The 128,985-nt window shown below is 30.7% G+C and overlaps 8 protein-coding genes and 1 long non-coding RNA gene across 12 annotated transcripts; 6 read left to right on the forward strand and 3 right to left on the reverse strand.

Moving 5' to 3' along the window:
* Positions 1-329: 329 nt before the first annotated feature.
* Positions 330-17,515, reverse strand: LOC126838311 (terminal nucleotidyltransferase 5C). Of its 2 annotated transcripts, none has more exons than XM_050572639.1 (2): positions 16,971-17,515; positions 330-1,812 (listed from the first exon to the last, which is right to left on the reverse strand). In XM_050572639.1, the coding sequence occupies exons 1-2, from the start codon at positions 17,121-17,123 to the stop codon at positions 496-498; spliced, it is 1,470 nt and encodes a 489-aa protein (XP_050428596.1). In that variant the 5' UTR covers positions 17,124-17,515; the 3' UTR covers positions 330-495. The 2 variants fall into 2 exon arrangements, with proteins under 2 accessions (XP_050428596.1, XP_050428598.1); XM_050572641.1 differs by lacking the exon at positions 16,971-17,515 and adding an exon at positions 4,090-4,575.
* A 274-nt stretch (positions 17,516-17,789) lies between these two features.
* LOC126838723 (uncharacterized) lies at positions 17,790-19,740 on the forward strand. 2 transcript variants are annotated; one of them, XR_007685728.1, is made up of 3 exons: positions 17,790-17,898; positions 18,950-19,127; positions 19,210-19,740. It is a non-coding gene; the product is annotated as an uncharacterized LOC126838723 (long non-coding RNA). The 2 variants fall into 2 exon arrangements; XR_007685727.1 differs by having other exon boundaries at positions 17,811-17,894.
* Positions 19,741-22,989: 3,249 nt separating this feature from the next.
* LOC126838292 (kinesin-like protein KIF23) lies at positions 22,990-28,240 on the forward strand. 2 transcript variants are annotated; one of them, XM_050572603.1, is made up of 15 exons: positions 22,990-23,185; positions 23,564-24,118; positions 24,199-24,351; positions 24,434-24,626; positions 24,702-24,840; positions 25,320-25,528; positions 25,597-25,701; positions 25,765-25,859; positions 25,921-26,060; positions 26,127-26,230; positions 26,553-26,657; positions 26,810-26,956; positions 27,050-27,223; positions 27,283-27,534; positions 27,604-28,240. In XM_050572603.1, exons 2-15 carry the CDS (start codon positions 23,565-23,567, stop codon positions 27,805-27,807), a joined length of 2,574 nt encoding a protein of 857 aa, XP_050428560.1. In that variant the 5' UTR covers positions 22,990-23,185; position 23,564; the 3' UTR covers positions 27,808-28,240. The 2 variants fall into 2 exon arrangements, with proteins under 2 accessions (XP_050428560.1, XP_050428559.1); XM_050572602.1 differs by having other exon boundaries at positions 25,759-25,859; positions 27,604-28,237.
* Positions 28,241-31,302: 3,062 nt separating this feature from the next.
* On the reverse strand, positions 31,303-38,409 carry LOC126838283 (microcephalin). The gene is made up of 8 exons (XM_050572589.1): positions 37,667-38,409; positions 36,750-36,859; positions 36,461-36,652; positions 36,126-36,305; positions 35,398-36,062; positions 33,971-34,136; positions 32,822-32,899; positions 31,303-32,755 (listed from the first exon to the last, which is right to left on the reverse strand). The coding sequence occupies exons 1-8, from the start codon at positions 38,223-38,225 to the stop codon at positions 32,477-32,479; spliced, it is 2,229 nt and encodes a 742-aa protein (XP_050428546.1). The 5' UTR covers positions 38,226-38,409; the 3' UTR covers positions 31,303-32,476.
* A 21,418-nt stretch (positions 38,410-59,827) lies between these two features.
* Positions 59,828-110,807, forward strand: LOC126838721 (mucin-2-like). Its single transcript, XM_050573376.1, has 6 exons — positions 59,828-60,331; positions 83,807-83,875; positions 99,741-99,808; positions 102,778-102,901; positions 106,882-107,038; positions 109,247-110,807. The coding sequence occupies exons 2-6, from the start codon at positions 83,851-83,853 to the stop codon at positions 110,319-110,321; spliced, it is 1,449 nt and encodes a 482-aa protein (XP_050429333.1). The 5' UTR covers positions 59,828-60,331; positions 83,807-83,850; the 3' UTR covers positions 110,322-110,807.
* LOC126838720 (uncharacterized) lies at positions 80,345-82,671 on the reverse strand. Its single transcript, XM_050573375.1, has 3 exons — positions 81,068-82,671; positions 80,898-80,953; positions 80,345-80,831 (listed from the first exon to the last, which is right to left on the reverse strand). Exons 1-2 carry the CDS (start codon positions 82,608-82,610, stop codon positions 80,898-80,900), a joined length of 1,599 nt encoding a protein of 532 aa, XP_050429332.1. The 5' UTR covers positions 82,611-82,671; the 3' UTR covers positions 80,345-80,831.
* A 1,463-nt stretch (positions 110,808-112,270) lies between the features above and the next one.
* On the forward strand, positions 112,271-113,958 carry LOC126837854 (uncharacterized). The gene is made up of 3 exons (XM_050571803.1): positions 112,271-112,498; positions 112,645-113,840; positions 113,955-113,958. The coding sequence occupies exons 1-3, from the start codon at positions 112,319-112,321 to the stop codon at positions 113,956-113,958; spliced, it is 1,380 nt and encodes a 459-aa protein (XP_050427760.1). The 5' UTR covers positions 112,271-112,318.
* Positions 113,959-117,179: 3,221 nt separating this feature from the next.
* On the forward strand, positions 117,180-118,147 carry LOC126837855 (uncharacterized). The gene is made up of 2 exons (XM_050571804.1): positions 117,180-117,334; positions 117,550-118,147. The coding sequence occupies exons 1-2, from the start codon at positions 117,327-117,329 to the stop codon at positions 118,145-118,147; spliced, it is 606 nt and encodes a 201-aa protein (XP_050427761.1). The 5' UTR covers positions 117,180-117,326.
* A 3,539-nt stretch (positions 118,148-121,686) lies between these two features.
* LOC126838895 (uncharacterized) lies at positions 121,687-123,159 on the forward strand. Its single transcript, XM_050573672.1, has 4 exons — positions 121,687-121,747; positions 121,920-121,988; positions 122,747-122,839; positions 122,930-123,159. The coding sequence occupies exons 1-4, from the start codon at positions 121,700-121,702 to the stop codon at positions 123,053-123,055; spliced, it is 336 nt and encodes a 111-aa protein (XP_050429629.1). The 5' UTR covers positions 121,687-121,699; the 3' UTR covers positions 123,056-123,159.
* Positions 123,160-128,985: the final 5,826 nt, after the last annotated feature.

Raw genomic sequence — 128,985 nt, forward strand, 5'->3', positions numbered from 1 at the left:
TAAATCACGATTTTGTTCAATCTTTAAAAAAAAAACAATGTTACATCATTTTTTTTTTTTTAAGAAAGAAAACATAAATTTAAAACGCGAAACAAATCGTTGGTACAAAACATAAATATAATAATCTAATATCCACCTAGTAACAGAAAAAAAACAAATTATTCCCTTTTTTTTTTTAGACTTCGGACGAAATGGTATTTCGCTCGGATCAGTTAAGACGGCGTCATTCGAAGCTCTCAAAAAACACATAAAAAACGTAAGAGGGCACAAAACGTGCGGTAGTGCGAGAGACCCCAATTTTTTATTGATTTTTATCGCATTATTATTTATTTAAATTTTTTTGTTTTTTTTTTTGTGATATTTTCGTTTTGGAGATCTTGATTATAATAATAATAATAATCATATACATAAATAGAAGAGTACATTACGGTTGTGTTAATTGTTAAACGTATCAGTTTTCTAGAAAAAAAAATATTCAACTAACATTCATACACTTTATGACGGGCAATGCAGAGTGGCCGGCAGTTGGCTGTGGTGTCCGATGGACATGGTCATTTGCGGCTGCGGATGGTAGTAGTAGTACATGCCGTGCCGGGCCATCATTTGCCAGGACAGCTCGGCGATGAGCGCCAGGGTCTGGTGCCTCTCGTGGATCATCAGGCACACCGTGCTCTCCTCGACCACCTGCTTAAGGACGTTGAGGTACTGCAGTTTCATGTACTCCTCCTGGGGCGCGCAAAAATGGTTTTTCATGTAGTTCTCCAGCTTGGCGCGCTGCTGGTGGATGTCCGAGAAGTCGATGAAGAACCTAGAGCACATGTACCGCTCCAGCTTCTTGGTGCCGTCGCCGTCGTAGTCTGGCGCGTAGTTGCGCAACAACAGGTTGCAGTACTTTAGCAGACCACCGCCCCGGATTTCTTCCGGGTTCCTGGTGACGATCAGCTTGTTCTCTAGATGGTACATGGCGTCGCGGAAGTCGCCGTACACCGACTCGCCGACAACGGTCGGGTAGAAGTTCTCGCTGATCGGCACGCCGCTGCTGCACTCGTAGAACAGCAACAGCGAGTCGAGCACGATCTGGAACGAGTCGACGGAGAATTCGAACGGCCTCTTCATTTTGTCGACGAACTTGAGCTCGACGTTGCGTTGCCCGGGCAACGTTCCCAGCGATATCAGCGACCACCGGTCGCCGTCCTTGTTCACTTTGACCATTTTGCTGACGTACGCCTCCTTGATGCTGCACGGCGTCATCCGCTTGCGGCTCACGCCCTCCGGCAGCAAGTCGACCAGCGCCCTCAACACGGCGGACTTGACGCGGTCGAAGTCGCGGTTACCGGACAGGCTAACGTTGAATATCAGGTCTAGGTCGTTGTACGGCTGCGTGTCGGTGGTGAGCACGTGCGAGGCCGCGCCGCCGTTCAGTCTGATACTCTTCACGTGGGTGGACGACGCCGGTTCGTCGGTGCCTGGGGTGGTCGCCGCGGCGGACGCGGGCCCGGCGGCCGGTTCCACGGAAAAGGCCACGTCGTCGTCTTCTGGCGCGGTTTGCACGCGGAGTCGGTCGCGGACCATGGCCACGAGATCGCGTAAACGCACTTCGAGCGTGGGGAAGTTGCCGCGGCCGTGGATGCTGACGGTTTCGTCCATGACGTCGTTGAGCCGGGCAACCTGTTCGTAGCTGAGCACGGCCAACCGGCTGAGATCGGTCTGAGCGCGGCCACCGGGCTTATGCCGGTCGTCGCCGCCGCAAGTCGAAAGCATGGCGGCGGGCCGCATGTGGTTGAGGTCCTTGGACACGTCTAGGTGACCGTTCTGTAAACAGAAAACAAAAACAACGGTTAAGGCACTTGTACTTAAGTAACTTTGTAAAAGCTGTTCCGGGCAAAGGCCGGAAGATTTCAACGGTTATTCGTACACAGTAAGAAGTGCCGTTAGCGTCTTACAGAAATCAGAAAAAAATCCACTCGTGTCGACAGTAGTTATTATATTGCATTTCCTTTATCTATTTCGTTTTTTTTTTTTTTACAAACGTTAACTCACCGTCGTCGTAATAGTGATATATTATAAAAAGGTTAGATAAACTGTTAGTAAAAAAAAAAAACCTTTGTATAAACGACGGTTGTGTATTACCCTTTGATATGTACACACGAAGATGGAAAGTGTTTACGCGAATCTCAAGTGTGGTATTTATCAACTCACTTGTGCAAATACCGACTGCGGTAAACGGCACAACAAACAGCTCGCGGTTTTTTCAATAAGAAGCCGCCACCACGTCGATGACGTTCGTCCAAAAAACGAAATAAAAAATAATTTCGGTGTACTTGGGAACCCAAACTGAAGGTATTTTGTACGAGAAATTTGTATCGTTTACACAACAATACATCAAACATGATTAACGCGAAGAAACGGAAGACAACTGTCGGGTTGTTGTTTTCCAAAAGTCCATTAAAAATAATAAACAAGTTAACAAAATTTATGTCACAACCGACAGGCTTCTTAGTGCATTTCATCCAAGTCCTTCCTTTTAAGAGGACATCATACCCGTAATCAGTACTGCGTGGGCAATTTTTAATTAAAAAAGCTAAAACAGTTATACATATACATATTTTTTCCAAGTATGGTAGTGCCGCCCCCGTAATTTTTATAATTGGTAACGTTTTTTCACAAATTGTTTGTTATTGATATTATAAAAATTGTTGTTGCTGTACCACGTCCGACCACGGTTACCGTATCCGAGTCAAGGACACACAATGTGGTAAAATAACTGGTTTTCATGTTGATGTATGTCTGTGCGCGCACCGGATCTACACAGCTGCTGAAAAATGGATCATAAACGCACAACGTTTGTCAACAACGCATTCACAATTAAAATTAAAATCCAAAACCAAAGTAGATCTGGCATGGTAATGTCGTTAAATACACGGTTAACCCTAAGGCCCTCTGACCTTCTACCCTTGCCCGTTGTAGCAAAAATGTTTATTACATAATTTTGATTTTGTTTAGAAAACATGCATTTAGTTTTTGAGGCGGTTTATAAGTAAGCTCAAAATATATATAAGTACCAGATGTTCTAAATTTTTTTTCAGATATTATACACTACTTTTTTCCTTGTTTTCCTAAATTCCCATTAATTTAATCTTTGTAAAAAGAAACTTGTTTATTAAAAAATTAATAATAATAAAAAAAAAATGATTACTTAAGGGTCAAACAGGCTATCTCGCACACAGCCGGCTGTAGCTCGGTGCACCAACCAATAGTATTGGTTATAGTTGTTTGTTATTTAACGAGTACATGACGTAAGTAGAAAAAAAAGCTGGTAATTACAAATAAAAAACAACACCTGAAGAGGCGATAAAACCGATATATATATATTTACACATAATATTTATTACAATATTATTATTATCGCCGCGACGTCGATAAGTGTGTAGACGAGTCTTAATTAATTAGTTATTACAAATCAAACCAACAAAAATATATATATATAATTAAACTAGACTCAAAAGAGCGCACACGACCTTCGTCGTAACGGTCAACTTATCGGTATAAAAACTGAATTTCCGGTGCCGATTGGATGTCCGAAATAGAGAGAGAAATTATTGTAGACACATATTCTATGCGAGTATAACAAAAATGTAAATACATTTTTTGTATTGTTTATTTCAATAATTTTACCGTCCCGTCTAACCTTTTGAGTCAGACATTTAACTTATTTTTTTACGGTGGTTTCAATAAGATGTCACAATAAAATATAAACAATCGTAAAAATAGGATTAAAAACCTGGTTTCAATACATCTAATATGTCTCAAAGGGTTGAACACGTGAAATGAAACAATATGTTGTAAAAATAACCAGGCTGAAATGGGGTGGAAGACGGGCGGCAGCAGGGTGATTCGAACAGCTGCTAAGCGTGGGCGCGGCGGCGGCGTAACGAACCTTCTGGAATATTCTATGGCGCGCGCCGACCGTTCCAAATTTTCCGAGCGAGTGAAGGGTAGTTTTTTTTTTTTTTTTTTACTTTACAACCTATTTTTTTTTACTCGTTCTAAATATTAATCGTACATAAAAATATATTGATATATGCGTACTTGTATGTTTAGATCCTTTTCCATTTAAGAAGGTTGTTAATATGGCGTACGACAATTATTATTATACTGTTGTTGTTTCGCGTAGACTTCTTTTTTTTGGCTTTTATTTTTGTTTTTCAAGCTTAGTAATTGTGTGGCTTATTTTTTATAATACACACACGACGACGTATAATATATTATTGTTCACTGTAATCGCGCACGTCAGTTTCAAATTTTTAATTTTATAAAAAAAAAAAAACGTTCTTTAAAGGTTTTTTTTTAATTGATCGACGCTTCAAAATACCGTTTTTGTTTAACCAATAAAAAACACCACAATATCGGTCGAAGAACACACCACAAACACACGCACAGTGTGGTGGCCACTTACTTGGAACGAGCGGCGTACCGAAGGAGGACGATCACACACACTCTCACACACACAACCACCGAGGACCGCAAACGAAACGGAACTGCCGCGGCGGCGGTTGCATTGGCGACGACTTGTCGCCGGCGTTAGTCTGTCGGCTGAGCTGTTCCACCCCCCTCCGCTCCACTTCTCTATGTGCTCTCCTCCCCGTACCGACGGACGGTAGCGCGCGCGATATTAACCGTAAAAAATTATTATCGTGCAACCGCATAGGGGGGGACGGGGGAGGGAGGCGATACCTCCAGCAGTGTCGGGACTATCGACGGCGATGCCATTGCGTTTAAAAATAACGTGTGCTAAGGGCAAGGCGATCAAACGCGAGAGGCGACAACAAATAAGACATATACCGTCTTTACCTTATGAGGCGTTTGCAAGCTCGGCGGGTTCTATTATGCGACACTGCGATCATGACAAGACTGTGTACGGTTTAGGTTAACTTTTTTTTTTTAAATACTTCTTTGGTCCGTGTGGGTCTGAAATTATTGTAATAACGATTATGACCCAAATAAAATTATACAAATAGTGTGATTTTTTTATTTTTTTCCGCCAGGTCGAGTTCAGTCCAAATTTAGCATTATCGTCGGTTAAATTAATGTGCCAAAACACATGTGTCAACTATAATATACTAATCTATCTATCTGTATAGACTCTGCTCGCTTATGAAAATAAAAATTGATTAGAAACATTAATTCAATTGAATTTATTTAAAGTGGACACTTTGTATACGAGAGTAAGCTAAAATATACAATAAAACTATACTATGGAAAGCGTAATGTAAGTACGAAAGTAAAAAAAGAACTTTGGCGCATTCTGACGGAGGTCAGGCTGTTAATTTTTGGAAATTACTGTTAATACCACTATTAGTACCTGTATAGACATTGAAAGTGATGAAATCGTTTTTAAAAAAAAATACGATAGCCGTGTGCGAGGAAAACGGTTTAGTTGGACAAACACTGAAAAGGTGAACAATTTGTTTTTTATACTTCTTTTTCAAAAAAAAAAAAGGTTCCGCACTTGTTTCCACACACGGGCGCATAAAATAAGCGCCATTGGCGTTCGCATAATTTTTAATATTATTATTATTATTACGGTCTGTCGGAAATCGTCATGTATTATTATGTACAACTATATTATTATGTTGAACAAAACAGCTGCGCTACAATGAAACAGCATTGCTGAGTGGTAAACATGCGTCAGAGAGAAACGTGCCCACGATTCTTATTTTATGGCAAATTTTTCATATCGGCGACGTCAAAACACCATAGGCGCAACTAGACCTACGTTTTAGGGGGTGGTAAAATTATGTATACCTGACCAAACATTATTCTTATCTCTGAACCATTAGATATAAAATATTCGAAAATAAAAAATTTAAACAGAGTAAGTACGTTAGTAAAATTGTATCATATAAATCTATGATTGTTGTTTGAATTTTTGGGGGTGATAATTTTGAGTCTGAGGGTGATGAAGTCTTCCTATCACCTCCTCTAGTAAAATTATAATCATTAGACTGCAAAAACCGCAAACGGGACCACCGACCGAGTGCCCCCCCCCCCATAAATTGTACTACCGAATTTTGCGGAGTGCGACTTAAGTGCCATAATAAAACATATGTGCACGCTTGTGACGTCGGCCTAACCCCCGCCCGCCGGTTTCGGGTTAATTCATTCGACATGTAAATAACGTTCAACAGAGCTGCGTGGGCGTGGGACGCGAAGGGCGGTTACACCCTAACGACGGGGACGGGTGGTTTTTTTATTATTATTTTCCATATTATTATGTGTGTACAAAATTCTAAATGGACCGGCGACAAAACCGACGAGCGTAGGCGTCGGTGGCGTGACGTCATGCGAACGCGTCGGCCAGCGGCCGCCTACGTCATTGCACCGTGTTGCGTTACCGTTGCCGCCGCCGTCGCGACCCCTAGTTAGGCAACACAACAAACATATTACACCGGACTATCCTACAAAAATGCATTCGCGTTATTCGGTGATTCGTTTTATGAGAGATTGAATATTTTCATATTAATATTAATATATTTTTTTAACATTGCGGTCTACATCAATGAACATGACTATATTAATTATTATTATCACAACTGAAAGTGATGAAATGTTAAGAAATTAAAAAAATACTTTTTCAACATCAAATATAGTAGTAATAATAATGCATAAATTGAAAAAAGAATATTATGCAATTTTCTGAAAAATTACATCATCTAAAACATCATAGTCAGTTTCGATGCTAAATATTTTTGCTCTAAAATTGGCAGACTTTTGAAATAGTTAAAAACGTATGACTATGACACTATGATAACCTGATAAAATATCAAAATGAATCAATCGTCATGACTTTACTAAAAACATACATTTATAATTGGTTAAGGTTTAAATTAATGCTTTGCAAAAAATTGTCTACATAGTACTCTTAAGTAATTTAACATTTTTTGACTCCAATCAGGAATCGTAATGCGCACACTACATACTGTGTTATCTTTTTATTAGGTAGTTTTTAACTTATTTTATAATATCTCAGTACACATAAAGATTATAGAAAGACTTCTAATAGTTGTACAATAAAACTACAATACGGGCGTCTAATTGAAACAGCACTATTTTCGGTCAATCGATATTATCAATAAACCGCAATCCAATAAAAATGTTAATAAGTCAACAAGCCTGCAATGACCTCAATAAAAATATGGCACTATACATTTAGAGCTAATAATCATCACAACAGACAGATATAAATTGTGTTTATATAAATGAACTTTGTCAAAAGAACGTAATAAGAAATTCGCACGATTGAAAATATGTAGTTGCAATAGCAATACATTTTAAATTGACTTTTTTAAACTGCAGTTAGTTTAGTCTGTATACGTTATAAATTTAAGATAAACAAACGTTTTTTTATGAATTTGCGCCCTTGTCGCCTAAAAGTTATTGTTTTAAAACTGGTGTTAGACAAAATACTTTTAGATATATTGTTAAAAATTATGTATTATTACTGTGCTGAATCAATTATTAAAAAAAGTCTCTGTATTCGCTCTAGTGGTATAATATTGGTTACTTATTAGTTATTATTTATTTTATAACATGTAGTGTAATATTCTAATAAAAAAAATCACAATACGTTAGCTTATGTAAATAGAATAATTGAAAATAGCATATTCAAGTTATCGAATAAGTAGTAGTCCTTATCGTTTTACAGCGTATCGTTGCAGACCGAAAACGAGCAAGTGTTTACGAAACATTATCATATTATTTTTATTCTTCTTGTTTGTACGAGGTGTTTTAACAAACAATCTTACGTTATTAAGCATAGTAGAAAAGTGTTATTGTTTTCGATTGTCTTATGGCTTAGTCATAGCACGAGCCTGACAACCATACGCCTCAATAAATACAATAAATGAATATAAATACACTGATATAAATAATAACAAAATATAATGTTGAAAGTTACTTTGAAAAAAAAAACATTAAATATATAATTCATATTAATCAGTAATTATACAAATAAATAGCGTTATAAATTTCAAACGTTCGATCGACAATATATATTAACGGTCTTAGCCTAACCTACGACTATTATCAAGGCCAAAGAAACTGTTTTAAAACGAACATTCTCCGGCGGATACATGGATAAAATATAGCTAGAATAGGAATATTTAATGGGATCCAACATGGTAAAAAAACCTCGGGCTTAACCTCAAAACAACAACACGATAACAGTTGGAATATAATTAATAATTTGTTTACTTTTTATCTTCTAACCTACCTATTCAAAGGTGAAAAATTAGAAAACTGACAATTGTCGTTAAGAAACCATAAAATATGCACTTAATATTATATTTTATCCTTTTCTTCTTTTTTTTTTTAATATACAACTAAAGAAACCCAAAACAAGGCATCGGGCAAATATTTCGATTTAAAAGGTATTTAAGTAAAGGCAAATTTTGTCAAAATCTTAATTTACCAAGAAAACTAGCGTATTTTCATTAATACTTGTAATGAGGAGTCTTTTTGGGTAATTCGATCATTACAGCGTCTATGCCCAACTATTTTTATAACGTTTTTTACTATTTTACTTTGTTATTATTGCTCAGCTATTAACTCTACCTTTCTGTTAATAATTGAAAAGCATTCTGAAATTGAATAGTTAAGAAATGTTGTCCTGTGTGCATCAGTCTAGATATGGCGTGTGCTACTACATGTGCGCACACAGACCTGTTAAAGTGTGTATTTACATAATATATTATACGTAATTTGTTTTTCAATTAAACCTATATGCAGCGAAAACAAATATCGAAAAATTAAAAATAAAATACAACCTAATAATAAAGAAAATCAAATACCCATCCCATATGCCTTGAACTTAATGTGCCCTCGTGTACACCTGGGCACGTTGGTGATATTTTGTTATTTATTGCTTAAACAATGTAAGCGTTGTAACAATTATAGCTGATATTCCTAATGTAAAAATTGCACATTAAAATTTAAGTAGGCTTGTGATTTGAACACGGAATAGATTTAAGTAAAAGAGACACTGAACACACCAATGAAAACAAAAACATGGCGGCTATCTTCTCATTTAGTGTATATGTACATATATATATAGTATATACCCAATATCTATACACAACTAATGTATAGACGATATACATAACAATACACTATATTATACTAAATAAGAACATGGTCGACACGTTTTTCTGTAATCTGAAAGTAAAAGTATCTTCCATGTGAATTGATTCAATCCGCGGCCTTATTTGAACTCCAATAATCTAATGGTCAAATAATTCCTACTACTGCTAATGCCAAATCTGTGCTAATACTTACTATGTGTGTACCTAACAAGTACTTAGATTAGAAAAGTACATGTTTAACTCCCAGTCAAAACAATATAAACAACGTTTAGTTGTTGTTAGTTGGAAAAATATGTAGCAATGTTGAACAAATAACAAAGCGGTAAAAACGTAAAGGTATTATGTTAGTATTTTTGTACACAGGGTGGTCAATTTAACGTAAGACACTCATTTTCTCGGAAAGTTATAACAATTTAATAGTTTTTCTTTTTGAAAACGTTTTTATTTATATTGTTTTATACATTATTGTTTGATACAATTACTAAGTACTAAATATTTACCCATTGTGCTATATTCTAAAACTTTTAAAACTTAAACGGTAACGTATACAATCAACGAACTTTTCAAATTAAGAATAATTTCCTTCGATAACCAATTTTTTATAATTACTTTTAACGTTATTAGAGTTGAAGTGCGGTTGAGTAAATATTTAGTATAATTTATTTTATTGTAAAATAATATAAATAAAAATGTTTTCCAAAATAAAAACTATAAAATTGCTAATACTTTCTGAGAAAAAACGGAAAAAGTTTTGCATTTAATTTATCACCCTGTATTAAAAATAAATTGCATTTTAAGAGATAAATTAAAATCTTGTCTTGCGGCAATTACCGGTGTCACGTGTAAACTGCGTACTCAATGTGGGAGTACAAAAAACAATATCATAATTTTATAAATAATCACTCACTATACATTAATACGTCGAGTATTTATGATAATTCTGTAAAAAAAGCGAAAACAACAGATGTGAAACAAGTCTAGAATAGTTGAATACAAATTATTCAATCACCACACACTAAGTACCAAGTATCGTCATGGCAAAATATGACTGCGTAGAAAAAAAAATTCCAAATACTTGACTACACTTTTTTAAAACAATAAATTATTAAGCTAAGATTTTTTAATAATATTTTCAGTTGATTCGCATAAACTTCGAATTATAAATACTTTTCCATACCAATTAAAAACATGTTAAAAAAAAATTATCTACATGGAATAAAATTCAAAAAACGGTTTTAACGTATAGCTTTATCTTTGGGATGATACCGAACCAAAATGTGTTTAATCCTCATTGAGCTTATCTCATACAAGACTACAGACGTCGGTACCGTCGGCTAATTGATGGAAAGCATTAGTATTATCCCGCAAGTGGATAGGATTCTCTCAAAAATAGATTAGGACTTAGACACCGGAGCACGTTTAAAATAGATACACTACCATGTGTATACACAGGATAACACACGGTCACACAATTTTAAAAAACTCCAGTAGATTTAATCTCACAGAAATATCTGACGATGTACTCTATCGTTTAAACCGAGATATCCCGACGTCTGAATTTTAACAGACATATGGCTTAATTTAATTACAAATTTGAAGTATTGTCGAGCAGCTCTCGATATTAAAAAAAAAAAACCAGACAATTCGTTTAATGAAAACATCCGTCTGCAACATGTAACAATAAAAAAAATTTTGTTATCACGGAAATACGCAATTGAAAACCTTGTCTGGAAAGTAAATACAAATTTTGGCAGCTGTTTAATGCCCGTGGCCAAGCGATTACGGTTAAGGCCGACCGACATAGCTTAAATAATAAGATTGTGTAGACGGTAAATTTCTGCAGTAGGTCTGCTGACGAAAAATCAACAATCCTTTGTTGAATTGCGTAACAGTTTAACCAATTTCACGTGCACGGACATCCTCTGTCAATGAAATGGCGCGGTTGCTAATCCAAACGTTACTTATGCCGGGTCGCTTCATTAAAGGGTTAAAATAGAATCAGTTTTTTAGATTTAGACATTATTTAATTGTCTCGTAATGGTACGTTTAAATTAATTATATACAAGTATTCTCCTTTGTATTTATTATCGACTGAATTCCCTTGGAAAACAGAGACAATCATGTTTTGAGAAACACAGTACCGCACTGTCGTTAATATTGATAAAAATAAGTCATCGTTAAGTTTTATATAACGTCGTACAATCAAATTTCTTAAACATAATATATTATTATCTTGTATACACATTGAGAGTATAGTATTTCAATGTTGGTTATGCCAATAGACAATTATGAACTGGAGACCAGAATCGATAGCTGTGTGTCGTCAACAGACGAGTAAACAAATGAGTCACCACAACAGGTCGTCGTTATTCCTAAACGCATAATCGATCGTCTCTGTGCAACGGCAATAATGCAGTTTAAGGTGGTTCGTCGTGGGGGTTTGTGTCCATCAAGGTCCTTTCTCTCTCTCTTGTTTATGGGCGTACTGAATTGCACAATCGGCCTAAACTGACTAAAAAAATTCATAAAAATACCAGCCTAAGATATACTAATTAAACTCTCCCCGACATCCAGCTAACTAATATTAATAACACATATCTAGCGTATCGGCGCTTACTATAAGATTCCACATAGTTCCACCCCTGGCAACGACGTTACGATTAAATAATTAAAAAAAAAGTAAAATAATAAAATAAAGTAAAATAGTTCAGTTAGCCCAATGTCAGGGCAGCGGGTTGTAAGTGTAGCGGCCAAGAGAGAATGTGGCCTCGAAATACCATTGTCGTAACACGGTGTACTATTTTTTTTTATATATATACACCGGTGTGTATAATCGGCGGTTAAACGAACGAGCCAACATAGCAGCTAAAAAAATAAAAAAATGATTGATGTAATAATTGGTGGTAAATGTTTTCATTGTTACCACCGAACGCCTATTTCAAGTACAACAAAAACAATCGCTTTGTCACAACACCAACTCTGCATTAAGTATATTCCGGGTGTTTTTTTTAAATATATGCAGTTGATAGATTTTTTTAATTTATTCAATGTTCTGGGCAATGCCAATTTTTGGAGATAATTCGAATACGGAGTTGTTGTTTTTTTTATATCAGACCAGAGCGATACATTTATTTTTCTATTACTTCCCCCATCCCCATAGCGGTCAAGGACAACAGCTACAATAGCAATGATAATAATACACATTTACAATGACCAATGGTATTGCATCGAGGGCTCGGCAATACCTTACACTTGTTTAACGTAATAGCTATTTATACAAATGAAAATTTTAAAAACAATAAAAAAAAAACTAAACCGCGTCGTCGCTAATCAAACAAAACTGTTTGAATATAGATTTACCACTGGCTTTCGATAGCACAAAAACGACAATCCCAATAAAAACAAATTTAGATAAAATTAGACACTAGAAATGTGAATTCGCCATTTATGCAAACGATTTGCGGACGTCATCATATTGTTTACGACCTACTTGCGTAAACGACTATAGAATAGTAATGATTTACATTAACGAAAATTCTTCTTTTCCTTTGCTCTGCACTAAATACACTAAATTCCAAAAAAATAAATTTTTTACTTGGGTATTTTACAAAAAACAATCAAATATTTGTAATTAAATATTTTACAAATAAAAAGCTAAAGTTTAGTTTAAAAATAAAAAAAATCATTGTGGATTCCGTTTGTACAATATAATATACCTAATAAAATGGTAAAATTAATTTAGATGAAAATATTTTATTAGAAGACCTTAATTCGAATCGGGGGCCTACTCCAGGAATATAACCGTACTATACCGGGCAATGTTTGTCTTACCTTGATTTATCGCTATTTTATATAATAAAAAAAAAATAATAAACGAGTGAAACGAGTGCTGCAATATTTTATCAAATGATTTGAAGAGTAATTATGATGTGTACGTAGCATAGTAGTTACACATGTTCTATTGTTAATGAAGTAAAATATGGTTAAATATAATTAGCTTACAATCGTTACGGTCTCATTTAAAATAATTTGGGCAGGCAAATGCGAATTCAGTGAAAGCTGTACCTACAGAATGACTGAAAGTAAGAATGGTTCGTGAATTCACATATTATTACTCGAACGACTTTATTTCCCCCTTCTTGTATGATTGAAACATATAAGTGATAATTAATAAAAAATTGAATTAATTTGTTAAATACACAAAAAAAATGCGAAATTCCCAGTATATTTATAATCTGAGAGAGCAAGGTTCCCAAAGAAAGGTAGATAGTAAGCTCCTTAGTCCCTACTCTCCTCCACCGTATCCATGTCGAAATAAAAACACTTAACAAGAAATAAACTTAATCGTTTATCAATAAATACACTTGACTCGAGAATTTCTACAAAAGATTTTTTTTCAATTTCAAGTAGGTAATTTTTTTATTTTATTTAGCAACAAGCAGATTAGGATACACAGTTATTGGTTTTTTTTTTTTTTTTAGGTTTGATAAAAACACGCTGTGTTTGACTTAAGCTGACTCAACAACAATAAGCACAGCTTTCGTCACAACCACATTGTTGGTTAACTACCAACATACGTACCTAATTAATAATGTAATTAAACATTGCCGGTCGAATGTTGGAAATTTTAAAGCGGATAAGGTAAAATAACAATTCATAAAAGATAGTCCTGCTCACTCATTACATGTTGTTAGTATTTTCTGTTAACAATAGTGAGCACAAAAAAAAAAAACTCGAGGTCTCGGTGATGTTAACAGTTGCAAAATTTATAGGTAAACCATCAATAATTGCTAATAATCTATTTGTTAACATCGAAATGTACATTTTTTTAAATTAAAATCTATTGGAGTTCCATCATCGGATGTTTTTTTTTAAACAAGTGATACACAGCTAATTGGATATATTAAACATACCACATGCTTATTGTACGAATATTGTATTATACAGATTGTATATTATTTTTTCTATTAAAAAAAAAAATTTAATTCAGTAGCTCTAATTTAAAAATACATAGTCATATTATCTGGCAAAATAGGCCTCAAGTTCCGGTCGTTCCAAGCAAAATAATCTTATGTTTAGTATAGTCATTAAAGTAACCACTAAAGTATGTCTTGCAGTGGCGAGGCATGGGTATTTAGATCGGGGAGACATTGAAAAAAAATGGTGTTACGTTACTTGACAGGGGGACTGTGCCCCCTTGGACCCTCTGTATATTTTATTTTATCTATACTGTAAAAAATAAATGTTCAAAAACTAATAAACTAAATGGCATAGGCATATTTGAAAACGTACAACACGACAATCGATACGACGTACATCGATAACGGAGAACTGATACCGTCTACCAAAACAATAATAATATGAACGGCGGTCGGTGAGACATGTCTCATAGACAATTTTGAAATTGTCTCATTTATTTTTATACTAAATTTGGATAGACCCGGCGGCCGGCAGCGCGACCGCCCGCTGATCCGCGTCCACAACTATTCTATTCTAAGAATACTATTACAAAAAAAATATACTTTTACATTAAAATTGGTTATAACATTTTTATACACATAAAATAAAACCAAATTTTGGTCCGTATTATAAGTGGGTAGACATTGTCTCTTTGTCTCCTATGACGCTTCGCCACTGATGTCTTGTAATATATCCACTATGGTATATTTACCTAGAGCTGAACTTTGTATAGACTTTTTATTTGTTTGTGTGGTATTTTTTTTTTTTTAAGAAAGCTACACGTACTCCTTATTTCACGACTTCGACAACGGTTGTTGTCATTTTTAAGCGATAAAAAAAATAAACACTAAATTTGGGCGCGTTTAATTTGCTCGATTTTCACAGAAAATGTATACGCGGCAAAATCGGTGTCATGTTAGCCACCGAATTCGGTTACACACCGATTTAAGTTTGCTTACAGTAAAATAGTAATAATTAAACAATGTGGTGTACAATGTACATATACGCTGTACGCCGAATAGAGACCAGAGCGCACAAATTAGTATATATAATAAAATTCAATAATGATTCTGACCTCATTATAGCTGTATTTATATAATTACTTATCATTCACGTAATTACCGACACGACACCGACAACTAGAAACAACATTGAACGAATATAGAGAGGAGTATATACAACATTTTAACCGACTTGGCAAAATATTAAGTTTTTCCTCATTACCATTATTTTTGGAGAACATAAATAAGAGCCGCGTCGTCGTGTGGCCGTATGGCGTGGCCAAAGTGTAACCCAGTGTTATATTTTATAACAGTGGAACGACTCGAATAAAATCTCCGTGACGAACACGATTGTAACGGAGGCTAACATAACATATTTTACAATATTTAACACATAATATATATTTTTAACCCTATTATTAGAACGGAATTCTTGTTCATTCCATTAATCAAACAGCGGGGTTGGTGGGAGGGGGGCAGTGGTAAAACAAAACGCTCTAGACAAAAATTGTCAAAATTATACATTTTATTACAATAAAAGAACACACAATCGAGCGGGGAAACCGAAGAAACCATTGTACAATACGTTATGCGTCGAGCTAAAACAAACTTATCGAACTACATAATAATAAGGCGGATCCAGGGGGGAGAGGGTACTTGGGGGCAATTGCCATCCCTGTTACCAAAAAAGTACTATATTCATAAGTATTAGTATCCAAATTTCTGAAACTTCAATGAGCTATTGAGGATGAACTCTTTTACGAATAAATTCGATTGGTTTTAGTACTGGTTATTTTTTGCATTAGATAAAAGCGTTAAGCGTACATACACCTTGAACGAGATGTACACAGGACGTATTGCGATTGTTTTAAATTGACTTTAAATATATTAATATAAAATATTTTAAAACACTTCGTATATACATCTATGCGACTATCGTGCATTAGCAGTTATTTATTGTTTTATTTTCAAGACATTGAGGCAGATACAGTGCTTGATAGACTACCAAGATAAATAATGAAAATAAGATTTTATTTTATAAAATAATTAAAAGTATTAGGATTGTATTAGTAAATAGTGCATAAGTCATCTAGCCTCTAGATTCTGCTCATGTTAAGTGCCCCAACCGTACATAGATGTTAGATCCGCCCTTGCACAATACACAAGTCTATATATTATTATGAAATAGACATCTCATCTCGATTCGGACACACATGACACAGCGTACAGGCATTTCTCTTTTATCAACAGCTGCTATCAAGCCAATATATTGTTATTTTTGGCGCGGAAGTTATATGATTATTATTATCATATCTTGTACTTCCTGCATGACTTGCCGTGCGCATAGCCGTTATCACCAGATTATATATATATATATATATATAATAATATAATCTGTGTTATCACAATGGCTGATTCGCGCCTGACCGGCGACCGCTTACGCGTAACCACTAACCACACTGTCACTATATAGTGCCGCGGTACCGGTCATTGCCGTGAAACTTATCATGACATTCTTTCATTCGGTTGTGTCGCTATTATTAAATAACTTATTATTGTTATTGGCCAGATACCGCAACAGGAATTCCTCTGAATATATTTTTATCATCGTTTTTTTTATTATTATAGAAAAGTAGTAGTACCTTGTCGGTATACGGAAACGGCAGAGATGGCGTACGCGCCAAATGTAAAAACCCAAGTTGTCAGCGTCCGTAAATAGACACGAATAGCCCTATTATGCACCCTATAGGCTGACACGGATTGCATCCGTCAACGGTTCGGAGGTGTAAATTAAATAAACTATACACCTACCACGCAAATTGTTATTCGACTTTCGAGTTAAATAGGGCAAAACAAATGGCAGACTCACCTGCATTATCGGCAAAGACGAACCCTGTTCCACCGATTTCATTTTCGACTGATAGTCCTCCCGGTAGAAGGGTTGTTGCTGATGTCTTCTCCTGAAGAACGACCCGGCGTTCCTGTTGCAACCGTGCCGATGATAGCTGTTGTCGTTCCACATTATAATAATGATGATAATAATATATTATTATTATTGTTTTTATGGTTTTATTGTAACGCAAAACAGACGACCGGCGACAGCGGGACCGTCTTTTCTGTAATTGATAAAACGGCGATGATAAGCGACGGCGTAGACCGCGGACGACACGGGATTTGTGCACAAATAATAACAATATAAGTAAAGAAAAACGAAAACGCTCAACTAACGGCGACGACAAGAAACGTACAGAAAACGTAAAAATCAACACGAGTCGTAAACGTCAAAAAATAATCGGTAAACTGATAAATGGTTTATGGTAAAAATACGAAATTTCTTCTACTCTCTCTCTCTCTCTATTTTTGAAAAAAACGTCTGGATTGTACGCTCGCCGCCGCTATGCACTGTGCGACAGTGACGGATGATTCGACAACGTCGGTCGGCACATTTAAGGTCGACCATCAGATGAAACGCGACGTTGCCAGACAGACGAAAATACTTAATTTAAGTTTTAACAGAACTGCGGTCATTAAAAATGATACGTTTAATTATGAAACGTTAAAAAATAGCTATTGTTTTCTTCATTAATTTATCGGTCAAAAATATGCGCGTCTGTAATAAAAAATTGAATTTTTAGAAAATAATTTGTTCATCCATGATAATACATCACATGATTTTCGTTATCAATATTATCATAATATTTTGTCAATCGTTCAAAATCAAACCATCACTGATCACTCATCAGCTGAAGTTGTGAAACATTTTAAAATTCAAATTCAACCACCAAGACCGCTGGTAGGTAGGTACTACTAGTACAATTTAGTATTTACATAACACATATATTTTACTTGATTATCAAGCAGGTCCGACCAATAATTATTTTCTGAAACTAATTATTTTTGTACTTTCAAAGTATAGTGATGTTCAAATTTGAATTCCTCAAAAAGAAACCACTGCTTCATCATTGATATTAAACTTTTAAGTTTTACGTCAACAAAAGTACTTTGTACTGATTACAAAATATATTTGTTCATTAAACATAAACAATTCTTACATTAATGACGTCAAATGATACATTTACAATTATTTTGTGTTTGTAGTTAAGACAAAAAAACAAATAATAATAAACGAATCTCAATTATTTAAAAATGTACATGCTATTAGAAACTGATATCCTGTCATTTTTGTTAATACATTCAATTAGATATTTTATTAGGTCTTAGTACCTAGATTTTTCATGCCAATGTTAGTATCTTGCCACAGTTATGTTCAGCGGCAAACTGAGCCTGAGGGTGAGAGGATGACCACCCTCGGGGCTTTTTAGGATTTGGGCCACTTTAGCTTGTTAGACACATTATTTCTATATAATTTAACCAAAAAAGGCTAAATTTATAGTAATTAGTGGGCCAAATTGTACAATTGCTCGTATTATATTATCGTACGTGGGAGAACCTGTGTACCCCCAACTATTTTTTCAGAAATTATGAGTACCCCTACTAATTTTTATAAGTGGTTGTTTTTAAGGGTGAATAAAAATACAGAGTATGCTCGGAGTAAACGTCCTCTATTTTTATTTTTACAATTCGAGCACTGATTATCGTTAATTAGTAATTACAAAATGTATATTGTAAAGTGACAATCTTTGTTTTTATTATTTGATAAAAATGTATAACTGTGGATCCATGTTTTTTTCTGAACTCTTGTTAGATTGTATTTATTTTTGTATAATATTAACTCAATATATCTCAATGGTTCTGTTAATTAATTAATTATTAATTATTATTAATAATTATTTATTTATTAATTATTTAATATTTTATAGTACATTTTTTTAATTATTTTTATTACAGATAAGACTACTTGTTAACAATTGCTGGGCAAAACTAAATTTCAAAAGACTACTCGCCTGAAGCCTATAGCGCTGTCCTTACACATAAATACAATTGATCATTGATTATTTATTATTCTCAACACTCAAACTGAATACTTAAGCTATTATAAACTATGAAAATTGAAACTAATGTTAAGGTATGTAAATCCCTCCTGATAGGATAACATTTTGGTTATACAATTTTTTCAATAATTATTTTAACATTTATATTTTTTTTAGGTTGCTACCCCTGTGATATGATGCAAAAATAAGTGAATTAAAACACATCAAATATGACAAATAAATCTTGATGACTTACAATGTATTATAATCGTCAACCAACATCACAAATTCTAGCCTACAGTGCTATATTAATTATAACTTATAAGTCATAGTAGTAATAATTAGTAATATTTTATCATTAATTGATTTTGTATTTAATTTTGATTAACATCTTAATATTACTCGCTATTTAGTTAACCTTTGGTGACGCGCGCAGGGTAAAAATTTACCCCAGTCACATAATATAGTTCTGTGAATAACGTGAAAAGTTTACCTAAGTCACACTTTATTGAAGTGTGCATGGAAAACGCCCGCGTGACAGAAGGTTAATATTAATAAAATATATTTGCATGATTTAAGTTAATTCTTTTAATATAATATTTAAAATAGTAGTCTCATGTCCAAAATATTTAGTTACCAAATTTAATTTATATGCTGTACATTAATATGGTATGATATTTAAATTTTATCGTAAAAATTTGTATTCTTTAAATAAAACCAATTATGAAAATTAATTGTTTTTATTTATTTGTGTAAATTAAAATTGTGCGTGTAAATACTAAAATCGTCTAGAAATTAATAACCACAAAAGTGTTACATGGAAAATTGAACCATACAAACGTGTTCTAGATTAAAATTAATTTCTGAACTAGTCAACTATGACAATAAAAAAAAAACTGAGTACTTACTAATTATAATTGTAATTCAAAATTATTTTCTACGCTTGTTTATTTAAAAATAAACTCATGTCTCAGACATTGTAGTCTCAGTCTGTCATTAGCGCTGAAGATGACAACATTGTTGCCGAAATACGTCGTATAACGGAGAGTATATAATTTTTTCATGGTTAAGGGTTTTAAATATTATTTTATAATACGTATATTGTAATATTATAAAATGGTTAACTGGAAATACTTAGATTTTTTGCGGTTTACACTATGCGCTCATCTACATTAAAAGTTTGTTTTTAATTTAGTTTTTTCTCTCATTAAAGCTATAATTCTGTCTCGGTTCTTTTTATGATAGGGTATAAAAATCATGCTACATTCGATCATAGTTTATGGGTTTACGAAAAATTAAAATCTGTGCATTTAATGTTTAATAATTTGTTATTGTTTTTTAGAAGAAGAAGAATATTTGAATAATGTTAGATGTGTATGCAAAAAAATATATTATTAAAAAGTTTTGTTTTTTTTTTTTCAAAAAAACAAAACCAATTATTATTAAGTTTATTGTTTTGCGAAAAGGGCGATAGTAAAAAGGTAACAAGTAATAGTAATCTAAAAAAAAGTTCAAAGTTTGTACGATCACTATATACCTCTCGGAATTAAACCTGGCCATTACTTAAATAGTTTTTTATTTCAATAAATATTAAAATAATTTTTTTTTATGTTTAAAATAATTAAAATAATTTTTATTAAATGAAATTGCAATTATATTTGAATTCAAACAAAATAAAATAACAAATAAAGAGTTATTAAAATACAATTTAAATTTTAAGGTAAACCATTTTTTATTTTTAATAAAACTAATCATATACATGTTTATTTAAAATAACAAGTTAGAGAGGACTAAAAGCGGTGTGTCTTTTAAAAAGCATTTTTACCACCAATAGGGTAAAAAGCAAAATAATGTTTCTTTAAAATATTGACAATTATTATCTTCATTATACTGTTTAATAAATGAGAATATCCGTAATACTTGTATATACTATTGCCTATTTACATAGTTTAAGGCATTTTTTTATAAACTTGCTATGATTGCTATAATATAACAAACTGAGGTAAATTACATTAATAATTTCTGTGTTTAGTCAACTTTAGCTAAAACTTGGGGGAAAACACTAAAATTCAATATGGAAGGGCTGATCAAATTAAAGCATTAGAACGAAATTAAAAGATCGATTTACTCGAGAATAATAACAATTAACAATAATACTAAACAACTACCTATACAAGAGCTAAAATACCAATGTATTTCAACGGTCATTCCCAAATATTTTTGTTTATTTATCAAATCAGAATAACCTTGAAATGCAATAATTGAGACATTTTACTATGCTTTCTAGGAATCATTCCCATTTTTCACGAAAATAAAAACCTACATAATATTATACACATATACACATTACCAATATACACATTTCATTTTTTATCGTCAACTCTTTTTTTTTTTTTAAAACACATAATTAAATAAGGTTTCGTCCAGATAATGCAACATTCGTATGTACAGTATAATTTGAGTATTTGTATCTGAGAATTTATTTTTTAGACAGAAAAAATTGAGCTAGTATCGACTTTTTATCAAAAGTTGAATTTTTTAGATATTTTTTCGCTTTCATAAAAATATTGGTCTGAAAATAACGTAAGCAACAAGCTGAACTAAGATTCATTTTTAAAAATATCTTATACGGATGATCATTTTATCGTGAACCACTCAATTTTTTTCATGGTGTTTTTATACAATCTGATCTCAAAAACTAATTCTTTTTCTATCAACTTTTGAAACTTAAGGGATTGGTAACGTAGATATTTTGTTACCTTTTAAAATTGAGAGTATAAATTAACATTTCCACTTAATGCAAAATATTTTGAAAAATCAATTGAACAATTTAAAAATAATGTCATCTGCTATGGTGGTCCAAACGCATCTTATTTTTATGGTAACTATCCTTCTAATTTCTTTTATAACATAAAACAATTTTAAAATCTAATTCCTTTTTCCCCCTTAGGTATCAGAGTTAAAAAACTGCATCATTAGGTTTAATAATTTATGTCGTCTAAAATGTTCAATAATAATTAAATTGGGCAAACGGTGTACATTTTGTAAAGGTTTATTTTCATCATTTAGAGGATATAGAAAAAGAACTTTAGAAGCGAAAAAGAAAAATATAGGACCCTTTCTATTTCCTAATCATCATCATGTAGCTTAACGGGCCATGAAGGCCCAACGCTGCCATCATGAGATGGTTTCTTGACGAATTCGCTTCCGGGACGGGTCGTCAATTCTGTTTCCTAATAGTAAAGATAAATATTCTAGTGTTTTAAAAATTAAAACAAAATTACATAAGCCAAATTCTAAATAATTATTGATTTTTTACATCATATTATGTACACTCTTAATCAAATATTATGTATTTATTTTTTGACTATCTACCCTTCGAAATGGTTTAGGCTACTGGTAACGATTAATAAATTGAATACTGAATTAAATTTCATTCACAAAAAAACAAGGGAAATGAGTGACCAATACGTAAACAATGGTTTAAACAATTGTAAATTAAATGAGTCTCAAAAAACAATCGTGAATGAGATTATTACTACAAGTAAGGAAGATAATTCTTAAAGTAGAAAATATACAGAGTATTGGTTTTTATTATGTATTTTGTTGAAAATTCGGTAAGAACTAAAATATAATACACTTCGGCAGAGAAGAACATTCATGGCTATCAAATATCAATACGGTATACTTATACTGTATACACTAATATAAATATACTTATACTTTTACAAATATAATACAAATTAAGATTGTATTATAGTGACTCACATTTTAAAGAGAAAAGATAGTCTCTCCCAAAAACAGTGTAGCCACATGCCGAAAAAAATATTTCGAGTATACTACTTCTTTATTGATAAAGGTATTTTGATCTCTTGAACTAGGTAACACCAGTATTTGGGGGGAAATTTCTGAATCAACACAACACATAACATTGAACATCCTGTAGACCGTATTAACTATTATCATTTATCATTTAAATTATTTCGTTTGAGTTATAACGGCCATTAGTCATTACTCATTTCTATTTATCCGTTCGAAAATCAACTGTAATAATTGGTATTGTTCAATTGTTGACTATTGCTTTTCAATGTTTTTGTCGAAAAGTTAATACGGGATGTATTAATGTTACAGTAAGGTTTAAAGGAAAATAAAAGTACGTATGAGTTAAACTGTTAAAAACTATTTCTTTCTATAATTACTATTAAACACAAAAAAAGTAACATTCAACTGTAGATTATATATAATTATACTAAATAGCCATTTTCCATAAATAAATGAAACATGATGCCCTTTGCAAGAGAAACATTTATGGTAAACAAACCATTTAAAAAACAATAACACAATCTGTTTATTAACATTGGTAGAGAGAAAATAAAATAATATAATATTTAAGGTTTGTTTACCTAGTTTTCCACTTTACAAATGGCGATATGTTTTAATTGTTGAAATAATATTGGTAAATACTGATTAATAATAGATATATGATAAATTCCTTTATAATTGTTTAATTTTGGTTATAATGAATATATAGAATGAAGAGGGGAATGTGTGGCCAAATGGCCAAGACACCTAAAAAGCCTAAATCTGACGATGACGCAAAGGATCCAATTCAAGTGTTTTGTCGTGTACGTCCAACTTCGACTTCTGTAGAAAGTCCATGCATTAAAGTGGTTTCCGATACCGATATACAAATTAAATGCCCTCTTGATGACAGGGGTGTATCTAGAGAAGGGCAGTTCAGTTACAAAAAAATATTTACCGATTATGAAACTCAGGAAGTTGTTTTTCAAGATCTAGCATTACCTCTAATTGAACAACTATTGTCGGGTCGAAGTAGTTTGTTATTTGCGTATGGTATATCAGGCAGTGGTAAATCATACACGATGACTGGGAATCATGTTGATGGAGGTATTGTGGGACGATGCTTCGATGTAATCTTTAATTCTATAACAGATTACCAAGCAAGAAGGTTTACATTCAAACCTGATAAATTAAATGGCTATGATGTTTTGAGCGTTGAAGATGCCATGATATCCAAAGCTGAAGATTTCAAAAATAATGTGAAATTCACAAAGACACCTAAAAAGTAACATGGTTTATTACTAAAAAAACAAAAATAAAGTTAATCAATAATAACTAATTTCTTTTCATATTTGTCATTTTTAGAAGAGATGGAGATTCTAATAGAGTACCTTTTGATTACAAAATTGTTGATATTGACCAAGATGTCGCATATTCTGTATTTATCAGCTATGTAGAAATATACCACAATTATGTATATGACCTTTTAGAAGATGTGTCAGATGGAGAAATTAGACGGTAAATCTCTTGGATAACTGAATTGATTAAAGTTATATATTTATTATTTATTTATAAATAAGTCCATATTAATATTTTCCAGAAATAGTAAAATTATCAGAGAAGATTCAAATGGTAATATGTATGTCCACGGTGTTAATGAACAAGAAGTAAACAGTGCTGATGAGGCCTTCGATTGGTTAAGAAAAGGACAATTACGCAAACGTACAGCTCCAACACTTTTAAATATTGATTCAAGTCGTAGTCATACAGTATTCACTTTACGTTTAGTGCAAGTAAGATTATATGAACTGAATTTATATTTAATTACATTTTTCACACTTAAGTTATACTTTTTATCTTTTTTGTAGGCTCCTTTGGATGCTGATGGTGTTAATGTAATTCAAGACAAAAAGTATACTGTTGTCAGTCAATTATCATTAGTAGATTTGGCAGGAAGTGAAAGAGCTGGAAAATCAAAAACAACAGGGCAGCGTCTACAAGAAGCTGGTCTGTTAAATATTCTAAAAAGTTTTAATTTAATAAAATAATAAAAACAACAACGCCAATGATTAGTTAATCTATAAAGACATTTTACAACCATCAAATTGACATAAATAAGAAATTAAAAATGTATATGAAAGTATTTATTTTCTGAAAGCAATAGTTTATACTGATGTGTTTATGATAAAAATTAAAATATATATATATATATATATATTTTAATATAAGAACACTAACGTACATGGGTATCTTATACAAAACTTAATCTTTCAAACATTTAACATATTATAGTCTGAACAAAGAATTAAAATAACTAACATTTGAGTAATTTCTTTTAATCTATAAGGAAGTAGTGTTATCGTGATACAAGTAATGATTAGCACTGCAATTACCAAGGTTGGACTATTAGAATAACTAATACTGAACATAAATACATTTATTACTTTAGTATTTTATTAATATTAATAATAATTAATTATTTTTAGGTGAAATAAACAAATCATTATCAAATCTTAAACAGTGTCTTAAAATATTGTATGAAAATCAGTCTTCGAGCAATTTAAGAAGTATAGCCGAGAAGATACCCTATAGGACTTCAAGATTGACACATTTATTTAAAAGCTTTTTTGAAGGCTCTGGATCAATTAGAATACTAATTTGTATTAATCCCATGTCTGATTACGCAGAACTTCTGGTAAAAAAAACAAAAATTTAGTTAAAATTTTAATTATCTTCTACTTATATGAATTATTTTAATGGCAGCCGGTACTACAGTTTGGAGAAATGTCTGGCAGTGTACAAGTAAAAAGAATGACACCATTGCGAATGGATTTGGGTTTGACGCCAGGCCGAAGAAAAATGGTTGATGTATGTTAAGTTGCTGTTTATTTTTGAAAAAATAGATATTAATTTAAATATTTTCAGATTCAGTCAATTAACCGTGTTCCTTGTGTTTTGGAAGAAGATAATTCAGATCCACTCTACAACAAAAACCTCAACGATTTACAGAATGATTTGTTTTCAAGGTTTTTTTTTATATAAATAATCATTTTAAATTGTTTTATTTTTTAAAAACTCCTGTTGCAGTTATTTAGATTTGGGGCCTCCATTACCAGAGTTGCAGTTTGAGGATTTGTTAGTTGAAGAAAAGCGACAAGAAATGCTAATTGCTCTCGGACAAAGAATTAAGAAAAAAGATGAACTACGTGATATGTTAATAAATCAAAGTAGAATTTTAATTGTTTTTATTGACAAATCGTAACTTTTTTAATAATAATTAATAAACATTTTAGGTAACAACATAAGATCTGGATTAGTATACTTGGAAAGCAATTTTACAAATGCAAAACAAGAATTAAACTCTCTGCAAATACTTAGGGATCAAGACAACAATAAAGTACGCATTAAAAAATTTAGATTTTATCCAATTTTCTTGATTTCACTGTCAAATTCATTCATTATTCATCTATAGTATATTAATAATTAATATATGATTTACCATATGAAGTATTGAATACTTGATTGTGTGCATAAAACTATGCCTATTTTTTTCATAACATTTTTGTTCAAAATTGTGTCATAAATATAGTTGTTTGCGGAGTTTTCAATAATTCTCAAATCCTTGACCCATATTTTTGACAACCTTTAGGCCCTTAATATTTACCGCTTATTTTTCCATTTTTGCTTTTATTGTTTCTTTAATCAAATATTTTGTGCAGGTTAAGCAGTATCAAAACAAAGCGTTTTTACTAGAAAATGAAAATGCATCATTAAAGAGAAAAATGGAGTTAATAGAAAGTGAAAACAAGAGATTAAAATCTAATGTAAGTTTTCTTGTTTTTCTTTTTCGTTCTTATTGAAATTAATTTTTTTCCATACATCTTATTTAATAAGATTTGCTAAAGTATTAATACTAAATAAGTTTATTACATAATTACATTTTTATTATCAGTTAAATATTTGTTTTAATGAACAGTTGAATGCCAAAGAGAATATGCTCAACCAAGCTTCAGCCGACAAAGATTTATTAAAACAAAAATACAATTCGAAAATTGTCAAAAAGCAAGAACAACTGTCAAAAGACTTCAAAGATAAATGGAAAGTCCAAGAAAATGAATTTGAAGTTAGTGTACATATTTTTGTTGCTTTTATATAAAAATAGCATAACCAATAAAAAATGTATCATAATTGTATTAATTATTAATTTTTTTTTAAGGCCAAATTACAAGAAAAGAAACGCAAACTCCGTCATATCAAGAATATCGTTGAAAGCACAGAAAGTATTCCGAGTCAAGTTAACAGTCGGCGTACTCTAAAGCGAACATTGTCTGATGAAAGTTTTACTAAACCAGAAGAGGTCAACAAGCCCATTGCACAAACACCTAGCAAGGTAAATTCAACTAATATTAAACTATTTGTTTCATTTTATTAATATATTTGTAAATATAGCCTTCTCAAGCTACTTTGCGGTATCTTCGGTCAAGAAGATCGAAATCTTGTGATCCACAAGAACGTTGGCTAGAGCACATACCTCCAGTTCCTGTTCCATTGCAAACTGTTATGCAACCGACTATGAGAAAACGAAAGTCTATCACTAAACTGACGGACGCCAAAACTGTATCCAAAACCGATGCTTCTAAATATTGTCTGTTAACACAAGGACAAGATGACAATGGTATCCTAGAAGCAAAACTTTACAAGGTATAGTTACTGTTTTTCTAAAATATTTGTTTAAGTAAAATGTTTTAATTTATAAATTTAACGTTCAAGGGCGATATCATTCAAACTACCGGCGGCGGAGCTCAAGTTGTTTTTAACGATGTTGAAACTTTGAAACAAGATTCTCCTTTAGGCGGCTCACCAGTAAAAAATCGCATACAAGCGTATAACGAAGAAATAAAAGCTCATGCTTCAGACGATCTTCAGTCAAGATGTTACGGTATACAGGGTTGTCCACCAAGTTCGAGAAAATAGAACACTAATTGCAAACCTTATTCACTTTGCAATAATGAAAAATTATTGTTTTTATTATACTCTTAACTCTAACAGTTAATTTTTTTAGTGGTTGGTTTAACTTGAGTTAGTCTTAAATTATCTTAGATTTAAACCAATCGCTAAAAAAAAATATCTTTCTAATTTTATGTGTTTATGATTTATTTATAATTTTAAAACAATGACTTATTTGTACCTAATCATATTTTTTATTAACCTTTTTTTTTAAGCAAAACTGGTATCTGTGATATACATCAATTTGTAAGCTTTTCCTTGTTTTCAATTTATTTATTGAAACTAAAGCCACTGGTTTTTTTTATTTTTAAAAAAATGTGAAGCCAATATTGAGAGAATAACATTAAAATTTAATATGCAAATTGTTTTTGTGTATTTATAATGTAATATTAAACCACAAAAATGCATCACAGTTTTTAGGTGTTTTTTTTCTCACTTAAATAATTCCAAAAAGGCACCGATTTGCTCATAATACAGTATATGTGTGTGTTTATAATAATAAAATTTAATTTAGTTTAGCTAAATATGTATATATATTATTTATAAATAAAGATATTACAATGCATGTATTATTGCAACATTCCAAAAAAAAAAAAATACCTATATATTCCTTAAAATTATTCAGATTATTTAATAATAATAATTTAACCTTGTATTAAACATTGTGTACAAAGTGGTAATTGGCAAGAATAATGGAACAACTGATTATAAAATGATTATATTCTGTATTTACATAGTTTCAAAGAAAACACAATAATAAAATGAATTAGACTTTTTCTCATGTCATTTCTACAATATAACATTTGGAAAAAATACATTGATGTTAATAACGCAACACCAGGCGCAGTATGTATTGGTTATTGAGCCAAATTTTATGTATCAAAATCATTTTTTACCTGAAGATTAAATTAGTGTGTATACCAACATTCCAAAAGATTTAAGTGTAAGCTACAAAACTATAAGTATAATTAATTGGTGACTTAAATGTACTGAACATTTAAAAATATTTATCTGCACTAACTTCCCAACCGCTTTTCCCCTCCTATCCTAACTTTTAAAGTCTTATAACTTTAAAAATAGTTGTTCAATACTGGTTATCAACCAGTCAACATTTTTAGTAGGTATATTTTTTTAAAAATTTAAAGTTAATGAAGTGTATCTGCAATCGATAAACATTAAAAAAAAATTTAAATAAATAAAACAATTTTTTTTTGGTATAAACAGTTATGATTCAGAAATTGAAATAAAAAAAATTACCTCCTCGCCAATATTAACGAAAAGAATTTGTTCAGCAGAATAATTGCAAAGAGCTTGGCCGAATAAAAAGCAGAAGGCGGACTTATGTGAGGAAGTATTTAAAATTATCAAATAAAAAAAGATCAAACTGGATCATTTGATATTATAGGGCAAAATTTTACCCATATAAATTAAGAAGTTTGCCGAAAGATATAAAAATAATTATGGGAAAATGTCCTTTATAGTCCAGTTACATATCCCGTTTGTATGTATTGTGACCAACCACTGTACCTAAACTCACAAAATTCAAGAAACACATTTTATAAGCTGCCGATTACTTTTAATTGTGACCATTTAAATAGTGTTTTATGCATTATACTTAGAGGTATCAGATATTTTCATATTTTATGCATTGTTCGATTCTTGGCATTGTTAGATTTTTACATTTCCATTTATTATTAGCATTAATTTTTTGACAAAATAATATTAGAAGAACTCTATGCTGGATTTTAAAGTTAAAATGTATATTTATTTTATTTAGCCACAATACTTCATAATTTTTACTCGAAGACCATTTTTTTTTTTTTTGCAGAAAGAACTAATGAATCAATTTGACAGTATGGTTTCAAAACTAGTAGTGGGTCAAAATAGACACAAACTCAGTCAACTGCATTCCGACACCTGTTTGAAAAAAAATGAAAGATTGCGGAAACGTATTATACTGCACGAAAAGGAACTTACCGCTATGTACCAAACGCTATTGGAACTATTAAAAGAACAGACTGAAATGGTTAGACTAAACCTAATATCTAAAACAAAGGTTTCAGTATTGTCTAACCACTTGAGCATGTCTCCTATTATTAAGAGTGCTACTGCCGCCGAACAGACCCCAAAGCTACATAAAAGATCTTCCAGCTTAAGAGGCTCGCCTCAGCAAAAACTAAGTTCGGAATCTTTTGCGAGGTTAAAAGATGTTGCTCAATTGTTGAAGAATTCTAAATCTGTTCACAATGAAAGTTCGCCAAAACAGTTAGTTCTTGCGAAGAATTAAGCTGGCAGTTTCAAGAAATCAAAGAGCCTAGAAACTCCATTAATAATAATACAGAAATTCCTAATAGTTCAACACCGAAGAAAAATGAATCCTTCGCTAATGATTTTAATAGCTTAAACGCGTCTGTCAGTAGTACAAGTATTTACCATACACCTAATTTTTTATACGAAAATGATAATACTTCTAACGGTAAAATACTTACACCAGACAGTAGTATTTTAAAAAAACGTTACTCGTGGTAGAAAAAAAAGTCGAAGATCTGCTCTGAAGTCAACGATTCCATAGCAGTTCATAGGACAAGAAATGCTACGTGTAACGTGAGTTATAAGGAGGCCAACCAACAAACAAAACTTAGAAGCACTAAATAAGCATTAATTAAAAGTTTAAATTATTTAATAGATTAGAGAAATTTTTAACATTAAAAATTATATGATATTGTATTTCATTTATATTTAAAAAAAAAAGTGTATTTATGTTTTACAAGTTTAATTAGGTATTAATGTACTGATATCAATAGGTTTAATTATTTAATAGATAAACTTTGTATACATTAATTTTAAATTATGCGACTGTAAAAATTAACTATTAATTATTAATTGTAATTTGTGTTTTTTGTAAAATTATACTTGAATTCCTCAACATTCCATTTGAATTTTGATTCTTAAAGTAATTCGTTATCATTTTTTCTTCAATTGCTGTAAATTTGTAATTGATTAAAACAATTAAATTTTTATTACAAAATTTTCAAAAAATCGTCATTAAGTGAAATTATCATTTTTATCTTATTTATAATTACAACAATCGTACAATTAGCTTAGGCTGTAACTGTGTAAACACATTATTCAAATAACCTAATGATAAATATTTTATTTAATACTATACTATACTATTTTACAAGATTTTTGCTACTTAAATAATTACATTAAATATATAGAAATTAGATAATCTAATATGTATCAGGTATCTAGTAATTATTTTATAACATTAAAAAAAAATAAAATGAACTAATACTAAAATATTTATTAAAATTATAAGCCATAACAGCTAGTCCATAATATCTTTCAACATTGTTAAATATAATTATAGATAATTAAAAATTTGTATTTATTATACATTTTTTTTAAAAATGATATAGCAATATGTGAAAAAATTAATAATTTTGTTTTCAAATACTAAAAATACAAATATTAGATATGAGACATGTGAAATTATACTAATTTTATTTTCAAGAAAATTTGAATAAGGTATTGAACAATAATATATTTTGAAAATTTTACATTGAACTGTTTGTAAATTGGCTTGGATGTTCAGAGTGTACTGTCCATATCTGTCCAATAAATTTCTATATTGAGTTTCTAATTCGTCAGTATAATTTTGACATTCGAACATTTTGCTTTCCATTCTCGATGAATATATATTATCTCTAATTGATTCCAATTAACAAATTAGTTCGCTTAGTGGAAAAATTGAAACATCTTTATATACTGTGAAAAAATCACACTCTGAGGCCAAAAAATGAATTACTTATGAAGAGTTTGGTAAAAAAATTAACGTAGAGCCTAATGGAAAATAAAAACATCAAAGCTCATTTTCCGAAAGTTGCAAAAAGTGAGATTGGCCTTTTTAGACCCAAGTCACAGATATATATTGTAGGTAAAATACAAAACGTATCGACAAAAAAAATGTATAATTTATAGATATAAAGAATAATTGTTTATCTAGAAAATAGCTAAACCTAATAACATTTTATACTTACAACCTCATTAAAATTAGTGCATAACAATCTATGTAATATCATTTAATTCCAATTGTAAGTTTTTAACATAATAATTTTACAAGAATAATACAATTAATTATACATGAAGGTAAAATGGCAGAATAAAGTCATGTAACAAACACTGTAGGTGCATGTTATAAAAGTTATTACATGATGTGAAATATCAATTAAATTTCTTAAGAATAAGAAAACAATCTAGACAAAACAAATTTAAATTTCTACATGAATATATTGGATATTATTATGTTAGTGAACAGCAGTAAGTTAAAAGAAAAAAAAAACTTAAAAATATTTACTGTATATTAACTTTAATTTAAAATTGACTATTTTGTGTTAAAAATAAATCTTCATGTCATGTTTGAAATAACATTTCATTTGAGAAAAGTTTATAGTGTAAATTAATCATAAAGGGAAGCATTAGCTAAGTTATAGTATTTTGAAAAAAATAGTTAAGATTGTAATAAGAAATAAAGGTATAAAGATGTTTTGTTAAAAAAATAAAATAAATGAATATAAAAGTAAGAATGTAAAATATGCTTCTTAAACTGATAGTCAACACGATATAAAGTTTGTCAATTAACACTATAAAGAGATTTGTTCAATAGAGTACCTTGCGTAATACAATCTAAGATCCATTTTTCATTTATGTTGGAGCCCGTTTCCGGAGTACTCCCTACTACAACTTTGGCTGCACTCGCATCGCTAATACAATATCCACCACAAGATCGCACGAGTCGTTTAAGGTCTTTAGCCGGTGGTTCACATTTGTCTGAAATGTATATGCTTCCGGCACCATCAAATATGTGGAACGTCAATAGGGAACCAAATGTATTTTTCTGTCTTTGGAATGCCTACAAAAAATGATGAGAATGATTTTATAATTATTAACAACAATATAAAAGTTTGAAAACAATTACCTTGACCGGATCAGAGAGGTCTGAAATTAAATATTTGCAATGAGGCAACCATCTTTTTTGTTGGTGAGACTTGTGTACCTGAAAAATGTAATAAAACCAAATTTATATTATAATATTATTTTAAAAATTGATATTATCACCATAAATGAAATCAAAGAAAATATTGAAATGAAAATGTTGAGATAATTGGTAAGTTGGCAAAGTGAGAACATTTTTTTGCTTCTGTTTATATGAGGCCACCAAAAGGAAAGTGTACACACCCGTTATTTTCTTAAAACAACTCGCCTTGCGCGGAATAATTTTACAAAGGCTGTAACCAAAAATAAGAAACCAAACTTTCACATAATATAGACAACAACATTGTCTGTGTTCTACCATCGCCCTTTTTTTAATATTCCAACCAGTTAATGAATAATTAATTAATTAAGAAAGGACTTTTTCAAAAATGATATAGCGTTAGTTGTATTAGGTATATCAAAAAAATACGAATGATGTAACACAGATAATTTTGTCATAAATAATATGTACGAATTTCTTACCTTAACTATATATGAAGCCTGAGAAAAATTAATCCGCGTAAAACTCAATTCAACAGAATTTTTTTTTTAAATCGCTGTCAAGGATGCTGTGATAGTCCGAAAAGTAATGTAACTACTAAAAAAGAGTCCTAACTACTGAACTCATAGTTACACATCACAGTTTAACCTTTAAGTTAAGATTTTGTGAAAAATTGCCTATACTTTACTCCTTAAAAATAGGCGGTGTGGCGTCCTCTTAAGAAATAAAAATTAGTTATAAACAATTTATAATACTATTATTAACATTTAGAAAAAAATGTTGTTATCTGACAAAAAAATTAGAATGTCCTAAATTAATATTTTTCCTATTTATTTAGCAGATTGCCAAGCATTTTTACATAATATAAATAAACAAAGTTTTGTTATCAGGTTAATTCAGGGCTGAGGGAAAACATACTATTTAATAAAAAATAAATTGTGAGAGTAAGTGGGTAAAAGATTAGAAGTATGTTAATAGAAAAATGTGAAGAAAGGATTCGTCTGAGCAACCCCACTTATAAGGCGAGAAGGTACTAAAGGAAATAGTTTCGTTTATTAGTATTGTCTATCATTAAAAAATAAAAAAGTTTACCCATTCTTCAGAAACGATGTAACAACCATAGGCCATAGCGTAAACCATGTTCAATGTCCGATTGGGTTGACATTTAGTTATTAGATATGTTGTTGATGGTTCCACTTTACTCACAAAAGTGAACTTTCCTAAATTCATCACAGTTTGCTTTATGCTTTCGACTTCACTGTTTAAAATAAAAAAATAATAAAACTCATTAGAAATTAAATAAAAATAGGTAACTTGTATGTGTGTTCAACTACATAGAAACATATATATATCAATTAGAAATAAATAACTATAATAAACAAAGGTAGATCACTATAAGAAATTGTGTACACCAGATTACCAGAGATTTTTAAGACTACTAGAGATGTACTACTAAAGGTGTGTACTGATTACCAAGTACTGTTTACTCTCTGATAATGATTAAAACTGAATAATAGCATTTTGAAATTTTTTTTGTTTGGAGAAAAAATTCAGAGAGCATATTGTAGATATTCAATTTTGTATTCAATTACCAAAAATGTATAGTAAAAGATTTAATACTTATGAACTCATAATATTTTATAGCCATAATCATGACTATAAAAAACAGAATATTTGAAAATCAGATATCAAGCGCATCCTTTTTCCTGTTATGTAATTTCTCACAAATCAAATGGCTAACAATAATAATAATAAAAAAATGTTAAATATTTTCTGTAAATTTTTATGTTAAAATATATTTTAAGGTTTCTAATAAAATATCTAGAGTTTAGTGTTAAAAACTGCACCAACCAACTTGTAGGGAAAAAAAGTAAATAAAGAATATAGTCTTATACTAAAAACAGAAACGTAATTTGATTTATTTCGTTTTATACTAAAATACTACGATACCATATTAAAGTAGATTTGATATTGTTCCTATCAGCATTGAGCAAAATTTAAATAAAAAATAAGAAATTGTTTGAATACTTGTTTTACGATAAATAACCATTTTTTTTTTCACATTAATAAACTTAATTGGAACTTAGCGAATAATAAATAATTTGTTTATTTATTTTTTATAGAAAACCTTAGTCAATGTTAAAGTTATTTAAAATATATTTTCGTAATTATAAAAAAATGTGTTTTTAATTCTAAATAAAAAATTAACTTAAATAATATTTTTATTTATTTATAAATATATTTTAATAACTTTTTTAATTAAAAAAATTTAAAATCTTAAGGCCAAATAGCGTTTTCGGGTTAAATGTCAACCCACCTTATCGACACAAAATCAGTGTAATTTCGAAAGAATGATATTAGAGTCAAACAACAAATATTCGTAAATAATATGTTTGAACGAATAAAATAAATGATAACTTTTTATTTATTGCTTCATAAAGATAAAAAGTTTTTTGTATAATGCTCAACTATGCGTTTATTACTTTTAACCTAATAAAATGTTTGTAAAAATGGTATACCTCTTCTTCATTCCTGTACAGGCTATTGATTGAACGCAAATCAAACTAGCAATTGATTCCTTTGGCGTTTGAAAAAATATCGACGAGTCCCTGGACAACCAGCTGGTGAGTTTTGATTGTTTGTCGTCTTCAACTTGAGTTTTAATTTTTCTAACTTTTTTAGGCCGCAAATCCGAAGGTATATTCCATTGTTTAATCATAGTTTTAGACATATTTTCTTTTGGAGTTTGTTCTTTTTCTTTGTTAGAAATATTGTTCTCTTCGACAATTTTGCTAGTTAAAGTTTTAAACGGTTTCTTTTTACTAGTTAATAATCTGGGTGGCGCGCTAATCCTGTTCTTTTGAGGCGATGGACTAGGAAAATCACTAACATTGCTGATGTTGCTTAAATTCATATCGGGAAATAGCAGCTTGCGCAGCCTTTGTCTAGCGCGACTGTTTAGATTTAAACGATCTTCGATTTTTAGTAAATCACTATCGAGTGCTGCTGGTGTTTTATTTTCACTTCCCTTGGGAGTTAAATATTTTCTTAAAATTTTTATAGACATTGGCAAGTACAGCTCATCAATATTATCATCTGGCATTGGGCTATCATTCGTGTTGAGTACTTTGCTTAATTGATCGGACAATACACTGATGATATCGTTGGTTTTATACGGATCATCCTATGATTAAAAAAATAAAATAAAAATAAATTTTTTAATTACAAGTTAACATATAAAACTCACCGGTTCTTTTTGAACATTAACATTTTTTTTAGGAGTTTCAATAATACTGTCTTCATCAGTTTCATTACACGGGTCCATTATTCTATTGACTTGGGTCATAAGGTTAATACATTTTGTTTTCAATACATTATCACGTTCAACATCACTTGGCCTTAAAAACTTTTTATACTTGTTGTACTTCTAAAAAAAAAAAAATTAAAATACTTTTAGAATAAGAATCAACCATGTATTAAGTGTGACATATATTTTTGGTTTTTTACTACATTCGTAATGTACACAACACACGTTTACTATTCTTACTAAAAATATTCGCCAAAATATTGTTTATAATTTACCGGAAGATTAAAATCAATATCCGGTGTCTTTTGATATTTTTCTAAGTCTACTGGAGGATAATTGACTGGATCCAACATCATATTAGCTAACTTGCTGCCTTCAACCCATCTTGCCGATACAAGAGGAATATTACGTTCAATGGCTTTACGGTAAGTTACACGAGATCCATCTCTAAACACGACATGAGTCACCTGAAAATTAAATTTGATTATAATTACAATTCACCATCAACCTGTATTCATAGAAACATTGTTATTGATTGTTATAAATACAAAGTTAATTAATTACCTTGCGATTAAAAGTTTTTTCAATTTTTGCACCCAGTTCGGTGAGACAGTGTTTAACACCCAAACCACTGCGATCGTTATCTAATTTATAGTCAACAAATGCTACAACACCTAAAAAAAGAAATATAATCAAAATATTATTATGTTGTTTTCTGCTACTTACTCTGGAAATAAAAATGTATAGTTAAAAAAAATACATTGCTTTCAAATATTGTTTAGTTTTACTAAAAAAAAAAAAACAATGATAATAATTTTGTAAGAAAAAAGTACAGCGTAAAAGGTATTATTTTTGTTTTTACATGCTAATCAGATTTTTTAGAAATAGAAATGTAGACATCTTGAAAAATAAAACGCAATATAAAAATAGTTATATAGAATATAGTAAATACTGTTTGTTTTGACATTCATTTGTTTTTTATATATAATAAAAATCATGTTAAATACATTTTTTAGACCTACATAAAAAAATATAACAATGATGATAAGATATGTAAGCCGGGTAAAATGTATATCAACTATACGGGTTCGCGAGCGCGCTAAACATTACATTCACACAACAATTCTTTGATGTTTTGATGCACCGACAAAGCACTAGACATTGCCAAGAATATGTTTGCGAACGCCATGCACAGCAGTGTTAACTTAACTTTAATTTTCATATTACGTTATGACAATGTTTTAAAAGATTAAGAAAACAACTACTTCATTCTAGATTTAATAGTTTTGAGAGAGCATATTTTAATTTTAAAGTATAAAAAATTTGAAATTTGTTAATGAATTAGAACGAAAAAACCTTGTGTAATACATAAAAAAAATTAATTAAAATTAACAATTAATAGGTAGATTTAATAGATTTAGGTAGATTAGGTAGATTTAATACCGTTAACTCAATACTATAAAGCAAATTTAACGACAAACCTTCTAAAACTGGAGGCGACGATGAATTTCCTTTTTGGTGATGAGGTATTATCTTTTTAACTAGGACAGGACTTTCTATTAAGTTTTGAACACCGCTGACATTAAGACTGTCTGCCGACACGACCGATACGTCACTCGGGCTCTGAGTATGTCCCATCAATGAGTAAAGTTCCATTTGCGCTTCCTTCATTAGTTTAACAATCCTCGGTGTCGGAATAAATACTTTTTTCTGTTTGATTACTGGGCTCTCCTCCATGATCTCTTCCCAACTGTACTTTTTTCTTTTACGCGATGACGGTGTACTTGTATTAGTTATGTTTGTAATTACTGGACTGTCGCAAGTATCGTATCGTATGATATCGCCGAAGAGGTCTCGGTGTTCTTTTAGTGGAGAATTAGAGGCTTCGACGACTTCCGTCTGAGAATCGGGTATGACAGATCTGTCTGATGATAATTGATCAAAAGACATTTCAAAAGAGTCATCGATGGCCAGTTTGCGATTTTTCCGATCGCTTAGGCGTTGTAGAGCATCGCGAGGATGTATGGTGCGAGCCGACATCGTTGATTCAACTGTAGATTACTCACAAATCAAGTAATAGTTATAGTCAAGTCAGTCGATAGCATCGATTTTATACTAATATTTTAGTATAAAGTCTATGGCTGTCGGCTGACCAGCAAAACAAATCGGTCATCACTCAACAGAGGTAGTATGATATTACCATACTATAATGTACTATGTAGTAATTTTGATTACACACCGTTTCGAATGATGACCGACGAGTCCGTTAATTTTGAACAACATGCGTTATCAGTTCATAGTGATAACAGTGTTTTTGTTCCATGAAATTCGACCGCGGTCATTACAGCACTAATAATTAGCTATTTCCCGGTTAAAATTTAAAATAAAAACAAATTTGGCTTTACAAATAGTTATTGAACAACTACAATGTAAATACTAATCGAACTATCTGTTTGCATTTTTTATGTTACATATATATATAATGGAGAGAGCAAGGACACGTCACATCCTAATAATCTACCAAGAATAATATACCGGTCTTCCGTGTATTTATGTATAGAGGTACATCTCATAGCAACACATTTAAGTATACTTTTTTTTTTTCATCTTTCCAACAGGTCCACTCCGAATATAGTAGATTCAAAATTAAAAAATATATGGTAAAAAGAAAAAATGACATCATCTTCACAAGTTTTAATCAAATGGGCAAAATAGCTTTTGAGTGACCTTTAAATATTAATAATTCAAATTGGGCCGTCCTGTGCCCTATAGTGTTTATATTATGTTATAGACACGATGCTAGATTACATACCAATCGTGAACTAAAATTATGTAATTTGGGTAAATTGTTTAGTTAAATTTATTCAATTAAATGTATTTTGTTATAATCGAAGTATAATTTATCTATTTTAACCCAAGTACCTACTTAAATTGATATTAAATAGTAAAATGTTATCACGTTAAACGCTTTACAGAAATAATACATTTGGATATTTAATGAGTTATTTCGATAGTCAACACGTTTTCTTTAAGTCCTCAAATTGAAATAAAAGTCAAGTAAATAAATGTCAAGTATTAAGATTACATCATAAATGTGTTACAAATTAACCGCCAGCAGTCATAAGTATCGCTGTAGATATTGTGGTTTGTGTATTATTGTCCCTATAACATTATTTTGCTGAGAAAGTCGCTATGGCTAGGTATACCCTATAGGGCATAGGCTAATGGCTCTACAGCAGCAGCTGTAGCAAGTATATAAAAAACAAAATAACCCAGAATGAAAGATTGACAAGGTACTAGATAAGATCAGCACGTCAGTCGGGCGAGCCTATGTGAGAGATAGTAAATACTGATTAATTATTATATTTTATTCATACAGTGCTAAATTACCGTTAACAGCGATAAAGGACATTTGGTTTTGTATAAATTTTGTTCGTTCAATTAAGCCAATGAGTAACACTGTGGAAATCGAATGACGTAGGGGAATGCAATGCAGTATAATTATTACCGATTTGAATATTATTGTACTAATACACAGTGTAAAGTAGTTGGAAAATATATTATTATATATTTAAGTTTCACAACCAAGCGGCTGTTTGATTTACAATCTAATATTGTACTAAACCCGTCTGAGTAGACAAACCGTACCACTGTCGTGTCTGGTTTTGGAGTTGCCCAACTCGGTTGTTTGTGTTGTTTTTATTGAATTTTGACACGATCTTTATTATTGTTCTAGGGTTTTTATTACAAGCGCACATGTCCAGATAAGATAATGAGATATTGTATTGGAATTTCGTTCAATTAAGCTACTAGGGTTTTGAATGGGCGTGGTCGATCGGATCGATATAAATAATATATTTAGATATGTCCTTGCCCCCGGACACCCCTACGCATCGTGTGTATACCTATTTTTCATTTAGCATAATTAATTGGGTATGGCCGGTACATTTCAATATGTAGGTTTTGCACAAACCGACATAATTGCCGCATTGTCTCGGTTGCGATTGATTCTAACTTCTAAGTTTCCAGTAATTCAACCAAGAACACGTTGTATGTAAATCAGTTAGAAAATTAGACAGTTAGGTATCACTATTATAACGTTTTAATGTAATTATTATGTACATTTTTATGTTATTGTACGCAAAAAACAAAGTTTTGGACACGTTCTAAAATGTCGGTAAGACCAACGTGCATGAGATTCCACAGTATAGAACTAAAGAGATGTGCAAGGTTTTGATGTACATTATATTTGAAAAGTCGTAGCAATTTCTTCCAACGAAACCTAACGTTTTTAACAGCTTGCAAAATATGGTAATTACTATTTAATGAAGTAATGACCTAAAATAGGGTTACGACGTCGGAAAAATGATACTTTTTATATATATTTCTACATTTATTGAGAGTTATTGGTGCACAAGGATTAAATTTATTTAATTCACTCTGAAATTTATATGCAGATTGTATGTATATTTTTAAGTCGTCCCCAAACATTAGACATTTGAAGTGGTTAAAAATATTTGGGATTTCATTAACATTTAACATACAATAAGACTTAAGAATAAAATGGGTGATAAATGACCACCTTGCGGTACACCTGGAGTAGTATTAATTATGTGGAAAATAATGACTTAATAGATATTATGAACGGACTATATAATCGGACCAAAAATATTACTGATAAATTAAAATAATTAATAATTGTCGAATAGTGCATTCAGTTATGATCACTAATTTATTATCCATTATTAATACTAGAATTATTATACCCATAATTATCATACTTCAGGCCGTGAATTGTTACAATGTTATACTGTGCACAAGATGGCCATCACCGGCCAAATCATGTTATTTTCGATGGGTAACTGAAAATATATTGTTTTTATAATGATGTGTTTTTATTATTTTTTTGTGTCTGAAACCACGATATCTTCTTAACCGCTGAACCAATTTCTTCGTGTAGCAACTCTATAAATCAGAAATCGTACCCGAAAGGTACTTTTTAGGCTAAAAATATCTATTTTCCTTTAAAAAACGAGAAGAATACCCATTAAATGTACACATTTTTCAGCATAAAATTATAAGTTTTTAAGAAATTAGTTACGAATTTGTATGAAATATCCTATAACCAGGTAATGCCGGCAAACGTTGACAAACCAAACAATTTTTATAAACCCTCTACTCCAGAAAGGGGTGCAACATTTTTATTTATTTTGCTAGTTTAAGAGATGTTTTAGGGTTTAAGGTCTGCAAATTAGACCGAAGGTAGATCTAGGGTAGGACAACAACATACAATTTTCCCAAAAATCTGTAGTCAAACTTTTTTTTATTAAGAAAAACCCAGAAAAAAGGGGAATATATTATTACACTTGGGCCGTTTTAAATTTCCAGGTTGTTATAAATACAAACATAAATTACTATTTACAATAATATACACCTACTTACCATAAGTATATAATAATAGGATTATTAGGAAAGTATCATTAAAATGGTCCCTGCAGTCGGCCTATGTATCGCTTACAAACAACTAAGCGTACTTATAATACAGAATGATTTATGTAATTTATATAATTCTTATTTAATTCATTTGAGAAGAAATTAATGCACGCGTAAGTTCACTCCGAGTGCTTAATTATTTCAACAAACGTCGTTAGTTGTTTAGAAACTTTAATATTTACCGGTAGCAAAAAAAAAAAACTGTACCCACCCACACACAGTTGACTTCGAGACAACAGGCGTCAACCCATATGAAATCGATACTATGTATTATCGTTACTGAAGCATTACTCTACTAGTACATAATAATGTAATAGGAAACTGGATTAAAATATAGCATCCTATTAAAACGGGCTGTAATGGCGCGCATGATATATTTATCCGGAGGACATATGATTTGTAAACCGATTCGGGGAGTCGTGTAAAAGGTTTTTTTTTGGTTTGAGCTTTTATATTACATATTATATGTCGGTCATTAGCGTATTTCAATTTTTTTTTTTAACAGTTTTACAATCATTAGCCTATGGTCTCCGAGGGCCACGGACACCGCTGAGTTAGGAATTCGGTATACATGCATGATACATGATACACTATAGTATTACCTATTGGCCAGAAGCGGACCTTGGACTCTAGTAGCGGTTTCAGTTGCACAATATTTGTCATTAGCGTGCATGCATAATAATAATAATAATATGTGGGTGACATGTGTTGTTGGGCAAACTGTAATCTGAATAATGAGTAACGATTACGGTTAGTACCTAATCTATTATAATCGGTATTCATAATATTTAGTTAATATAACTTCACTACTCACAAAAATACACTGTAATATATAGGTATGATGACAATAATAATTAAATAGTAATAGTGTATGGTTAAAAATTAATTTTGTAACTAATTTTGTAATTAATTTTAGGTACTATAATATTTAACTGAGTCTTTCTAAGGCGTAAAGTGTAGGCAATTTTTTTGCATAATTTTAATTCAAATGTTAAACAGCTGTGATGGGTAATTATTAGTTCAGTTATTAGGGCTCTTTTTTTTTTGTAGTTAATTAAGTCTTACAGTTATTTGAAAAAAGTAAAAAGATGTGATTTTAATGTTAAATATTAGGTTTATTAAAAGAAGGATAATGTGACATTTTCTCCAAAATTTTGTCATCTTTCGTTATTGTGATGGGTTTAAATCGAGTGTCCTTTTAAGCCAATAATACTATAGCCTTTCCCAAAATATTTAAATATTTAATTGAATTTGTATGTAAATCGTGTTTACTTATTATATTATAACCGTGTTTACTTATATGTTAAGCCAGCACTAATTACAAGGCTTTGACTAAATGCATTAAAATAAGCCTCCTCAGAAAAAGTATTATGATTCAATATATTATGATTGTCGTAACCCATTTCATTAAAAATTAAGATTATTTTATTATTATGGTTCTTTTTAATATAGCACAGTAGAAAGACAGATTGGTTGCAATAATACAGCAATACTTTCACATGTTTGAAAGAAAAAACGAGCCACTCATAAACAGAAGACATTATATTATTATGATTTATTTAGTGTATTAATATAATTATAGTAATGAGGGATTTGGCATCGGTTATTAGAACAAAAATAATATTGTGTAGGTATAATACTTTGTAGACGATATATTGTATAGGATAATTACATAATAAATAAAAAACGTTATTAGGTATTATAAAAATGATGTTTGAGAAAATGTGTTATTCAACGTAAATCATAACTAAAACATTTGTCTTCGGTGTACGGTCAAATTGTCAAGTGCGATTTAATACTATGGTACCTATAACGATTCAAAAGTCTCTTTTTGACCTGTGAACTTAGACACCAGGAATTAGGCTATTATGTACCTAACTGAAATTTTCGATTCATGTCGTAGGTATTACTAACATAAAATAATATTGTCAGTTGACGTAGCCTTGTAGTATTTACCTACCAATTAAAATTTAAATTGTCATTTTACTTTTATTATAACTAATCAGTAAACATTTGCCAATTCATAGTAAGCAGATGAAAGTCTAATTATTATTAATATCAATAAAATGTGCTTAAAGTTAACATTATTTTTTTATATGTTCTAGTACCTAAATAGGTATCATAATTTATTTTTATCATTATTATAGACTATTTTACAATTTTATTGATATCTACGTCGACTATTTACATTATATTTCTGACCTGGCACTACAATTAAAAACGATAAAAGTCTTAGAAAATTACCAATAATGACGTTAGCTAAAAATCGTATTTTTAACAAGCTACCCGGCTCCAAGGTGATCTATTAGGTAATAATTTCATAATAAATGGAGTTTGAAAGTCTGTTGAAAAATAAACTATTGGTTTAAACTTATACAATGTGGTTTTTAACAATAATAAAAAAACACATTATTTTCGTTAGTGTGTACTTTAACAATAATATTTAATTCTACGTCGGATAGATGGAATTCTAACAAAGTTAGTGTTACAATTCATTCTGTAATCTTTATTAAATGATATGTTTTTTTAAGGGTTAAGTATTTTCGAAACGTTGAATAATTGTGCGATTCTCCTGGGTAATAATTGTCTTAAGCTTTCCCGCTGAGTTACGTAAATAAGAAAAAAGAATATAATCAAAATAATAACAGTTATACAGACGTGGTAATAACACAGCACAAGACAGATTTGGCGAAATGCGTTTGACAGCGTAATAGCTAGTATTGAATAACTCACATGTATGCGGATGAAGCCGATGCTGATATCGTACCCACTAGCACACACACACACACACACACACAGTAGGTAGGTACTGGAGACCGTATCATTTTGACAAGAAAAATGTTTTCAAAAGACATCTTTAATGAATTTCAGTGAAAAGTATATGGCTGCACAAGAATGGTTAATTCGGCCGTAACCGGGTGTTGCTAATAAACTGCCAAACTTGAAAGGTACCAGCTGTATATAGGAATCAGAAAACATGTCTTATAAAAATGTATGTACAATATACAATGTCCTGTAACGTGGCGCATAATATACTTTTACAAACTGTTAATTTTTTCATCGGTAATTGTCGCAGAGTCGCACGTTAGAGGTGATTGGTCCCCTTATATATATTTTATTTTTAGTATGGTTTTTTTAAATTGATGTAAAATGATAGAAATACCATTAAACTAATACCAGATTGTATAAGAATTTGACAAATTTAATGGTTCGTAAAGTGATAACAAAATATAATATTATCTATTTTAAATGGACACACACGATCCGTCTTGACATCCCTGTCCGAATATTTGATGTTTTAACGAGTTTTTTAAAAGATTTTTGGGAAAAAATTTTTAATGAAAACAAAAATTACTTATCCATGATTATCTAGCACGAAATTATGGATAAACCTAATGCCGTAAGTAAGGCGTATTTGAAGTTTAGGCTGTGAGATTCTATACATTGATGACTGGTAAATTTTTTTTTTTTAAACATTTATGCAATCTATACATGTGTAGTTTTTTGTACAACGAGCATAAGAGATGAAATTAAGAAAAAAACAAAAGAGAAGTTCGCTTGAAGAAACCACCCAGTGGTGGTACTCTGTCATGATTATAGGTATAGTTATTCTTGGCTGTTGATTTGTCTTTATGTTTAGTATTTAATACTGAGTTCATGTGTTTGGGGAGGCCTATGTTGAATCTGATGTAGTTTTGCTTTGCCACTTTGTGTTCACATGAAGGTCAGTATGAAGGATATTGATGGAGACGTATAGTGATAAGTCGTAGGGCTTTTAATTGGAAAGTTTGAATTTTTTGTACTTTTTTTTTTTGCTTATCCCCAAAGTTTGACGGAGTAGGTTATGTAATAGAATTTTTAGATGTTTTTCCAATAGTGTATTTTAACAGAAGAACGACAAGAATGTAGTTTCGTTTAGCTATTCCGCACGCTTTTCGACCTTAAACACCAGTAAACGGTCGTGGCGCGATAGAGTTGAGTGAACTAAATCGGTTGATAACTGTGTCAACGGGGTCCTGACTCCTGGCCATGGGCGAATAACATAACTGGGCTGCAATAAAAAATACATATTGTATTAAATCGCTTTAATCGCGGGTTCATGTGTTTGCTCGCATCGATTTAGCTCCGTTTCAGATAATGTATGTATTGTTGTGTACCGCAGGTCGTGGAGTCCCCCCGTCGCGTTTACCTTGGTTTTTATGGCCGTTTGCCGTGTAATTAACACAAATTGACCATAACTCGATTGTTTCCAGTGGACCCAAAGATTAGTGTGGTGGTGGTTCTGCTATAGTATACCTAACAGATAGTTTGTTCGGTCAACGGTTGGGCGAAGGTCAGGAAACGATCACGGATGTATATCATATGGTAACCCGACGAGTACTTGTTCAACGGAGGCATATTGTTAATTTTTTGCGTTTTAAGTTTTCCTAAGACTAAGATATTTATGCTATAACCGACATCATGATAGTTGGGCGAAAGAGACAGTTGCACGATGCTCGCATATGTCCTTGCTCGAGTATGTCTGTCACTGTCCATATTCAGTCCGAGGGTTAATTTGTACAAACACACTAGATAACGATTATTATTATTTACCATTGGTTAACACATATTTATTGTTTGCTCTCCTCTACGCAGGACAAGGTTAGCACACGGGTTTATACATTACACACGTGGGAAAGCTTATATAGTATATACGCATATCATTTTTTTATGGCCCGAACAAATCAAAATCATTTTTTTTTTTTTTTTTGGTATGGTGTCTGATTTTATATATTGTTATAATTTGATACACGATCACGATTTTCACTGCACAACTGACACAGCTGAAATCTAATTAAGATGTATGTAGATACGGAATTATGATAACATGTACGCTCGTTGTAAGTACCGTACACTCTTATGTGTATACTGTAGCTCTGGTTGTTATATTGATACTGTACTATTGGTTTTATAATTTATCATAAAAGAAAATCAATAATAATTATACTTAACGTATAAATGACAGCGTACTGAGGTATACTAGGTTCGGGCGGCCAACAATATATTACTATTTTGTACATATACTATAACAGCTTTGCTCTACTCTGTGGGTTAACTCTTACGTACATAACATATCCGTGTATTGACAGGAACAAAGTCCATACAGTATAGAATTAGATGAATAAAAACGCTTGGCAAGTCGGTTTTGTGACAGTGAGAATGATGTTTAACAAATAACTCTGTGATAGAATATTAAATACATATATAAATAATTGATTTTAAGAAAGTCCCATGCCATCGACATTGAATTTAATTAAATCACTTTAAAAGTTTAAAATACGTTTTCCAAAATTAATTTATATACAATTACCTTAACAGATCCTGTGAATATGTCTACATTATTAGTATTTAAAAAATAGACTGTTAAAAAAAAGTATTTTGGGAACATTCCCTAAATCGCCCTTTACGTTGAAAATTGTCTATGTTATACTATTACATCGATTAACATCATTTTCATGCATGTGTAACTGCTTTGCAATTTTTTTCCTATACTGGTCACAAAAAACCTTAACGTCATTGTTGCCATACTTGCCTAATATATTTATAATAAATTACAACTTCATAATATGGTAGTCAAATCATAAAATAGGTGAATTTTGTATTTTTATTAATCGACTGTAATTGTAATTTTTAAAATTTGTATTATGATTAATTTTACAGTAGCAAAAAAACAAAAAAAAATGTATATTTTATTCTTTCTCCGAATGAAATTTACCTAGATGAATTAACTTAGAACAGATTCCACATCTTTATATTTATATATTCATAATACTACTTTTTCTATCCACCCAAAACAAAAACTGATCTACAAGCATGTCCTATTATAGTGTAACGAATAACGTAATCTCATACATATTTAAATTATTGCTGATGGGGACGTCCTGTTTGTCTACTATTATATCGATTGTACGTGGACCTATAAGCTTACTAATGACGTTATAATAGGTATTCATTATTATGATGAATACTGGCAAGCGTGTAAGGTAAGAAAACAACAAGTTAAGTCAACAATAATATTATTGTTGTTAACAACTTAGAAGACCGCAATTTTTTTTAAGCATACAATCTAGTTTTCTTTTCTGATTTTTAAAAAATCAAGTAAGTATGAAAATAAAAAAAATAAAAAAATGATATTGATAACTTAAAGAGCTTGTTGCGAATAGGAAAAAGACGGTATTTGTAATAAATACATTTTTAAAACGTATTTTAATATTTTTAAGTGATTTACTTAAATTCAATGTTGATGGCATGTGACTTTCTTTAAAAACATTACTTATATATGTATTTGATATTCTATCACAGAGTTATTTGTTAAAAATTATTCTCACTGTAAACCAACATTTATAACACATATGGTATATTATAAATAAAATAAGCTCAATGTATCAATTCATACTTTTTATACAACTATAATATTGTTCTCATAGTAAAGACTTAGTTTTATTTGGTTAGTGGGTGGACCCAAGAAGTGCCCATGCACTCAGACCTGTAGGTCCATTGTGCACTATAAAAAACTTGATTAGCTTGTTTGCAATTCTGATAATATACAAAAAAGATAAATTAAATAAATATTATGATTTTAATGTTTTGTGTAATAATATAGTCTTAATTTTGTCTTGAAATAAATTACCTTTTACTGATTATGTAGGTACAGATAAATAGTTTTGACAAATTGCTACTCAATTAAGCTGTAAGATCTTTGTTAATATTAAAATTTTAAATAATAAATACATTATATGTTCTAATCAATGAAATATAGTCGAACGATTAGTTTTTTACATTGGTGATTGTCAATAATAATTTATTAACTATATGATAGGTATCTAATGTATAATCGTAAATTAATATCGTAGAGTATGATTTATACCAAATATTATATAGACACTCGCTCATAATTATTTAGAAATGAAATAACTTTTTAAAAGTAATTTTAATCTTAATTATCGAAGACACGTGTATCAGTGAGCGGAGGATTCGTGAGATTCTTGGAATCAAAATAAAAAAGAATATAAACAAGTTTTCACACGTAAAATATTTTAAGTACAACATACAAAATTATTAAATCATAGTGATTTATTGAATTTCTGCAAATCGACTGTCCATTATCTACTGTATGCATTTCTGAAATACATAAATGTGGGTTTCTTAATGCAGTTAATTTTTCGAGTAGATATCATCGCAGCATGAAAACAACAATTTAGTTGTATACAAACAACCACAAAACATAAAAACTGCCAATATTATTAATGAATATCTAATGTTTAATGAAGCAACAAATTTTAGGCGTTTTTACAATAATATTGCCTTAGGGAATGTCCTAGAACAACTTATTTTGGCTAGCTAAATCGTCAACAGAGTTGTTATGAAATAAATATATGACACGGAAAGCAATGGATTTTTGAACAATTTGAGGCCTGGCACGTCTATGTTATTAAAACCAAATGACTTACAACTTACTTATTGAATTTTGTGGTGTGCAAATGTTTTGGCGCTTTTCTCGAGATCAACTTTACCGACATGAGGCCCATTTTCGCATTGCATACACTAAAAAATAGATAAACATTTTATATCCACTTTGTATTTGACTGTATTAAAAAAATAAACTAAATCTTTTCTGTGTTGTAGTTTTATTTTTATATTATAACTACATAATTACACATCTATTTGGTTATTTTTAATTCGGTTATACTGGTTATTCTTTTACACTGGCTTCGTGTAATTTTCTCGTTCTAAGTTTAACGTTTTAAACATAGTTACTGCTAAACGATTACACGCCGAATATATTATCATATGGGCTGAATAAAAGCGGTTTTTTGCGGACAATAAACATTTTTGCGTCCACTTATGTACACACATTTAGTCGCACCACACCTACGCCAGAGGCTAACCACTTTGCGGCGGCGGTGGATTGCTGCTTTATTTGTTTGCTAACTGGATGTCGCCCTCCGTCCAGTATTAACAGAGGTGTACGGCTACAATAAGATATTTTTTAAATGTGCATTACACAGTAATATTTTTCACGTCCAAATCCTGGAAACTGGATCGATTAGGATACGACTGGCACATTTGGATTCCCTCATTTACTGCCAGATCAAAAGACGAACCGAACAGACAGGAACGAACGATAGTGCATCGACAAAGATAGTTTTCTTCTACTACTGCTCGAGTGGGTGCGGTCAGACCTATGAACTGTGACATGCACATATGTGACCGTGGACTCGACAATCGTATTCCCCCTCGCCTACACCTGGGTATTCGTGTTAACATTATATACCAGTGCCGATATCGACCTTAACCCGCCGTGCGTTAAGTATAATAGTATAATGCTTACTGGGATATATTATACGCATACCATAAGACATAAGTACACCACCGACCGACACATAGCTATACAAACGGTTTTTTGTACCGTTTTTTACCACGTGCACATAAACCAGTGTAACAAATATAACAGATTGAGTATGTAATATAGATCCAGTTCATAATAGTCTTAGTTTCCAGTACTAACTTACCAGTGTTAATACTCTTATAGCATGAGACAATGTTTTCAAATACCTTTTTTATATAGTTTAATCGAACGCAGTCGGTAATTCGCACTAACGTGATGCTATTATTAATTTAATCTGGTATTAAGGTGTAAGTGAATCAGGTTTTAATGTGCATATTTAACGAAACAATTCGATTGCTCGAGTGAATTATATTTACACCGAGATTAAAAATTATAAACTGCATGTTGTAAACGTGGTAATTGTAATGTGCAGCAATATTATACAAGACATCAAATAATGAATGTTTTTTCCGGATTTATTTGTTACATGATCTATTTGTATTTTCTTAGAAATTTTGGTTTTAGGTGAATTTTAGTATGATTATACATTAATTATTATTTACTGCAGGCCATAGTTATTGAAAATAAGTCATGCGGAAAGGTTTGTTCATACCAAATATTTTATCATCAACTGCAGTGCATGCTACAATGCCATATAAGTTTTAAATATCCTAATTTTTTTTTAGATTTTAGATGTCCCCCGTATTCAAATGATAATAATTACATTTTATAAGATGCAATTTTTTGTGACATTAGAAATACCAGGAAATTAAAATTTTAAAATTATGATTGTGATGAGTATAATATTATCTTCTAAGAAGTAGTAGGTAAGTACGTTTCAATATTATTGTTACATAGACTATAAAATTGTTATACGAGAACGATTTGTTTTAAACATAAATTATATTTTTAAAACAGATTTTGTAAACAGTCGACTTTCTATTCTTTTATAGTACGTATTTAATTATTGTTTTTAGTTTTACCATGTTGTTTTGTCACATGTATACGTAGAATATATATATATATATATATATATATATATATATATATATATATAATATTTATATAAAGGTATTATATGAAAATAGAAAATATCATTTATTTATATTTATTAAAACTAAACTAGTTCAGACTTATATTTATTTTCAATTTATTTGCCTTCTTTGTGACCAAGTATTATGAATCTATGTAATATTATTTGATTGTGAGTAGATCGATTTTTCGGGGACTATTTTCAAAACAAATTATTATTTTTGAGACTTTAATAATATAGTTCAAGAAAGTAGTTCTATAAGATTCAATAACGATATCATCTACAACTAAAGAAAAGTAATGACGTTTTCCAACTCTGGCGTCGGCGCCTTTAGAATGTCGTCTAGTACATCTATATAGCTTTTATTGTAAATATAAATTTGAAATAAACCTATTACATAATTGATATTCTTATCATTCGATTACCTTTAGGAGAAAACCGCAATAAACATTTAATATTTTTGTACTAAATTCAAGAGATCACTTGAGAAGTCAATCAAGTCAAGTCAAGACACACACTTTTTATACACTATAAAGCATAATTGTAGAGAATCTTAACTTGGAGGTAACGGTTCATTATAATTTATACATACACGGTTTATTAACTAAGCATCTTTGTGACCAGAAATCTTTTGTTTGATTTCGAGCGAGGATATATAATTAAGATGCTTTGTTCAGAGGGTAATTAATTTGAAAGCAATTGAATTTGGAGTGAAATTGTTAGTAATTGTTCATATAATGTTGAAATCAATTTATGTAAGCTGTACGGTGCCGTTTTTGTAATATCCAAGGGCTTTGGTGAAACATGCTAACATCAATTGAGGGGACCCGGGGACCACACTATACGGGGGGACTATACACACACGTTTTGTATATTAAAATTAATAATTGTGCTTACAGCTTTATTCTATTTAACATGACACAAAAAAAAATTAACAATCAATAATCATGGAACACTTTAAATTGGTCAGGTAATAATCGAAAAACTTAGTATACTGTAACTCATAATAATATGTTATAATCATCTGTGGAAATCAGGGGGAACATAGAATTAATGATGTTTAAAATACCTAGATTAATTTTTTAGTAACAGATTTTTTGAAACAAAAATAAATGTAGCTCTAATATTAAGTTTTAAGGTTTTTAGAATCCCAAGCCTCCCCTGATCTCCACCAACGCACTAAATACATATAGTTTAAAAGTTACAAATAGTTAATTAATAACGTTCATTGTAAGTGTACTATAACTGCAGTAAAAATCTACAAATAACTTATGGCTCATAAAGCCAGTAATAAAATCTAAGTATAAATTGTTATTAGTTTTGAATTTCAGATATGAGCGTTGTATTTACACGCCATTGATAAAGCATGTGATATAACGCTTAAGCGAAAAACTTATCCCGTCGCTTTACTCAATAAATTACGTATTTTTATTTTATATTATTATTCTGGCGTGTTACACAATATATGGTCCAATTAGTAAGTCACGATTTTTGACTTGGCTTTTTGTAATGATAAAAAAAAAGTCATATTAACAATAATTTTAACCGCGTACGAATATTTATAATAATAATCACGTGCACATAAATATATATATATATATATATTGTTTATTATTATAATAGTAATAGGTAATGTACATGAATGGCTATAATTATGTGTTATTCAAGTAGCTCACGGTAGTCAACGTTCTGCATGCGTCAGCCGCCGTCGCAATAACAATACAATAAGACCCCGTGTACCTATTATACATACTGTACATCTACAGGATAATCTATTTAACGTAAGACGTTTGATTTTGAATAAGATTCCCATTGGGAACGTTGTCTTTTTAATTATTCAACTATTTGAGGTTTAGCAGAATTTTGTCGGTTTTTAATGTTCGAACTAAATCGCAGCCTGTCATATATTCTTGAACAATTTTAGTATGTCATAAAAAAAAACCTTAAACGACTTACTAAAAAAACCAGTACGGTGATGTCGGAGCATTAAGAGAATGAATGCTAGTGGTATGGAGACATAGTAAGCTGTAAGGGGCGGTATAGTCACAAGTGTGATTTTATCACTTTTAGGATCATAATTAAATGCTTCGATGCAAATAATACAAAATCATAGCATGTGGACAATAATGACTGTGTTTAAAAATTTTACTTTTATTATTATGGTGGATACGATATGGTTGGTCGTCTGTCTATAATAATTTGTTGCCGTTGTTATCCATGTATTGTAATTGACAATATAATGAAAATATTTTTGTAATACCCGTTGACTGATGATTTATTCGCTGATAATAACCTGGGAATTTAAAACTTCTAGATGTAATAAATAATAATATTTTCCCTTTTTTTCTGGATTTTTCTCAATAAAAAAAAGTGTGACTACAGATTGTTGAGAAAATTGTACACTTTACAGTCCCACTCTAGATCTATCTTCAGTCTTATTTTTTAAACCTTAACACTAAATTACATCTAAAAAAGCGAAATAAAGAAAAAATTTCCACACATTTTTGAGAAAGGTTTTTCGATATTTTTTTTGGTTTGTCAAGGGATGTTGATAGTACTATAGTTAAGGAATATTCCATATAAATTTAAGACTGATGTAGAATTCAACTATTTTTAAATCAGTTATAGCGCACTGTTGAAATATATGTACACTTATTGGGTGTTTCACTCAATTGTGAAGGGTATGAGGCGCATTTTATTAGTTTTAGGCCTAATAAATATGTACCATTCAGGATTATAAACTTAGTACATTAAAAATTTCTGTTCAATGGTTTAGGAGATATTGTGTGTCCAGTCACACTTACGAAAAATCTCATCATTGTAAAAATTCGGGTCCGCATCGAAGCTTAAAAATTTGTTCTAACCAGTTTTTATTTTACCCAACAGGACATAAGCCCAACGCTGCTTACCCCTAAGGGAAGGTATTTTAACCGTTTACATATCAAAGATGGGTGGTTTTTTCTGAGATAATGTTATGAGGAGGATAGCGACTCCTATTAATTATGTATAATTTATATTTCATTTTGATATATTGTCGACTTAATGTTTTTGATAGTTAAGCACTTTTTTAGTGAAATTTCGACCCTTAGATCTTTAATAGACAACTTGTACTTCAATTTTTTAAATAAAATTTCATTTTTGACACATAAATCGGTATACTATAATACATTATAAACGTTTAAGATGTATTAATCTATTTAAGATGTATAAGTCGTTCTGTATGTCTATTCACTTATTGTCTACAAGTGATTAATCTAACATTAACGAGGCTGGGCGCTGTAGTTTCGCTAGCATTAAAACACACATGTTAATATAATAATATAATCGTTACTATGGTTTGAACGGGTTTTAATTGAATGGGCTAAGCTTTAGTCGTGGCGTTTGCTATATACGACCAGGTTTAGGTTAGGTTTCGGGATTAGGATAATTAGCAATGAGTATTATTCGAAAATTATAATTCGAATAGGAATAACTAATAACATAAGAATTATACAATTATTAGAAATTCAAAAAATTCAGGTACTATCATAATTTTTTATGTAACCCATCCGGTTATTAAATAATTGCATTAAGTATGTTTCAATACTCAAATATATTTAAAAAAACTTTATAATGTAATGATAGTTTAAAAATATTTTTTTTTTTTTTAGTAGCGCTCTGTAAATATATATAACATTGGTTTTACAGCCAGTTCAATAGTGTATTAAATGTATATGAAACTATTTAAAAAAAATTATGAGTATGACAACCTATACTCGCATGCTATGTCATTTGTGTATAACTTCTCCAATATAAACTTCAGTAAATAATTGTTATATCATATATTTTTTGCTATGAACAATACACAAACGTCGTAAATTCCTTTCTCAGACCTTTGACTGCATGTGCATTCTACAAGCACGCGAACCCATGCCAGCGTGCCCTTGGTAGTTGGCTTCTGCTCGGAACAATGACTACCGTGTCGTTTTCCTTTCCTCAATCCTTATTACCTATACTTATACTCGGGTATTACTTAAAACCTTTATTTTTGATTTAAATAATTTCTGATCCAGCTCTATCAACATATTTTACCATAGACAGATAGACTATTCAAAATTTAATCTTCTCCATTATTTCTTCATCCAAAAAGTTGTTTAACATTCGCCCAAGAATTTACATGGAATTTCTTACCACTTCAGCTGTATTGTTCACCATTTTATGATGTACACTTTTTTAACTCGGGTTTGAAGATAAAAGTCTAATAAGAGGTCCCATGTAGGCTTCACGGAAAAATGAAACGAGTGTATGATTCATTCCAATATGATGGTGGTAGATTGAAACAAATGTAAACTCTTAGTTATGCGTTGAGTTGCATAATATGTATTACTACTAATCATATTTTTTTTTTTGTTTTATCTTTGAATGCCAATCTCGAATCTACTAAAATCGAAATTCATGGTTATTGCGTACGGTGTAATGATTCTCCGTATGGGAAAATCGAGACCTCTGTGATGATTGTAATAATAATGTATTCCAATAACCTCGAGATAGACTGAGAAAAGTAAGTGCGCTCGTTTCGGCTAAACAGAAACTGAAATTAATAACTGTGGTTATTTTCTCGGACAATATTACATGTAACCGTGGTGGACGATATTTTGTATTTATTTATTATTTATTAAACCCTTCTAGTCAATCAGTGCGGTGTCCTTGGCTCGGGCGGCACACAGCAAAAAAAAAACGATGATTACTCAACTTTCTTTCAATTCCATCACAATATATTAGTACATGTGTGTGCGTGTATATTAGTTTTCTAAAAATGTTATATTATTAAAATATCCGAGCCCGTCTTATCGGGATAGTCCATATTATAATATACCTACTCGCGTTATGGTCTCAAATGAAAAGAAAGCGATCAATCATGCGGCTCGTCTACCGACGGTATCCTTTTTGATAATAATATTTTTATTTGGTCCTAATGATTATGGAAGAGTGAAGAGTGTGTGTGCGCATATGGACCGGTAGGTGCAATGACATTTCTTTCTGGGTAAGGGTATAATATACAGGATGACTCATTTAGGATAAGACATTCAATAACTCTGTTCCTATTTGAAAACGTGTCTGTTAATTAAATATTATATTATTATACAATTATTAAATATTAACTTTTTTTTTTTAAATTTTCCAGGACTCTAATGACTTTTGAAACTTAAATGGAAACATGCATAATTATTATTTAGTTGACTTTTTAAATTAAGAATACTTAGCTGAAAATGTTGACTAGCCGATAACCAGCTTTGGATAATTGCTTAAAAGTAATTATTAAGTCATTTAAGTTTAAAATTTAGGACTGGAGAAAAGGTGGAGTGTAGTATTATTTTTATCGACGCGCACTACACTACTGCATTCCACATGCCGTCCTTAATTTTAAACTTCAATAACTTTAAAAGTAATTATCCAAAACTGGTTATCGACCAGTCAACATTTTCAGCAAATAATTCTCTACACATGTAAAGAATTAATTAAATATATTAAATATTACATTATATATATATGCATAAATTATACATTACCATTTAAATTTTTTAATTTGATAGAGCTCCAGAGGAAAATAAAAAGGATACACATATCAATATTATGCGATCATTGATTAAATACAACTTATACTTAATCAATGGTGCGATATTGTAAAAAAACATAAAATAAAGTGTCTTCAAACAGAAAAACTACAAAGTTGCAAATATTTTGAGAGAAAATTTGTGTCTTATAATGAATTACCATAATATAATATTATTATTACTTTTTTTTCTTTGGTTTTTTTTTATATTTATTAATGTTTTTTATTTTCGGTGTTATACTTTTCAATTAACCGACCATAAACGGAATAGAAACCGATCGCGCCCGGTGAAAATCGCAAGTCACGCGTTATCAAGTGCTCTCCGGATCTTATTGTTCCATCGCATAATGTAAAGTGTCTGCGGCTCATTACGGTCGCGTACGTTCTCCGGGCTCGTTATTATCATTATCATTATTATTATTAGTAGTATTTTATCTATTTTTGCCCCGACCTCCCCCCCCCTTATTTTGTATATGTTATGCGCGCTGTTACCGGCTGCAACTATTCCAAACAGATCACACGAGTACAATCAATCATCTAATTTCTCCTGCACTCTTGCACTATAATCGTAATGCACTATAAAAAAAAAAAGAATAACAATAATACCTAATAATAAAAAACTAACCCGCCGTGTAATTAGGCCCGTTAAGGTTCGTCTCTGTAATAGTAATAATAAAACATAACAATGAGGTTAAAACGGACGCAGTGGTATTTGGTAATCGCAAATAAGGACCGAACGGGGTTGCTCCTAGCAATTAGGTGACCATTCAAGTTTGTGTGTGTATGAATGCACCGTGCATTAGCTTGTTGTAAGTTTTAACGGTTAGATAAATCAAAATATTATGATGTGCATTTGGTCGTATAATTTATCGTTAGGTCATCTCATAATAATGTAACAGAGATTGAAAAATAAAATAAATCTTAAAAAAATGTTTTTTTTTTTAAAATTTGCTTACACTTTGAAAATTGGTCTACTTAAATCGTTGTTTCTCAGATTGATTTCTGTTGTGTTTCATCTGTCCTTTGCCCCAGAAGTTAGGGTTTCTTTGGATCCAAAGACCTTCACCCAAGCTACAAACGATAACAAAAATGTTACCTTGTAATATTAAAGTTTAAAGTGTTGACATCTTAATTTGTTTTAAATCATAAATAGTGTAAATATCAACTATATGTTTTCTGACTGATACAAATGCAGAATAAAGGAATCCGTTATATAGTCAAAAGTTATAGCGCGTATTAGCACATAAGATAAATGAAAACCACTTACCAGTAGTGAATATTAATAGTAGTTAGTACATATTTATTTTGAAACTTTGTAATAAGAAAAAAATTATTCGATTTTTTTAGTATATTACAGGTACTATAATTTGTCATAGTTAATATAATGATTATAATAATAATTACATCATTACCTATAAGTAACCTTAAGGTTAGGTGTACCGAAGATACTTTTTCTTATTCACTTTTCTCTACTTTTTTATAATAGTTAATTAAAATGAAAGTTTAATAAATTCGTAAATTACAGTTTATATCTTGACTAAAAAAACTAAAATAAAACAATTTGTATACTAGTTTCCTAAATAAAAAAAAATATTTAAAGAGACTTTAACGAGGGCTATTTTTTATTGGTTTATGTACTTAGCTTTGGTTTTAGAGAAATAGTTCCTAACGTATTTGTACGGATATATAATATAAAAACAAGGTGTTACTTTTTTTATACAAGACAATCATTACATCTTAAAGATGTAACTTTTCTCTTGCAAACTGGTTAGTGGTTTGTTTATATTGACGAATTTGCAAATGTATCTGTTCTAACGTTCGCAACGATAAGACTATTTATTAAGGGGCAAAGGATAGGCAATATTTGATAAAAGTTTATCTAGTAGTCATTTTAAATATGCCGCAACCTACTTTAAGGCGAAAAAATATTATTTTTTAATTTAAGACGTTTTAAACTAAAATGTTTAGTTATTTTTCTCCGAGTTGTACGGCAAAAGTTTGATAAAAAAGTGACTTTCGTAAAAGTAATTTTCTGGCTTATCTATTAAACGGATTTCAACTTTTTTTTAAATAAAGCCTACGATTTTTTCTATGAGGACTAAAGGTTGATTTTTGATTTAGCTATTAGGAAATTAGTTTTAATTTTAAGAAAAAACTATAAAATACATTCATGGCTTATCATTATTTCAGTCAATAGCACCAATAAACTAAATGTAAATCAACGATCAAGTTTTTACATGATTAAGTGCAGTACAATTGAATTGGCTCCCAAACCGGGGTAGTCGATATTTTTATTCTTAAGGGGATTGAAAGCGGACGTTTTTTTTTTCAGTTTACACCAAAAAGCCTGACAAAATTGCCGTTACTTAGGATGGTCCGATTTCATTTCTGTAAAGAGATATGAGTTCTTTAGCTACTTTACTTAGTTATGTAGGAAAAGAATTTTTGATTTTTTTTTCTTAAAAAAATTGTTTATTCATGTTGAAAAATTAAATTTTTTCAATTACAAGAAACTAATTTTTTTAATTTTTAAATGAAAATCGGGTTACTACATAACCTAGTAAATATTTAAAGTACTGTGTGTTAATTCGTTTTAAAAACGACTGGGATTATATTATTTGACTAATCGAGTGGACTATATATGCACATGTCTAAACCACCTATCCGTATTTTATTATGTTATAGTAAACTATTCTCTATTATATTATATAGTAGTTACGAGTGTATGTAAATTCGTTACAGGGAGTGGCAGAAAATATATTTTTGGCTCAAGCCTTTGCTCGTCCAGTTTTTGAACACATCGCTCAAAGTAGATAATATTTTACAAAAAAATTAATTTAAAAAAAAATACCACCGTCCAACGCGTTAAAACAAAAACGATTTAAAATAAAACGAATATACTTTCTTAATAATAATAATATAGATAAACGTCTCCTCTCACTTTCCGACCCTACTACCGGCGCTATTCCTACTCCGCAATATAATAATAATATGGTATCTATTCTATTACTACTATATAATACCGAGTTGTGCTATAATGTATATATATATATATATATATGTACTGAACTATACTAACGGGCGATCCTCCCACTAAACCGGTGGTACACACACACACGTTTTGATCACAGCCGGTATGCCTGTGTTATGTCGGTTACGGCCGAGAACAAGTTGAGGGCGTCGGGCCAGTGATCACGCCGAGTCGCACGCGCTAAGACCGTCGGTACCGCCGAGGTGTTGAAGATCGAGTTACCTACAGCACACGTTGCCATTGCTTTGAATCAAAAATATTAAAACGTTTAAAAAAACAAACTAATCGCGATAATAATTAAACAACAGAATACTCGGGACGAATAAGAAAATAATAATAATAATAACCGACCAATATTCGGATATATCATATTTGTAGTTGTCGTTAAACGGAACGCAAAAGTTTTGATTTTACATGATTGAAATTTTGTTTTTTTAATCAAACTCCGTTGTCGATTTTCCCATCATGGAGTGCAAAACGTTTAAGTCGACACGATCGGTGCACCGGTGACCGGAGAACGGATTAGATGAAAAGGCCGCCGATCATTTTACATATTATTATTATCTGTGTATTTGCCGCGTTGTGGATTAAAACGGTCCAACAGCCATGTTGATCGTTTCGTAAAAAGGTATATATTTTTTTATTTACCATATTATATAGTTTTGTAATATTAATATAGGACCCGTTTAAATAATAGCTGACCGTTGTTGGTTTCAGCCACATAATATTTTTGCGCGCCCTTTTTTTGACATTTCACTTCTTTGACCAACTTTTACACCATACTAACTTGTACACTATAGTGTACGCGTGTAGGAATACTTTCTACAATGTCGACGACAAATCAATTTACATAAAGTATTGCTAATTTTACACGTAATCTATGTTATAATTTATAGTTCTATATTTCGTGTAAAATGTAAATTAAACCGTGCTACGGGATCGATTTTAACCGCAATCCTTGTAATACACATCAGTCATAAAACAAATTATTCATTTAAAACTAGTTGTATTTTTTGTTAAAATACAAAATTTGGTAAACCGCCTAATCGTAATCCTACCACTATAAAAATTGTCATAAATTATTAAATTATGAATTATATAATTTATGTTCTATGTATAGTGTATAACATAATAAGACATCCATTTAACAAAAGAAAATCATTTTTTTTCGAAAAATAATTATAATTTAGTCATTTATTTTGAAAACTTTATTTATATTTATTTTACTTGTAGAATTCTGTAAAATGACTAAATATTTACCTTTATTAAGTAATTTTCAAAGCTTAATCGAGAATATATATATATATTTAATAAACTTTGTAAAATTAAAATAATTTGCTGAAAATTGTAGCAAATTTTGAATAATTTATTTTAAAAAATATTAAACTTTAAATTTTAATGTTAGGACAGGTGGAAGGGTGGAGCGTATTATTATTTTTATCTGCGCGCATTGCTCAACTCCACTAATCTCTCTTCCTACGTTTTAAGCTGTGATTACTTTAATATAATTAAACTGAAAACAAAATTAAATTAACTTAAAGTGTAATTACTCAAAACTGGTTATGTATCTATCAAAAATGTCAGCAAGTTATTCTTCCTTTGTAAAAATATACTTATTTATAATATACGTTCACATTTAAGTTTCAAAAGTTGATAAAGCACTGGAATATAAATACAAATGTTTACAAATAAAAAAAACTATAAAAATTGTAATCATTTTCCGAAAATAAGGATCATAAATTTATATATACAGAGTATATAGAGTGATCTATAATCCATTTAATGTAAGATCCTTATTTTCGGAAAATTATTACAATTTTTATAGTTTTTCTTTATTTGTAAACATTTGTATTTATATTCCAGTGCGGTATCAACTTTTGAAACTATATATATAAGTTAGGTAGCTGACCCTGAACGTGTTATGTATCATTTAATTCATTGATTACTAACTAAAAAAAATAAATAAAACGACACATAGTAAAATTATGTACTTTCTCAACTTCACGTTGAAGATAAACATAATTAGTAAATAAACATATATGTATATCTTCAGAGTGACCTAGCAATCGTTACAATTTGCAATAATTCTTTAAACAATTTATTTTTTATTATTTATTTGTTGAGAAATTTAAATTGAGATTGTAGACTACAAACAATTTATTTTTGGAATAAATTTGTGTAGCAACAAAAAAAAAAAATACTACTTGTTAAAACTAACAAAACTGTTTAGAAATGAGTAAGGGTTTCTGAAAATGTCTGGTTTGTATCGAATTAATAAGTATATAGTTTTAGGTGTTCTGTGTTTCAATGTGTAGGCGGACAAATTAAAATTATTTTTCCTTATAAAACCCTATAAAAATGGGCTCGTATACTCATACACTTAAATATTCTTTAGCACCGTGGTCCCTTTAACTGGATTAGCTTGCTTGGGCCCTTACAATAATTCCAGTATGTATAGTGTAACATGGGTGTAGGTATGTACTCTAAAAGTTAAAAAAAACTGACTAGGAGTCAATCAGATGCTAAACGGAGTAGGTCCAGTTTTGACAAAAATCAATTTTATACACTGTTTGTAATAGTCGGTTGTTTTGACTTCTAATTAGTAATGTAAACAGTAAAATATATTTATTCGCCTATGGCCCAGAGTTGTTATAAGTATATAAGTCTCAATGCATCATAATAATTAGCTAATGATAAAAACTACTGAATTATAATTACATAAAAACTAGTTTTCTCATATATATTTTTTTTAATCCGTGGATGTTTCATTTAACGAGTTTACTATAACTGTATATAACATGTAATATATGTAAAACTTTTTTTTATTATATATAGTTTCATTGACAGGATTTACTGATTTAAATAAAACGGCTCACGTTTTTATTTTGATTAATTCGCATGAGTAGGTCAATAAACATCATATAATTATAGGTATACCTAATAATATGATAATTAATAATAATAATAATATAAAATAATATGGGTGTCACAGTTATTACTAAAAATGTTACAATTATTTTGCTTATGATTTTTAAATATTGCATTTCGTTCAATTATTTTAGCTTAAATATAAGTTAAAGAAGTAGTAATGTTAACACCACACGACACTTTTATGTCAGATTACAAAAACCAAAATGTGTGTACTTTCAACAGTCAGTTGAAATCAAATGCGTCTTTCCATTTTATACTATGAACTAATGAATATTTATTTAAGGATTCTTTATATTCTTTAACTGTTATGCAAATTGACGATATTATCGTATTATTTTTAAATGTTTGATGAACAATAAGATTACTTACATACTAATTGATGTAATGATGTTCGATAAGTTTAATTATATTGAAAGTATCTTTCAAACCGCGTGTAACGGTGAATTGAGATGTTAGAGAACTTTCTCGGGGCAAGCAAGTGCAGTTTGTAGATACATTAGTTTCCTCCCACACAAAACATGACTTCATTATTACAAATTTGTATATCTTCGCCGTGAGTTAACATTGAAACAATGACCGGAAGTCGGTGTGGCTACCTTGTTGTTATATAAAAATGGCGAGAAATTACAATGATAATAATTGTTATTAAAATTTAATACATCAGTATTTTCTAAGACATCATTGACTGCGGTGCTTTTGATATCATAATTATTATTGTGGTTTGAAATCAAGTGAAAAACATCACAACATTACAGTGCGAGCCCTGAGAAATGGATTTACATTAATTAACAGACTCTTCTATCAATAACGACATGTCCTACACTTATTACGCATACACAACCCACAATAGGTTATATTACTAATTTTTCGAGACTTTCAAAACTTCCCATTTGATTCTCACTCAGTAATTTTATTTTATTTGTACTTTATGGAAAATTAAATTTTTATTTTTCACCTCATCTTAATTATTATGTTGCCGTTTTCTAAAAAAGTCGTATGTGAAATTAAAATCTTTTTAAAAAAATGTATAATATACTTTTTATAATAAACTATAGGAATTAAAATAGAAAACGGCAAATGCGTGAGCGAAACGTTTAAAAAAACGTCACTGATTTATACCGAACAGTTGCCGCTTGATTATCAATGGCAAGGATAGAAAATATTCTATGTCCTGTATGACAGAATACACGGTAGATTTTCAGTCATCTTCGCGTTTATCTTGGAGACTACATTTTATATTCATCGGCAATTAACCTAGCTAACGTGTACTGTCATAAAATTGACTATGTAATTAGTATACGATTACCTATAAACAGTTTTGATTGAATAATGTGTACATATTATAATAAAAATAATGAATACTTTACTATATAAACTTTAATCCGCTGGTATACGTTGATCAATGGTCTGTCATCAACTTAAAATTAATTCACATAGGGATCAGTTTTGAAAAAATTAATGTGTTTTGTAATTTCTGAGTTTTCAAATCGTGTTACTTATGAGTTATGACCTTGATCACGAAACTTTAAGACAAAAATAAAAATATTACAATAGACTTGTTTTAAACCGTGTATGAGGTTTTAATTATTGCAGAATTTTACTTGTCAAGGGATTGATGTACACAAACATATTATCTGCGTATAAGTTTGTCTTAGGTAATCAGATTGATCGGTCCAGGAACGTGATTTACTCATAAGTGTAAAGCACTTAATGTGTAATGTATACTAATTATGTTTGTACACAACAAATAGACGGCATAAATTAAACAATTTATTTTATAGTTATTTTTATTACACTTTGTTGATTTCATGTGTAGTAACCAGTAAGAAAGCAAAACATCCTATAACCGATACGACGATTGCCGGTCGGATTACATCATTTGAATAGCATCTTAATAATATTATATTATTATGTTAACCACGTCGACCTACAAGGGACTCAACCGCTAGTATGCCCAATACTATAATTATTATATACATTCGACGCGAAACCGCTTCTTCTTCTTCTTATTTGTATTTTAATATATTTAGTCATATACTTTAATATATTATTATGAATAATTATTATCCGTCGTGAGAACGTGGCCAATATAGTATTTTTTTTATAGTTGCTGTATTACCACCGCGCCCCGTGTGTGTCAATAAAACTCTTAGCAAATAAAAAAATAAATACATTTTACCTCTACATGAAAAAAACTAGAATCTTGCATATGTTTTTGGGCTAAGAAGACAATTCTATGCTCTTCGGTAAGGGAATATCCCTTTTCTGACACTCCCCACAACTTCACCCTTATCCTCACATTAATTTTCCGGATATCAGATATTCAGATAATTAATATTATTTATTGTATTAATATTCTATTGGCTTCTTATAATATCCTACCCCTATGACCTAAGCTGTAATAAAATATTTTGGACCATTCAGGTAACATTTACATATTTTATGTAACCAATACCGAACGTGTGATAATAGTTCATACATATATTATTATATGTAATATGTATATTATTTCCCGCTTGTTTTTCGACTCAATTGTTTGATATTTATTGATGATGGAAATTAGAAACAATAATATATTCATTAAACGCACGCACACAGTGTATGACATATTTCAACGGGCCTGCGTTTAAATTTTAAATTTTATTAATTTATATAGGTTGGGCACTTGTCCCTCTATTTCCCAGCCGAGCACCGCCCTTGGCTATGGCTCAGCAATTATAAAATTCACTCAAAGACAGCTGTTAATACAATGCAACACGATAATATACAAAACAATTTTATAATGCATAAAAGCATTGACGCCGAAAATTTAAATGCACAGACAAGGGTTTCCAAATCGAGCGACCTCAATTTTAATAATAAAACATTTGCTTAACACATATAATAATAAGATAAAATTTAATTATCATGTTGCCTGTATCAGAGTCTAAAGTCTAAACACATATTTTTCATTTAAACAGGCAATGGCCTGACCTTGTATTTAGGCGCTACTATAACTACATAAAAGCAAAAATACTTTCAATGAGTTAATAAAAAATTCCTTAAGAAAATAAAGTTTAACAGATTTTTGAGAATATTGTACATGTTACAATCTCACTACAGATCTATCTTTAGTTTAATTTTCAGACCTTAAGTTCCAAAACTTTGCTTTAAAAACTTTCCATCCCTTCTAGATGAAAAGGTATTTGATATTTTTTGTTTGTCAACGTATATTACTATAGATAACGGGTTTTTTGTAGTTGAAAAATATGTACATTTTCGAGTGTCTTTTTTTTTGAACTTTGAAGACGATTAATAAATGGTTAGATGTGTTAAAGAAATTTTGAGTCCAGATTCGGATTTAGCGAAACAAAACCAACAAATATATGTTCTTCGGTTCTTACTTATTGTAGCAAAATCGTATTGTACAGTGTTATATATAAAGTATATGTAAATACAAATTGAGGTAGGTATCTAAAAATAATCAAAAACACAGTTGTTTCTTGATGGCCACTGTGGCGGTAAGGGGTTAATTAATTAATCTTTGTCAATAACACTCAAGCCTCGGTAAGCCAAAAATAATGTTAACATTTTGACGTTTTAATACACCGTCATTGGAATAATTGTACAGTACGGAGTAATTTAAATATAATAGCCGACGACGAAGGAGGTCTTTATTATTACACGGTAATAATAATATTGTAGTATAGGTACCTAGGCTATGGTCGATGGATGGCTCGTGGGACGAGGGTCATAGAAGCCATTCGCCGCGAATTGATGAATGTATTTAAAATAAATTAATTTATTGCCGCTCGACAATAACACAAGTAATATACTACATATTATTTATATAGACAGTACTATTTCTACGGTAGCTCATGTTTCGGTTAATTAAAATAGACAATTGCGGCTTCATTAATATATATATATATATATATATATATAAGTATAGCTATAACTTCTCTCATATAGATGTCAAAGTGCTTATTTCTTGAACGAGCAATAATTTTCGACGGAAACTCCGCGTTATTTCCGTGTTCACCCGAAAATTCTGCACAGTTTTCACTTTATATTATTTTCGACGGTCCAAATAATGTTTTCTCCTACGCGTCTACGGTGCGAAACAATTGATAACAATAGAAATAATTAATGGTAGGTATGGACTAAACGGTATGCAAGTATAAACCATAATATTATGCGAAGAGTTCAATCACTCCAAGCCACAAGGAACAAGCTCTTTAAAATATGTATGTATAAATATACTTGGAAGTATTCTTTTATTTAAGAATTTCGTGTTAAGAAAAAGAAAGTTTACGATAATTATTGTAAATAAGATACCGCAACAAGTCATACCTACTAATGGCTTACGATTTGTACCGTTATAATATGAAATATCAATAATAATAAATGATATACAAAATATAAATGTTCATAATTAAAAATTCATTCTTGTTCGAAGTGAAAAACTATAACTACGTGTACGTCTTACAAGTATGGAAATTCGACATTAATAATTGAAATCAAACCAAAGATAGCGATTTCGCTGGATGGCATTTATCAGAACGGTAGAAATCAATCGACATGATTTTAATTTTTTGATGTTTTTCACATCGTTAAAAATCGATCGAAAGTCATAATATTACGTGTGTGTGTGTCTACTGCCTACAGCCATAGTGTATGTTTTATATTATACATTATACATATTTATGAATTATGATTATTATCTAAAAAAAAATGCTACCAAACCGTTTTCACAGTTGAATAACCAACGTCATAACGTGTCTTGTTTGTAGGTTAAAAAATGTATTTCGCACAATTATAATAATTAAGTTGTATCTCCACTATCTGGAGATAGCTTGCGATTATATAATAATAATAATAATATAGTGTTGGTGATTTCACGAGCGGCGGTAACCGAATAAAATATGTCGGGGGCTTGTAATTATTATTATTATATATTGTTGACAATGTGTATGTTAGTTAATAAAAAAATAAATAAATAATAGGCTATAAAGGACAAGATGGGAAATATATATATATTTATATGGAGTTGTGTTATGAGAAAGAAGAAGAAAATCATTACGATTGCGTCATTTGTTATAATGGTTTTTTAATAAAAACACACACACACATTGATTGGAGGAAAAGCAAATGAAATGGGACGGAAGGAAAGGTGTGCACCATATGCCTGTGCTGTGGCCGAGATTGGCAAAACGTGATAATCATGGCTACAGTTTGAAATTAATGATGCCAAGAAGGAGTACGTATACCGTACATAATACCTATAATGAACGAATGAAAATCGAATAGTTATACATACAGAGAGAACTTCATATAGTAAACAGGTGCATGCCAATCTATCGGTTACGTTGTAATATACATGTTATAATATAATGAATAGCGTATTGTGCGGAATTAAATACAAACCGGTAACTAGTTTTACCAGTGCAAATAAAAAAAATAGTCTTGAACATATCTTAATATCTTTATATATATATATATATATATCGGCTTAATATAATCATTTTATACGAATTTGGCTTAGATAATAATAATAATAATTACACAACATTCAAATTTTTGTCTTTTTTAGTATTATCTAGAGCTTTATCAACTTTTTAAATTTAAATGGTAACATATATATTTTATTAACTTTATAAATTAAGAATAATTTGCTGGAAATGTTGGTTAGTCGATAGGTAACCAGTTTTGAACAGATAGTTTTAAACTTTAAAACTATTTATCCAAAACTGGTTATCGGCTAGTAAACATTTTCAGTAAATTATTCTTAATATAAAAAGATAATAAAATATAGATGTTACCATCAGAAAAGTTGATAAAGCTCTAGTAAATACTAAAAAAGATCTTTGAAAAGATGTAAAAAAAAACGAAACATTATAAAATTTCAATTGTTTCAAGAGTAAACTAGTGTAGTTCCGTTAGCTCGGGCATAAAAAGAATCATGCAGTAAATTTTAGCTACTTTATGCTGGCTCTTCCGCAGGATACTTCGTTCTCGGTACATTTCTTTGGCAGTGACTTTAAGTAATAACATGATAGGTATTATATATTATATACTACAACAGCGACGGTGTTATCATTCTTCTCACCACTATATACGGCTATCAGGCATTATATATTATATTATTCTGCAGAGAGTTTCGCAGATTTATACACACACATACGCCATACGTATACATAGATTTCGTTTTTCTGTCGTCGCAATAGAAGAAAAAAAAATTCCTCGTACGTACATAATACAATATTTATACATTTTTTTTATAATGCACGGATTTCGGTCGATTTATGACGTTTGTAAATCGCGGCATAAAATAACAGCCGTAAAATTGGGATTTACTCTTTCGTCTTGTTCATACATCACCCACGGGCTATAGTATACCGAGTGATAATATTTATACTTACTTACCTATGACATAATTGACACGGTGTGTATAAATCGTATACGGGTGTCGAATAGCGGCTGTTTTCAATCGTTAACGCACATATAGACAACATAAATACAAACCACAGCACGTCGAGTGTGTGTATGTGTGTGTAATAGTATGTGCACAAACGACTTATGTGGTCTTGTCGTTATGTACGTTTTCTTAGACCAATTGTTTGCGATATCCATCGGTTTGCGTTTAAGATCGGCCATGTGATTTTATCACAGGCTACCGTTTTTGCGATTATAATCATCATCAGCTGTTTGTTCCGCCGGCTACCGTTGATATAACTATACTAATCGATTCAGCCACCTAAAGTTCATAACAATTACCTGTTTATCACTTAAGTCTTGATTTTTGGTCAAACTTACAAGTTCATGTGGAAAACTACCTACCAGTGTTGGGACTTGGCACCACATGATCATGCAGCAATGAGACACAATAACCATGGCTCTCTCTAACGACGGTCTTTCCAACTATCCGAAAAACCTTAGCATGTATGTATGTGATTTTCTAGTATACAATTACTACTAGACCATATTTACTGTAGTTGTCTGTTAATCCATCTAAACACAACAATCTACACAATTTATAGGAAGTTGAGTGTCCAAGTATCAAAAAATATCGTATCGTGTCTTTAAAAAAAACCCAACAAGTCGAATCACACCAAAGAAAGACAAGCGCAGGTGGATCAAGTATCCAACGAAGCTACTACATCTTACCACAATAATAATTTGTCCTACTGCAACGACAGAAGCAATCAGCACTGTCAAAAATGATATAATGAAAACATGACAGAACTATTGGATAATCGTTCACTCCTCTCTCAAATAAACTCAGAGCTGTCAAAGTCAATGTCCACAAATGGAAATATCAAAAGAAAAAAAGAAATGACAATCATGCGTACAATAATAGGGCACACCCATCCAACCCACTCATGTCTCATTATCCCACTCATGTCTCATTACTCATGTCTCATTATTATATCAAGAAACCGAAACCTACATATGTGTGCAGAGTGAACCTATCAACTAACATATCATTGATTTACTGAAGAATCCAACCTCACTGGAACAGGCCCTCGACCAATAGAGAATTCCTCGAACATGTCTGTAAACTGTTCCATATAATAAACCTGAAACATAAATAATTGTAAAAATTCCACGTTATATTGTACAACACTTACATTTGAGTCATATTTTGTAATCATTTTTAAGCATAATTAGGCTAAAAACCGACGTTGTCGAAGCCTTATATTATAATGATAATAAAAAACAGAAGCGCACAGTTAAAAAAGTATTTTGGGCTATTTGAACAACGATATACCAAACTAATATTTTGTTAAAAAAATATGTGCCAAGGGTCGAGAGAAATGAAACAATGTCAATATATATACATATATATATATTGTAATTTTAACCACAACGTCTCTCTAAAGACAGCCCTTTGCTTTATTGTGTAATATTCCTGCAGCGATAGGCGCCAAAGATATAATATTTTAATTTCGTTGGTTTGTTTTCGTTCGAATCCGTTTGCGCCTGTGCATAAATATACTTAAGATCAACGCACGCAATCATACACAATATTATTTACCCGTGAAGTATTATAAGTCTATTATTATGCAAACAGAACGTATAGTGTGTACACACTCGGTATAAAAGTCATTTAAACGATATCGTACGCGTGATAAGTGCTCGCGCGTTTTCAATAGCCGATTATTATCTTTGGAGCTCGGGCTTAGTGTATAATATTGTTTTGAAAACGCCCATATGGACCCCGAACGGCGTTGACCACTTGTTATACTTTTATATTATGTTATATTTTAACACGTTGCTTTCTACAATGTTATCCTACTGAGAAAACGAACAGTTGCGTTGTCACAGTGATCGATTATGTTTTTTGTAGGACATAATTTATTATTCGTGAAAGGATAAAGTCGACACAAAACCTTACCACGGATATCTTACTACGGTAGTCGAGAAGAAAAAGAAATACAACTATACATTTTAAAGAAAAAAAAATGTACTAAGTACACATTTAACAGATATTTATAAATTATAAGCATATTGTATATTCATGTTATTTTAGCTTTGACGCGGAGCTGAAAAAGTATTGTTTTTACAATGATGCTGTTATTAATTTTCATTTTCGATATTCACGACAGTTTCTATACCGCTGGACCGACTTCTTCGTGTAGCAACTCTACAGATCATTTTCTCGAAAATCAGTTTGATCAGAGCGTTATGTACATCTACTAGTTAGTAGGATTATATATTTGCAAAATAGTTTTTTTGTTCAAATTTTTTAATGTTACAATAACAACAAATTATCATAATGAATTACCAAAACTGTATCACTTAATGTGGGAACTGGAATATACTCATAGTATATTATGTGGAGGAGAGCGCCTTAATTGAAATTACAATTACCCAAAGACATTGTCAGTGTGTCTCGTACACTCATGCTTCCTATTCACATTTAAGGTGCGGCTATACAGGAACGCTTAATTCTATAGCGGATTCATGAGATAGTAGGTACCAAAATGATATTATAATAAGCGTTAAATTTTTAATATGTCTCGAGTAATTTATTCCTGTATTATGTATTGCGACACTAATGGTATGTACGGGTGTTTCTGTGTTATTAAATTCTGTTTTGTCCAAGTTATACCATAGTTAGTTGGTAATTTGATGGGTATTCTTTTTTTATTTTTTTTTGAAACGCAAGATCAAAGCATAATATTTTGTTCAAACACTTTGACAAGTACCGCGCTGCGTTACACGCTCATGATAAATATATATGTATGTAACATTAATCTCAGAACTCCTGTAGTTGCATAAGCCAAAGTGTTATGATGAAAATTCTAAATCGATTTGACTTCATCAACGTTGGGGTGGGCTGATCATGATAATTATTCGGATAAAATCATAATCACCGCTGCCTATACGGGTATGACCTGGCGTCGAGCAGTGAAACTCAGAAGGATTACAAGTTGATTTAATACACTCGTTTTCTCTAAAACCAATTAAGATTATATGTTTTGGATTTTGTGTTTTTACAACATCTTTGTATTTACTACTCTAACCTATTTTTAGTTGTGTGTTTGTAAATTGAAACATTTTTTATTTTTAAACGGCACTGCTCTTGCATTTGTGTTTATTTAACATGCTAATAACTGCAAAATTGATTGTTTCTGGTTCTCTGTAATTTGGTTAAGCCGGCGATTGTCGAACTAATAGGTACGCAAAATACATAAGTCGCTATTTAAATTCATGCCGTTGCACGGATCTGTTTCTATCTATTTGCACGGATCGGTTTTTCTACTTATGATTCCTTATTGTTTGATAAAAAAAAAAAATACTTTGATGGCGCACTTTGCCCTGCCTGACCCGGTAGGTATTATGAAAGCCCCAAAACACAATCTAATGCTGCGATTGAATTCACGATCGCTGTCAAAACCTAACGGTCGGATCGTGATTATCCCAGGTTGAATCCAAATACCTAATTCGCTTTTGCCCGAAGCCCGGAAGAGATCTCCGTTCAAGCGGTATACATATTATTGTTATGTTATATTTTATGGAACATCGCCGATCACAACCATGCACACACGTATATAATGTGGGTATTCATATGAATCACTTGTCGTTGATGTTCGTCTATGTTTATTATGCATAATATACAGGGAAATTAAATTATGATAATTATAATCTATTATAATGAAGAAAAAAAAGTGAACGTCCGGAGGCGTCGGTTTTTTGGCGTTCACGACGATAAAACAAAAAAAAACACATTACGGGGTTTCCAGTTGCGTCGGTTTGCTTCTGGGCTACATGCCTCTATTCCAAATCCACGAAGACGACCCGTAGGTATAATTAGGATCCCCCAACACCCCCCTCGCGAAATCCTGTCATAAATTATCGACGATTCGCAGTGAAAACTTTCTTCTCCAACCGAGTTCCACGTGCACTTGCCTTGAGAACAGATCACGACCGGGAAAGATGCGGAGACTGTCGGCCTGTATGTTCCTCTATAGTATATAATATTTATCCCTATGTATATATGTCTGCTGCTTTGAGTAATGTAATGTTAAATGTGCAATAATATGGTTGTACTGGATGACGTCGGTCGAGGTACATCGAACCAACGTGAAACATTCTTTATGAGTACTGCGAGTGTAAGTGTCTCATGACTCCTCCGAGCCCTCACCTCTTTCAAACGCTAACGTCAAGAAATATATTGTAGACTTTCGCTTTTATGTTATAAAAAAAAAAAAAGTCAGGACAGTACCTAATGTGGGAGGTCGCGGTCACGTGTTTGAAAGTGATAGAAGTACTTTAAAGAAATCGGTTCTACATAAGAGTGTAATTATTAACACGGTTAGAACACAAGTAGAAACAAAACGATTTAGTTTTTGACGTTAAATAATTTAGCCCATGGAGTACCACCACTGCATGTTATTATTCTTTCAGCTTTAATAACTATTGTAAACGAATTGTTTACAGTTTGTGTATTAGATGTAAAAAAAAAAATCTTTTAGCGAAATCAGCGTTTAAGTCACTTGGATATTGATCAAATGAGTGTACATTTGTTTGGTCAATACTATACACTGTATAGGACTTATAAATGTACTAGCAGTGGGAACTAGCTAGTATATTATGTGTATTACATTTTTAGGCTACCGATGACTACAGTTGAAAATTAAGAAATTCTCTGTAACTTTTATTATTTTTTGTTTACCATAAAAAAATGATTTAGGCATTGTTCAGATAAAACTAACATGTATCAATAATATCTGATTTAATCATCTCAATTGATTCATCGACTTATTGTGTTTATTGAATGGACTATAAAATATAATAGTACAACAATCGTGTAAGTTGGAAATAATATACACCATTACTGTGCCAAATAATTAGCAAATTTTAGTAAAATTATAACTGTCGTTTCTTAGATCACACAAGTTTGTGTATCGCGGTAATATTTGAAAAACATGTGATTGTGATCACATTTTATAAAATTATACAGATCTGAGAAGTAGGTACCTACCGAAAACACCTAGGTCCTAATGAGACAATCTGTTCTCCGAGCTTCCTGTTTTGATTTATATGCCTATATAATATATAATCTGCGATCTCCCATTGCTATACATTGCCGCGTTTCTTTTGGAGTTGTATGCGTTTGCCCGAGAAATCCATCGGCGCTAATTGGCACCTATCTATTTCCTATATCGAATCGCGTTATCGGCCGAACATGATCAGCTGTTCTGCATACTATTATTATTATTCGTATAATGTACTATCATGTATGTATACTAGATAAGCAGTCACGGTTTGCCGTGCACATTTCAGTAATAGGTATATCCCAACGTTTCTTTTCCTGAACATCATATTATTATATTATGATATTTTGTACTTGCTTGCCGGTCGGTAGTAATCGAATGGCGCCAGCCTAATGTGAACGTTATTCTCAGGGACTTTAAAGCCGTTGTTAAACACCAATGGAATTCGTTTTATCAACAGCCAACGCGTTGCTTAAGTAAGTGCCCCCCCCCACCTCTCTGGTTGTGCTAAGACAATTCTTACTAGAAGCGGTAAATATAATTGGAAAACGTGAATTTATTGACAGAGGTTATATTTGCATCGTTCGTTGTTCGTATCTTACAGTTGTACGCAGAGTTGGGCATTATTCGAATGATTTTTTATCTTAATAGTTCATTTTTTTTCTTCAAATAATTATTATTTAAATAAAAAATTTAAATTAAATTATTTATTTGGAGTTTTTTGAATATTTTATTTTACTTAGGCTAATTATTTTGTTGTTGACATTATTAAAAGAAAACTTTAATACTTGAACTAGCTAAATAATTCTACATTTTATTTTTAGCTCTTAATGGATTTAGGTTTTCGATAACAAGGTTTTTCAAAAGCTTCATTAAATACCAGTTATAAGTAACAATGTGGCATATGTAAATGAAACCGGATGCTTTTGAAATCAATGAGGTTAACATAAAATAAAAAATAACCGTGTACGATAACCAATTTATTTAAGCATATTTACATATTACATATATTATCAATTGTAACAATACACTTATATTATAAAATGTGCGGTATAATATCAGAAATGAACTTTTTTTTATATACAACTAATATTCAAATTGACTTATTATCTTGAATAAAAATGTATTTATGCTCTAAATATAATACTTTTATTTGCATAAAAATATTATTCGGATGAAAAATTATTTGTAAATATCATCTTAGATTTTCTGGAATAAAAAATGATTCATATAAATCATCTTAGGGTTTTTATAATTCAACTTCATTTGATCTTAAATAGTATCAAACAAAGGGGGATCACTCGAATATGTATGTGATCTTACATAATACGCATTTATATAATATGTGTAAATATACATTTCTTAAACGCACACACGTGGCTTGGGAAGAACGACTCTTGGGTATAAGAGCATAGGGTCACGGTTCACGCGCCGGATGTCCAAGTGGATTTTTCAAGTCGATTGACAATCTGGCCATTATAACAACTGGAAACGACCGACGATTTAGTGACTTGGCTAGAATGCCAACGTGCTCGGTAAGACACAATCGGGCAAACTACATATAGCACAGTAAAAAAAAAAAACACTCAACAAAACGACTCTGTAGTTTGTCGAGTAATTGGAATTTTAAATAACTTAATAAATTATATAATATTATGATAACATTATCGATACAATTTTCGAACACAATTAATAGCTGCGTTACCTAACTTAACCCAAGAACTTATTCTTATGTTATTACAGGTACTTTTTTATAAGAATGTTGAACGCGTTATGTTTAGAAAATCAGAAATGCCTCAGTGCGCATTTTTAAAATGTCTGCGTTATTTTTTCCACAATATATTAAATATTTAATACTACATAATATAGATGTCCAACTGGTGGCGTTTTTTCAAAAAAATTGTTTTTTTGATAAACGAGCAAGACTATAAAAATAATTAAATAAACTTCATAAAATTGTACATCCGTTATTGTGACGTATTGTGGTTGGGGTTTTATGTTGCTACTCGTTTATAAAACCGGTATACTATTTATAATGAATAGAAGATTATACTACGTGCAAACTGAATAAATACATTGTACAATGTGTAGGTATTGTGATAAAATATTGCTGATTATTGGAATATCTTTTAACAGCTGAATTATGTATGATGTAAGTACTTTTATGATTTTTAAAAGATTAATTGCGTGATTGGTCCGAAAAGGAAGCATACATATATATTCAATAAATAAATTAAACCAATGTGTGAAAGTATTGATTTGACCACATTTTTCCATCGTACATGATGTTTGCTGTTACTTTTGTATCAGGGGGTCAAAATAAGTAAAACATTTTGAAGAAAGCAAAAAGGTGAGTTGCAGTGTGACCAGAATAACGAAATTACACATCTCTGTTAGATATATATTTAATTTGTTTTACTACAGCGACCGTGTGATACAAATTGCTTAACAAATTATAATATTATTATCATATAACGTCTATCGTATTTATCTGTATAATTGATAAACATTATCGATACACAAAGACGATGGGATTAAAAATATACTTATTATTTCTCTTATACCGTCTTCTGGTGGGATTCGGTAAACGACCAACGTCGATGGCCCATGTATAGCCAACATTATTCAATTACAATGGCTGGCGGCTGCAGATGTTTGAAGTCATGTAATAATAATATCATTAATAATATTAATGTCGGTCGTGATCGAGATGAACACGTCTCGCGGGCTTAACGACAATTTAATTGTTCTTACGAAAAAAAAAACTTAATCTATTGGGCTTCGAGACACCGACGGGCAAGTTTAATACCAGCTATGGTTTCTTATTGACGGGATCTTGGCTCTCATAAATCACCGCACGAATCAGGTATTTCAATACTTTATATTATATTAGACGTTCGCTGTGACGTTTACCCGGGACGATCAATACGCCAATATTAATAATAGTCCTGACAATGGCGAAAGTGTTCAGATTTGTTTTTTTTCTCGCGTTATGTAAACCGTTAACCGCGTTCGCCAATTAGTCAATACATCACTGGTTGGTGCGCAGCTCGTTAGGTTTGTGTATACAACACCACTACAGGTTGAATAGGTATACGCGGTTTTGATAGTAAAAAAAAATAATAATATATCATACCATCTACACAGACAAGCATACATTTTTATTGTAAGGATTTTTTTCAACTGCACATGATATATAATATATATATATTATTTTCAATCGACTCATGTAAACTTTTGCCCTCTTATTAAAAACCACCACCCCCCCCCCCTTTTTAGTAAGACCCTCCCCTCATTTTGTTAATATTTACACAGTATCTGTGGAACAACATATTTCCATGCACATACCTCAATACAATTCTCGAACATGTCCGTCTTACAAATCCCACCGAACAAATTATGGCCAAAATAACCCCCTCGAAAGGATTCCGAGGTTGGGAAATATTGAACTATTTTCATTATTATAATAGCATCTATATTTTTCATAAGTTAACCGGTTGGTGATAATGTTAAACATTTCGTTTTAGAATTAATTTTGTTATATGTTAAGAATATCTTACAAAATGTCCGTTGTACATCTAATATTTTAATTATCTGATTACTGTACTTGAGCCAATATGAAGCTCATAATATCAATATGACTTTGATCAAACAGCATTTGTCAACAAAACATTTTTGTGTCCGTGTTTGTTTTAAAATTGTTCTACGGGGTTCTTAAAAGAGGCATTTAAAGGTAAATAAAAAGTGCCAAATCATCAGCATCAGAACACACTGCAAGAGTATAATTTTCATTTTACTGTCCTACACAATTATATACCCTCTTAATGCGACAGACGATGTAATGGCGTGTGAAATTTTTTAGATAGCCATTAATCATTTTGAAAATGTAAATAATATTATGTTAAAATACCGGCGGAGAGTGACATGTGCATTTTGTCATAATATCAACCGGAACAGGCGCGGTGGAGTGGGCTCACGTGGAAACAAATGATTATAATAATAATAATTGTGCTATTAGTAAAAGTGTTCTCGTTCTAATCGAGATTATAATATAAACTAGATTTTTTTTTTTTGTAACACTTAAAACATACAATTACTCATTACAATACAATACTATGCGCGCATGATTCAATACGATTAGTGAATGACTTAACGGCACACACAATAGAATTTTATACTGCGTTATGGTATTATTTTATACTGATTATTATAATGATATGTACATGGACGTGTAACGAAACCGGCAATGAGACTCTAACAGCGAAGGACGTAGATTTCGTAGAAAGGTCCTTTGAAGTCTCAAGTCTTAGGCGCTCGTTTTGGTTTGAAGGTGAGGGTTCGGTTTTCAAAGAGATATTGCTTTCCGTTTCAACGCAACACCTAATTAAAACGTTTTAGATAAATTACACGATAACGTACCGACACCGTACTTGGAGAAATAATAAGCTACTATAATTATAATTTAATTGTTGTACTTTTACTCACAAGTATAACATGTAGTTAGATAATAATTAATAGTGTATCATGTATTGTATTTATTGCCGAGATAATATCGCATTATTTTTGTTCCAAAAAATTCTTCATACAAAAAGTGTTATTTTATTATTATATTATAGTCGGTTAATTAGCAGTTACCTTCTATACTTTGTATATAACCATAACACGGTTCAATCATTACAGTTGTGTTAATGACAGTCAATGAAAACATTATAATTCACATATCTGATAATATCTTTTTATATATAATGAAACATTGTACCGATGAGAACATACATTTCGATAGGCCATCGATTACAAAACATCGTTCATTAGATTAATACAGTACTGTATAATAATAACAATTTGCAACATAGGGGTACTTACTAATCACTGGTGAAGATTTGTCATACCGTTAATATTGTAAAGATACAAAAAACATGTGTAAAAAAAAAAATTGTGTAAAAATGTGTTGTTCTCAACTCGTTTAATAGAAATATAAAGGTTCAAATTTCTAAATCCTAAGACTGAATAAAACGTTATTCATATATTGTGTGTATGTCTATGAACCGATATGATAAAAACCGATTCTTAACTCATTGACGTTACGGACCGAATATTTGATTTACTATTGTTAAGACTTAAGTTCTAGTGTCTTTACAAGCTATGATTTAACCTTTTAGATTAAAACGAGTTGAACTTTGATGAGACCACCATGTAGTCCTACCGTGCGTGCGTCAAATAAAGTGTGACGGGAATCGCGAGATCAAAATCTAGTAGATGATTTTGTATTTGAACAATGAAGCGTCACTATTATCATTAATCCATCTTCTTATATAACAAGAGCAAGGTTCCATAGCTGCATATGTTATTGACTGTGTGGCAAACCACGATGACGACTATACTTACAATGATATGGTCTATAATTGTATTGTTCGTTATTTAAGCGAAGCCTAAAGGTATTACACTAAACTGTCATGGTGTCATCGGTATTAAAATCGGCTGATAACCTTTATTAGTTGACCATTATACTAATGTACACACAATTGCAAATTTTACACAGTACAAACCGCTTCTCAAACAATCTCGAGTAAGGTAGGTAAAAAAAAATGACAAAACAACTTCTGACATCCTATTGCAAAATTGTTGTATTTGATACACAGGAATCGGTTTAAAGCTTACAATAACTATGTAAAACTGGATGGATACTGTTTAAGTGGCATTACTAAGATCTCACTTTTTTATTTTAAGTTTGGTTTAAAATTAATATAAAATGATAGGAGTACACTATAGTAAGATCCAGAATGTAAATTTATCGATTTCTTATACATATAAGAAATCGATAATTTTAATAGCTCATTATAATGTATTAGACTAACGAACATCATTAGCCCACCTAATGAATTTCAAGAGATCACTCATTAAGTATGTAATAAACGTAAACAAATCACGAAACATATATTCTTTTTAAATTGGTACATTTTAAGCTTAAAATTTACAATTTTTTTTATATACGTTTAAAAGTGTCAATTATGTTAAAATATAGTTTTTATAGATGGATATTTGTTATTTCTTTATTGCGTTTATTTAGTATGAATTTTGTATTAAAATATATGTGCAAATATAATATGTGTTATTGTGGTTGTAATATTTTGCTTTATATGTGTCCCTAATTATTCATCATTTATCAAATTACAATTAAGAGAAATATATGCTTTAATTTAATGTAATATAATTAAATTTCTTAATTATATTTATATAATCGAATTACAAAATGTCAGTTATATACAAGACTTGTGCCATCTCATTCTCAATAGTAATATCTATACAGAAAAGACAAAAAAGTAGACGCCCTTATTTAAGATTACACCACACTGATAAGATTTAGGTATCTATGTTTTATTTTTACACATGTTATATGCTCTATGTTGAATCTATCTTTAGACTAATTTTCAGCTCTTAAATCCTAAAATTGCGCTAAAAGATTAAAAAACTTTTAATCTTGCTCCCAGGGGAGGGGGAGGGGGGGGGGTACATCTGGGGCGATACATCTGCCAAAAACGTAAAAAATATTCAAACAAACTTTTATTAAGAAAAATGTTAGAAATATTTTTTACTAAAATATGTGCACACATTTTTTTTGAGTAATAACTTTTTTTTAAATTATAATATTGAATAATTTGAAAAGTTGAATATAATAAAATTACATTTTAGAAGACATTCATTTTGACTCAAGACCTATAAAGAAAATAAGTATAGTTACTATATTATATTTATTAATAAAATAAAAATTATGAAACTTACCTAAATGGTTATTAGTGGTTTAGTTGGACGTTTAGTGAGACGAACAGCAAAATAACCTAAAAGAATACGAATATATTTTAGTAACTACTTCATTTTTATACAAAAAAATTGTACAGTAAACAAAAATGCAGTGGTCAATAACAGTATGTTAAAATTAAAATTAAACTTACCTAATTCATTCCTTTTTAGTAAATCAAAAGGTGGACGGCTAAACATATATTCATGGTCGTACATGTTGAGTACCGTGAGGAATAATTTTTTATGTTTTTCCAAACTTACAACATAATGACCGACATCCATAGTTTTCTTTTTAAGGTTGCCGACAAGTTCATCTGCATCCGCATTATTACTACTACTTGATCCTTCTATGTCAATCGAAAATTGTAAATTATTTAATTCCATTGGCTGAGAACACATGTTAAAAAGCAAATCTATACGTTTGCTAAAAGATGTAGAACTAGAACTATTTAATTGTATCGACTTCATCTTTTCAGAAATAAAACCCATAACACCTTTCTTCGACAGAGAACCAGGTGTATATGAATATTTTATCATTTCAGTGGTTTTGTCTTCAACGCTTTTTAGATATTCCTGTACGCTTTTGGGAAAAATGTTCAACCCGATCAACGACTTTAAGGTGTCGGTCAATTTCATGCCTTCGTTCTCCAACACATTTACATTAGTATTGTTGCCCGAGTTCAATTTCTTTAAAACCCTGAAATATGTACCGAAGCATACAAACACAGGGTGTACCACAGCGGCCATTACATGTTGCTGGAATGAAATAACATAGTCTTGGTTGAACATTGCTCGGACGTTATACATTACATCGTGTATACTTGCATAACCTCCTTCGATTAATTTATAACTAGTTACTACATCACCCACTATTAACGATTTGACCAACATGTTATAATCACCAGTGAGCAAGTCCCCTGACGCTCCGCCACTAGACGAGGTATGCCAAGAATTGTAATCATACGCCAGTAACGGCGCAAAAAGCAAGTTGCGGTGCTCAAAGTCCTTGTAAGTGCCTTTTTCGAAGGTCGACATGAAAATATTTTCCAAACTACTTTTGTTTTCCTCTAGCTTCGACAACACCTGTTGTAAATCGTCCGTGTTTAACCGCCCCATGTCTGCCGACAACTGGTTGATTTCTTCCAATTTCAGCATTTGGTCGTTGTCCCGAATCATACTTTTGTATTTATCGCATTTACCGTCTCTTAGGAACGTTGCAAGCGCATCTGTCATTATCGAGTGAAAATATCTGTATCCGTGTATGTAATTAGGTGTTATCGCCGTAGAACCCAGCTTGGCGCGTGTAGTCCCAGTGTAATTGTTTAAGTACAAATTTACTTGCATTAGATCGTTCGGGGGTTTGGAATGCGGTGTTGTGTTTCTGAGTTCGTCGAGCATGACCAAAACAATAATTCCTTGGGACCGAAGACGTTTATCATAAAAGTTTATGGCGTCCAAAGGTGCTTCAACCCTCTGGGAAGAATCATCCTTAGCGTCAATACTTACTTTAAATGTATTTTTGAAGACAATTCCGTTTAACTGAAAATAGTTTAGCATATATCTCGAATAACAGCAGTGTAACTCATTTGCGTATTCTGCAATATCCGATTGAACGAAATATGAAACATTAAACAACAAAAAAGTCAGAAGCGCACACCAAGCCATTTTACATGTATTATCCGTCACTGGATACATTCGACTAAAATATCCAAGTATATTTTACAGTTTTTGTGACACGTATTTACTACAATTTGCCTTTTTTGTAATTCAAAAGTAGTAATACTCAGTGTTAGTTTAGCTTCGATGCGATTTTATTTTTGTTCGTTTGTACATATGTTTCTTTTGTGATTTATTGCCAAATAAATATTGTAGTTGAACACCTTTTTTCGAACACAAAAATAGTTTTCTTAAAAAGCTGATGTTTTTTGGGTGGTAAAAAAAAATACGATTCATAACATTATACTCTAAAGAGGTGTTGAGCTAAATAAAATATTTTAAAGTTAAATATTCCAATAATATTTTAAAATAAAAAAAAATAACAAATTTTGATTCAAGTGATATTACACAAAAGTAAAATATGTTCTATAACACTGTGGACCATTAGTTTTCCCATTGACCATCGTGCTTTCAAAAATCATTTGTAAACCTGAATGATATCATTCAACATAACATGTTACTTGTACCTAAATAAAATCGAATACATTAAGTTCTTAATGTAAATAAAGCTGGTATAAAAATAAAGAGAAAACTGTATTTTAATCGAATAAATTCGTTAATCAAACAAAAAATAAAGAATCCTCATTACTATACTAATAGTTGATATACATTATACTACTAACTAGAAATTCATTTTTCTTTTTGAACTCCTTAAAAAATAGTGTGTGTGTGTGTGTGTGTGTGTGTGGCGTTATCTTAACCTTGTTGGAAATGTGTTCAGATCTCATTTGGGGTTAATTAAATGTAAAGTATGCGGTCTATCGAAAAAATGAAACGTCCTGATATATTATGATATCTTTTTAATGTATTTTTTTTACACAGTAGTGATATTGTAATTAGAATATTATTAGACTGAAACGTTTTCTATTCAACGACGTATGCGATTCGTGTAACGTTCTCGTTCCATCCTAAGACATGACGTTTTTACGGGTCATATCAATCAACAGACTTATCGAAACGAAAATAATAATATTGTAAGGATAAATAATTCCTCTACAGCCGGCTACTGACAGCTGCTGTAGCTATATGACTTGGCGCTCGTCATAATTGAATACATAATTATCCTGATACGATACTTGACCTAAACAGTTACCGTGAGCATTATACCTTATCGACGATGCTAATCGATTACAAAACGTATTAATGTATTCAATGTGATTTATGGTTTGTTGCAGATAGACATCCGAACGACGACTTCGCCGAGCCCAATGAGATCACAATGTTGCTGACATTTCTACTGGCAGGTGAGTCGGTCTTGCACAATATAGAGTAACAATATGAAGATATGAACTTGTAGCTTGTATGCGACAAATGTGAAGTAAACAGAAGGACTAAAACCAGTATGACCACACAATAGCAAAAAAAATCTTCGATATTGAGCGGTTGGTACTCTAAAAAATGATAAAATTAGTCTTTACCTCTTATCTTAAAAAATTATTGTTTATCCATATATATATATAACTAACTAGATGCATGCCGCTAATAGATATAATTGAAGTTATTATTTACCGCCATCTTTGTGGGAATTAGAACCTTATCAAATGTTTATAACTGTTGTCTGTTATCACTGCTTATAACAATTAAAATTTAAGCTGATAGCACATTATCACAAATTTATATATTTATATATATATATTAATTTATTCACACATAAATCCCACAAAAATTGCCGACGTCGACTTCAATTCTTATCACTAGTTAGCAATCTAGTTTATAATATATATGCGTGCTATTATCATTGATTTCTATTATCACCACAGTATATTGAACGGTATTTTTTTTCTTTTTACTAGGCAGACTGCCTTTGGTCCTTCTGTTTGCGTCAAATTATTGAAACCGCTATAGCGACCATCCGGTCTAGCAGCACGGAGGGAGGGGGTTAAAGGGAAGGGTAGGAGAGTACGATTATATGTAACTGCAGCCGTATCGGCTTCCATAATACCATAGTGTATATCACCTTACCTACCTATGTTTGATGATAAATTTGAGTGTACAAACACATGTAATATATGAAACAATCGCGGTGCTGGTTGAAAAACGAGCGACCGAGTCACGTACCGATGAGGGAAAATGCGAGCATACGGAAAGAAGAGAGAATGAAAAAAAAATCGATGGAAAAAAAACCCATCCGTGTATTATATGTATATCTGTTTTCAACAACTCTCTCGATTATTTTGTTATGTAGCCGCGCACCAAAGCTATTCTCCGCGATGCCATTGTGTTTTTTTTTTATATATATTATATTGCTCTGTGGATTTTCTTGCACCTATTCAGTGTACAGCTGTAACACGCCTTTCCTATAGGTTTTCCGCAGGGCAATCGGAAAATAGTTTCATCGAGTTATTCCGGTTCTTTTGGCAACTACATAATACAATAGCTATTGCAATTCAATCAAAGTATGAATAAAACAATAAGTATGTTGAAGCGTATGTTAAGTACCTCTAAACCAGATGTTGACCCTCGGCAACATTGTTTCCAAAGCACCAAATAAAATAATATCATAAATTATGATTTAATATGTATTTTTATAGCTCAAAATATCCATTTGTATGAGAATTGTCTTATGAAAACAACGTCTGGTGAATAACAAGTTTTCAATTAGTATTACCCAACAATTGATACTGACAATCAATCAGTGTTTTTGGGTTATAACTTAAAATATGTTGCTTGGGAGGTACGAATTGTTCTTTTAAATGGCATTATATCTGTACACGATTTACGAAAAAAAGTTTCTCTTACATAAAAAAAAGGCTGTTGATCGATTCGTCAGTATTACTAACTTTTTATTATTGTTAAATCTTGAACACCAAATGAATAGCGGTCAGACTCGTTTTCGTCCGTCTGTCCAGAAACACAGGTCAACAGTGTAAATTTGCATTAATTGTATAAGTAAAATATTCACAAATAACATGCTTTACTCGCCATATCAGACATTTCCGCTTTGTTTTGGAAGGCCAAACCTTTGGGGTAGAATTTTAATTACATTTTGTCGCCTTAGCACATAAAACCAAACGTAATTGGCTATTCGAGGTTTCCCATTAGATTTAATTACTTAATATAGTATTAAATGTTAAATTCCATTAGGAAATTTGTTAAATTGCCGGTTAGTTGTCTGATATATTTTAATTTTAAATAATTAATGATGTTAAATATCATAATCAACTATATAGCACGACATTATACAGCTTACATAGAAACGTAATTGTTTAATAATGTCATATTTAAATATGACATTATTTTATTACGATTGGTTGTCTCAATCCACAAGCAACAGCGAATGAAATGATCACAAAGGCCATTATTATATAACCAACAATGGACTGACATAATTTTTTTTTAAATTGTACTATTATATCTTTTAGAGATATTTAGGGTTCTCAATTAATTGACGGTCGTAGTTATAATTATATGCACTTAAGGTTCACGGTAAAGTTCTAAAAGAAGTCATTTCTGCAGTATCGATTTTTGTAATAAAATCAGGAACAATTAGTTCGCATATAATATACACATAACTGTAATATACATAATGTGTAGATTTGGCCGCGTACACACCCTGGTTTTGTATCTATTGTCATGCACATAATAAGGTAAGTAAACAGTTTATGAAATCTTAGACCCCAAGGTCCCAAAAGATAATATGGCCAAAGCAATCGCTTGGAACACAATAGTCTTACTTTACCACGCGATTCGACTCTTGTTTTTCCATACTATAATCCAAGTTGGTATAATGTTTCCAAGTTGCGTGTGAGCCGGTCGTTTATGGTCAAACCCCCAAGCTACCGGTTGAAATCGCCCGGATCAGCTTACATGAAAGTATAAGTATAAAAATAAATAAAAACGCTAAACAACAACGCACGCCAAAACCGGTCGTGTGATTTTCAGTTCAATAATACACAGTATTCCAGTAAGGTGTACGTTTAAGTATTTACAACCGTTACCGGTTATATATATATATATATATATATTTAAGATAATATGCATGTAACAACGGCACTGCAAAGACTTAATAAATCAATAGCAAGTGGTAACCGATATGAATTAAGTCTGTTCGAGTATATGAGTAGACCATTTCCAAAACTGATAAAGTACCAAAAAAATAAAAACTGTATAAAAATATTATGCTTTTAAAGTTTTGTGATAATATAATGCTTTAATTTTGTCTTGGAATACATTTCCTAAACTCTTTATTTTCCTGCTAAAAATATATTTTTAAATGTCGCCTTATTTCCAAAAAGTATAATATTCTATAGAATTTGGCAAAAATTTATTTCTTAAACTAATTATATGTAAGTAAATTTAATTCCATAAATTATATTATCTGCAGTTATAATATATATAATCTTTTATTGAATCAAAACTTATTATCTAAATTTTTTCAACAAACGGTTGAAGTATTTTTTATCGAGTAAGTTTTTTCAGAAATAGCCAACTCAATTCCAAAACTTATCATGTGCAGTATTAATAAGTTCCAACACTAACTATCTAAAATAATTTTTCTTATATATTTCCATTTCTTTTGAAGTAAACATTTTCAGAAAAATAACATAGAATATAGGAAAATTGTAACAAAAAAATGCACGTTACATAATTATTATGAAAAACTTAAACAGTTTTTTCTTATTTCCCCAAATTTTTATAAAATGTACAAAATTAGTTTGAGAACATGTTACTCGGATAGAATATATGTAATAGTATGAATAAAATATATGTATATTTTACTTAAACATGACATAAATTTCCTCAGGAATGCGATTTACCGCTAAGAGATAATGCGATTTACATGACAGGTGCTCGTAATTTAGTTGCCTTCCAAAATTATGATTATTATTTATTTATCAGGCTTTAAACAAAACCATAACAGTATGTAATCTGGAATGGCATCTGAGTTATGCAAGACGATATCGTTTCGTTCAGTTTTTATGAAATTGTAGATCAGTAAAAAAAAAAAACATAATAATAATAAATATATAACGTATTCGCGATTATCCAACACATACTACTTTCTGAACTAATACTTTACCAGACTTGTTCACAAAATACAGGCAAACCGGATATTATATGGAGCTAAGAACGCATAAAATATTACTATTAAGGTCGATTTCCTTGTTGTTTGTACTTATTTGTCACCGTGCGACATACCGGCACAACAACAAAATAGTTTATGTTATATAAATTTTAATTTTAGTAAGTTTTGATCTTCACGTTAATTGATACTATGTCCAATAACTGTTTATACATATGACATCAGTTTTTATATATTCCAGTAATTCTCGTGTTATTTATTTACTTTTTATTACACATACAGCTTCAGTAGTTGGCTTTACAATATCATTTTTTCTAAATGGGCTGCCGAATAAATGTTTTTTTTTTTAGTTAACATTGTACGGTTATGTATGTGTAATATGGTTCAAACAAAAGCGTTTACACCGATTACTTAACGATTTCTAACTAAACAGACACTAAACGACAGAATGCTACTCAAAATTAACACCATCGCCCGAAAAAGGCACGGCTCGCCCGGATGCAGTTGCAAGACTTTCCGGGCCCCGGGCAAGCGGTGGTATCAGGCGGATTAACAAACAACAACGGCTGAACTGCAGTTATTCATTAATATTACATAAAATATGTCCAATTTGGAATCAATTTATTTGTCTACATAAACCCGCCCGGCAAGTTACAAATTTAATTATTATTAAATTTTCCTCCAACTAATCTGTGCACCACGAGTTTGTCTGTTGTTTTGTAACACCTGTCGGAGCCCACACGCGATGTTCTTTGAACCGAATTGACAACTCATAAACATGGTTTATTATAATAATTATTCTAGTCAATTTGTAAAGTATATAATTATGCGTAAACGGTTTACCGGCGTGTAGAGCAACACTGCATTGGTTATTATAAAATTCAGTTGCGGGGTAAGTTATAAATATATATATATTATATACCTATCCAAGAATACCCGTTGTAGATGTAAAAAAAATTGTATAATATATTCTATTACGAAGCCTCTGGGCTAATTTTTAAACTAACAGTATATAAATAAATGTAATGTACAGTCATAATTGCTCGCAGATGCCATTAGAAACATAACATGGGAATAAAAAATAACCTTATTGCCATGATTTATCAAAACAAGACATTAGAAAGCGTGTAGGCGCTGTTACTACATTTATGGAAAAAACTATATACTTAATTAAATTTGTCTCTCAAAAAAAAAAAAAATACTTAGGTAACCAGGCGTCAGCGTTTGGTCACTAATTCTTCTCCAAGTATTACAATAATATATAAATTGTAGATGAATGTGCAGCTAGAAACAATTTTATGGTACTGTTAATTAGTAATTTGAATGTTCAGATGTATAATTCATATTCCAAGTTATTAACTGCGTTTGCTATGTTTAGATTAATAATAATTATATGTTATTTAATATTACTAATTTAAGTATTCTTGTAAGATAAACAAAATAGAGCCGTTTGAAAATTTAAAAGTAAATACTTAAACGATTTAAATGTTACGACTTAATAATTGGGTCCTAACCGTTTAATAGCGTTTAAACATTTACCTGACCTGTAGAAGAAACTGGAAATAGGAACGCCAGTGACTCTTAACCTTACTCACTCGGTCAGTCACATCATCCACACAAGACATCAATCTTGTACGGGGAAACAAAACTCAATAATATGTTCCATAACCGACTGTGAATTGTTATTTTCCGTTAAACGCCAATAGTTTACTTTCTGACATTGTATACCTTTTTTTTATAATATTATTATTTAACTTTTGATAAATCTACTTGTGATCGATGACTTCACAAACATTTTTATTCAATAATCTGCATACACGCAACGGGATTAGAGTATATTGCGAACACATGTAAAAACAGTATTATTATTATTACTATTTTTTTTTTTTTTTACAACCGTTGAGCCGTGACATGTATGGGGTCACTGAAAGCATCAAAACGGGCAGAGATTAACTTTCACCGTGGGAAACTGTTAGTTGTGCATGTGTGTGTGTGTGTATGTTTTTCGTAGATCGTTGTTCATCACTGACGCAATTTGATTGATTTACCTGATGTACAGCTAACTCTAGTGGTGGTGATTGTGACTGTGGTGGAGATTATTGCCCGTTAGTTATCCAGAAAGTCAATTATTTCTACATCAAGAAGAACGTTTATATTGTAATTATTTGTAGCGTTGATTTTATATAAATATACATGTATAATCAATAGACGCATTCAAATGGGTTGTATAACCACAGAGCAATTCGGCTATAAGCAAATTTTAAAGACCGAGATGGACCATTCGAATGTCGGTCAAAGTTGTAAGTGTTTTTTGTGTTATTGAAACACAAAAAATGAAAGGTTATCAAGGGTAACAATTAACAGGCCATAAAACAAAATCTTCAACAAAACAGCTGCCGGTTCGCGGATTGACTTTCATATTTTTTTCATCACGACTATGTCGGTCTGGCATTTATAATTCATACACCGTAGTGGATTAAACAATATTTAAAATTACCATACACTACTAATTATTATCTAAACGTTTTGCGCATTACACGAGCTGTCCTCGCTAATAGACGCCTTAAAGATTGTGTTTTGCGATCGATTATTCTGATCGATTGTCGATTATTTACATACAATCGAGGCTTTAATGTTATTTCCTGTCATTAAAATAAGTCTTTTAGATTTTTTTTTCCATTCAATCGCACTCGATTTACAGTAATTATATTGTTCTTGGCCTACAGGAGAAAGTAATGTGGTCATTTAATCTGTGACTACCGTACGTGCTTGTCTGAAATCACAACACGTACACGCTTTGGCTTTAAAGTAAAAAAAAAACATAATCGCATTAAAAATATTTTATTAAAGGAAACCGAAAAACGCGTTTCTTTTTTAATTATTATCAAGAGTTATAACCGCTTATGTTCTCGAGTTGTTCTAATGAAAAATATTAGGGCTACAATGCCTTTTAATTTATTTTTAATTCTATACTAACAAGAGGGCTTACCTCGGCCATAAAAACTCATCAGCTGCAAGTGATGTTGGACAAAACACATTTATCACCCTAAAATTTAAAAATTGTTAAAATTCGACATACGTAACTCGTTGAATTCATTATAACTACAGGCTAAAATAATATTATGTAATATTTATGCTGATGGGATTAAAATTTAACTATGAAAAATGCTGTTAAAGTAAAATCAGTCCCCGACATTCGCGGTCATGTTTAAATTTTAATCTTATCAATATAATTAATACCACATGCCTATCCTTAATCCTTATTTCTAAATTAAATTAATGGCAAGTATATACGCATTAAGTATTTTGTTTATATGTTTAGTTATAATTGATATATGTTAACAAGCTATAATCATAGGCAATCGTGGAATTGGCAGTTGCAAGTATTACAGTTATACAGACGCTATTACTTATTTGCTTTTTGGAGGCATAATTTAATGACATTCATAATATTATTGTGATATGATAAAGTTTAATACTTTCACAAGACTAAGGAAATCGTTTTTAAATAGTCTGAATAATTGGGCTTTAACACACAGTCTAGACGTTGTGCTCTGGTATATAATAATATGTACATATGTGTATGTATAATACACATATGCGAGTATAATATATGTTCATAGTACTTACATGCTATTATGTCTTTACATAACAGTTTACGGTTCGCGCGCAAACACATAGCCATTGCGTTTTTAAATCTCATATTAATATCAGCTTGCGGTTACTCGTTTTGAGACTGCATATTTTTTACACGAAATTATACACTTTATATATATATTTATATATCAATGTTGTGTCGATAACAGTTCGACTTACTAGTCAATAGGTAATAGCCCGAGACGACGCCATGGTCTGTCATACAATAAGAAAATGTACCGATCGACAGCTTCCATAGCATTTTGTCGTTTTCATTATAACATGTAACTTAATATCGATAATTGTGCTAATAAAAAAATATTGCGGTTTATTATGGAAATATGGTCGACGCGCGTAGCTAATAACATGCTTTTTATTTATCTCGAGGTCAAAATATAAAAACAAAACTAAAATTAAACATTATAATTATTCCAATTTTTTTTTTATTACAAAAACAACTACATTCGTGCGGCAAATTTATTTTACTTCGAACCTGTTGACGTTTTGATTTTTTATTGTCCTGCATACATATCATATTTTAAATGCACTAATAAGCTTTAAATTATAGCAACCAGTTGTTTCAATAAATCAAAATATATCAGCCGACAAACAGGATTAATTGCTATTCGAAACGAGCGTAACTCGTTTGAGGACAAGTGATTTACCGACTATAATAATTAATTTAGATTATCATTCTATATCATATAATATACTCCTATAGGTAGATTATAAGATTACACAGTGTTAATACCAGTGGTACAGTAACGCAGATTAGGGAACTTACTGGTAGAACTAAGTTCCCGACATGCGAGGTACTCGGATTCGATTCCCAATTAAATTTCTTCCGTTGTTTTCCTCTTTTTTAACAATAAGTATTATAGGTAATAGATGAATATGATGATAATTATATGTATAATGACATTTTCTTTAAAAATAATTACAATTTTGTAAATTTTTTTTATTGATTATTGTTAGTTTACAATATTAGACCATGTTCAATTTTTTATAATTATTTTATTAAATTCCAGAGCTCTATCAACTTTTGAAACTTAAATGGTGTTGTACCAACATTTAAAATTTATAAATATTTTTAATTAAATCAATAATTTACTTTATATTTTATTGATCGATAACCAGCTGTTATGAAAAATTATTTTTAAAGTTATTAAAGTTTATAGTTAAGGACAGAAGGAAGGGTGGCTTGAAGTATTCATTTTTATCTGCACGTATTACTCAAACGCACTTCACCTGCCGTTTAAATATCTTTAAGAGTAATTAATCAAAAACGATTATCAACCAGTCAACACTTATATCGAATTATTCTTATTTTAAAAATTGAATTAAATATAAGCGTTTCAAAAGTTGATGGCGATATGCTAAAATACTAAAAAAAAACAAATTATTGATAATTTTAGAATATTGTAAAATACCTAATAAAAATAAAAATTGTATACAAAAACAAGAACAACGAAAATTCAATTATTTTAAGAGAAATTTAGTGGCTTGTGTTCAATTGGCCACCCTGTCGTATAGCCTTTAGAGGTGAAATATCAAGTATGTAATTGAACCAGATTAAACTTCAACAATTACCATTTTTTTTCTTCTTTAAATGAATAATACAAACGATACGATCGCCGAGTGTTGGATTGGCATTTCACGACGTTTTATTAACGGACTCGTTGGCAAGCGTCGGACTAGCTCACAACCGTAGTGACAGCCAAACGCATAATACAACAGCAACATAATAATATAATGGGTGTATAATATAACAGTAATCGTGATAAAACGGCGTTGACGACGATTGTCAAGTCCATTCGGCCAGAACAAACAATAGAAAGCAGATTTTCGATATTGCAATAATAATAAAGTAGCGTTTTATATGAACACACACGCGTTGGCTAGGACGTGTCTGGATTATTTACTATACTTTGGCCGTGGCCGCGGTGGCAAGTGCAACAATTTCTTTAGGTCGTCCGTTTCCGTTTGCAACAGCGTTGACACTTGCCGTGACGTTTTAATAGCTGGGAAAATCAACAATCACTGCAGTTAAATCATGTTTTTATTTTTAAAAAAAAGTTTAATAAACGATTTCATTATATTGGGCTTAGGAAGATTCAGCGTGCAGAAAGTGCAAAGTGCAGAAATTGAATGACGCGGACGGTCAAAATTTGGTCTCAAGTCACGTGCAATTAGATCAAGGAGCGGCACAATTTACAGACTGGTAAAAAACTGTGTAAAATAATTGTGACAATAATTGTCTAGTTTGAAGTCGATGACAAATCTTAGTGTTGAGTAGCAGAAATGACGGTAAACAGTACAATATTTCAAATATATATGAATTAGAAACGCTACATATCATACATCAAAGAAGCTTGTCTAAAAATATAATTATTATAATCACTTCGGTAGTGTATAAAGAAAAATTAAGTCACAAATACGTTGTACCATAAAATGCCTGATATGTATATAAGAATAAGTTTACTATCCAGTCCAAGTCAATTTAAAATCAACTGACTAAAATCATCGTTATCATTGATTTTCATTTGAACTACACCTCTTAATAGAGATCTTATATTATGTGCTCGAGCAGAACTGTGAAATTCAAAATCTATACAAATAGCAGTTTAGGATTTGAAAATAGAAATAGGTTTAGCCTCTATGTTCGGTGCTGAAAATTTATTTTATATCGTTTGATACTTTTAACGTTTAAAAAACATTTAAAGCAGACCAAGTACGATAGCTAGCATTGTAAAAGTTATAATGCGCTTTACGGTTATAATTTGAGTAATAGGGAGAATGCGATTAGGGTTGATTGTCTATCTATAATAATTTGTCACAAAAATATAATAAATACATTTTAGATTTCAATATACTGATATTTGTTGACTGTTAATTCACTCAAACATATTAACCTATACATTTACAACGGTCAAACTTTATAGAAAACCATTATAAGAACAGATAGTTTTGAAAATTATATAAATGTCATAACCCCACTCTACCCCCATCTTGAGTCTAACTTTCAGACCCTAAATCCTAAGAGTTGGCTCGAAAAAGATAAATAAATAATAGATTCCACCCCTTCTCGGGGAAAGGGTTTGTTGTATTTTTTCGGTTTGTCAACGTTTATCGATGGTACTTTATTTTTAAAATATTCCATATAATTTTGGAGGAAAATCAACTATTTCAAAAAAATGTAAATAGCGCGGTAGTTTTAATTTTTAGTAATAATAATGTCTGTAGACCTGTGACCTCCCCTGCCCCAAAAATCGTCGACCCCACTGTACTGGCTCTTTTATTGTTTGTCGAAAAAAACTCCTACAATCGTAAATTGGTATTGTTGAACGGTATATTGTTAGATTAGATGGCCATTGTTGATTTTTCTGAAGAGAAAAACGAGTTCTGCAATTATTAAATCAACCTCCGTTTTACGTAACGTTACAGAAAACGACGCTGTACACAGTACAACATTGTTATTGTTGTGGAGAAACTCGGTATTTACTCGGGTTAAATGGGATTCTATATAGACCATTTAATCTATTATTTATTGAATAAAAAAAGTATTGTGTGTTTATGCGATCCGAGGTCGTGTTTGGACAAAAAATTAACCAAATACAATAATTATCGTCCAAAGCGGCGCCTATCATATTATTTTTGCTATCGCATGATAATTATCATTATTATTATATAGTGACCTCATATTTCAATAGAATTTTCACGTTCGTTTCTTTAATACGATATTGTATTTAAAATTATTTTTGAAAAAAAATTGTATATGTCGATTTTAAAATTGTCGACAATTATGGAAAGTGTTTATATTATTATGTGCATAATATAATCAAACGTTTCCCCCCTGAACTATAGAATCGAGAGTTTGCCCTTGGACGTGCGGTCACGGTTTGAGAATGTGTCATTGCTCGATAAAAATTCCAAGTCACCTTGTGAAGTGAATTTCCATCTCTTACGTCGAATGGAATAATTGTCGGTGTTTAATATTGTTGTCAGAAGAATGGGTCTTCAGTTTTTCTTACCTTTCAAATGAATATCCTATTATCATACAACGTAAAGTTATTTGTTATTTTAAGTATCATTAAAATCATTATGTTATTAAAGAAACCTACCAATAAAGTGTTGGTTTTTATAATATTAAACATATAAAATAGAATTGCATACCGACAGCTGTTGTGTACCCATCTAAGCTTCCTCGTGTGCATCAACGTTTGAAATATCATTGTTAACAAATATAAAAAAAGCTTAACAAGCAATATAATTAAGCTCATCAAAATCATCACAATGAATTTTGAAATAACCTGAATTATTACAAAACAACCAATAATTTATTATTGTAGCTTCAACCTGCAGCGTTTGCGGTTTTTATTTGAAAAACAAAACAGCAAGTATATAATATAACAGCAATACATCATAATATTATATTGTATACAACAAGAAAAGCCAAAGGGGACGTTGCATTCGTTCCGTCGAGTTCAAGTACCTTTAATAAAATAGGTACACCACCTATAGTAATAAATAGCGATAATGACGTAGAATGAAGTATCTTCAATGCGATTACAATGGATAGGCGTGATGAATGCGTTTCAATAGCGCCGGTTATGTGTACTGTTAGTAAATTAATTATAATTTGACCACAAAATCTAAAATCAGCAATGTCGATTAATATTTTATTTTACAGCTAGCCAATTAAAATGTTTTCTTTTAATAAATATAAGACCCATAATATTTATGTTACACTACTACGGCCCAACAATTCATGATCTACATTTCCAATATTGATCAAATTTGATGTGATTTTAACAGCCAGGTACTCAGACGTACATTAAAGTATATACAATTACAAATAATGACATAGACATTACTCTATCAGATATATTAGACATTAATATTAGTGTTGTTATTGTATATGTGTAAAGCGAAAATTACAATGCCTTCAATCGAGGTTTATACTATTCTGAAAACAGAATATAGTTATGAGTTAATAGTTCAGACAAATATTTATAATAATATTTTACTGCATTTTTTTTATGTAAATTTGTATGTATCCTCTTTCTAATAAGTGTAATTCATTAGCATTTATCAATTGATCGAATATACTTAATCCTTAGGTACAATCATTTTACTTGAAATATTTACATTTCTCAAAAAAACTAATCATTAATTTTATGAAGACATAATGGTCTATAAAATGCATAGTTTTCCTCTTTAAGAATAACTAATAAATAAATAATATATTATGATATAATATGGAGTTCATAATACATAAAATACATTGGGGTTATGACAACATCAGTAGGTAATAGGTATAAGAGTTAAGAGGTAGTAAAATTTTAGTTAAAGACACTGTGTGGATATCCAAAACAATTTTTAGTTACATTTATAAGTCAAATTCTAAACTTTAAGACAATAATTTAATAAAGCATACATTACATTGACAGTAATTTCAGTAGAAAAAAACAATTTAGTACTATGATAGAGAACGCTAAATGTATAATTTAAATTCAGTCACAGAAAAAACTCACGGATTACTTAAAAAACGTTCATTAAGTATTTTCATATGTGACGTGAACTAACTGCTATATTGCTTGCGAAATAGATTAGGTTATTCGACAAAATAATAGAAATAAATACCGACATTATTTAAACGAAATTGAACATTTAAAAATAGCTGTTGAGTACATTTCAGCTCATTATAATGTAATACACAATCAAGGAAAACACAATTTTAAACACTTATAAGGTATTCCAAAAAAAAAATTGCACCATATTTCAATTTATTTTCTTATTATGCAAATAATACTTCGTCTACATCGTCTACTTAGTTGACCAATAATATTTACTGAGAAACATTTATGTTCTTAAAACTATTGTGGTTTAAAAATGTCTAATTAGAATTTTTTTTTAGCGAAACCAGTAATTGCGAAATGTGTGTGTTCAGTATAAAGTTGCACGCTATTTATTATTTTAATATGTTTTTACGCAGTTGTCTGTAATAAACAGTTGATACCCAAGGGCCTTCGTTTGCTCGCCTCGTAGGTTTACTCGGTCGACGTTAAATTGAACTGCTATAATAATAATAAATAAATTTGTTTTCCTTAAACGTCGATCGTACATTATAACTGGAGCGAACCGAGAGAAATAACGATTTATGAGTTGCCAATTATTATTTTCTTTTTGGAATAATTAAAAACCGTCTGAACGGCACAACAAACCCATAATATTAAACGCGCTGAATGGTTTAGACTTATGGGTAATTGCTTTCGTGCTAAGCACATAATTTACAATAACGAAAGATATCAGCTTCTATATTATGATTGGTTTGTACGTAACAACAGTGGACATACACATAACAATTATTTAGAGTTGTTGTTTATCAACTCAAAGACTTGTTACGTATATGGAAGTGACATTATAATAATTATAATAATATAGAGCTAACAATAACGGCGTGTAAACGTCTCTGAGTGATATCTGGATAATGACTACCAAAGAAATTATTGTCGGATAGACCTATATTATAACTATGTGCCATTCCGTTCAGTCTGCTAACCGCGTAGTTTGGCAGTAGAATATATAAGAAGAGTAATCTTCAAATGGAGGATCGGAAATCGAAACCAAAGTCCAAGATCATCGATTATGATGTAAAAGAAAAAACCAAAAAATACCGTTGTCTATAAATTTTAATTAGACACATAGTGGAGACAGGTGTGGAAGGTACACTGTACACTGATAATAGTAATAACTAACATTCCAACATGGAATGTTCACGCGTCGGCTATGATCTTATTTCGTAAAAAGTGTCATTAGAAGATGGGGTAGATTTGAATGAAAGTCATATTATTATGTATCATAATTTTATTTGATCGATAGTGTTTAAGAAATGCATTTAAATACAAACGATTATGATAAATATAATTAGGGTTAGAGGAAAGAAAAACGGAAGAAGTTAAGGCAATAGTATATTATTACAGTCGCTTAATAAGCGTTGACCAAGCTCGTTCGCAAATCTAAGCAAAAATTAATGCAAACCAATCACAAACATGATGGCTGAGTGACATAATCACTTTCAAATAAACGCTTTGATGTGAATTGTAGATAGTAAAAATATAAATATGTAGGTATTGATAATAAGAATGACACGAGGGAGAGGGTCAAATGCCTACCCTGCCTCCTCCCAAATGACGCCACTGGATACAGCCGGTAACAATGACAACAAAATAATAACAGGTTAAACATCATATCAATTATTCTGAAAAGGGTGACATATCTAATTGGAGTATATATTTTAAACATAATTTTTTACATTCGATTTTATAGCCTATATTTTGCCACAAACGAGCAGAAAATTGAAACCATAACCAAATCAATATTGAACTATTTTGTTTCACATTCAAACTAGTTTTAAACTGTAAACTTAAAACGTCTAAACCTCGGATTCAAAATTATCATTCGACGTTTTGCACTCACTGCGAATATATTTTCATAAAACGTTTTCCTTGCAACTTTTTTTTTTTTTATTTGCATCAACCTCTACTTTACCGTCTTTGTATGTGTGTGTGTACACTGTACGAGAGAGGGGTTGACATAATATTATTGATTATGACGGTCGTTATCGTTATGACTGTGTAATTTTGTAGTTTTTCGTTGTCGCATACCGCGCACCCGTGACCTAGTTGCATCTGTTAAAAAACAAAAACTCATTGTGATCGCGGTCTCAAGTTAAGGTTTACCGTGTGCGATCAATCGATACCGCACAATATAAACATGATATAATTTTTATGACCGTTATACAACACAAAATCACAAACCGGCTTTGAAAACGTTATCGTAGTCGAACGTCGATGTTATGTCTGTACGTGAACAGCATCACGTCACTTATAATAATATGTGTATATTGGTCTTGTTTAATCTTTTACCAGATCTGATCTGCTCAGGTGAATTATTACCCAACAACCGGCGTTAAAGTCATCCAAGTCAAAACTCGGCCAAAAAACGCTTAAATCTCGAGAATGGAAAAAAAACCTTATTGTTCACTTATGCCTGTTTCGGCCTTTTCCCGGTTAGGACATAACCTTTTCTCCCTTTCATCCCGTTTCTCCAGAGTATATAATTCTATCACACATTGGCAGTTCTCAGCTCCAATTAATTTCATTGCACTAACTCTGCCACCTAATAATATTAAATGTATACATAAAGGTGTTATAATTGAATAAAAAAGGTTTTTGTTTATTAATAAAATTTTAAATATATTAAAAAATAGAGAAAATAAATACCAACAGCTAACATTAATGGCTGATGATATTATATTGCATTTGTTTAAATGAGATAAAAAAAAAAAATTGACCGACGGGTGGAATTGAGATGTATTTCAAACTGAATTCTGCTTTCTATATTATGCGAATTTCATTAATAATTAGTTTTTTAATTTTTTTTTTCAGCTGTGCTATGGAACTGTAATTGCTGGTGGAATGCCGCCAATATTTACACTTTCGCCGTGCAACCAGGAGTAAGTATACATTTATGTTGTTATGATTAAATGATCGAAAGTACATTATCAGATTGAAGTTATTAATTATTATACACATAATATATATATATATATATATATATAAATTATTTAAATTCAGTAGGCATCCGTTCAAATAAGTTTTCCCAATAACGAGCAAACTAAATCCATCGAGCAATCTATTTGTATTTTCTTTCGCTCTACAGTACCGGTTAAGGAATTAAGAGCATTACATCATAAACGTTAACGAAATTCGTTATCTTTTTAATATAACATACAAAAAACTAATTCGTTAGTGCTCAAAACTTTATTATAATTATTTTATTTTTACGGCAGGCTGTGGCAACGTAATCGTAAACGAATGAAAAGCAAATGACCGGTTGTTGTTATTAGCGCCCCGAAAATGGATCAGTAGGCATCTATTCAAACACTTAGGGCATAGCAGCATACTTAAAAAAATATATATATATTTCATTACTGATTGCATAACTAGGACACACATACGGACCAAACTCGTTAATGCTTATGATTATATACCCGTTGCGCGCATACAAACGTTGACATAATGATTTTAACACAATTTTTAGTATTGCCGTCTTTTCAAAAAACAAAAGTCATATCGTGATTGTCTTTGTTCTGAATTCGGTAAAAAAAAAAAAGCAGTAACAATCAAAATTTTAAATTCCTAATGATAACAATGACTTATTATTTGATTGCGAAATTTCACTCAGCCCGCTTGTAAGAATTTAATTTAACTAGTAACCCTTTTAAAAAAATTATTTTTCCAATTATCATTTCGTTGGTTTAGCGTTGCACACAAATTACGATTATAACGATTATTATTTTGTATAATATGTATTCAATTTGTAAATGATTAGGTTTTTATTAGAATCTAGTTGTTGGCAAGAAGGTGGTATGCATTAGTTAGTTTTTACAGCTCCCTCTGTGAAGTTAGTGCATTTTTTTTTTGTTTAGCTAAAGTGAAAGTATACCGAAATTACCATTAAAAATATTTTTAACAGTATTTAGTTAAAAGTAAGATTTCCTGTAATCTACATTGAACGAATTGTTTAACACAAATAATTAAATAGTTGTAAAAGTGTATTTGAATCTTTTCAAAATAATTATATTATTTCATAGTTTTTATGGAAAATAATTTTGAAAGTTACAATTTAACAAATAAATTAGTGATTTCTAATAAAATTCAGCTTATAAAATTGATTTTTAAAAAATATCACAATTACCAAACGTTTCTTGTTAAAAAAAGTAAATAAGTGGGATTTGCCGGGATTCGCTGAAACTTAAGTAATTACTGGTTTTGGATTTAAACAATGTCTATTAAAACATTTATCAAGAAACAAACGACCGTTTTTTTTTCATTACAAAATAATTAATATAGTTGTCTTGCTGCTAGATTTTTATCGGTCTCAGCTGTCAAAGTATATTTATTATTAACATATTATATTGAAATAACAGTGGTAATTAAACATGAAAATTACTTGTATGTATAAGACAGAAGTCGTGCTCCACTAACCCCAGAAAGCCTTTATATTTCAGAGCCATAGTCAAGGCTAAGCTAATATTTATAATTTTTTTTTTATCTCGCCGGCCTACTAATACTATGTATTAAATATTAAGCGTGACTTTCTAACCTAACCTTCATGGATTCAAGCGTTTTGCAGATAATTGCTCTATTATTTAAACATATTATATCACTAGAGGTATAATTTTTTTTGCCAAGTTCATGGAAATTAATCACAATAATCGTTTTGGCCTAACCTTAATCTACATTGATTTAAATACCAAACTCCCTCTTAGACTAATACTTTTAGTGCATTCATGCGTGTATTGCTGCTGTTAAGCATTTAGTACATTTGTACACAAAACTGGTTTTGTATATCACATACATATGAAAATTAGCAAGTCGATGCGGTTATCTGTTGGCTAGTAGAATGTTAAAACTCTCCAATGCATACCTACATTCATAATACAAAATATTCCAATTGATACTTTGATAAAAAAAAATTGACCAGCATTTTTCAACTCTTTGTATGTTTTTAATCGAGTATAGTGATGTAACACATGATTACCGTACCGGCATCTCGGCCACTTGCCGGTTCTTTCTCTGATCAGGTGTGAGGTGACTGTTCAAAGAGAAAGAATTTTTTCTCTTGCTTTCCTCCAAGAACTTGTTAGGCAAGCATTAGATTTGCATCAAAATAACCCACAAAGTAAACATATTTCTTGCTGATTTTAAACGCCATAATTAAATATAAATCGTCCATTGATTTGTCCACATTAAAACCACCGTAAAATGTAGGCGTACAGACCACAATTCAAACTTAAATCGCGTAATTTAAAATTACTTATGTAAATTCCATTACCGGCTAATCAGATTTTCGACTAGAATATGCGAAATTATAAATATTTTGATATGCCATACTTACTGAAAAACTTTTTGTTCATTTTTCTATCGTAAAACGTCTTTTTATTGCACAGAAGACCTAAATCGCTTTTTAAAATAATAATAATCCTATTAATTTCAAATAATATAAATAACTAATCGTCTAGTCTTGCTACTGTGTTATCTCTATATTGTTATATATTTATTCATAGGCAATTTGTTGTATAATATAATATGTCTACGATTTCAACTTGACTATTATATTTAATGTGTGTTTATTTACAATAACTATAAAAAAAAAACATTATAGATCCGGACTGTAGAAAATAAATATCCTTAATAATACTAGTTTGCCAACAGTTTTTGAGTGATAGATTGTTCTTTTCATACCCAACGTGCGTTATATTATGTGTTTAAAATACCACTATAGTCAGTCAATTATGTTGTCCTTCAAGATAATATCGGTTTGAACGAGAAAGACCTCTTCTTGTTTTTGAAGACTGATTCAGTTATTGTTTTATTCTCGTTGAATTTTAATAAACGCATTAAACTTATGTTTTTGCAGTACTTGGACTTTGACAATTTGCCAGAAACGAACTTCTCTTGTGACGGCAAAGTCATCGGTGGCTATTATGCAGACGTGGAAACTGGCTGTCAGATGTTTCATGTTTGTACCATTGGCCAAAAAGGTAAGAGCTACATTACAAATAAATAGAAGTAGTATAATTTTTATTATTTTATTAACTCGGCCCCGGAGACAACTTTCTTCGTTGATAGGCGAACAGCTGACTGAAGGCGGTTGTATAACCAGAGTGATTCGATCGTCTTATTTGCAAAAACAATTTACTTACTTGGAATTTTAATAATCGGATTAGTACCTAAAACCAATCCGGACATCGCTTTTTGTCATGACACCTTTTATAATATGTGGTCACTCTGTTTCTAGTCCAGTAATCTAATATTAAAAATAAACACTCCAAAACTGGTGACAGTTACTTTCAGTGTTTTTAAATATAGTTATTATTGTGTTATTCACAAGTACACAACTGTCGATCAAGAGCGGCTCGCCCACGTAACATAATAGTAAAATCCATACAGCTACTTGTACTACTAGAAAACGGTATAGTTTTGCACGTTTTATCCTATTCAAGAAGGTAATTTTCTATTCCGGAAATAACCTTCTGTCCTAAGACCGCCGAGTGCCCGGTCGTTACAAGTTTATGTAAGGTTAAAAATTAAAATTTAAGTACCTATACACTAGACTTCTAAAGTCAATTTTTTCATAATCTAAGTACATTTTGAAATGGTCTCATACATTTCAAGAGAGCTGAAACCTCGTTGTGCAATCACATCCATGTATGTATAATGTTCGACGTATTTCTAGAGCTTATACTGAACAAATTCTAGAATAGTGTTGTAAGAGCACAACGGGTCAACCACTGTTTCATTAATATAATATAATTAATAAAGCTAATAATCTATTGTTTTCGTTTCTGATACGATAACTTTTTTTCTCTTAACTTTGTATAAAAAAAAAATGGTAAAACATTATTTTATAACACTTAGTAGACACTTTAACGATATAGTATGTAAACTTGTAAATTTATACTTTTTATATTTATCTTATTGTCATACAAATAATAGCTTGACGATGCAATAGATTATAACATGTATAGTGTATACCTACAAAATTGCATACGCGAACAGAACCTCATCCAACTAACCAACATGTTGCAGAAAGTTAAAACGAAATAATAGGAAATTTAAATATATTGACGTATTTCTTGTTGCATTACCTATTGGCTATTCGTGAAACATACATAAACAATATAATAGAAAGTGTGTACCTAATACTGATGACTTACATTTCACATAACAATTATTATGTTACGAGTTTAGTAATTTCCCGTACATTGTGCTACAAATATTTGTCTGTACAAACAGGTCTAGGTTAATTTTGCGTGTTTACCTGAAATTTGGCATTTAATCTCAATTATACGGTGTATACAACTATTGACGGTATACCATTATAAAAATTCTATGGAAAAGTGATAGTCGTCGCATATTAAAATTATTTAAACGACAACAAAACTACGAGGAATTCACGATAGAACAAATAATAGCAGTACCCTTCATTATCTTTTAAGTACTTTATTTGTGTAAAAATTATGTAGGTATTATAATAATATGTAAAAAGTGAATGTCAAACGCATAGTTGCTTTCCTATAACAATTATTAACCTGTGTCCCTGTACATAATTATAAATAGTATCGGCTTATTATTTAAATTCTACAAATATTATTAGTACAGCAGAGCACAATGAATGGAAACTGGAGAGGGATCTGTCCGGAGATGATAGAAGGATCCAAATGGTCCGTTTTAACAATTTGATGGAAATTATTTTATAAGTTCGTGACAGTATTAAAAAAAACAAATGAGTTTTGAAAATTGTATTTTTTTCCCCTTCATTATCTTATTTTTATAAATAGAATCTATTTTAATCATCTGTGTATTAATAATAAATATTTATTCCATATTTATTGAAAAATTATATCAGCCAGTCTTAAATCTACATAATCGTTGACTCTTTTCCGGGGCACATTTTAATCTTGAGCTAAATGTTTAATTAATTTTTTTCGAAACCGTAGCGCGCAATTGCATTGCTCTGCATTGTGCATTTAATTGTTGCCGTGTTGTGCCCTGTACGGCCGACTGTAATACCGACGGCGTTTTTTTTATTAACTAATAATAATAGCAATAATTCTGTCGCTTTCTGTCAGCTTGCATAAAAAAAAAACATGGTTGTGGGAGTGAAAATAAATTGTCTATAGCACTAGACGACGGTGGACCAGTTTAGTGACCCACTGGGAATAAATTATACAGACATTCTTAGCAAGGTTGTAACATACCTAGCATTGGCCGTTCGAAAAGCATATTTACATCATAACAACACTTGTATAAAGACAGAGTAAAATTTAATAATATATTATGCACCGTTCCCAGTACAAACGTACAAAGTATTTATTAGAATGTATATGAACTGTCGCTGTCGAACTCTATTATATATTTTTATATATTAAAAAAAAATTCAAATTGATTTCAATGTATGAAGTACGAGTAATGCGATAAATTACAACCCTGAAAATGCATTTTAAACAATGACCGCGAGGTTATCAAAATTATTGATATGTCATAATAGAAAAATTATTACTGTGTTTCTGAAAAATTATTACCTCGAGTAGACTTGATCAGAATAAAATAACAGTTATTATTCAAATGACTCGAATAAGATTGAAAAAAAAACGATAACTTTGTCATTTGAGTATTGACAATTAAGGTCACACAAAAATATGATTTCAGTATTTCACATCAAGTTTGTGTTTAAACCTTGGTAGTTGAAAACCTATACTAAATGAGGGACTTTTATACATTTGGCGAATAAAAAAAAGAAAAAAAGAAGGCAATATGTAATCGCTTTAAATATTTCCCAGATTACCGAGTGGTTATAAATTATATTTTCGTACCAAAATATTTGTGAAAATTAGTTACATAAAAAAAATGCTTTGCTAATCAAGTAAACCTATCGCATGAGGTCAAATCTGTTCATTAATAGGTCGTTAAAAAACAAAACTATGCTAAAATTGTTACCACTTTGCTTTTTAAAAAATATACACTTGATCGAACAGGTTTTTCCAGCTTCTCAAACCAAACGTAGTTAAGGAAGGGAAATAAAAACAAACACACAGCATTGTTGTATACTAAAATAAAGTAATATTTGACTAAACGTTTTAATTACATGATTATTTGTTGATCGTAACGATTTATAATGAGTTTTTCGATGAATTTTCGGGACAAATACCAATTTAGGGAGCAGTTTGATAATAATTAACCGGTGAAAGGATAATAGTGGGTCATATTATATTTCTAAAGAAGAAATTTCGATTCGTTCAATGCTATATTATGTATTGATGCGAAGTGCAATAATAATAATAACACCGTACCTACATTTTAATTGTATCGGTATTTCTGCAAATAAAAACGAGTTCTATCGTTTTAATAACGTTTCATAATGGGCAGCTATTACTTGAATACTTTTATTCACATAACCAACTGTTTAAAAACGATTTAACTCAATTACCCGCCTAGTTGTGCACATATTTAAATAATTATGTTCAATCAAACAATGTTAAAAAAAAAATACGCTGTTATTAGTCTTAAGTTTAAACATATTAAATTATAAAAATATATTGGTTAGTACGTATCATGTTATCTTATTGTAGCCTTAAAACAGCCATAAATGTACTTTTTTAACACAAACGGGATTTAATACCTATAGTCAAGTAAAGTAATTCACCTTGGTGAAATCATCGTGGTAAATAGTGAGGAGGGTAAGCCGTGAGATATATATTTCCAGCCTTTAAAAAAATTGCTTAACGACAAACTACAGTTTTAACTTATTTTATCTAAATATTTGAATTATTGATTATTATTATTGTTGGTCATTTAATGAAATATGTATTTAAAAAAAAAACATACATGTAATTATATTTTCTATTGTTATCAAATTGTTAACGCATCGAAGCCACAGAAAACGTGCACAAAGCATACAAACGCTATATTTATTTTTTTATTTAAATTGTTAAAAATTAATATATTATTTTTTTTGTAGCCGAGATAACCGACATCAAGTTTTTGTGTCTAAACGGAACGGTGTTCGACCAAGAAACGAGGGTATGCGAGCGGCTGGACGAAGTAGACTGCAGCAGGAGTGAGAGCTTCTTCGACTTGAACTTGGAGTTGTATGGCAACAATGGAGCGGGCTACGGGTAATGCATTTTCTTTGTAACAGCCTTACATAATTTGATACACGTTTAAAAAAAGCCAAATAGATTATCAATGAATCGTACCTTTTGTAGAAATTATTTATAGTTCATGTGGTAGTTTTTAAGAGTACAATGTACCATTATAGTCTAAGCTATGTAAAATCAGATAAAAACAAACTATGTACTTTATAATAGGCATTTGAGGATTGGTAAACGTGATACATTGGAAAAAAATAATAATTGACAGTTATTGGTTGCAACTATAGTGATTACGGGGCTTATATTTAATTTAATGCAACACATTCAGCATTCTTGATTCAGCTCAATAGAATAGGACTCTCGAGAAATGTTATCTACTAAAACAATAAATAAACTAGTGTTTTTTTTATTGATTTCTTATGAACGCATTCAATATATTATGCACTTAACAGCTCTAGTCGACTGGTGCAAATTTATAGAACCACATTGGGAGCATAGTGAATAAGCTTGAGTTTATAAAATTACAATATAACATCATAATTCATTATTTATCCATATACATTGATCCATATACATAGAATGCTATACTCGTTAATGGAATTAGTTATGGGGTTTTTGAGAGCCATGAACCACTACAAGGGTAAACTGGCTTAAGTAGTTGTGTTACCAAGCGCTACCATATGCCCAGGCTAAGTTTTTGAATGCTTGTTATAAGCGAGTTTTGGTCAATTCACAAAACCTTGACCGTACTAAGGATGACCCAGATGCTCAATTTTAAAATTGTTTTTTTGTCAAATTAAATAATTATTTAGTTTAGCTGTTAGGATAGAAATTAGAATTCATCATTATTACCTACACTATATTGAAATATATATTTAACAACAAACGCGTTTACAAGTAAAACGGGTTTTGACCAAAGGAAAATCCAAATTACAACGGATTTTCTTTTTTGGAAATTTTATACAACTATAAAGGAAAATAAATAACCGCGTGCCAGAAATAGTGATTAACGGTAAAGCTGATCAAAATTAGGATTTAACCAGTAAACGATTAGTCAATAATAGTCATAGTTTACACGTTATGTGTGGTAAATTCAATTTTGTAACTTTTGTCTAAAATAATTATTTTTATAAAAAGCGAAAGCACCATTTTCTTGGCTTTGATCTTGGAAATAAATCATATTTCTTTTACAATAATTCCGATATGAATTTTAATACGACAGGAATCTGGGAATTTTAAAGTACATAGTAAATGGTTTAATAACCTAAAATAACTTAAAGCTAATTTACCATCGGACACGCCATGGTAATACTAACATACATAGTTAGACCTAAAGATAAAAATTTTAAAAAGTACATGTATGATAAACTTTATTTTTGAAGTTCACGTACAAAGTGTAGGTATAATGTCATAGCGAAAAACCCGATGCTTATTCATATAGTTTAAGCTCCAATTAAACCATAAAAATATACAGGTGACCCATTTAAACGTAAGACTAAGACTAATTTAATTTTCTCGAGTAATAATTACAATTTTGTAGTTTTTCTTTTTAAAACATTTCTATTTATTTGATTATGCAATATTATAAAACTACCTAATATCTAACTTTTAGATATTAGTATTTTCGTTTTATACCGGTATACGTGTTATACGCGTTGTTTAATTACTACTGCCGTCATTTATAATGTACGTATTACACAGCCCTATAGTAGTAATACTAAGTATAAATATAATAATTGTGTAATTATTATCTTGTAAAAAATCAACTCTAAAGATTTATTGTTTTAAAGTGAGTATGTATTTCTTCGAGATTTACAAAGTAGGTAGGCACACAATAAATTAGTATTTTACAATGACAAGTTTTTTTTTTTTTGTAAACACTTAATCACTCAGTTCCTCATTAAATTATTTGGGAAATCAGCGGACCAGTCGAAAACTGCAACGAATGCAATACTCTAGATAACACTTTTTACAACAAAAAATTGAACATTTTTCAGTTTCTTTAGTTTAGTTTATATAGTTTAAAACTAAGACGTCGGAACTCGAGATAACACTTACTAATCAGAATAAATTACTACTTAACCTTGTTATAATACACGGTAGCCTAATAATATTTGTGATTAACTTAAATGTGAGCAACTAAGTTGTATACCTATTTAGAGGTATTTTTTATTGTTAATTTCTTTTTTTGACAGTTTCGTATAATAATATAAATGTTTGCAATGTTTGTAGTATTCAACCAGAAGAGCAGCCGGAACAAGAGCCGGCCCAGTGCGATAACGAAGAAGAAGACTGTTCCGGTACTCCAGATTACTTTAGCGAAGATGTGACTACCGCCCAACCGGCACCGATAGCCCAACCGCCGCCCACGACGACGACGACCTCGACGACGACTACGACGACAACGACCACTACGACAAGGCGGCCGCCGACGACCACAACCAGTACGACAAGGCTGCCGCCCGTCTCGTATCCGACCAACTCGCCGGAAACGATAGCCGCGCTCATTGCTCTTCACAACGCTTTCCAGGAAAGCCTTAAGGAACGAGATCACCATCATCCGTCGTTACAAAAGCTGTCGCCCACTGCGTCGCACGTGCAGCGTTACCCGATGCCCGCATTACCCAAACCGTTCACGGTCGCCAATTTTCAACCACCCCGGCACTTCCCGTCAAAACCGCAACAGCTACAGCCACCACCGCCACCGCCGTCGCAGTACCAACAACAGCTGCACCAGCCCGTGTTGTTCTCGTCCGAACGCTTTGGCAACCAGAATTTCCGACACGGGTACCGGTTGCAGAACGGGCCAACGCCATCGGCAGAGACGCCCCAGCCGCCGACGTTCCAACAATACTCGGATGGACAGGCGTACTACGACGACGATGACGACGACGACACGTCTAGGCGAAACTTTGCACGCGAGGCGCCCGAAGCTTCGGTGTCGGTGCACGTGCAAGTCAGTTCGTCTTCATCGAAAAACAGTGCCATCAACAATAACGGCAACCGGCCGCAGCAACAGCCACAGAGGCGGCCGTCTACCGTGTCGAAAAGCACGACGTCCGGGCCGCCACAGACGACGTCCACCGTGGCCACCACCACCACCACCACCGCCGCGCCGGTGACCACGGCACAGGCCGTTTTGCCATCGGCGGACGACGACCTGTACGACGACATCGGTGACGACGAATACGGTGACGAGCAGCTACAAGACCGAGAAGACGAAGAGTTCTTCAAGGAAGTGCCAAAGTTGGGCAAAAAGAGGAAACGGAGGAGAAAACGTGACGTCGTCGGCGATTTGTCGACCTAACAAGACGTATCGATTTTTCCCTGTATTATTATTATTATTGTACTCGTGTCATGTGATAACTAGGGCTGCCGCCCGACGAATTAGTCGCTGCACACAGGCCCCGGCGATAACGATATTGTCATATTATTCATTGTAGTAATAATAATAATTAATAGCTACTACGTCGCAATGGTTCGATTGTATTCATATAGGTATTGCTCAATTTCTTCCGAATTACAGCGCGAAATGGCCATTCATTGTCTTTATTATTGTTATATTTTTAAATATACATATATATATATATATATATATTTTTTTTTTTTAATTTGATTACGTATAACCTTTTTTATTTAGTAGCATAAAGATGTATATAAAATAAATAAAAAAATCGGCGGATAACGCGCCTGGTATTTGTATACCTCGAATAGTTGAATTACCTTTGTAATAATATTTTGAGCAAAATATATGTTTTTTTATCCGACTGCAAAAGAAGGAGGGTCTTGTGTTTTATGTACTTTAATCTTTGTAGCTTAATAAATAGTTGTAATCGAATAGCTTTACCAGTATGTTCTCTGCAGCTTCTCCAAATGGATATTCGGCACCACTGACTTGGTCTAATTTACAATTCAACATTGATGATTATTAAGTTCTAAGACCACGGTTATAAATTAAACCGAATTATGTCTTTATATAAAGCTAGCAGAGTAGTGTCGGGGCATAGTGGAAACCGAGCATATTGAGATCAAGGAGGTCAAAGGTTTTTAGGAACTATTATATATCTAGCTGAAATAAAATAAAGTTGAAATGAACGCTTCGATGCGAATCTGTAGATGATAGACATATTCACATATTAAATGCCTTAAAAGTTTTATTTTTAGAATTAGGGTGATTAGTGTTGAACGTCTGTCTTCCATATTAATTCATCACCATTGTTATTTGTTACCAATAGGCAAACAGCAAATCGACAACATAATGAAAATATTGGTATCTGCTGACTGTTGATTCACTCTCACATAGCAATCTGGAAATTTACTACGGCCAAATTATAATTATCTCCTTTGTTTAGATTATTTCCCTATTCTTGCAAAATGTAACATAAATAATTTCTACAATTTTTATAAGGAATTTACAACATGTGTATAGATCGCTTATAAATTACATCAGAAATGCTATATCATCTTTTACTTAAAAAAAATAAAAACCATAATTTGTAACAATCCTGAGTGTATATTAGAACTTAAAGTTTAGAATTTCGAATTCTACAGGACAAAAACTGTAAAATCTCTACAAGCAAATCATTCAAATATGAAACGCAGCACATAAGAAGTACAAAAAACTGTGAATTTAGTAATTATTACGCTGTTATGTAAATTATTTAAAAATTCTGATTTATTGAAAAAAAACTGTGGAAAATAAAAGTATTTTAGTCCTTTTTATTTAAATTACATTAGAACATTTTACAGTATTAATTTTAGTATAGTATAAAACTGTTTATATCTTCTTCTTTTAAAAGGTTTTATTAATCTCCCGAATTCGCACGTTTGTAGAAATATTTTTAGTATAAAATATTAAAAAAAACTAAAACTCCCTAAAATTTAAATCCAGGCTTCTGACGATAAATAAAAAGTACAAAAACTTTAAATTATTATTGTTTGATAAAAATTAAAAGTATTATACATAAGTCAGTTTTTTTCCAAAATTGTAGTATATCATCGAAAAATTGGTGATTCATCAAGTTCTGAACATACTGTAAAGTACGATGTGTTACTTCTTATATAAATAAATTGCACTTGTATTATGAACAAACAAGAGTGTTGTTTTATAGAGAAAATAAGTACAAAAAACATGTTTGTAGATTTTAGATATCAAATGTATACCATCAAAATAGGTCAATACTTATTTTTCTATGCTATAGGAGTGTGAATTTGTCTTACGTGTATATTTTGTTCACTTCACCTTTGTTAGTTCATAACTTAAGAGTACCTACTGTTTAATTGTGAGAACTGGCATTTATAATAATGAAACTTCAATTAAGCTTTATGTCAATAATACTAGTGCTCGTTTTCTTTTTAACAACGGAGATTGACGGGAAACCAAGTAAAGCTCATATTAAATTATCTAAAACGGTTGTAATCAGACCAACTGCCTCTGAAATAACCAATGCGATATCACATACAAACATTTCTCAAGAGATTCAAGTAAATACAAATATATGTATTATAAAGATAAAAAATATTTATATTAAGAAGGTTTTTTAAATTACCAAAAACTATTAAAACAAAAATATATGTTATTTCTATCTAATTACCATGAAAATCCGAATTCAAATATTTCATGTTTTTAGGTTGAAAATTTGCAAAAGTTCTTCGTTATTGGAACATATTCAAATAAGTTTATTGAACTGTTGAGCACGTACGATACATTGAGTTCCAACCCAATTGTATTTAGCAGCGACGAAATAGGAACACTGACCTCAGATTACCGCAAACAACCACGAAATAACAGAATTATTACTCAATTTAAACTTTACCGTAAAATACAAGAAATACAGTGCACGATTTATGTAACTTTGACAGGCGTATTACCGTTTTTCAAAGATTTTTTGGCCATTATTGCCGATCATGTACATATGATGATACAAATGTTATACTTAGGGAAACTTGCAGCGAGCGGTTGGCTTTGGGAATTGCACATAAAACTATTAGGATTAGAGCATTTAAAGTTGCAAGAAGAAGTATTTCGGGAAAAACACTTACCGGGAATAAACGAAACACTTAATGGATTAATAACGTCGTGCCAAGCAAATAACTATCTACCGTTGGACGTTATATGGAGTACAATTATGGCAATGAATTCAGACTTGTATACAAATATGAGCAGATTGCCTATCGACGACGGTTATTTACTGTTGGAAACATTGCAGATGTTCCCGGAAACCATCTTTGCACCGATACCCGGTTTCGTTGTTGATTGGGGCAATACACCTGATGCGTTTAAAAATGAAATGGAAAACATTATGCATCAATATAATTTTGGGGAATGGACGAAAGAACCTTACGCGTACATAGAATTTCAAAAACAATTTTTGGACGTCGTGAGGGTACAACTGTACGGTCATATTTGGGTACATTTAGTCATTTATAAAAACAAAGGCAGGGAGTGCCGACCCGAACACGATAGTTTTATAAGTGCATTGAACGGAGTAATTTATTTTGCTTATGTTGATGACGAAACCTTTAACAACGTACTAAATTTATTAAGTGAATTATATGAACCCGATGACGAGCAGATAAATCAAATTACAAGTATAATAGAAAACGAAATAAACCGTATTCTGTGTATTGTTACTGGGTCAAATAACGCTCATGCTGCAATTGATTGTGAACTCATCGAAGAAAACTGTGCAAAAAAAACACCCACAATCAATCTCGAAACCAATGCGAGATGTTTGCAACAATTCGCTTCGAATATTAACACAGGAATAAATGAATTACCTGTAAACGTTCTATTATTCTATATTAACGGAAACGAAACTACCGAGTTCGTTTTCCCAAATAATTGTAATACATAATATTGATTTAATAAACCAACGTATGCTTTCGAAAGTCCTGTTAGCCGTTTATGATTAATAATTAAGAACTGTGTTGCATTTAGATGATATGTTATAAATTATAAATAAAAATAAAAATAAATAAATTTAAATTTAAATTTAATAAATTACTGACCGTTTTTACTATCAATTATTATTATACATTCCCCATATGAAGTAGATAAAAATATCATAAATCATAAGGTAATCGCAAAGATATTACTTAATATAATATTATATAAATATAAATTAATTGTGCATTCAAGCTGTAGGTATGATATGGTGTGTCAGACAACGAAACGATTAACCATAGGTTATTTATCATTTATAATTAATAATTTTAATATTCAGTGTTTAGTTCCTTTTTTTAACGAACAAATTTTCAATAAATTTTACTCTTTAAAATGCCTATGATATTGTTCTATAATACCTCGTTTTATTAATATTTATTCCAAAAAATTTAATATTCCAGTAATCTATGTTTGAATAACGGAATAAAACGAATCAGAATTAAAAAATCTCAATTGTTCAAGAAGATATTTAAATTACTTTTTAGAATGCTGTTTAATTTTATAATAAAACTTGAAGTAAAAGTTCACTGACTAGCTACAGGTATACAAAATCAGCACAACTATAATTCATTATCATATATATATATACATAATAAATGATTATCTATTTAAAATTAAAAAAAGCATTAATAATTGTTAATATTAACGATAGTTGTATAGCTTTTCCGTCAGCCTTTTTCTCAAAATGCTAATAAATCCATACAAATTTGTTCAAAACTTGATAGTTATTATCGACCAGTCTTTTTTTTTTTTTGTTTAATGGATATTCATGATATACCTAATAAATATTTTTAAAAAAAATACCTATAATATTTTATTTTATTTTGTACCTAGACCAAGTTTAACGAGTAGAACATTTTTTTCCAATGTGTAGTCCAGAACTCTGTAAGCAAAGGTCCAAATTTAGCTTTCCAATTGATAATGTGTTAGGTTTTATTTTATACTCTGAATTTTCGTTGCATGAAATGCCGCTATATACTAGTGCCTGTGATTTTAAACGTGTAATTATAAATACACGTGTATTTAAAAAAAAAATATTTTGTTAACATTTTTAGTTTGAGTTAACGTATTTACACAATTATACTTGTGTTTGAGTTCGTATAATTAAATAGATGTGATATTAAACGTAAAACTAAAATTAATAACAAAAATAAATTTTTTTGAATACACGTGTATTTAAAATTACACATGTATGTTAATTACACGGGTTTCACGTGTAATCGAATACACGTGTAATAGAGACCTCTACTATATACATATTAATATATTATATATTAACTTAATTTACTCTAATAGTATTTATCTATTTCAAACAAGAAAATTTAAATAGGCGGAACCTTAAAAAATAACCGACACGATTAAACGAAAATTTAGCTATAATAATTATGCTATATTAATCATAATTCATATTGTATATTATTTGTATCAAATATTCAATTTTGTTAAAATACAATAATATGTCATAACTCATAAGATATTAAATGTGTTATAAGTCAAATTAAATTAAATAATTTATATTTTATAGTGAACCTATTATTTACAAAATTATGTATTTTAATTTTAAACAGTGACATACTCAATTTAATCGGTTCCAATTTAAAGCTTCGATGCTTAGCTGAGAAGGTATTTTTTTACATTGATGAGCTTTTATTTTTTTATTTAAATTTTTGTATGTATCTGTACTCATATATTTTAAGCCACTGAATCGATCTATTTGAGTATTAATTCTATAGATCAGAATATAAGGTACTTAATTGGATGAAAAATTAAAAGTTTTTACACCTTCTTCTTAAAAATAGTGAAAAACACCAACGTAATGTACATATATATCAACTTAAATTTACTGCGCTCCGTAATTTTATTTTTGTAATAGTCAAATTAGTTCCAAATTTGTATAGATCTTAATATATAGTACTACCGATAAACATTGACAAACCAAAAAATGTCATAAAACCTATCCCCTAGAAAGAATAGACATTTTTTCTTTATTTCACTTTTTCAAGCAGTTTGAGGGATTTATGTATGAAAATTAAACCAAAGGTAGATCTAGAATGGAACTATAACATGTATAATTTTCTTAAACATCTGTAGCCAAACTTCTTTTTTTATTAAGGAAAACCCCCCCAGAAAGGGGAAAATTACACTTTGACCGTAGTCAATTTCCAGGTTGCTATGTGTGAGTGAATCACTCAAAACAGTCGACAGTCAATACAAATATTTTCATTATATTGTTAATTATGATATATGGGTAACTATGACAATACATTTTCATAAACAGACAATCAACCTTAATTGTATCCACCCTATTACTAAATACGATTGATTTTTCAACAATCAATCATTCAATCGTTTAATTATTTATTTAAAGGTTCGGTTCGAAAATGTTCAGAAAATTTTAATTCATATTGTAAAATTTAAGTATTAATGATTCGTTAAAACTTTATCATAGCTTAACTTTTCATATCTCAACTGATAATTATTCATTTGTACCTCTACGTTTATTACCGACTTGTAGAACTAGGTATAAATAGAAAAAATAATTCATCTATTAATAAAATGGCTTTTTGATTTTGGTATTATCTATACACTTATAGATTAATTATATTAACTAGTAAGATCTATAAAACCTATATTTTCTAAAAATCCTTAATAACAAGAACGTATTTTTCAGTCTATTCAATAAACTTTATTTTTACTTTCACGTTAAAAAAAAAGTTATATGTGTATAATATAACTAAATAACTGTTAGTAAAAAATATAAAGTATATGCGCCTGCTTATGATAAATATGATCTATTTTACTTTACTTAAGTAGACAGTTTTGGTAAATTTGATGTATTTTACAAATAATAATATTCGGATTTTCTCGATTTGTAATATTTATACAATCTCACAAAATACATTTAATATTATCATTTCAATCGATAATTATAACCGAACTCGAATCTGAAAATACGGTTAAACTAGTGTACAAGTGTAAGTGTCATAAACAATGTTCAATCGCCAGTCCATTAGCAATAATCGTTTATAATAAACGTTTTACCAAAATATTTGCATGTAAACAACTATTTAACAATGTGTAATGGGTAACCCGCGAATTCCAACGGTTAACACGTTGTGTTAATAGCGATGTCAATTAATGTTAGGCGTCATACAAAATTTCGAAATAATGTATTTTCCCTTTAATGGGAAATTTGGACGGGGGAACGGGCATGTACGTAGGCCGTCGTTCGATTTCCTAACAGCCAAGAGAGGTCCCTTATAAAAGGGCCAGTGCTCATTTCGAAAAGGCACATCACTCCTCCAGTTGTCTTTGAAAACACACACAGCTCCAGTAGCGCAGCCAGTACTCAAAACAAATTTCAAAATGTTCAAGTGAGTACTATACAAATATTATTACTATTATTATGTTTTTATATTGTAACGAAAACGAAAACTCGACGAGTTAAACGCATTTTTTCGATTTATCGGTTTCGGCCATTAAATCATGACTTTATTTTTATAGACCCGATTTCTATAAGTTCTCAAATATTATAAGTCATGGTCTAATAATATTAATGATTTTTTTAAATTGTATTTTGTGTTTGCAGGTCCTTCGCTCTCGTCTTGGCTTTGGCCGTATCCGCATCAATGGCCGTCAAGGTACAGGACACCGCCAACGTGATCATAGAAGCCCACAAGGAGGCGGCAAAAGCTGCATCCCCGCAAGTAGACTCGGCGGTGGACGCCGTGGCCGACAGCACTTACGCACACAAAACTGTGGTCCGGCCGGTTTCGCACATCGACAAAGTCGTGTACTACCCACCACCACCACCGCCTCCGCAAGAAGTCGCCTTCAGCAAGTTGCAACTGTTGTGGCCGCTCTTGGAGTCCGGACTGGCCACGATCGTCGAAAAGATCACCGTGCCGAAGAAGTTGATCGCCGCCGGCTTTACGTACGTGGTGACCAAACTGAAGGCCATTGGTCTGAAAACCATCATCAAGAACGTGTTAGTGGCCGCCGCCGTAGCCGTTCTCGCCGCCGTCGCCACCGTGGCCGTAGCCGGGCTCGTCACCATCGTAAGCACCATATGCGCCGTCGTCCCGTACATGAAACCGCTGTTGAGCAAGAACGGTCAAGAATCGAACATGGACTCGATCACCAGCTTCGCACTCGAAGCTATCAGTAAGTTCGATAGTCAACACTAAACATACTCTATAATAATAAAATCTCCATGTATATAACGATTTAACTCCTAGATACTCATTTTTTTTATTTATTGTTCCGTTTGTAGCATTATAACCTAGTAATTGTATAAACATTGATTACCCCACCCAATTAATGTATGTATAATTAATATTAACTTAGAATAATGTCAATAAATCTATTTATATGTGATGATTTACAATTTTGAAATTTACGTTATTTACTTATCCTAGCTGTCCTGGATTTTATAATTATTGTGTTTGCTATTTGGCGTTTTTAAAATTATTGCAATAGTTTTTATTATAATTACAAATTAGCAGTGGCTTTTTACTAAACTAGTTTAATGCAACTCATAGAAATTCAACGAAAATCGCATAAATGAGTAGTTAAATAATTTTCAAAACTCGAAGTAGTTAGTGTTTTAAAGATGTAAAATAACAGAATATACAAGTTTATAAATAAACAGTATAGTAAAAATATAATATTATAAATAATAACTGTACAGATTTTATAATGAATAACAGGATGTCATTATGATTTATTTATATTTATTACTGGATACGCGAGTAATATATAAAGGCAAGTTTTGAGTATAACTAAATCTTAAGTTAAAATTTCCAGTCAAGTATAAAATAGCAAAAAACAAATCTTATTATTATTTGTTTCAAAATCTATAGATAAAGTCTCGGTAAGTTATGTATAAATGCATTTGTATTGTCTCTTGACGAGTCTGTCACTGATGTAGGGTTTTTTCGGTGCCAGGCTTAGTTCCAACTTCGTGTGGAACAATCCTGCTGTAAAGCTCTCAAAACTTTAGGTTTTGTTAACTGTGTGTCCGCTTAATTGCAATGCATAATAATTATTGGGATATAAAATTAATAAAATATTTTTCATAGACAATCGATAAACATTTTTGACAGCTCAAATTAGTGTGCAAATTGTTTTGCATAAAAAAATGCGAAAATACAAAAATTAATTCGAACTTTTAGCTGTTGGCTTGCAAACCGCTTAAATAATATATGACTAAAATTGTAATAGATCTACTTAAATAAACTTTATCGTCGTATTATAAATAATTTACTGTGTAAATTGCATTTTTAGTTTTTAGTCTTTATATATCAAGAATAAACAAGACAAATTACTTATCCTCGAAGTTTAACGATCATTTTCCACCTCGTTGAACAATTCAAATAATTATCAAATATTTATTATTCAATTGTGGTTCTAGAAAATTAAAAACTTGGAACAATAATATGTTATTACTATAGACAATATAAATTGAAACTTCTTATATTTACGCAGTTTTTTTTCTAATTTGATAGAATACTTAATACCTACCAGGTAAAGTCTACAACAGCTGAAAAAAGTAGTTTAGTATTACTTTGTGTTACCACCTAAAAAGCGTACAACTAACAACATGGACTGTTGCCCTTAAATGGCGTAATTCTATTATGTTTGTCGATTTTATAACAAAACTTTTCTTTTACCCGAAAATAACTAAATGGATAATTTATGTATGCCAGACAATTATTACTTTGTTTGCTCGGTTTTTTTAAGTGTATTATAAAATGTGTGTGTTGCACTACAATTGAATTTATACTACTGGGTATACAATTATAATTTTACTTTCAACAATCTTCGATGTCGTCAATTGGTACCGATACAATTATGAAATCCACGTTCGTCAAGACCCTGTGGCCGTTTCTACTCCTTCCAAAGTTGTTTGGGATTGGACGATATTCGTACCGTATGAACGCCGAATTTATAATGTTTCATTCGGATTCATTTTGGTACGCTGCAGGGAATATACTACAGATCAGCTCGTGTGCCTTTCTGACATACAATATTCTCAAACTTCCCAGTAGTTTATGGAGATACTTCGACCAGATCCGATTTTGGAGCATCTTAGCAGCTGTGTGGCTGTCCGAAAGCTGGAAAATTAAGTAATTATAATATTAAGAACAACGTAGGTTGGGTGAACTCAGCTTGTTAATTTTGGGAGAGGGGCATGCATGGAGCCATTGAAAAAACAGACCCTACGATTAACAACGAGTAATGGATATAAATGAGGTGCCAAAATTAATATACTTATTTGTACAGAAATTTCTTGAGAATTTGAGGCCCGCAGCAAGTTTAAAAAAAAAATAATCGGTTTAACCGTAATTTTTTGTTTTCCTGTAGTAAAACTCATCTAACAAAAATAATAACCCGGAAAAAATTTATTTTTATTTTTGAGGTCTAATACACACAACCACAAACGTTTCCAACCGACTAATAAGTGCCAATATTTAGCAAAGTTTTAACAGTCAACCGAAATAAAACATTTTGTAACCAGTTATTTCTAAAAAAAAAAAAAAATACATACCTATAAAAACTAAACTATTAATTTTGCCTCGAAACTTAAAAGAAAAAAGCAGAATATTTATTTTTATCTTTATACTACGAATTCTTTAAAATGAATAAATATATATTTAAACTAATAAATGGTAGTATTTCCAAACTAGATACTCTCAAAAACCAAAATATTAATTTTTTCTCATAAAATGTATTCTTTAAAAGCTACAATATAATATCATATAAATATATATAGTAATAGATGTTATTCCTAAACGTTAGAAATAATAATTATTTAACTGACCGAGGTTCTTTAATCCGACTTTAATGAACCACGAATTAAAACATAAATTTAAGCGCACATCAATGTGGGTTATAATATTGGTATAGTTACTAAAAGACTACTAAATAATGGCAATGGAAACGTTTAGACAAAGTGAGTAGCAAACTTTACAGTTTACGTACATAATATAATACCGATTTCACCGGATCGTTTGTATTATCACACTCATAGGTATGAATATTATCCATATATGTTTATTAATGTAATTTCGTATCTACCTTAACTACCTTAAGTGATCGTCCGGGTTTTCCTGTATATTTGCAGACTGATCAACGGCATTATCAAGTTTGATTTGAACTACTCGAGCTTGCCGCCGGTTTCGCTGCTGCAGACTCCCAACAAATACTTTTGGACAACGGTGTTTGTCGCATATTTAATGTATTACTCGTTCGTTCGCTATTTGATAACCTTTACGGTGCACAACCAATTCGACTTTATCCACATTGTAACTCAACTGTTGTTTGACGTGCCGAGAGTAATCGATTTTGTTTTGATTGTCAGCGCGTACTTTTTCCTCAGCCATTTGGGTTGGAGATTTTGTGCGCTAAACTCGTTTTGGGAAAAATTGCCGGCTGACCTGTTGTCGAAGCCAAGTCAAAGCACCGCAGAAGAGGTGGTCATGCTGGTCGAATGCTCTAGGCTGTTACACGCCGACCTGTCCGACATTCTGAGGTTGTTCAGCTTGGCATACGGCCCGGCACTGTTTGTGCTGTTCACATACATGATTATCGATATAGTGCTGGCCGTGTTTTTTGTACTATATTTGCACGCCAATTTTCCCATCGTGATAGCATTGTCGCTTCAATCGCAAAACATTATATTTATCGTATCCGTGCTATCAGTTGCTTCGTGGACTAGCCAGAAGGTAACCCCATCGATGGAGGACAACCCATACTTATTATGCGATTATGAAGAAACACATATAGTTAATTTTTTTTTTTTATAGATTTTCTTTTCCAGTTTTTAGCTATAACAGGTTTTAACTAATAAGTAATAATATTATACTCCAAAGTACAAAATAATATGTGATTTCATAATCATTCTCTTATAACTCAGCTATAATGTACCTACAAATGTATACTTTATGATGGTTTTAGAAAGAGAAAATAATTGCAAGCTTACGATGTTATCAGATAGCTCATATACCTGAAGAATTACGAACGCAGGTAACTATTACAGCAAATCAATAAAAATTAAAGAACTTAAATTTCGATGATACTATAATTAATTAAGCAGGACTGTGTAAAATATTGATAACTCTCTACTATTTTTAACGTTAACTAATGGTTTGATATTTAATGTATGAAAACTGTTGAATAATGAAGGGTTCATTTAAAGCACGATCATAAATACATTTATCATGAATCATAAATACATTTATCATATTAAAAATATGCTTATTTATTCAAAAAATTAAATAAAAATTGAATAATGAATATTTTTTTTGGTTTTCCCAATACATATTTACGATGTGTTATTTATTCACAGATTATCCCATAATGATTAATGAATATTTATTATTCATGTTCATATTATTATTCATAAAAAATCGAATTATTTGCACTGTTCGAGTTATTCAAAAAATGAATTATGAATTAATTCCAAATTGAACACTATTCAATTAATCATTAGTCGCACACCCCTACTTTTAGTTAATACTATTTAGTTTTACCGAGCATTTTATAATTTCTAAATTTGCATTCACTTAGAGAAATTCACTACTGAGGATACTAAAAAATGTCTAGGACGTTTTATAATTAAAAAAATGTATTAAACATCATTTATATAGTTCTAATTTCAACATTCTACAAAATAAGATTTTATTTTTTCTAATAAGCATTACAAAATTCAAGTGCAAAATAATCTAAATACTCGTAAAACACTAAGATGTAATTAGCTGAACTAACTTTACATACTTTTACAGATCAAACTTTTCATGAAACAAGTATCAAGTTATGAAACGTACGAGATGTCGGCGTGTGGTATTTTCAATTATAAATTGCATTTCGTTATATCAGTATGTAAAAGCACTAAACATGTATTCGTGTATTTTAATAATTATTTTTTTTATAATGCTGTGAAGCAAAATTTTAACATTTTTACACAGATCTCAGTAGTAATTATGAAGTCTGTGGCGACAATGATCCAAATGGGCCAACATCCTTACATGCGATTTCTCGCTGACACTACAGTTGACACTGGACCATGGAATGACACAAAATCAAAAAATTAAAATTCATTTAGTTGATAAAAAAATATTTTTTATTCTTTTAAGTTAACTACTTATTTATTAAAGACAGGTAAGCACATACTGATGATCAATTTTAGAGAATAGAAGACGACTGTAGCTACAATATCTACTTTATGTTAATAAAAACATCAAACATTCTATTAATGTATACATAAATAATATATTTTTTTGTTAAGAGGCCCATTTAAAAACATGTATGCTATAGTAATCGTATATAAAAATAAATGAAAAAAGTATTTATCTTTAATATCCGAGAATTAATATTAATCCATAAACGGTCACTTTATAAAAAAAATATCGGTATTCAATTTTTTAAAAAAAATGTATTGCACTGTTGATAAACAATTTTTATTTAGCAAACCACTTTTCTAGACTCGTGTATAGATAACGACTAACGTTGTTCATTTTAACAATATAGAATAGTGCTGAAATTAATAATTATATATTATGTACTATACATATGTATATATATATTTAATGTAAAAATACATAACAAACAATTATTATTATTATAGTTTTCACTTTTCATTACTTACTATTCATTAGTATTATGTGGTTAAATGTAAAATTTGTTTTAACTTTACAGAAAATACTACATTGCTACTTCCGGCGGAGTACGATTGCGCGCGGTGTACCTTTTTGTGTATACGATTGCGCGCGGTGCCGGAATAACAAAAAACACGATTATGACCCTTCAAAGGCGTACGATTGCGCGTGAAATTGGATGCGACGTTGCCGCTAATGGTTACATAGATAAATAATTTTAAAAATATCGTTAAAAAAGTTGTTTAATTTATATTTCACTAAACCTGTGACCTCCTCCTAGACTGTAGCCTGCAAACCTAGGATATTTTTAGTTAGCGGAGTGAAGCGACGGCCCCGAGCGAGCGAAGCGAGCGAGTGCCAAAACACTCAGTGACCTGCCGTAGACTATATCAGCTGTTGTGGCCAATTTGTTATCACATGTGTCAGAGAGCCAGTCAGAACTCGTGATTTTCTACAGGTCCTCTAACAATGTATGGTATGCTTATATGCGTACAAATCGCCACAATTCGTATGGATATTTACCTATGTATTTGGCAACGTTGCATAGAAGTACAAATAATATAGCGCGCGCAATCGTACGCCTAAAAAGGTACCGCCGATAAGGACCGCGCGCAATCGTATTGCGCCCGCTACTTCAATAACATTTGAAATTATATGTTAATTAGACAAAAATGGTTAATAACATCAAATTCCTCATTTTTTTTTTATGAATACAATTATTGTTTATAAAAAATGGTTTTTACTTTACAGTTTACATTATTAATAATGTCGCATTACTAAAGTCACCACACTTTTTTTTTATTTATAACGTTTTACTATGTATAATAATCGGCTTAATATTGTACCTTTATGTACGCCTTTCTTTTCCGCCTGAAGTCATAATATGTGTGATATTCTTTGCTGATGAATGAATACGCCAGGAGAGGTTTTCCTAATGTCTTAGTTGTTTTTTTGTGTTTTTCAGTTTTATTTTACTTAAATTTTAAATTAATATTTAACTGATAGAAGCTAATTGCTTTTATGCTTATATTCTTTCTATAAATTAGTACTAGGTATTTGATAAAATGTCAAAAGTATAATTTATAAACCACTTAAAATATGTATTTTGGTCCATCTGTATCATAATAGCAATGATTTTGAACAAAGCCATTATTATCTTTAAACAGACGTATAAAGTTATTTTAAAATTTAGTTTATTATTTCAAATATTTACTTACCGATAGAGTAACTGTCAAATTAAAATTGAAAATCCCGTTAGCTGACATTTCATACATTTCGTAACTGGATACTTGTTTCATAAAGCATTTCAACTACAAATTACAATTATTAAATAATAACTAAATAAAATTATGGTTTGTATATAATCAAAGGGATAGGAAAATTCCCGGCCTTTTTTATACTTTTACATAATATACCTGTGTAATTATTTCTTCGGGTAAATCCGTTATTTGGCATAAACGTAAACATGAAATTATCTTTTTTTTCTGAAAGTTTTATCATAATTTAGAATAATAGAATATTGTAACATGCTAATCATATTAAGTAATTATGTAATAGGTATAAATTATAATAGGAATTATTAACAATTTGAATACCAAGTCGTTATAACAATTTAACACCTAGTATATAGTTATGAGAGTAAATTATTTTACATATCCTACTGACGCCTAATACATTTTTAAGTTTCGTCATCTAGGTAAGACTGATGTCCATCATAATGGATTATTTTCTTTACCCCCATTAACACCTAGCCAATATTTAACATTTGTTGTCATAGTTGCCTAACAAACAATATTTTGTAATAACAAATAATAGAGACCCGGTGTCATTTAAATGGACGTTCTTTAGCATTGACAATTTTTTAAATTATAAAATGTTTTTTTCCTTCCATGATAAATATATATTAAAGTTATAAGGTTTGATCAAAGTTGATTAACAAAAATATTTCCCGGTCTTAGGGGTGGTAGAGAATAAAGATAAAAGTGCAATGTCCATTTAAATGCACATCATCAAATGGTTATGATTACAAACATTCAATTGTCTATCATTAGACTTCTTTAGACTGGAATTTAACAAATATTAAGTACCTACCAAAACGATGTCTAGTCAATGCTATTTTAGTAACTAATTTTACAGCTTAATTACAAGATTAAAAAATGTAATCTGATGGAAAAATGATAGAATGGTAAATGGGTAAGCCATAAGGTTACCTCGTAAAACAAAACACAAACACAATATAATATAATATATATGTACATATATATATTACCTGTCGATTTGTCCAAGACCCGAGTGCCAAAAATGAGACGACACAGAAAAAATGTTGTAAAAAAATCACTCCAACCAGCATGATGGGTACGTTTGGATTATTTAAATATAAAATAATAAATATATCAAAAACCATTTCCAATATTACGCATAGAAAGAGAAACACTAGAACGGGTCCATACGCGATGCTGAACATTATTTGCAAGTCTGAAAGGTCAGCGTGTAATAGTCTACAACACTCCACCAACATGGCTACCTCTTCTTTAGTCCAAGACCCTGGTGTCATCAACAGAACAGCAGGCAATCGTTTCCAAAATGTGTTCAATGCTCGAAATCTGCATCCAATGTGACCCAAATAAAAACACATGTTGGAAAATACTATGAAATCTGTAAAATGAGGCATGCCAAATACGGTGTTGCATAAGATCCATTTTAGTCCAAATGTTTGTCCAATCATATACTCTATGAAGCTATGTATTCCTCCAAAATACAAGAAATATAGAATAAACACTGTTAACCAAAATTGAATACCAGGAGCCCGTATTCGTGTTACCGGAGGAAGGGTGGAAAACTTTCGGTCATAATTCATTATCTCGTTGATCAATCTGTAACCTTTTACAGTGAAATCAATTTCTTATCGATAACACAAAATATTATTTAATATACGTTTACTTGATCATTCTTTTTTCTGAAACCTTAACAATAATAAATACTATCCAATATCGAGCTAAATTGTAATACAATACATAATGTCGGGGCAGTTGAAGTACCAAGTACGACATAAATGCAAAAACTCCAACTTGTATAACTTCGCCAATGAGATACCACAGTGAATAGCAGTTGTAGACCATCATATTCAATGAACTGATACTGTAGGAAAATCTTCCTAGCCCGGATATTTTAAATAGCAATAGAACCGGCTTCAATGTCTTGACAAACACCGAATTTAAATAATAGTTTGGTTTATGCATCGCGGTAATGATGATTACTGAAATGAGGTACTGAACTGTACCATTACAACTAATTAGATATAACTAAAGAGTTCTGGATTAAACATATTAACAATGTTAAATAATTTATGATAGGTTCTAATACATAAAAGTATATTTTTTAACACAAACAATATATTTCAACGATATTACTATTCAGAGTTTTGCAGTGGAATACATAAATATGAAAAGAATTTCCGAGATAAATCTGAACATTTTTAACAGCAAAATTAATTATTTTTTTTTTTTTTATAAGATAATAGCATAATTCATTTAAGTAAGACCTCTTTTTTTAGTTGTAATAACTTTGGGTTATTCAATGTTCTCTATAAGAAATAATCAAATAAAAATTAAAAATTAGAAAATAAATTGAATATAATATGATTTATTCTTGTTTTATTAATGTATTAACTTATAAGTTCATATTTTCTAAAAATCTATCCGTTAAAATACTTATTTTTAATTTTATAACAATTTATTATTAAGTTTAATTACAATTGTTTTTTTAAACATAAAACACACTTATTTCAAATTATGTTTATTTAATACATACTATTTGAAATTAACTTTTTAGAAATATTATTCATATTGTATATAATATAACTTACTAATGATATGAGAGTTGATTTTACCTTATTAGGTAATTCCGACAAATAATTAAATAACTATCTAAAGCACAATTTATACTACACAGTGGACACTGAACACGTTATGAAACAAATATAACACACCTGAATACATTTGACAAATAATTATTGCATGTTATTTCCTATAAATATATAAAACAAAATTAATGAACTAACATTTGTTTTTTTCGCTATAGTTAGGCGAATTATAAAAACGTTGTTATTAATAATTAAAATTAAACAAATAACAATATCTCATAACTAAGTTTTTAATTGCATAGGTCATGATGTAAATACCATCAGCACACGCTAAAACGTACTTACCTACAATTATTAAAATTGCTAAAATAATATTGCTATTGCTACATAGTAATAATATGCATAGTGTCAAAACATGATACAGAATTATAGGAATCGCGTGTCATTCATATTTAATACAATAATAATTATTGTTAACGATTAATTTTGTATGACAATAAAAAACATTAGGTATTGGTTACTATATACATACTTTAATTTTAATTAATACTTATTTTGTTATTTAAATTAATCATTTTGTCATTTATTTTGTTTAGTATTTTCAAATTTTAAAACAATTATTATATTTTACTACAATTTCAGCATGAACTTGATTATTACAAAATGGCAATAATACTTTAGAGTTTAGTTAAGCTTTACAATTATAATATCTCAGTTCACTCGATCACAATAACATGATGTATCAAGAACTTCGGGTTAATAAATCTTTCGATAATAAAGTATTGTAGTGTACTAAATTAGTATTAGTATTACACGTATCAATTATTACAATTAATAAAACTTAAATTAACAATACAGCTTCGACATAAAGCTGAGAAGTGAAAGGCTGATTTTATCAGCCTTCATCAATAAATCAAAAATCGCATCTAGTTGGTAATCAGTTGAGTTATAAGTAGAAAAAGTAATATCTACGGTGTATTTAAAAATTGTATTATCTGCCAATTGTAGTAATACAACTCTTGTAATTTTACAACAATCAATTACTTTATTTCAAAATCTGATTACTCTACAAAGCGCCATCACTATTCCCAAAAGCCATTTTTACCTCTAAAATGACTAGACTCGTGTAAAAAAAAAGTACAAAAACCAAATTCAATATTTTCAATATGTGCTTGTTTTTCTAAAGCTACACTATTTTCAATTCTCTTTAAGTACCTAACTATGAATTTTGTTTACAGATTTTTTAATGAATACAACATATTTCATCAGAACAAAATTTCAGCTACACCTCGGTGGCATTTAATTTAAGGTATATGAATTATCAACAAAATTCAAAATACCTGAAAACAAACTAAATAAGAACTGTTTATACAAACCGATTGGTCACTCACTCATTATATAGACTCTTTATCATTATTGTACAATGACAATCGCCAAAGGGCTTAGTCCCTTTCCTACAGGTTTCTGGAAGAAATCGGTTCAGCGATTTAAAAGATATAGTTGG

Source organism: Adelges cooleyi, unplaced genomic scaffold, assembly GCF_023614345.1.
Source record: "Adelges cooleyi isolate 19-005CV unplaced genomic scaffold, UGA_ACOO_1.1 ACOO_flye_CR_arks_rails_tigmint_CR_PRNA_30, whole genome shotgun sequence".
Taxonomy (NCBI): domain Eukaryota; kingdom Metazoa; phylum Arthropoda; class Insecta; order Hemiptera; family Adelgidae; genus Adelges; species Adelges cooleyi.

Coding starts and splice junctions, on each gene's coding strand:
- LOC126838311 (XM_050572639.1), bottom strand. CDS start 17,123: ATGTGGAACGACAACAGCTATCATCGGCACGGTTGCAACAGGAACGCC. Junction 1,813..16,970: donor CGTCTTTGCCGATAATGCAG/GTGAGTCTGCCA, acceptor TTCTGTTTACAG/AACGGTCACCTAGACGTGTC.
- LOC126838292 (XM_050572602.1), top strand. CDS start 23,565: ATGAAGAGGGGAATGTGTGGCCAAATGGCCAAGACACCTAAAAAGCCT. Junction 24,119..24,198: donor TTCACAAAGACACCTAAAAA/GTAACATGGTTT, acceptor TGTCATTTTTAG/AAGAGATGGAGATTCTAATA. Junction 27,224..27,282: donor TTGCACAAACACCTAGCAAG/GTAAATTCAACT, acceptor TTGTAAATATAG/CCTTCTCAAGCTACTTTGCG.
- LOC126838283 (XM_050572589.1), bottom strand. CDS start 38,225: ATGTCGGCTCGCACCATACATCCTCGCGATGCTCTACAACGCCTAAGC. Junction 36,653..36,749: donor AAAAAACTTTTAATCGCAAG/GTAATTAATTAA, acceptor TTTAATTTTCAG/GTGACTCATGTCGTGTTTAG. Junction 32,900..33,970: donor ACATCGTTTCTGAAGAATGG/GTAAACTTTTTT, acceptor TACATTTTTCAG/GTACACAAGTCTCACCAACA.
- LOC126838720 (XM_050573375.1), bottom strand. CDS start 82,610: ATGTATCCAGTGACGGATAATACATGTAAAATGGCTTGGTGTGCGCTT. Junction 80,954..81,067: donor ACTAAAAAGGAATGAATTAG/GTAAGTTTAATT, acceptor GTATTCTTTTAG/GTTATTTTGCTGTTCGTCTC.
- LOC126838721 (XM_050573376.1), top strand. CDS start 83,851: ATGTTGCTGACATTTCTACTGGCAG. Junction 83,876..99,740: donor GCTGACATTTCTACTGGCAG/GTGAGTCGGTCT, acceptor TTTTTTTTTCAG/CTGTGCTATGGAACTGTAAT. Junction 99,809..102,777: donor CTTTCGCCGTGCAACCAGGA/GTAAGTATACAT, acceptor ATGTTTTTGCAG/TACTTGGACTTTGACAATTT.
- LOC126837854 (XM_050571803.1), top strand. CDS start 112,319: ATGAAACTTCAATTAAGCTTTATGTCAATAATACTAGTGCTCGTTTTC. Junction 112,499..112,644: donor ACATTTCTCAAGAGATTCAA/GTAAATACAAAT, acceptor TCATGTTTTTAG/GTTGAAAATTTGCAAAAGTT.
- LOC126838895 (XM_050573672.1), top strand. CDS start 121,700: ATGGAGGACAACCCATACTTATTATGCGATTATGAAGAAACACATATA. Junction 121,989..122,746: donor CTGAAGAATTACGAACGCAG/GTAACTATTACA, acceptor ATACTTTTACAG/ATCAAACTTTTCATGAAACA. Junction 122,840..122,929: donor AATTGCATTTCGTTATATCA/GTATGTAAAAGC, acceptor ATTTTTACACAG/ATCTCAGTAGTAATTATGAA.